Below are 144179 nucleotides of genomic sequence, written 5' to 3'. Positions count from 1 at the left end.
GTCCACAGGGAGTGGGCCTCAGCCAGCAGTCAGACGTGACTTAATGCAGCCGCAGAGGTGGGAGAGACTCCTGCCACCACTCCACTCTTGCCAGCCTCGAGCCCAGCTTCTGGGTAGGCAGTGCTCTCCCTGTGGGAGGGCACCGACGATGGGCAGCTTTTGCATTGAGCATCTGCCCCCTGGCTGTCAGTGATACAAATTCCACCATTTGTATCGATTTCAACTAGCCTTTTATTATATACAATTGATTAAAATGAACCTCAGGAAGTAATTGGAATTATATTTCCAATGACACAATCATTAGGAAAATTACTTATTTTTTTTTCTAAGTTAAAAAGCTAAATATACATTTGTAAACAATACAACACTAATTTTAATTATGGAAAATGACTTAGACTTAGAGTAGAAATTGGCATTTTTATTAATTTTCTAGAGGCCCAATGCATGAAATGTGTGCCAGAGTAGGCCTTCCTTCCCCCAGCTGCTAGCACCAGCTTCCCTCTGGCACCTGGGACCCGGGCTGCCCTTTGGCTGCCAGCAGGCACCCAGGACCCAAGCTTCATCCTTAAGGTTGTCTGGAAGGATGTCCCATCTAATTAGCATATTACACTTTTATTATTATAGACTAGAGGCCCAATGCACAAAATTCATGCAAAGGTCTTGGCCCTGGCCCCTGCTCACTGTGCCTTTTTTTTCAGAAGGAAGGACATCGGAAGGACGTCTGGTCTAAATAGAATATTATGCTTTTATTATTATAGATAGCATCACCTGTGGTTTATGTATAAATGTCATCATATTATTTTCTACTATTGTCTTCCATATATAATTTTTCATATTATCCAGATTTTACTTATTGTTAAAAGGGAAGCAATTTTTTCTTGTAACTTGTCTTTTTTAATTCAATTTATTGGGGTGATGTTAATTAATAAAATTATATAAATTTTTGGTATATAATTCTACAACACATCATCTGTTTCTTGTATGTTTACCACCCCATACCAAGTCCCTTCCATCACCATTTATTCCCCCTCTACCCTCTTCTCCTTCTATAAATCTTGCTCCACTTTGTCTATTTCATTTATTGGATTTTACAAATTAGTGAAATTATATGGTACTTGTCTTTTTCAGACTGGCTTATTTCACTTAACATAAAACTCTCCAGGCTGATCCATGCTTTTGCAAAAGGTAAAATTCCCTTCTTTTTTTTTTATGGCTGAGTAGTATTCTACTATGCAACTATACCATGGCTTTTTATGACTCAGTAGTTCTACTTGTGGTACATATGCAAATAAATTTGACATACTAATTCAAAAAGAATGGTTGCACCCCTATATTCATTGCAGTATTATTTACAATAGCCAAGATTTGGAAGCAGCTCAGGTGCCTATCAGTAGATGAGTGGATACAAAAAAAACAACAAAAAACGGTGGTATATTTACACTTTCGTAAATTATTATATCTAAATTGAAGTGTTTTTTTTAATTCTATTTTAAGCTCAGTTTTTAGACAATATGGACCAATGAGTGTCCTTGAGTATGAACTTATCCTTATTCCTTCTCTTTGGGAGTCAGATCACCATTTATCCCTCTTATTCTTCTGAATATTTGGGTCAGTAGAAGGAAAAGAGTTTGGTTTTCCCCTTGACTTAATGATTCTTAAGAATCCACCTACCATTTGCTGACTACTATACTAAGTTTTGGGGGAAAACATGAGGAAAAGACAAACACACAAGTCCTTAGGCTCATGGAGAAAATAGCCATCAAACAAATTATCACATGAATCATATAAAATACACACTCAGGTGGATGTTGAATGGGAAGAAGCAAACATGCTCTGGTTCAGATATGATGATTGATTCCAGAGAACATTCCCTCCAGTGGGAGGAAGTGGGGTTGGGTGATGAGAGGGCCTGCCCATAGAATATTTGAAATGTGGAGATTGTCCCCAGGCAGACACTGACAAGCTCCATGCTATGGTTCTAGCAATTGTGAAGGCGGGCTCTCACATTCACAAGAAACTAAAGCACTAACTTAGACACCTGAAAAGAAAATCAAGATAGCAACCTAAAGACTGGTGACACAAGTAAGAAAATAGTACTTCCTGGGGATTAGATATATTTTTTATTGATTTCAGAAGAGGGGTGAAGGAGATAGAGAGATAGAAGCACAAATAATGAGAGTCAGCTGGGAATTCCATTGGGGATTAAAGAATCCAAATATAAGAACAGGAGCTGAAGTGGGCTGGACAGAGACTTTTTGGGACAATATTCAACATCTGCTTTTTTACAATTGTATTTCATTTTTAGGCTACTGGTCATCTGGAATCCGGTGTCCTAACTCAGGATAGAAGGAAATTGCAATAATGACCTGCCCAAGAAGGGGAAAGAGGAGGAGGTTAAGTGCTTACAGAGTTAAGCCTCACATGCACTGAGAGCTGAGACAGATCTGAACCTGGCAGATGAAGCAGCCAGTGCACACAGGGGTGTGTGGTGAAGGCTGAGGCTAGAAAATGGTACCAGGTACTGATAGGTGATAAAATCTGAGACAAAAAAATAATCTTCTGAAGGTCATCTCATTCTCCAGCAATAGTCATTCAACTGGGAACCTTCCCGTATTTGAGAGATGCAGAAAATCTATGGCAAAGGCCTTCAGTCTCCTGGGAATGTTTAAGTTTTGTGGCAATACTTTTTTTTAAAAAAAGATTGTGCTTATACTGGCTTAGTTTGACCAATTGCGTTCAGCAGTCAAAACCAACCAACAAAAAATATTACATGGATTCTGAGCAGCACTGTCTGGTATCCTTCTGATGGTATCTTTAATAATAGATTGCACTGGTTTTTAGATAGATATTTATTGACATAGTTTGAACATTGATATTGTTTACTTTGGCTTCACATTGATGTAGGTTTACAAACTCAGGAAACGAACATTTTTCTGTGAAATGCAGGAAACCACTTTTTGTATATGTCACTGTTGGGGATGATACTGAATAAAAAACGACAGCAATGCTTTTGGGAAGTTGCTTTCAGCATATCAAATCATTCACTTATTGACTGTCCAGGAACAGGGATTTGATATTTTCCTTAGGGCGTCTTAATAATTTTGAGTGGCTCATAAACCATGTAAATTAGGTTTAAAATGGGAGACGTCTACAATACTATTAAAACAAACAAACAAACAAAAAAACCAGCCCCAGCTGATTTTGCTCAATAATAGTGCATTGGCCTGTGGACTGAAGGATTTCAGGTTAGATTCAGATTAAGGGCACAGGCCCAGGTTGTGGGCTCAATTCCCAGTAGGGGGTATGCCAGAGGCAGCTGATCAATGAATCCCAGCTGCCTCTCATCTTGGATGCTTCTCTCTCTCTCTCCTTCACACTTCTGCTCTGAAATCAATAAAAAATATATGGAATGAATAAATAAAACCACACAAAAGCAAACAAAACAAAACAACCACAGTGAAACACGTGCCATGTAAAGTCTGCCTTCTTACTGTCAGGAGTCATTCTAAATTGGCACAAGTCAAATAATGTTCCAAAAATATGAATTTATCAATGAATATTGTGTGATAAAAAGTAATAAATAGCAAATTTCATGTGATAGTATCTCAAGTCAAAGCCAAGTTTGTGAAATTGGCTCTCTTGTGAAATGTGTAATGCATGTTTCGGTAAAAATCTCCCGTTCCTGGCTATTTTATAAAAGTCCTGTCTGCCAAATCCTGTGTGTTAGAGCTCAGCCAGTTTCCGTAACATGAAAACAAAGTTAAACAACTTCACAAGAGACAGAAATGGCCTTTTAAGATTCACCGGAGTGTGCTTTTCTGTCTAATCTGAGCAGCCATCATGGCGAGATTGATGTGCGTTGGCAGGGAAGTGTTTCAGAGGCGGCTGTCTGCTCAGTGTTACCAGAAGGGAGCTATCTGTCTTCATTGTACTCCATTAACATGCCTCTCAGATCTATCAGGCGAGTGCCTACATACCCACTTTATAAATTATTATCTGCGGCAGTTAAATATTTCCGAACTTGTTTGGGAGTATCATTCACCTGATAGCCCTTGATTTACACACCGTCACCGTTTTAAGCATTTTCAGCCCAAGATTACTTAGAACTCTTTCATATGCCTGCTTCAGAGGAGCTTCTCCTGTTGATAGTAACCCATTAGTTTGCAGTTTATTGAGGTAAATCAAAAAAGAGAATGCAAATTATTCACTAACAAGGACACATTTCCTTTGAGAATTAAGTAGAGAGGATTTCATATCAATGTGCCCCGAGGAATGAAATCTTATTTGTGCCCTTTCGATGCAAAAATCATTCTGAACTGGAAGGAATGTGTTCAAGCTAACTGTGCATATTTATAATTTTTCTTTCATAATTGCTTTTATTTAGCACATTTACATTTTACTCACACATTGATGTACAGCAGTTCCATTTGTAGTAATAATGCTTACAGGTCCAAATTTTTACTTTAATAATTTTAGCATATTAACTGATAATATCCCAAATTATTGTTATTTATAGAGGAAATATTCCAGTGTCTTTCTGGACCTATACAGCGAACTATACATTAAATCAATTTGGCTGTGGAGATGCAAGCATGGGGAATTATTTTCAAAATAATTAAATTTGAACTGACAAAAGTTAAATGAGTCTCAGATTTAAAATTCTGTTTACTACACTAAATGTCAATTCTTCAGCCTGCATGGCTTTGGAAAGCGGAAGGAGTTTTTTGTTTTGTTTTTTAATATATTTTATTGAATTTTTTACAGAGAGGAAGAAAGAGGGATAGAGAGTCAGAAACATGGATGAGACAGAAACATCAATCAGCTGCCTCTTGCACATCCCCTACTGGGGATGTACCCACAACCAAGGTTACATACTCTTGACTGGAATCAAACCTGGGACCTTTCAGGCCCACACTCTATCCGCTGAGCCACACCAATTTCAGCAGAAGGGGAGGTTTTTTTTATTAATTTTGTTTTTAAGGTGCATAATGGCATGTAACAGAAGTAGACATTACAATTGGAGATGTTCTTCAGGAATTGTGTTTGGTGTTATGTGACTTGGAGTTGGCTCTGACTGCCGACAACCATGTGAATGAGTGATGTTCAGTGTCCTGTCCTAACAGCCCCTGCTCAGCTCCTCTAGACTCATGCCAATGGCTTCCTTTGTGGAGTCCATCCATCTCTTAATGGGGTTTTCTCTTTTCCTGCTGCCTTCTATATTTCCCAGTGTGATTGTCTTTTCCAAAGAGCCCTTCCTTCTCATGGTGTGTCTGAAGTAAGACAGCTTCAGTTTTGTCATTTCTGCCTCCACTGATGCTTGAAGCTTACTTTGCTCTGGGACCCACTTGTTTGTCTTTCTGTCATCCCAGAGTACCCGTATCACTCTTCAGATAGCCTTTGGTTTACACACATCCCAGCACCGTATTTCAAGTGAATCATTTTTCCTCAATACCAGCCTTTGTCACTGTCCAACTTTCACATCTTTACATAGTGATTGGGAACACAAGGATGTGAATGACTTTAGCATTGGTCTCTTATGACACATCTTGGGGCTTTCTGATCTTTCCTAATTCTTCCATTGCCACCCTTCTGCATCTCGTCCTTCTGTGTGATTTCTTGGCTTCAGTCTCCATTTGAATTGATGAGTGAACCAAGGTAAGCAAAACCTTTAGCAATGCCTGTGTCATCATTGTCTGTTAAAGTTGTGTATTTCCTTTGTAGTCATGGTTTTTGTCTTTTTGCTGTTCAAATGCAGCCCTGCTTTGGCACTTCCTTCTCACTCTCATCAGAAGTTGTTTCATATTATTGTTCCTTTCTGACAGTAAAATGGTGTCATTTGCATATATTAAATTATTGGTATTTCTTCCACAAAATTCAGCTCCTTCTACCTCTGAGTCTAGCTCATTTTTTGGTATGACATGGTCTGTGTACAGATTAAACACATCCTATCTAATAAAGAGGGAATATGTTAATTGACTTTCACACCCTCACAAAGATGGTGGTGCCCACAGCCAATAAGAACGGAATATGCTAATTGACTCCTATGCCCTCAAAGATGGCAGCACCCACAGCCATAAGATGAGCAGCACCCACAGCCACACCCAGTCCCCTCAGCCCTGTCAGGGCAGCAAGCATGTGGCACGGCTGGGCCCATCCCCAGGTGGGTACAGCTGCTCTGCGCATCTACTTTCAGAGTCCCCCAATTCCCTCAGCCCACCAACTGCCCAGGACTGGCCCAAGGCACAGGCAAGCCTCAGATGGCAGCTGCCCAGCTGCCCAGGGCCAGCCCGAAGTGCTGGCTGGCCAAGACTTGCACAACCAGCAGTATCAGCAGAGGAGGGGTGATGGGGGCATCACCTTCCCCTGATCGCTGGGTCACCTCCCTGCCCTACAAGCTCCTGAACTGTGATCAGGGGCAGGTGCATGAATTTTCATGCCCCGGGCCTCTAGTAGGGAGATAAAATGCACCCTAGTCTGACACTCTTGTTTAATGGAAACCACCTGTCTCTCCATAGTCTGTCCTGACAATGGCTTCCTGTCTACAATACAGGTTACCCATTAGGATAATCAAGTGCTGAGACATGCCAACTCTTTTTCTCTCTCTTTTTTTTTTTTGATCATGCAAAGCTTGATTTAAAAAAAAGGGGGGGGGGGCTTTATTGTAGTCTATAAAATACAGATAATCATTTTCTGAAATTCATTGGGACACTCCAGTATCAAACTAACGGTGGCAGGTGAGCCTCAATGCTTTCACCTTTTCTGAATCCACCTTAAACATCTGGCATCTTTCCCTCCATATAAGGTAGAAATCTTTACGGTACCACCTTGAGCATATCTTTACTCGCATGGGAAATTAGAGCAATTGTCCCATTATTACTTCAGAATTTGATATATCCTTTCTTGAAGATTGGGATGTAGTGCAGCAGGTCCTTGAATAGCATCATTACGTTAAATATCATTTCATTATACAGTGGTGCCTCACACAACGAACTTAATTCGTTCCAGGAGCAAGTTTGTTATGCGAAAAGTTCGTTATGTGAAACGTGTTTTCCCATAACAATACATGTTAAAAAAATAATTCGTTCTGTAGCATAAAATATGCTAAGATGACATAAAAAAAGATAAATTTTTTGTTATTATTTTTATTTAGATACATCTAAAAACATAATTTAAAAAAAAAAACACATTTTTTTTTAATTTTAAGACAGACTAAGTAGAGTCTACTGAATCTTGCACATCTTCATCCATTTTCTGCTTTTTGGCCGATGGTTTCATGAAAAACCTGAAATCACCTTCCTGCTTTTTTTAGAAGCCATGATATAAAAAAAAATATTGAGTTTAACTTAAAAGGACGACTGCCGTGATACATGCGTGATTTAATTCGTAATGAAGAACGATTGCCGCGATAAGTGCTTAAGCGCAGTGACTAACGACTGCCTGCAGTGCCTGCGCTGAAGGATGCAATACATCGGCAGCAATCGTGGAAGCTCAGGCGAAGCAGTCGTGGAAGCTCGGGCGACTTCGTTGTGTGAAACGAAGTTCGTTGTATGAATCATGAAATGAAGTTCGTTGTGTGCAGCGTTCGCTGTGCGAGGCGTTCTTTATGCGAGGCACCACTGTATTATTGATGAGAAAAAACAAACAAACAAATTAAAAACAACAACAAAAACAGTTCCTAGTCAGGGCCATTGTGTGTGTGGAGTTTGCACATTCTTCTCATACCTTTGTTTGAGAAGTTTTTCCTGGTAGTATTCTGCTCTCCCCCATCCCCCGCAACACACACACACACACACACACACACACACACACGCACACACACATCCCAGAGATGTGCAAATTAGGTCAATGTTTGCCTCAGTCTGAGAGTCTGAGAGAGCCTGGCTTTGTGTGTGTGCCCTGCAATGGAAGAGTGACCTGTCCAGGATGCATTTCCTTCTTGTGCCTGAGCTGCTGGGAAAGGCTCTTTCCTCCTAAGATTCTGAACTGGAAAAAGCCCACTGGAAAATTATGATCTTATTTGTTTTTATTCCTCTTTCTTAAAAGTCTGTTTAGCTCACATTTATTTCAGTGTCCAACGTTAGAAGTCTTTGGCTTTTTATTAAGCTCTTGGTGATGTATTTGTAAAAGGAAATATGCCATGGGAACCCATGTTGCTTATATCAGTTAGCCTGTGGCAAAACTGATTTCCTTATAAGTCGTTTTGCTTAAAGTCAGTTTCCAAGAACTTATTACTGGTGTTAAGTAAGAACTGACTTATTATAATTTATAATATTTACCCTAAGTATAAACCTATAATAGACATATGAAACTGAGGATTGCAGAATAATTAACATTCTCCTGGCCTCTCACCCTTAACTTACTCATTATGATCCAGGAAAAAGGGGTGATTCATTTGGTTAGTGAAGAAAGTGGGTGTCAGTCCATTCACCCCAATAGATAGAGGGTTTGCTTTCTATAAAAAGATTTAATCAAATCTATTTTCTACCCCTTTGATGGAGGCCCACTCTTATTCACTGCTACTGATGGAATCAGTAAGAAATAAATGGGAAAATTATAATTTTGTCAAATTGTTAGTTGTTTTTGTGTGTGTTTTTTTTTCTTCAAAAAGAAAGAAGCCAATACATAGTTTTCAAAAGAAAAATGAAATAATGTTGAGATAATCTAGTTACTAGGTTCTAAAACCTACTTCTTGTAAGTTAAAAAATAGCCCTAGTCAGTTTGGCTGAGTGAATAGCTCATTGGCCTGTTGACCAAAAGGTCCCAGGTTTGATTATGGTCAAGGGCATGGACCTTGGTTTCAGGATCCTCCATGGCCCAGGCAACCAATTAATGTGTTTCTCTCACACCAATATTTCTCTCTGTTGTTCCTTCTCTCTAAAAATCAATGGAACAATATCCTCAGGTAAAGATTAAAAGAAAAAGAATTAAAGTTAAAAAATACTCACTGGCCTGGTAGCTCAATTGGTTAGAGTGTTGTACCTATATACCAAGGTTGTGGGTTCCTAGTCAGGGCTCATGTGAGAATTAACTAATGAATGCATTAATAAGTAGACTATCACAGTGAACTCTCCCAAATAAATAAGTAAATAAATAAAAATATATAGATAGGTAGATATAGATATAGATATTTTTATTTATTTCAGAGAGGAAGGGAGAGGGAGCAAGAGAAGAAACATCAATGATGATGATAGAGAATCACTGATTGGCTGTCTCCTGCATGACCCTATAGGGTTCAAGCCCATAACCCTGGCATATGCTTTTGACCAAATTGAAACCTGGGACCCTTCAGTCCACAGGCTGATGCTTTATCAACTGAGTCAAAGTGGGTAAGGCAAAACATATTTTTTAAAGTTAGAAAATACTTTTCATAATAGTGCTGACTTGTATCTGTGCACGTTATACATCTGAATGTTTTTCCTGCTTTAACTTCTGCTTAGAGACCATTTAATAGCAGAGAAAATCCTTTTCTCTTCATAATCAGACAATATTCATTCTCTCTTATTAATGGGTGAAAAACATTCCCGTTCTCCTTGCCATTTCTCCATAGGTAGACAGTATGGGCAAAGTTCAGCCACAGCAATGACCAAGACAAAGTTAACAAGCAAATATTATAAAGGTTAGATTCTAAACCTTGATATTCAATAAAATATTAAATTTTGAAACAGATATTAGATTATTTTATCTTTAATTACATTTAGCTGTGTATATCTCTTTCCTTCTTATTTCTAAGTACATTATATATAAATATATTTCCAACTTCAATTATGAAAAGCTATGCATGAATATTGACATGTCCCTTAGCTCTCTAGGTACCGGGTCTATTTTTGAAATGAGAGCTTGGGGACACATTTCCTCTAAAATTTCCTAGAGTTTGGTGACTCTAGAAGGTAGCTTTTTAGATGACTCAGTCTATGTGTTATATATATATATATATATATATATGAAACCACCCATATCCTTTGCTAATAAATAAGTAGCTACAATAGTCTGAGCATGTTTTCAAATGGAATACATAAAATTCATTTTTCTTTTATCCAACTATTTGAATAAAGGTAACATAACTTTAAATGATAAGTTTATCCCTATAGTAATATAAAGTGCAGGTGTTAATCCACAATTGCTAAATCTTTTTTTTGAATTGTTTTAAATCTTACATTTTAAAAAGGTTGTTTTTGTTTTTTTTCAAGCAATAATATTCACTCTTCCTCCTAAATCTTTGAATCTGAAACTTACTTCAGAATTCATATATGCAATATATTTTTGGTAACTCAACTCAAAATTATGAATAAATTATGATCCCTACATATATGGTTGAGGGACTTCTAGACACTCTAAAGGCTGTTTACTTACTCAATTTCCATCAATGCCAAGAAATGTAATTAAAAGGTAGCGAAATGTATGCATCAAAAACCAAGATTCTGAGTAATTATCTTCAGCATCTATGGTTTTCTGCTTTATCCTCCTCATCATCATCACCATCAACATCATCATCATCTATTGTATTTCTTATCTTTACTTCTTGTTTTGCTTAGTTTTATCTTGACATTCACAAAGAGGAGAGGATGTGTGAAAAGGCATTACACCCAACAGCCTGTTTGTTCTTCCTTTGCTAATGGTGTGCTTTCCACATTCCTTAGGCCTGAATGTTTGCCACTGACAATTAAGCAGGTGATAGATGAACTCTTGGTTTTTCTAGGATGTAAAATCAACTATACAGAGTCTGAAAATATCAACATGCGATATGAATAATGTGTCCTTGCAGACTACTTTGCATTTCTATCAGCCTCAAATTGGTTCTCATTGTTGAGCTATAAACATGTCACAATATTGTTTAACTGTCACAAAATGTGTTTTAGGCCAACTGCACTAAATATAAAAATTCAATATTATTGCATAATCATATTTTATTCATGAGATTACAAAATATATCAATTAATACCTTTGAGTGATAGAATTATAGTAACAAAAGTATGGCAAATATATATGTGTATGCATACACATTTCAATACATGCCAATATACTCTAAATCATACTTCTAGCACTATTTGGTGCTTGCTCAATATTTGTTGACTGAATTCATGCATATTCAATGCGTGCTTTTCCTTTAAGGCCTAACTTATTATTATTTATTTTTGGCAATATTGACCGCTTTGCCTAATGGAAAAAGAGCTATAAAAATAAGTTGCAGGCATAGAATGCAAAAATGCACACATTTACTTTGAGAAATGCAACACAATGCTAACAGAGGCCAGATAAAGGCAAAGTGTATTATCTTAATTTATTATATATATAAATTATATATAATTTATATATAATTAAATTTATTAATTATATATAATTTATATATAATAAATTTAATATATAATTATATATATATTAATTTTGATACCTCAAATAGAAATGAGTAGAGAAAAACTAAAATATTATAAATATTATAAATATTTTATTAAAAACATATATGATGGAAATATAAAATATTCATGGAAAAGAGACATGAATTTTAAAGTTGCTCCTAGATACTATGGGGTTGGAAGGAATGTTGGATGGGGCTTTAACTGTAAAGATGTGTTTTGCTTCACACACATACACACATGCACACACACATGCACACACACAGACAAAGGAACAAATGCCAAAACACTGAATGGTGACCACATGGTGTCTCATTATTTTGCTATACTTTTTCAGATATAATATAAAAATCAAATATGTTAGAAAGATAAAGCAAAAATAAAATCATGATAATGTCAGAAAATGCTAATATATTTATATAATATATTTAAATCTAGAAACAGATACATTTATTATAGAGGTAATTCTAAAATTGTCTGTGAAAAAATTCTCAAAAACAATAATTATTTCTTTGGAAGTCTGGTTTTACATATTAAGTAGAGATTTTTTTAATCCTTATTGGGCATTAGGAGCATTTTTATGGAATCAAGTCAAAGTATTTGAAAAATGTCATCAGGATATGAATATTTATACTGTGAAATTAAAAAGCTTAAATTAGACATGAAATTTGAAAAGGAAAAAAAAGTCAAAAATTATCAATATTGCCAAGGCAACAGCTGTGGATGTAATAGGTGTATATTTAAAGAGTATATTTTGAAGATGGAGACAAAAGTGTATTTCCTGATGGATTGGATGAAGAGAGTGAGAAATTATGAGATTTAAGATGGTGAAATTTATTGTTTTTCTTTGTTATTAATTCTGGGTTGCTATTAATTGAGTTTAAGAAATCCTGGAACAATTGAGTTTTTCTTTGTAGGATGAAAAGGAACACAACTGTAAATATATCAAAGTAGAGATATCTAAGGAGAGAGGTCCCATAAGCACTTAAATATGCAACTTTGAAGTTTAGAAAGGTTTGTATGGAAGATATAATTTCTGGAGATATTGTGCACAGATAAGGTTTAAAGCCATAGGACTTAAGAGAAAAGACGGTGTTGTAGATGATGCCATGAGGTTCTTGATCATAGATTTAAAGTGAGATCACTTATAAGTTATAGAGAGAAAGTTGCATTTGGATGGGGAAGTGGAATTGGTGAGATAATACAAGTAGATGAGAACATAGGAAAGTAGATGCAACATATACTTGTTTCTAGCTTTTTTTCCATGTACTGCTAGCATGCTCCCATTTCCTCATATTTGCTCAGCAGTACCAGCACCCTCACTTGTGCTTGGTTAATGCCAGAAAAAGCTTGCTTTTTGGTTCAGCTTTCATTTTTCTTTTTTGAGAATTTTTATAGGTCATATTTTATTTCTAATCCAGTACACAATATAAATCCTAAAAATCTACAGAATGGGGACACTAGTACAACATTTAAAATATATCCTATCTAATAAAAGAGTAATAGGCAAATTGACTATCACTCCAACACACAAGATGGGTGCCCCCATATGGTCAAAGATGGTTTCCCCCATATGAACACAAGATGGCCACCACAAGATGGCCAGCAGGGGAGGGCAGTTGTGGGGTGACAAGGCTATCAGAGGAGGGCAGTTGGGGGAGACCAGGCCAGCAGGGGAGGGAAGTTGGGGGGGACCCAAGCCTGTAGGGGAGGGCAGTTGGGAGGGGGGGACCCAAGCCTGCAAGGGAGAGCAGTGGTGAGCAATTAGGCAATTAGGGAGTGCAGTTAGGGGTGACTAGGCCAGCAGAGGAGGGCAGTTGTGGGGGACCAGGCCTGCAGGGGAGGGCAGTTGGAGGGGACAAAGCCTACAGTGGAGGGCAATTGTGGGTGATCAGGCCAGCAGGGAAGGCAGTTTGGGTTGATGGGGCTGGCAGACGAGGGCAGTTGGAAGACACCAGGTTTGCGGGGAGTGCAGTTGTGGGCAATCAGGGCAGTAGAAGAGGACAGTGGGAGTGACCAGGCCTGCACGGAGGACAGTTAGGGGGCAGGCCTGCAACGGAGGGAAGTTAAAGGTGACCAGGATAGCAGGGGAGGGCAGTTGGCAGTGACTAGGGATGCAGAGGAGGATAGCTAGGGATGACCAGTCTGGCAGGGGAGGGCAGTTAGGGGTGACCAGGCCTGCAGAGGAAGGCATTTATGGGCAAATAGCATGGTTGAGGAGCAGTTAGTCATTTATCAGGCTGTCAGGGGAGTGGATAGGGGTGATCAGGCTGGCAGGCAGAAGCAGTTAGGATTAATCAGGCAGAGGCAGGTGAGCAGTTGGGAGCAAGCAGTCCTGGTTTGTGAGAGGTATGTATGACTGCCCATTGAAATGGGCAGTCAGACATCCCTCAAGGGGTCCCAGATTGGAGAGGGTGCAGGCTGGTCTGAGGGACACACACCCCGTGCATGAATTTCATGCACCAGGCCTCTAGTAAATACATACATATCACATGATTTCACACTTTTGTGGAATATAATGAACAACATAATCTATGAACAAAAATAGATCCAGAGACAAAGAAGCATCTAATAAACTATCATATTTCAAAGGACAGCAGGGTTGGGGGAGGATGGGGATAGCAGATTAACCAAAAGATTTGTATACATGCATATGAGCATAACCAATGGACACAAACACTAGGGAGGTGAGGGCATGTGCTTGGAGTAGAAGTGGCCAGGGAAAGGTCAATGGGGGAAAAAGGAGATATAGGTAATACTTTAACCAATAAAGAATAAAAATAAATATATATCTAAATATTTCTATTTATTACACACACACACTCACAATTTCCTCTCCTCTGAATTCCCAGTAGCATTGCTGATGTCACCTTATTCAGAAGACATTTGTATTAAAAGTTGTGCATTCATTGGAATTGCCTCATGTATTAAACAATAATTTATTAAAACCAGGGACTTTCACATATTTTAACAATATCTTTTATATACTCTTACTTGTATTCAATTCTTCCTCAAAACATCTTTTTAAAGGAATGAAGGTTAAAGACATTTGACGCTAACATTTGATTCCATAAGAGGAAACATGATGTCCCAGCATCATGTCCCTTATCATGTGCTGGAAATAGAATTACTCCTGCTTGCATTATTAATCCACTTTTCCAGTGGTCAGCACAGTTAGCTAATAGTTCTTGTGTACCCTGGCAGAAAATTTCCCAAGTTATTCTTGATATGTTCAATGCCTTTCTTTGAATATTTTTAGCAAATGGATGGTAAATTGAAATATTGTAAAAATACTTTGACTTGACATGTATGCTATGAAAACAAGTCAAACATGGCATTGATTGGGAGTGGGAACAATGGACTGATTGACTAATGGCTATATTCTAGATTTTCATCTGGATGGTAGTTACAGTAGCATAAGTGAATCTTATATTATAAAAGGTTAATATGAAAATTGACAGAACAGTGGAATGACCAGTCGCTATGATGCGCACTGACCACCAGGGGGAAGACACTCAACACAGGACCTGCCCCCTGGTGGTCAGTGCACTCCCACAGGGGAAGCGTTGCTCAACCAGAGTGGGGCTCATGGTTGGCACACAGCAATGGTGGTGGGAACCTCTCCCAGCTCTGCCGTAGCACTAAAGATGTCTGATCGCCAGCTTAGGCCTGCTCCCCTAAGGAGGAGCGGGAAGCAGGCCTAAGCCATCAGTCAGACATCTCCTGAGGACTCCCAGACTATGTGAGGCCATAGGCTGAGCTGAGGCGACACCCCCCCCCCCACACACACACACAAACATACACACAACTGCATGAATTTTGTGCATGGGGCCTCTAATGTATTTATAAAATTGATTAAGTAAACACAAAATTTTACACTTTATTATTTTTATATCTAATAAAAATAAAGTCATGCAATAATAGACTAAACAACAGTAATAATTGTGAACTAGTTAACTTTGAAAATATTCTCATCAGTAAGCTGAGAAGTAGAATAAACAGAACTTTCAGTGGCACAGTTTTTTTTGTTTGTTTTTGTGGTCGGATCTGTTCAAGACCTACTTCTGCCATGGGTTCCTGGTGTGTATTTGAGAATTGCAATTAATATCTCTGAGCTACGTTCTGCTGTCTTTAAACTAAGGATAGTGAAATTCCCTATCTCAGAATTGTTGTAATATTGTACTTAAATAGATGACACAGATCATTTACTGGTATATGAAGATATGGAAAGAGTGCAAATTTGAGTTACTATTTTTGTCTTTCGATTTAAAATAAAAACATTAGCTTTGGCTGAAAACTGCCATTCCTTTAAACAACTAAATAGTAAGTATATATGTTGACATTTTATATAGCATACAATTAACTGAGATGTTTTCACTAATGAAGTAAATTCTCATAAAACCAACAAAATAGATATATGAGCATAGAATCATAATCACAATATAATTGATGTATCTTAAAAAATACCTAAAAGCATTAATCTTCTTAAAGTCAATTTCATAATAATGAAAAGCTGCCAAGACCCATATAATATTATTTTACCCTTATCACATTTCCAATCTACTCAATGTATTTCATGTCACTCAAGATGATGGAGTTTGAGTTCTAGTTTGTCAAGATGGAGCACAAAACATATTCTCTGTCATCAAGGGACTCTAAAAGTGGAAAGAATCAATGTGCCCTTAATACTTCATTATTTTTCGTGGAAAAATCACAGTCCTTGAGGTTTGGGTTGGCTGGTATATGAAAAGATACCCCTTCAAAATTTTTAGAGAATAATTAAAGAAAATTTATTAAAACCTTTTACATTTAAGATGCAAAATAAGATTTTTTTTTTTTTTAAAAGCATAGTTTTCCAAGCAAGAGACTTTCTCTATAGTTGTTTAATATTGATCTCCAAAAAAAGGATGTCGCATAATGCCAACTAAAATCATTTGAAAAGTTCCTTAGATGATTGTGGGGTTTTTTTTGTTTGTTTGTTTTAAGTTTATAGTTTCAGACTGTGAAATAGATTATGTAAAATCCATCACATTTTTTTTTAATAGTTTTGATAACAAAAAATGTGGGTGTTGTTTGAACCCCAGTTCTTACCTTGCGGAAATTGAAGAATGAAGTCATAGACAAAAACTATGAATGGGAGCAAAGTTTATTGAGAGAAACCAGGCCTGGAAAAGGTAAAGCTGGGATCCAAGAGCAGGCCAGTGTCTGGAGCTTCCTTTTCATGTCAGGAGTAGTTTAGCATCAAAACTAATTAAAATCTAAGGTCCTTGTGTGGAGGCCAACATGGGCCTAAGCTATGTGGAAGCTGGGGTGTGCTCCCCAACCATAGGAATGAATATCAGGAACTCCTTGCAAGCCTGGGAAAATAGAGAGAGCAAGAGGAAGGGTGCATCTTTTAATTTAGGGGGTGGGTAGTCTTTCCAGCTTCTAATTGGCGTTTTCAAAGAAATCTGCCTTAGCAATATGCTTTTTCTTTTCTTTTTTAATTTTATAGATTATGGTATCACATAATTGTCCTCATCCCCCCATTCCCATCCCAAACCTCTCCCTACGTATGCCCCCACTCCCCTGTTGTCCATGGCCACTGGCTAGGCCCATATGCATACACACAAGTCCTTTGGTTGATCTCTTCCCTTTACCCCCTCCCTCCCCTACTTTCCCTCTGAGGTTTGAGAGTCTGATCGCTGCTTCTCTTTCTCTGGTTCTGTTTTTGTTCATCAGTTTATGTTCATTATTTTCTCTAGATGTATGAGGTCATGTGATCCAAGAAATGCCCTTGTAAGAACCTAAACTGAGACAAGCCATAATGGTTATGTTGAGAGGCAAATGAATCAGTCTGTAGCAAGCAATATTCTTTATATTAGTTTATACAGCTTACTGCTTGTGATTGGTTATCGGCATGTGGCCTATCTTAGCAGTACCCATACATTTTAAAATTCACACCTCTCTCCTGAGTGCCCTTCCTTCCCCACCCAGTTGGAATGCCTTTAGTAACTACACCTAATTGGGTTCCCAGTTCTACTGTCTTTCCCTTGGCCCCACCACTATCTACCTAGCTTTCTTTTGTCTCTTCAAATTAAAAAAAAAATTATTTTAAGATTTGTAGATAGCTTTATCTTAAGATTGCTATATTTCTCAGCACTCTCAGTCATAGTAATTATGTGAGAGTATCTATTATTATGACTATAATTATGTTTACATATAAATATATAAAGCTTTGGCACATTTGCATGTAAAGATGTAAACTTTAAATAATTGGCATCATTATGTATTTACTATCTAGTGGCAGTTATATCAGTTGAAGTATGATATGCTTTGCTAAAATAAAAAAAAATGTCCTGCCCTAGCCAGGTAGCTTAGTTCATTGGAGTGTCATCCTGTGCACCAAAAGGTTGTGGGTTTGATTTCCCTTCAGGGCACATATGTAGGTTGCAGGTTCAAGCCCCAGTTGGGGCACATATAGGAGGCTACTGATCCTACTGATCTCTTTCTCTCTCTCTCTCTCTCTCTCTCTCTCTCTCTCTCTCTCTCTTTCTCTCTCTCTCTCCCTCCCTTCTTTTCTTTCTAAAAGCAATTTAAAAAAAGAAAACATACCTCAGGTGAAGATTTTTAAAAACTCTTTAAAATCTTTAGTCACAGCAATTAAGTTTTATTTCTTGCTCATGCTCATGTCAATTGTAGACTGGCTATAGACCCGCTACTTAGCATCTTCATTCCAGGTTTCAAATGACAAAATAGTATCTTTCTGCACATCTGAGAAGAGAGAAAAGCGTGATGGTGCATACATCACTACCCAGTAATATGGACTATCCAAGTTCAACATAATGGGCATAGGCAGAAATCCCCCAGAGTGATCCATGAGGGGAAGGAATAATATATGGATATAATAGTGTATCCACCATGATGCTTTAGCATTCACTTCATTTAGTCTACAAGAACGGAAATTAGTCAAGAAGAACATAAGAGATTGCCCTATGATACACCTATCCTCTATAATAAAAGGGCAATATGCAAATTGACTGAATGGATGAATGACCAGTGGCTATAATGCACACTGACCACCAGGGGGAAGATACTCAATGCAGGAACTGCCCTCTCATGGTCAGTGCACTCCCACAGGCTGACAGCTTGCCAAGCCTGTGGCCTACCTCCATTGTGCAGAGCTAAGGATGTTCATCTGATGGCTTAGGCTAGGGGTGTCGAACTCAATCAGAGAAGGGACCAAAATCTAAAATCCAGCCTAAATCGCAGGCCAAATGGTTTACTGAACAGTCATAAACTGTCATTGTGATGGAAATGCAGCGGAGTGCAGTGATGACAGCGCGGTGCGGGCCACATTGCAAGGCCTGGCGGGACGGATTTGGCCCGCGGGCCTTGTGTTTGACACATGTGGCTTAGGCCCTCTCCCAGTGGTGCACTGGGCTGCTAGTTTAATTATAATTGTCCTAACATTCACATGCAATCATGGTCTTCTTCTCAAGATTAGTATATATAAACATAAAAGGGTTTAAAAATATCCACCATATTTCTGTGACAGAGGGAGGAAGGAAAAACTGGGGCAAAGCAGATGGCATACAAATGTGTCTTTGGTTATTATTATTAAATAAATTACTGATAGCAATATATCCACTTGGAATTTGGTTATATATTGAATGAATCACCTCTACTTATTTTCATGTCTAAAATAATTATTCCCTGTGGAAAAATAAATTCTAATGAGAAATGAATATTTTGTGGGAAACCATATGCTCAGATGCAAATTAGTGCTATAAACTCTAGAAATCTTTCAGCCTTCTCTTTAAACTCTATACCTCCTTCAAGGGCAGGCTTATCTTTGAGCTTCTGTTTTGTTTTTTTTTCCAAACTATGATGAATTGTCATAAGTATTCATATTGTTACTCTGGTGTGTATTTTCCATTTGTTCAAAACAAGTAGATTTCATATACGTATAAAGAAAAGATCATGATTCCATTTAACTCTGAGCATAAAACTGGCAAATAATTAACATTTTGTAAATACTGATTTAGTTGTTAAAATTGTAGACTGTCATTAAAACAATAATTATTTCATACTGTGGTTAGCTGTAAATGCTGATTAGCCCCTTACTAAGAAAACTAAAAATTATCCTTCTCAAAACTGCTCAATATCTTTCAATGATATTTGGTATAAATTATTTGTTGCAGTGTTTAGAAAAATAAAATTCGAAAAAAGAAATATAGAAATTGTGTTTCTCTGTAGAGTTTTCCCTTGGAAGGATAGTGGGTAGATAAAGGATCATTAAAATAGGTTCACAGATATGAATTTGACTCAATTCTGCATAATATAATTGTATGAATCCGGTGAAATATTTAACACACTTATTTTAGTTTCATCATTGAAACTAAGGTGGGATACACTTATCTTAAAGCATAAAGCCACAGATTTCTTGTTCTCCTAAACAGTGTGGCAATGGACAATTTTTAAAAATTTTAAATTGCAACATAAAAATACCAATGCATATTTTATTCTTGCTATGCAAGCAATATCATTGTAGTTATATTCTGCAATGAAAACTTAAGGCAAAATAAACAATGTTATAATCAGTATAATAATGAATAGTGTTTTCATGAATGCTTATCTTAATTTTAATTATATTTTATAATATTAGCTACTCATTATAAACACAGTGAAGTAGCAAATGACAAGATAGAGTCTATATATTTTGGCAGATACATATTTAAACAGAAAGCATTTACAAGTTAGAGTTGGAGGTAAGTAAAATTCATTCAATTCCTTTTAATAGTCTCTTATTATGTATATGTCACACAATATGTAGTTTGTCATGTATTACCTTATTTAACCAGACCTGCTTTTCAGCATGTACTACAAACAACCCTGCTGTGCTTTCTTCCATTTTCCAAGAAAAATCCTTTTGGCAACCTCAGTTATCCCTGCCTATAAAAGACCAATCACAGGCTTGTGGACATGATGATACTCAGTTCATAATCAACAATTCATGTTCCAAAGCACTTAATGTCCACTGATCAGTTTCCTTTTCTCCTAAGATCCCAGTATCATTCTAGGGCATGGGTTTACTCCTTAGCCTTAGGATTTTCCACTGTGACTCACTGATGGGCCACTCCAGAACTCAGTAGAACATCCCTATTTGCCACAAACCCTTTGACTGCTGTTTGTTGACCTGATTCATGCATACAAGGGCAGAGTAGCTGCCAACGGCTTCTGGACCTACTGCAGAGTTTCCCTTGCTCTGAGTCCCACTCAAAGATGGCCTTCGTGGTTTCCAGAAAACCTGCCAGAGTAGCTCATTCATACATGGAAGGTCTCCTCCAAAATCCAAAGGGGCCCACTGAATGCTGTGCTTCTGTATCAATGACGGGCCATGCAACAGCAACATTTTTTCCTTCACTTCAGAGGGGCTATCCTGACATGCTGCTGGCCACAGGTCCACTAAAATTTTCAATGAACCAAGTTGGTGTGGCTCAGCAATTAAGCTTTGACTTATGAATCAGGTGACTGCTCGATTCCCAGTCAGGGCATATGCCTGGGCTGCAGGCTCCATTCCCAGTGTGGGATATTCAAGAGCCTGCTGATCAATTATTCCATCTCATCACTGATGTTCCTATCTCTCTCTTCCTCTTCCTTCCTCTCTGGAATCAATAAAAAATATATTTGAAAAAGAAACTTCCCTGAGAGTGTGGGTCCCTGAATTTCTTTTGTGTTTTTCTCTCAGTCGCTCACATAATGTGTGTTGCTAAAGGATCTAAGCTACTTGTTTTTCTTCTCTCATCAGCTCCAGTGTCAACAGAGTAGTGAAGCAGTGTGATATTCTGCAGGATGTCAAGTAGATCGATAATTTCAGCAGACTACCGCTGAAAGTGGCATTGGACTCAAACTGAGGTGTGTGTCTGGAGAATATTGAGGGTTGCCAGGTAAAGGTGAACTGCTGCTGGTCATTCTTCCAAAAGGAGATAAAAGCAGTTACTAAACTAACAGCCACTATCTGGCCACAGATTTTATTGATTTGCTTCAGTATATATGCACATCTGGAACAGCAGCTTAAATTTTAGTCACCTTCTGATCACTGTAAACTATAATCATTCTCCAAAGTTTGTCTGCTTCCTTTACAAGTGAGGTAGTGGGAGATGGGGTAGAAATCATCAGACATTGACAATAGATTAAAATTGCTGGCACTTATTTAGTAATAAATGTATCCAAGATTTGACATATTTCTGATATTAAAATTAATATCTAGACAGCTCACTATCCTTACTTTTGCCATAAATGAGTAGAAAAATTAGTATTAATCTTATAATTTATAAATAGTTCATGTTAACATTTATTTTACTACACCTGCATTTTCTTGTATTTTTTTTTTACATATTTGCTTTTAATCCTGTTAGGTAAGTAATAACAAAAAATAAAGAGAATGCATTGACAATAGGATAGATTTCCTATAAAAGTATTATGTGATCTTAGACTGTTTTATAGTTAATGCTACATAATATTAGGGTGAAATGTTCAAAATATCTTATAATAAAATCAATTTTAAAATTACAACTAAGTCATCCACAAGAAAAATACTGTCATAATATGTCCAATTTAAAATCAGTTAATAAATTTATTGTAAGTTTACAGGATATTATACCCTAATTTTTCCATGCCTCAGACTATATTTTAAAGCATCATATACTTTAGTCAATATAAAATGCAAAGTTAAAGTGAAAAACATGGTACCCAGCAAATTCACAAATAAAAGATAAACAGTTCTTTGGGTATAGAAATTAAAATTGATTCTGATGTCCAATTAACTCACAACCTGATGAATTCATAACTCGAGGAAATATTCTGCATATTAATGGTTTTTAACTTTCTTTTATTAATGAAATAGTTTCCAGCTACAAAATGAATCTCTGGAACTGATTAAACAAGGATGTGGTACAGTTTTGTTTTGTTATAGGTTTCAACTGGACAGCAATAAACAAAATGTTGAATTAAAACCAATCTCCTTATTTAACTGGGACAAAACAAAATATTGTTTAAGCCATTATACTGATTTGACCAAGCCTAATTTTACTTATGAGAACAATAATTAAATGCATTGATCAGAAAAATTTAAAATTAGAATACAATTTAAATATCAGAAAATATAAAGGAAAATAGAATTTTAAAAAATAAGTTATTAAATAAATCTAATTTCATAGCATATTTTTACATATTAAATTTTGATATTCAGAATATAATTAGGAAAAAAATTCATGCAGGTCTTAGATGAATTACTCATGGAGTACATGAAAATATATAATCATATGTTACATGCAATATATTACAAATTCTTTGAGAAGAATATTTGCACTCAAACTAATATATTCCTGGTCTCTTATTTAATGTATTTTTTTTAAGTTAGTATAATTTGTAATAAAATGAACATTAAAAAGTAAAATAGCCCTGTCTGGTTTTGCCCAGTGGTTAGATTGACAGCCTGTGGACCAAAGGGTTATGGGTTCAATTCCTAAAGGCAGGTACCGGGGTTGCAGTCTGAATCCTCAGACACCTGTTTGGGGTGTGAAAGGGAAGCAACCAGTGGATGTGTCTCTCTCACTTTGATGTTTCTCTCTCTCTCTTCCTCACCTTTTCCCTCCATTCTCTATTTTTTAAAAATTAAAAAAATAAACATCCTCAGGTGAGGATGAACATAATACTAATAAAATAATAAAATAGGATAATAAAATAAAATATAAATAAAATAAAATCCTACTAGCTAATGATTGTTTTGCTATTCTAAGAGATTTAGGAGAGTAATTAATATGTAAATATTGATGCTTAAAACATAATTTATAATTCTTTACAAGTAGTTTTTTTTCTCTCTGATATTTCTAAATACTATTTAATTATTACAGGCACATTAGATTAGAAGAAACTACTCCACCTGACTCTATAAAAGATGTACTTTCTAAGAAATAATGACAAATATATAAATTATTAAAACACTCATTAGTATTAATAATACTTTATAAAATTACTGGAAATCTCCTTTTTGGTGTTTTAAAATAAACTTCTAATAAAGCAATAAGAGATTTCTCTACTGAGATCATAATGAGCAGAACAAATATTATAATTTTTTATTTCAGCATTCATCCAAAATCTTACATCTGTTAATTTTAAATAAAGTACAGCTTTCTGATTTTTTTTCTTCTACTCATTATTTTTGTTTCTTTTTTCCAAGACATTATTTTGATTTGGATACTATTGTTAATCTTCTCCAAAATTCTGCTTATTTTACATAAAATATTTTTATTTCTCTTGATTAACCATATGGCAAAACATTAATAATGGAGGAGAACATCTTAGCTCGAATACATTCTCATGAAGCCTGTTCTGTAATCAAAAATGTTTCTTGGCTAGTTTCACCATTTCCAGTAGCAGGCAATCCAGAATATTATCTATGTGCCATCATATCTGTCTATAAATTAATGGGTTCCCCTAACTGGAGCTCAGACTTCTGGAAATGGTTGGGCAGTTAGAAATTTAATTCTTGTATTTACTATATTTGAGAATAATGAACTGAGACTAATTAAATCCTTACTTTGGACTAGTTTCTCTGTGATGATACTACCTGCCATTTCAGAACATGCATTTCTGCCATTGCCTCAGTGGAAAAACAACCCTTAGCCTATGGGTTTTTCTAACATATTTCTAGAATTTACACATGCTGTTAGCATGTACTGAAAATTAAGTGTACTGACTCAGAATTAGAATTATGTATCATTTATGAGAGAGATAATATAGAAAACTTGAACCAAAATACACAAAGTATGGTCCTATAATAAAAAGAGACAGTCAATTATGGCTTTGCAAAAGCCATTTTGAAGCTGAAAAAAATTGTTCATATAAAAAGCTAATCTGTTTCCATTACTGACTAAGGTGTGTGATAATTATATTTATGTTATCAAGGGTGAGCAGGCAATGGATATGAAAGAGATAAGAACTAATGAACCAATTTCAATGTTATCTAAGATATATTTGCCTTCCACAGGAAGGCATTAAAAGAAAGAGCAATGTTGTTATTCTACTGTGAAAAGAAAATTATGAAATTTTAAAGTTATGCCAATAGGAGCAAAGAGAAGTGGAGAGATGGATGAAATTGACCACTCTAAGCAGCTGGTTTCAGTAATTCAGTCTGCTCAAAATAAATGTTTATTACAGAAAGTCAGTAGCTCATGCAACATGCTAATTTTTGAATGTGGGAGCTAACTTCCCTCCAAAACATTTTATCAGAAAATATTTTTTGAGCTGGTGTACTATGAAAGAAATACCTTCAATTTTTAGGTGAATGATTACTAACAATGGGTCAGCTGTAGTTCATTTTACTTTCTAATATTGGTATTCTCATTTAGGCTTGTTTAAACATAAAACATAAAAAGAATAACATGGTTACCATAGAACCATGCATTATGGGAAAGCACAATTTGAGAACGATAACACGATTCCCACATTAGAAATGCAAAGCTACAGTCATTGGTTACATTGTTACAGTCACATTTATAGAAGGTCTTAGACTTAAGGAATGTGTTTTGATTTAAAAAAACAAAAACAAAAAAACTTTATTTTTTTAAACGGTCATGTAAAAGTACATTTGAATTCCCAACTGTTCTCACTACTGAGAAAAACACCATGACTGACTATAACCATAAGAATAATGGACAAATCAATCCGCAATGCTGTAAGTGTGAAGAAGATGAAATTTTATAGTTTAAAATAATGCCCTTAACTATCTCAAAAATATTTAAAAATAGTAACAGCATAATATGTTGTAAAAACATAGTATTTTAACACAAGGACATATTAAACTTTGGGACATAGTCAACAATTTCCAAGCTGTTTCCTTAAAGATTTTACTAACATGCTATGCAATTGAAATTAAGTTCTTGAAGTGTACTCTCTGCTATGATAGTCAGTAGTAGTAGTACTAGTGAAACCTAAAATGTGGGTGTTTTGAGTCCAGTTCTTATCTTGCAAAAATAGAAGAATGAAGTCACTGACAAAAACGATGAATGGAACTGAAGTTTACTGAGAAAAGACAGTCCTGGAAAAGGAGCAGCTAGGGTCCCAGGAGCAGGTCAGTGCCCAGAGCTTCCTTCCCCTATTACAGTCTGGAGCAGTTCAGTAGCCAAGTTATTAATAATTATTAATAATAATTAAAGTCTATTAATCCATGTGTGGAGGCCCACCTGGCTCTCAGCCAGGTGGGTGCAGGGATGTGCTCCCACACCACATGAATGTCAGGCATCCATTGTGAGCTGCACAGGGGGAGAAGGAGAGCAGAGAGGAAGACTGTGAACTTTTAAGTTAGGGGTGGAGACAGCCTTGCTAGGTCCTGATTGTTTCTCTGCAAGCTGTGTTAGCAATATCCTTCCATTTTAAAGCTCACGCCTACCATGTGTGCACTCTTCCTTCCCATTCCAGCCTTAGGTATTCTGTCTAGCTGGGCTCCTGGTTTTACTTGCTCCTCCCTTGGGTCAGGCCTTTATCAACCTAACTTTTGTTTTATCTCTCCAGATCAGTAGTGGCCATCATATCCTGATGTATAGCACAGCCATAGAGCATTTCTATCATCACAACAGTTCTATTGGATAGTGCTATTCTAAAACATCTATATTAATAAAAGGGTAATGTACTTATTAGACCAGATGTCATCTGGACATCCATCTGGATGTCCTTCTGCACTAAGTCATGGTGGTGGGGACTGAGGCAGAGGCAGTTAGGGGTGACCAGGCCAGAAGGGGAGGGCAGTTAGGGACAATCAAGCTGGCAGGAGAGGGCAGTTAGGGGCGATCAGGCCAGCAGGCAGTGGTGGTTAGAGGCAATAAGGCAGGCAGGCAAGTGAGCAGTTAGGAGCCGGCAGTCCAGGATTGTGAGAGGATTGTCCGATTTAGCGTAAACTGGCAGTCAAACATCCCCTGAAGGATCCTGAATTAGAGAGGGTAGAGGCCAGGCTGAGGATATCCCCCTCTCCCCCATAGACAAATCTTGTGCACCGGGCCTCTAGTTTTAAATATATATAAACAGCTTTCTAATTTACCTATATTATTTTGTTTTTACTTTATTAAATATGTGAACCAAATGGAAAAGTAATATTAGATCATAATTTGTTTTTAAGACACCAAATACATAGCTTTTTTGAATGCAAAATCTCACAGAAATGACATTCATTTTTCTTAGCTGTTTTTCTAAGTTAATTCAGAAAAAAAAGAAGGTAAATTAAGGCACTATTGATTACACATCTCTTAGCAATGAGATTCTTCTCTCAACAATAAAGCTTAGACCAACTAATATTTGTTCAGTGACAGAGAATATTGTACAGAGTGGGGGGAAAGTATAGTTACAGTTGTATGTATGAAAATAACACAATAATAAGTAAATAATAATATAAGAATAAACTGTTTCTCATGCTCATAACTGTAAACCTATTATACTTTTGCCTCAGCTTACATATTTTTATATATATTAAACTACAAAATGTGTACAATATGAGTGTATTGGTTTTATGACCTAAAAAAAGCAACTTAAAATGTCCAGACATCAGTTTATTCACCTGAAAAATATAATCATTATATCTGTTTTACTGAGTCCACAAGTTTTTATAAGTATTTGTTTATAAATTTTTAAGTATATGAGTATTAAATTAAATCAGTGTTGTGGCTCTGGCTGGTTTGGTTCAGTGCATAGAGCATCAGCCTGCGGACTGAAGGTCCCAGGTTCAATTATGGTCAAGGGCACATGCTTGAGTTATGGGCCTGATCCCCAGTGGGGGTCGTGCAAGTGACAGCCAATCAATGATTCTCTCTCATAATTGATGTTTCTGTCTCTCTCTCCTTCTGCCTCTCTGCAATCAACAAATTATATTTTAAAAAATCAGTGTGGTGAAGGTTTTTTGCAAGGAAGAACTTCAACATCACATTTAAAGTACTCAGGAATAAAATCTAATAACATTATTAGTCAAAATTGGCCATGCCCCTGAGCCCCTGCTTAGGGTGGTGGGGCCAATTGGAGGCAGGGCTGGCTTGGGTAAGGGGACATAGGTGGTTGGCTGGTTGGCCCCACCCCTGGTCAAAGTCCAGGTTGAACTCCCAGTTGAACTCCCCATTGAGGGGGACAATTTGTATATTAGCCTCTTATTATATAGAATGATTAAGAATTCCCTTTAAAATCCTTTAGATTAAACACATATTTATTTTAAACGTACATCTACAATATCACCTGATGCTTTCCCAAACATGCATTGGTTACTGAGCATTCCTAATTGTGATCAGCAGTGGGTATTGTATTTGGTCAGTTTCCCTTCAGGACATAGATTGATGCTTTTATCCGCTCTAAAAGCCAGCATGATCATTCAGCAAAGATTAAACCTTATTTATTTATTTATTTATTTATTTTTGTAAATAGAGTATGATATTAATATTAGAAGCTCTTGGAAATTATTTAAAACTTGTCATGTTTTCTGCCCTCACTGAGTGATGATTGATGAGGCAATATTTGCAATGTATAATAGGTTTCATGAGTGAAAGCTGTTGAATAAGTAATAGAGTACAAGTTCTGCTTATTAAATAATAATTAACTTCAGATTTCTTCATTTTCTCTCCTTTCTAAAAATCTTGGAAAATCAAGTAATAAAATATTTAGAACATTTAAGAAACCGAATTAAGAAAACTACATATTTTTTCATCATCGAACTATTCTTTTAAAATATATTTTATTGATTTTTCAGAGAGAGAAAGAGAAGGATAGAGAGTCAGAAACATCGATGAGAGAGAATCATCAATCAGCTGCCTCTTGCACACTCCCTTCTGGGGATGTCCCCGCAACCAAAGTACATGCCCTTGACCGGAATGGAACCTGGGACCTTTCAGTTGGCAGGCCTATGCTTTATCCACTGAGCCAAACTGGTTTCGGCATGGAACTATTTTTTAATATTTTTTTATAGATTTATAAGAGCAAGGGAGAGATAGAAACATCAATGATGAGAGAGAATCATTGATTGGCTGTCTTCTGAACTCCCTAACTGGGGTTCAAGCCTGCAACCCACGCATGTGACCTGACCAGTAATAGAACCAACCTCCTGGTTCAAAGATTGATGTTAAACCATGAGTCACACCAGCCAGGTGATCATCATAAAACTACTGACAACTCTTGTTTTCTTTGTTGGTATGTCTCTCCCCTACCCCCATGCAGGTATCTTAATAATTAAATGTGTACATAAATGATTTATTTGCTTTCACTGAAAATGAATTATGATGCTCTCTAATAATGAGTAGTGGTGGTTTTGTGGTTAGTCTTAAAATTGACTCACTTAAAACTCCCTTCTGAAATTAAATTCTGTTTTTCTCACTGATGTTTTTATTTGGGAGATATTTTGTTGCTATTTTTTTTCTTGTGTAAGATTGCTGAATTAAAAAGTAAAGCTAACTTTAAAAAAAAAAAAAAAGATATATTCTTTCTCTAAACCCTAATAACATTATGGATGTTTGACTCTCTTGAAAGATTGAACAAGAAAAATCTGGATTGCAGAAATACCTGCCCTTTGAAGTTCACAGTATCCCATAAAAAACTATTGTTCTGAAGAAACATCTAGTCCCTCTAGCCTAGATACTTCTCAATTACATGGGGCTAGATTAGGCCAGTATTTGGAAGATTCTACTCTGGCAAACGTGAAGGGACTATGCAGTGCAAATTTGTAGCTGCAGAATAGCCATAGAGATACAGATTGCATCATGGGGAATAAGGTCAATAATGTCGAGATAGGTGGGTATAGGACCAGATAGTTGTTCGGGGCAGTGTGGGGACCACTATATCAAGTGCATGGTTTTCTGGACACTTTACTGTACATCGGACACAGGTACAGAATGGTACTGAATATAAACTGAGGTTGAATAATAGAGAGAGAAGGAAGGAAGTTGCGGCAGGATAAAAGGATATTTGTGAAATAATCTTAGGGTTGGATAAAAAGGTCCTTCTTTTTGTCTAAAAAAAAAATAGCATCTCTCCAATTATCTTGGTTAAGCCATGCTTCAATACCTGGAAATTGCTCTATAAATTGGTTCTTGATACCCTTTATAACTGATGTTTTCAACTGGATGTAATTGGATACATTTTATTTTTCATCAAATTTCTTGAACATGATCCAAGGTGAAGGGGGCGACGATGGGGAAGGGCCGGAATGGGGGGAAACTGAATTAGCACAGGTCCAGCAGAATCCCTTTCAGGAGGAAGGCCAGCCCTGACAGATGGAGCTGTCTTAGTTCTCCTGGAAAGGGAGACAGCCAGCAACACTTCCTGGTTCTCAGGGAAATTTGACTACTTCCTGTCCTCTGAAAACCTTGCCCACTTTTGCTGGACCTTTTTGAGCAACCTATTATTCTCCAGAGCAGGTAGCTGAAAGGGAGGAACTTGAGAAGGAAGGAAAAATAGAGAAGTAATTCTAGTTGCTGAAAGAGAAGAATGAAGGGGGGCCAGGTAATGCTCTTCTTGAGGTACCGTAATATCTGAAATATGATGATGAGGAGTAGGATGATGATAATAAATCCTCAAAATGTTTCAGTTACTTGATAAATTAAGTTTATTTTAATATAGTTAAGTACCGCCCTTTGTCTTAATTATTAATTTAATTAACATAATTTAGGTGAATTTTCCCCCTCCATGTCATGTTCTTAATTTCAAATGCCCTCTATTTGAAGTTATTTTATTATTTTGTTGATTTAATTCTTTGCTGTTTTCTCTTGCTTTATAATTTTCTTCTCTTATTCTGATGTGCACACATCTGAAATTTCAATTTCTTTGAATGACTTTAGTTAGAGAAATAAAAGTTACAGTTATATTTGTTTAAAAGTGTCTAGAAGAAAAATTTGGCTGTCATGGGCATTCAAAAGTCATATGGAAAATGAGCACTCTTAGCAATTAAAGAAGAGATTGTTAGATGACCTCAATATGTCAATGGCCATAGAACTACTGTTTAAATGACATCAAGAAAGAAAGACTAACACTAGAACTTCTCTTTAAAATCCATATATATATATTTTTTTCATCCCAGGAATACAAATCACAGTATGTCACACAGATTATAACTTCCATAAAAGTTTTTAAACATTTAAATTGTAAGGAATGTTAGTTTCTCAAATATATAACATTTTCTATAGAAAATCAAAGCTGATCATTTAAATATATAAAAATTATAAAGTTCCACATATGTGTAAAATTCCCAGCAGCTCTGAATTCATTTTGGCTGTGTATGAATGAGGATGATTATAATGATTATGATAATCACAGTATTTGAAAACAATAAAATGAAATATCAAATTTTACTTCTTCCAAAATTCAAACCTTCAGAGAAAAGAAAACTGGGAGTACTTATTTCACCTTTTGAAATATATATATATATATTTTAAACTCACTAATCTCTAGCATGGAGATTAGTATACGTATTTAAGTTTTGAAAAACTTGAACATTATTTAAGATATTATCAGAAAGTGTGTGTATACATGTTTGTTTTCCGGTTCTGATATACAACAGAGAAATAACTGGAAGGCTTTATACCCAGACCTTTACTGTGCAAGAACTAGATAAGAATATTGTAAATATAAGAGAACAAAAATAAAAGATGAAAAGATGAAAAGTGGCAAGATATGTTCAGCTTTATCAAGAAGAATGAAAGTAAGCAATGTCATTCAAACTCAAAAGAATGATGTTGGTAGAGAATAAAATCCTTTCTACATCAAGGTTGACATTATAAGCAAAAATAATTAGCAATGAAAATGAAAGTTAATAGAATGCTTGTCATTATTCCTTAAATATATACCAGCTAATAATATTAGATCAATAAGAAATTCTTGCGATGTATTTTTTTTAATTTCTTCACACATTTCAGATAATTACAAATTTAAAATAAGAGTTTAAAATGTCAATTGTAGTTCTGAAGCAATATAATATATTTTTTATAAAAGAGCATGAAGTGCCAAGTGAGTGCTAAATAAGTGAATATCTTACATCAAAATACTACATATTAATGTTCTAAATGACCTAATTGTCTTCAAGGACTTAAAATAAGAAACATATCAAATATACTTGAATTGGAAACAGATATTCTTAGATTACCTTAAAACCACAAATTCAACAGTTAAATTATTTTGTTACTGAGTATAGCTTAATGTTCACAGATGGAATTAAAGTGTAGTACAGTAATCTCACTATGACTCACACTATTTGTAATAGATAACTTGGAAACTAAAAAAAATGAGTGTCAATGACCCATTATCAGAGGGTCAGTGAAGGGGCCTCAGAATACAGACCAACGAGGGGCTATAGAACTGACAATGGGCTCTGCACCTCAGCCAGTGAGAAAACAGGGACCACAGTCCCACAACCACAAGGACCAAATTCTGCCAAAATCATGTGAGTTTAGAAGAGGGCCCCAAACTCCAGAAAAAAAATGCAGCATGCCAACATTTTTATTATAGCCTGTGAGATCCAGAGCAGAGGGCCCAGTTAAACATCAAAGACTCCTGGCCCACAGAGGTGTGAGGAAAGGAAGGTATGTTGTTTTAATTCTTTAAGTTTGTGGTGATTTCTCTGTAGTAGCAGAAAACTATTACAATTAGTGTATAAATAGGGAGACATTACAAGAGAGGAGAGATCATTATGAACTCAATAAATAGTGTTGTAGAAGTTAATACTACTCAAACAGAATTCAAAATCTATATTATTGGTGGATTGATCTTATTCTTTATTGTGTATCTTGAACCTGATACTTTAGAGTGTTTTTATCATAATTTTTATTCTTAACTAGAGGCCCAGTGCATTAATTTGTGCACCAGTGGGGTCCCTTGGTCCGGCCTACAAGATCAGGCTGAAACCAGCTCTCTGATATCCCCCAAAGGGTCTCAGATTGCAAGAGGGTACAGGCCAGCACAAGGGGGCCCACTGGTGCATGATCAGGGCTGGGGAGGAATGTGAGAGGTTGGCCATCTGGGAAGGGATTGCAGGAGTGCTCCAGGGCATGTCCAGTCCATCTTGCTCAATCCCAATTGGCCAGACCCCAGTAGCAAGCTGACCTATCAGTTGGAGCATCTTGCCACTGGTGGTCATTTCAGGTCATAGCGAGCAGTTGAGCGGCCTTAACATATCATTAGCATATTTAATTGGTTGAACAGATGACTGGGTGACCAGACACTTAGCATTTTATGCTTTTATTATATAAGGATATTCAGCTTCTTGACTTTGAATGGCTGCAATGGTAATTAATGAATTGAATTGCTTTTTATAACTGCAGAGTATGTGGTGACTTGGAACCCACAACCCAGGCATGTGCCCTGACTGGGAATTGAATCCTTTACTTCACCACTTTTTGGCCTTCCAGATGACTTTCCAACCAACAGAGCCACACTGGCCAGGGTCCATTGGTTTTCACAGGTTGCAGGGCTGTGTACTCTCTTGTGTTCCTTCATACCTACCAGTTGTTTCTCTGTAGGCTCTTTTGTTGATTCTTTCCTTTGCCCTTAACATTGGAGTTCTTGAGGACTTGCAGTTTGGGAATATTCTCAATAAAAATAGGTGTATCACTTTTCTAATTCATACTTTTAATACTATATGGATTCTGATAATTCCCTGAATAAATCTCCAGTTCAGAGCCCTCTTCCAAACTCTGGATTACTAGGGCTGGATACCAATTGCATAAATCTTATTGACATCTCAATTTCAGCCATCAAAACTGCATTGTGATTAACCACAGCAAAACTGCACCTTAATACAGACTTCCTTATTTCATCCATGAAATATCTCCTCTTTCATGATAACTCCACTCTTCTAATTTCTCAGGGGGAAAAAATACATCCTCCTAGACCTCTTTTTGCTCTTTAAACACTATTTTTAATATATTCTATTTTATAATATATAGTAATATATTTATAAGACATTATAAAATTATATTTTTTTTCCTGAAGTAGTTACTATAGAGCACTTTTATGCATAACCTCTATGCAAGCATATTTATCTTCTAAGAACTCTAAAAATATTCAGAAAATGATAGTATCTTGAAATGTGGCCAATATGTAAGGATGTGGAAATAGGATGATAGGTTGAAAATGCAATTAGACTCCCTCTGTCCACCAAATATATCCAAGCACACCCACACAGATTTTGGAAGGGAAAACTCCAGAATTATTGCAAGCAAACACATTCTCCTAAGGAAAGAAATTGAAAGATTTGTCTCTGGTGAAATCATCCAGCCAAAGGCATAAAACTTATATCTACTAATAGCTGTAGTTCCCTTCTAATAGTTGAAAATGCCCAGCCTAATTTACCTCCACTGAGATTAATTACTTGGCCAATTTCTTCACACCCATGAAACTTACAGTGCACTGTTGGCTCATTCAAAATGTGATTAGTCACTCAGGATTCACTATACATTTCTAGAAAGGCCCAAATTTGAAAAGTAGTGAAAAAAATCAACTAAAAGAGATTTAAGAAAACAGGGATAAAGAAACTTCAAAGGAAATGTTAGCTTTTTAAAGGGTAGGGAGAGAACTTTATCCATGAAACAAATATAAAAGGAATATTTAGAGGGAAAAAAAAAAAAACTCTTAGAAATTAAAGTAAGAATGCAATAAAGAAAAAATGTAATAGAATTAGAAGACCAAGTTGCTCTCCAGCAAAGGAATCTTCCATAAAAGATGGAAAACTTGATGTACAATATAAAACAACTGAGAATTCAGTGATTCAATTCACAAAGTCCAATACCCTAATGATAGGAGTTTAGAAACTTGAACTCCTATGGTCAAAATGAGGGGAGGAATATTATCAAACAAATAATTCAAGGAAATTTCTCAAGGACATAGCAAGGCATACCATTGTGAAATTTCAAAATAGAATGGGTAAAGTGAGACCTCATACCCTCACAGAGAAAATGTAAAGGCAGTGGATTATATGCAAAGGATTAGTAAATGGAACAGCATGGAACTTCTCAACAGGGAGACAAAACTTTTAAGATCATATAACAGTGTGTTCAAAATTCTGAGGGAAATCACTTCCAAGAGGAAGAAAATAAAGCATTAAACTGACTTATTCCCTGTGGTCTATAAACTGGAGAATTGTCCTCCAGAAAGTAGAGATGAATTCATTAGAAGTACATAGAAAAGTTTTTAAAAATTAAGTGAAAAGGTTTTTTTTGTTTTGTTTTGTTTTGTTTTGTTTTGTTTTGTTTTGCTTCAGGATATTAACCAAAGTTGTATAAGCAGGAAAATATGATTATAGAATAGCTAAGAGCAAACAAACAAAAACAGAACTTTTATTCTTATAAACGTGTGAGAGCCCAAAAAGAATGGCTCAGTGGTTGAGCATCCATCTATGGACTAGGAGGTCACACAGTTCAGGACAAATGCCCCAGATGCCAGCTTGTACTCTCTCTCTCTCTCTTCCTTCCTCTTGAAATCAATAAAAATATATGTATTTTGTAAAAAGTGTGAGAAATATCTGGCTGGTGTGACTCAGTTGGATGGGTGTTGTTCCATACACCAAAAGGTTGATTCCTGTTCAGGACATATGCTGGGTTCTGGAGTATTGATATATAAATAGAAGGTGAATGTAAAAGTCATGGGTTTTGGAGATATAACTGTTAATGAAGCATCCATCTTATATATAAAAAAAACAAAAACAAAAAACTGCTGTTTGAAATTTTAACCCTGCTATTTAGCTTCTGTAAATTTCTGCTTGCTAAGACTGCCCCCACTTCAGCGAGGCCATTAAACCTTCCCCAGACAAGGTTATCAGTGCTGGCGCCAGGATAGGCCTCTGGTTGAGGTCTCAAGGCCCAGCACATAGGGCTTTTTAAGAACTTGCAAAAGGGGCTGGAAACACTCCATATTTGGGTGACAAGGTAAAAACAACAACAACAACAACAACAACAAATAAATAGGGGAAATTCCTGCATAATGCGGCCCAGAATTTGAGAGACATTTTCCTCTGGACCCGCGCATAATAAGTGTAACTCCATTTCTCTAAGTATTGCTTTGTTCTTCTTCGGTTTTCTGTAACATTAATGTTCATTTTAGGAAGTAGATAATGTGAAAAAATTGAAAATTTCATAAAGCACATGATAAGTATGACATTTCCAAATACACAGGTAAATTGAAACAGAAGAAAGGGGATACAAGGAGGAATTTTAAAAATTATAAGTTTGAGGTGCCTCGTTAGCGCAGTAGGTAGCGCGTCAGTCTCATAAAATTATAAGTTTGCTGCTTCTTGGCATGTGAATCAAGTGTTTTTCCACTGCAGCAGCCTAGGGGCTGCTTCTTTGTTTTAAGCCTTTCAGGACAATTTGATTATTTTATGATGTAACGTGCAGCTTTGATAAAATAATTGTAAAGTTTTATAACTCATTTTTCTTTTTATCTTCTGTTGAAAAACAGAATGCGTCCTGCCTCTTGTCTTAAGGGCCATCATTCTGCAGGCTCCTTTGCTACTGCCTTTTTTAACTCCAGTGCTCAGTCTCCGCCGCAGACACTTGAGGTTTAATGGAACACAGTCACTGTTGTTTTCCCAGTTGTTCTCTGAAAGGCGCAATGTTCTCACTTCACAGCTGTGCCACTTGCAAAAGCCTGTGATCTGGTCCTTAATTGCCAGGTAAAACAAAAGAGGGGCCAAGTGTCAGAAGAGAGATTTGTCACATGCTAGTATTTTAATTATTTTCTTTGGTGACCCAAGTGCTTGACTAAAATTTCCAAGTCATTCTTAATAGCTACAGTCATTAGTCATAGAATGACTAAGTATGGTTCGCAAAAATCTGCAGATAAAAAGAACAGTAATTGGACACTGGAAGAAAATGAGTTTTTTTATGGAGCTTGTGCACAACAAAAGTTTGGAAGATATGATAACATCGATAAAAATTTCAAACTGCTGCAGCCTAGGGTATATTTCGGTGCAGTGACTTAAAGACGTTTTAAAAGCATGCAATACCTGACTATTTAGTCAGAGGCACTGACTTCTTTTCCCATATATTGTATATATATAAAAAAAGGCAGCAACCAAAGCAACAATAGCTGTCTATTGTGAATGAAAAAAAGTATACCTTTTGTTTGGTCAGATCGGTGAAAATATATTTATTTTTGGTATGCTGCAGAATTTTAGTAATTTATGTATGCCACGAGCTGAAAAAGGTCGGGAATTACTTTATGTAGGCAAGAAGAATGTTCATTTGACTGATTGGAACAAGAGAGTATGTACTCCAGTTCTTTTATGGGTGAGGGAATAAAGAATATAATTCATTTATATGGAAGTCAGAAATAGCACAGTATGCAAGTGCCCAGCTTTTCAGTAAATGCAACCACAGGTGGAATATTGTTAGTGCATATGACTTGTGTTGCAGACAATAATACTTAAACTTTGGATATCAGTTTTGTCATCTTAAAATTGTGTATCATGGTACTTAATTTATAGTGTTGTTGAAATTGTTAAATGAAATCATAGCACACTAACTATAATATTTGGAAAATGATGAATTAAAAACTTCCCTGGATCCCACTTTAAAAAAAAATGGTAAAACATCTGCATGCCTAATCTTGGGTTTTATATATGTATAAACTAAGTAAATAACTGAATGTTGTTCCTTTATTTGTGCTCATTTCATTTTCTTTCCTTAAATTATTGCTTGTGCTATACTTTCAGGCAACTGATTTGAATAGTATAAAAGTTATCTCTCAGCGTATATGAGTATTAAAATCCTCTTTATTTTTTGTTTCTTCATTAAATATCATGAGTGACCACTATGTTTACAAAGTTAAAAAGAAATGTTTAATTTCAGAAAATATTTAAAATTTTATCTGAATTCATGATAAAACTAATTTTAAGATACTTATTATGCCCTAATAATATATACCTTTACTACTTGAAAATTATATTGAAATGCTTCTGTAAGAATCACATTTATGTATTTTTGAAATCTTGCTTTCTATTAGCAATAAATCATTTATATTTTATGTTTTTATAAATGTTATTTAATATATATTTTCTCCTTTCTGCTCTCCCACCCTAACTAACTAACTAACTAACTAAATAAATAAATAAATAACAGAACACATATTTATGGTATACCAGGATGGTAAAACTAGAATATCTCATTTTATTATTTTTATTTTAAAAAATATATATATTTTATTGATTTTTCACAGAGGGGAAGAGAGAGGGATAGAGAGCTAGAAATATCGATGAGAGAGAATCATTGATCAGCTGCCTCTTGCACACCTGCTTCTGGGGATGTGCCTGCAACCAAGGTATATGCCCTTGACCGGAATTGAACTTGGGACCTTTCAGTCCGCAGGCTGATGCTCTATCCACTGAGCCAAACCAGTTTTGGCTAGAATATCTCATTTTAAAAACATAGTTAGAAATACATTAACTAGTATTATATCATGGTAAAAGCAGAACATGCCTCTTTTCTCAGACTAATTATCTATTTATCTCATTGTTCTTGGTAGTGCTCATTATGTCAAAAGGGTAAATTGTAGTTTGGTTCTGGGATATTTCTTAGGCACAAAAGTGTTCTTCAAATTTTTTGTTGTTTTAGATGAAAACTAAATGGTAAAACATGTAAAGACAAAGAATTCTAATTCCTACTACCTAAATTCAATCCCATTGCAGATTAAGTAAAGAAAACAGCAGATAAAATGCACAGTAAATGGGAGAACTAGAAAATGAAAAAAAAGTTACAATGACTTCCTATTCTGGTCTTCTAAATTTAAATTGGATGCTCCAGGAAACTGCCATAATTTTATTATGTTCACAGTTTTTCAAATCCCCAAAACACTTATTCTCTAAATTCAAACATGTTTATTTTGAGTTTGTGATTGAATCAATACTACCGATTTTAAGGATTGGGAGTTAAAAAGGAAAGAAATACAAAACGTACATGTAACTGGCTGCATGTGAAGTATAGGAGGAACAACCCATAAAACCAAGCCAACTTGATGGCTAAATTATCCGCTGTTCAAATTAGCCAGGCATTTTCCCCTAATTCCAAAAAGAACTAAAGAAGTCCACATAATGCCGTAAAAATTGTACAGTGAAACCCTCACACGTGTGGTTTTATCTGAACATGTTCTCTTTCCAAAGTGAAAATAGTCTCTTTCTGAGGATACAAATCTGAACAAAAATCCCTTTCTTGATTATCTGCAGAAGCTACAAAGCACTTATGGGCCTATGCAAGCATCAGATAGGCACAATTGTAGGGAAGTCCATTCCTGCAATGTATCTTTATTTCCTGATGTGCTTATTGCCAATGTTATTTTAGCTGTTAGAGACTCTTAAAGAGATAAAAGCAGTTGGCTCGATGTTCTAAAGATGATGGCAGTAGCCTGCAGCTTACATAAACACTATAGGCCCACGGACACAGCTGCGGTAAAGCAGAACATCTCACACACAGCTTACGTAAAACTTAATGCCCTCAGCCTGGGAGATACTTTTAAGCATTTGCTAAAATTACTTTACAAGCAGGCATGTTCACAATAAAACCATTGTAATGGAGAAATAAAGCAGGGGTACAGTATAACAAAGGCAAGAAATTCTCCCAAACAATTCCATTTAAGCATCTAAATAACAATTATCTTAATGCAGTTTACTAAGTTTTCTTACGTGAAGATCTCACATAGAGCTTTCTGGTATTAATAAGACAATTATCTTATTAAATTTAATGTTGTTTCCGAAAGCTCTCATGCTTTTATAACATCTAAATGAGTCTCTCTAAGCTATTTGCCTTCCAGCTATATGTGCTTGTGAATGTGTGTCTGTAGTATACCTACAACCACATGTACATATGTTTCTTAGCAGTTAGTTTGTATATGAGGCAAAGCTTATTACTGATTGGACATTAACAGTCAGACATTTGTTTGTGATTAGTGAGTGAATCAACATCCTTTTCAAAATCCAGACTAGCATCAAACCAAACTGCCTGGGTTGTCTCCCACTGAATTGCTGATTTATCATAATTTTCCATTAGAAAAAAATAAAAGAAAGAAAACTGTTAGGGAATAATATCCCCACAGCAACATCAACCCACATTGCACAAACAGTTGAGTACCTTAACCACCAGAGATATTTCTGGGAGACAATGGGAGGATGAAGGGCCAGTTAATTTTCCTACTAATCTTGTTTTGAGAACTTTCACTTTACTCAATGGATCCTATCCCTACTGCATTCAGCATAAAGTTGTGGAGCAGACCTTGAACTTGGTACTTGGTGATAACCATAAAAGGGCCCACCTTGTCCAATAAGGTAAAAATACAAAACTGAATATCCAGGCATTTAAAGGTTGTTGTTTTTTTTTAAGAATATATTTTAATATCCTGTGCAAATGGCTAATCTTATTTCTTATGGAAATACTGGCAAAGGTATGTGGAAAGTATTCATATGTGCCATCTTGGTTCATAAGTGCTACATGCATATTCTATTAGCCTTTCCTCCCTTCCTGTCAGGGAGGTGTTGAAAAGTGTTGCAAATTCCTTGAACCTTAAAATGGAAGCTGCTCTCTCACAGCTCTACATCATGAACCACACATAGTACTGGCAAACAAAACAACAGTAAACATATCTCATGTTTAAATCACCATTACAGGAGTCTAGCTAACTAGTATTTGTGCGAGTGACACAAATTGCACCCTTCTGATAAATTTTCCATAAAAGGAAAGCAATTTGCATAATTCCTTTACAATGTTTATTATTAAAATGCACAGAAACTAATATGTTTAAACTAGTATGTATAAACTAGTAATATCTAAACTAGAGTAGAATGATAAAATGTACAGAAATATATTAAATATCTTATATAATTAAAGGCTAATATACAAATAGTCCCCTCTACTAGGAGTTCGAGCAGGGGTTGGGGCCAGCTGGCCAATTGCCCTTGGCATCTCCCCCCAACCAGTCAGACACCAACCATGCACAAATTCATGCACCAGGCCTCTAGTATATCTATAATGAACATTATGTTGCAAAAGAAAGTTTAACATTTTTGTTGTTGTTGCTGTTAATCCTCACCAAGGGATATTTTTCATTGCTTTTAAAGACAGTGGAAGGTAAGGGGAGAGACAGAGAGAGACATGATTGGTTGCCTCCCACATGAGGAGCCTGCAACTGAGGCATGTGCCTTTGACCAGAGTCTATCCCAGGGCCCTTCTGTCTAAGGGCTAACACTCTATTCACTGAGCCAGACTGGCTAGGATGAAAGTGTAACATTAAAAAATAATAATAATAACCATCAACTATAAATAGTCCATGCAATGCTAAAGTACATTTATTGTTTAAATTACTTTGCCTGATTATCAATGAAGAATTCCAGTGAATACCTGGAAAAAAATTTAAATAACCTCAATATATATATATATATAATTGATTTTTTTACAGAGATGAAGAGAGAGGGACAGAGAGTCAGAAACATCGATGAGAGAAAATCATCGATCAGCCTCCTTCTGCACACTGCCCACTGGGAATGTGCCCACAACCAAGGTACATGCCCCTGACCAGAATCGAACCTGGGACCCTTCAGTCCTCAGGCCGACACTCTATCCTCTGAGCCAAACCAGTTTCGGCCCCAATTTCTTTAGGTTTACATATATACCCAGTTATCCAAGGAAGTTACTAATCTTGACTAGATTGCTCTCAGCTGGTTTGCACCCCTCACAAGGAAACCAAACAAAAACACTGTCACTCAGTGCTTAGTTCTTTTATACAAAACAAAAGGAATTAAGTATTTTTAGAAAGCAAATACCAACACTGTTGCTGATACTGTTACTTTTTAATTATATTTCATGATCTACAAGATCTTTCATTTTAAAAATCGTTTTCAAGAAACACTTGGGTTCTCTGACTGTGAGAGTGATGTTAAGGGGAACCTTGAGTTTTTAAGTCATTGAACTCTACGCATTGCAGCATTTATGTAACACCATTTGTGTGAGTCAAGACATTGTTAAGCATTCTTCCGCTTAGTCTCCGGAGTGTACTGACCACGCTCTAATCCCGTGGAAAGGTAAATACAACTGAAGTGTTTGCAGAGGTGATGGGAAATCAGGGCCTGCAAAGAGCACTTAGCTGTGTTTTCAACCATAAATGTCAAAGAGCAGGGCCATAAGTGTTTCTCTCCATTTCCGGAAAGTGTTTGGAATTTGAACACCTTTCTTTATGTTTTCCCTTGGGCTCTGGAATGAGAAGAGATGGGTAGTGAACTGACCTTCTCGCATGTATTGCCTTAACACTGTTCCTTCTTTGAGTAGTAAAAATTTTGTGTATAGTTTCCCTTTACATTCATGTTGCAATAATACCCCATTATTAAAAGTTCTTATACACTATTCATTAAGGTTGATCCATGTTCGTCCCTCCTTGAGAAGTTGCTAACTGAAATATGCCTCGGATATGGGAGATATTATGCAGCAGATTCTCCTGGAGTTAATGCTGTTCTCATTTTTCCTTATGCAGGCAGCATTTCTGGCCTTTCTGATCTTGGACAGAAATGGAAAATCATGCCTTCCAACAGTATGCCCTTAAAAATGTCATCTGCTACCCGACTAAAATACATCATTGGTAGGTTCTGATATTATATTATTTCTAGGTTTTCTTGTTAATTCAATATTTTCTAAAAATATCTATTAATTATCGACCCTTTTAGGTTTCAGAGTTACAAAATTAATATGACCCACTACCCTCAAGAGTCACAAATATGTACCATATAATCAGGAAGTTATATAATTGCTAGTATATTTGGACTCCATCAAAAGTTAGGTGCATTACCAAAGTTCCAATGGAGATAAGAAGAGGGACTATTGAGAGAAAGCAAACACAACCTTCTCACAATAGGATAAAGTGAATAAATTTGCAGATTTTACTTCAATGTCTCATTCCTCATTTACTAAATGGTGACCATGGGTATACAGAGTGGTTAATGGAATAAGCTAATTTCTCACAAGCTCACTAGCCTGGGGCTCATTAAACACACACTCACGTGCACAATCACACAGGACCGCACAGATGACTGCAGTCATAGGAAACAATGCCTGAGCTCACTGCAGAGTTAGGATTAATTCTATCATGTGTGAGAAATAAGAAAGGAAGCAACTACAAAAGGGGAAGTAAAAAGTGAGTAGAATCAAGACGGATGACATGACGTGGGTAGGATGAGAGGCATTCTGCACCTGAGCCAAGGGCAGTGAGGATTCAGGCACAATGGCATGTGACAGAGGAGGAGACCAAAGCAGTTTTGCCTGATACATTCTCTCTTTTCAAGCTGACTCATTGGTCTCGTCCAGAAGCAATGTCTGTTATTATCTTCTTTGGACTCAAAGCAAAGGAAACATCATGGAGCTCTTACTTATTTCCTAGTCACAATCTGAAAGAGTCAGTCAAGCAGCACTAGCACTGATGAAAAATGCTACATTACACACACACACACACACACACACACACTGCTTCTTCTCTCCCCTCCCCCACCCCCTTCTTCCCCCCAACACTGCCTTACAATTCAGAAATCATTCAACATGATAAAAATCACTTGGTTAAATAAAACTGACCTTGAAGAGTAATTTTATATCACTAACCATTTATTTGAATTACTTTTTAAATTATTTATTCCATTTTTATAACATTAAAAAATGCATAAAGAATGAAGACATGTAGTACTGCCTCATGGCCATGATTTTATTATTTTCCTCCTATTTCCATAATCTCCATTTCTATAAAGTGAATAACAACTAAATTATTTAGAAAAATGAAATCTTCCATAGATTCGTTTATTTTTTTTAAAAAGCTTATATTACAAATGTAGACATATAGTTATAGACTGGGACATAATTCTTTTGATGAAGAATATTATTATGGTCATAAACAGTACTATTGTGAAAATAATTGCTTTAGTCAAGATACAAATTATCCATTTTTTTAGCCCAACTGGCATAATATTTAAAAGAACATTCTTTACAGCTATAAAACCATCATTTATTAAAGGAAAATACTTTTAGATATCTAATGTGTGCTTATTTTTTACAGAGGACATAAAAGTGAATAATTAATTTAACATAACAAATGGTGCTGCCACTTATAAAAAGTATTATTATTTCCTGAAAAGAAAGAATTACATAAGAATATCTGCATGATACCTTAGCAAGCCTAGGACAGAATTGTTCTAAGAATACTTGCATTGCCCATACTTGACATAGTTACAAAATTCAGCCATATGTTTCTTACATATGGCTTGCATTTGTGAAATGTAGGTAATGCAACTCGCTAGACAATGATTAAAAGGGAGAAAAAGATATCTTAGGCTCCCGAAGAAGCATGCCAATGAACAAGTTATTTATTACAAAAGAGTACTCTAGTTTAAATTGTACAATAAGTATACAGAGTGTCTATGAAAGATAAAATTATGCAGCTGGGTACACTTGACAAATAAAATTAAGGCCTAGATTCCACTAAGGAAAAAAAAAAAAAGCAGAGTCATTGTGAATTAAGTTTCTTTGAATCATTGCATTCCCCACTGTACTACCTCTTTTGTTCTGAAATAAAATCAGATGAGAGAAGTAAAGTCTCTAAACTGATGAAAAATGCTTTCATTCTTTCATATGCTACAAAATCATAGTTCTCTAGCAAGCCTGTGCATAGGTCGTGACACCGTTTCATAGCAGGAAGCACCATGACAAATAAGGACAAAAATAATACAGAAAACAGATGAAGAAACAGGTTGGTATGTTAAATATTTCAGTCATTAAATATATCTGAATGGCATATACTTTATATCATAACTGGTTGCTTTTGAAAAGATTAGTTAGATAAAGTTATGTTGTTTGCACACTCTAATATTAACGAAGATTTGGAAAGTATTTACACCATAATTTGGGGACATATATACTTAAAATTATAAAAATTAAAAAGTAAAAAAAATAATTTTATATCACTAACCATTTATTTGAATTATATATATATTTAAAAGACTAAGTGACTGACCATCTGACCAACAGTCCAACTGTCCGACAGACTGGCCAGCTGGAATATATGTCGCACAGTGACAATTTAAAAATCACCATTGACTTGTGCATATGTTTGGAAATAGTATATCTATAGAGAATATTAAAAATACATCTAAAATTGTGACTTTGTCCTAAAGATGAGCACATTTATAAATTAAATGAATAAATTTTGGATATACCTGATGGAGATTTTCACACTCATTTGAGTGATGAGTCCATCGATTCAACAGATGATTTTCAAAAAGGAAAATTTTCCCATTGAATTTCTTAATAGTATTACTCCTTTAGGAATGCCATGTCATCAATTAAAATTGAAAATAGGAGCAATCATCATGCTACTGAGAAATCTTAATAATAAATGGGGTCTTTATAATGGTACTAGGTTTATTATCAAAAGATCATAACCTAATGTAATAAAAGCTGAATTATTAATTGGATCTGTGGAAGGAGAGGTTGTTCTGATTCCAAACATTGATTTGTCCCCATCTGACACTGGCCTCCCATTTAAATTAATTTGAAGACAGTTTACTGTGATACCAGTATTTGCAAAATTGACTATGAACAAATCACCAGGACAAACTCCAGACAGAGTAGGCATATTCCTACCTGAACTCGTTTTTGGACATGGTCAGTTACATGTTCATAGGCTGCAGAGAGGAACCAAGAGGAGCCCCATGCACCTCCTGATGTCCAGTCTTTTGGTCATTACGGCATTGCAGTGTTACGGCCACTAGCCTCTTATGGTAGAGATAGTGGATTTTTGTTATATTAGTTATAGTATATAAATTACAAAAACCATTGCTCCATGGGAAGAAACAAGGTTAGGTCCCTCTGAGTTACATCTGCTCACTGCATTGTTATCAAACCTATTAATATGTTTATGTGTATTTCCACTTAAAGACACATAGACCGTGTATTGTTGATTCATTCACATTGAACTGATAGACAAGTTTATTATAGCCCAAGTCTAAAGGGGGCAGATCTCACACAGCTATATTGTCTGTAAAGCACAACACAGCCTTCTCCCACAGAGCAACAGTAGATTACACAGAGGAGGCATTCTAAACATTGAAATCATCGGCAAAAGAAGCTCAGGAATGCAAAAACCACAGCACTAATTAGACCACAAACAGAGCTCTTGTTCACAGTATAAAAAATGATACAAGTTTTTGTGGCCAGAAATATGCCATAGGAACTTAACCCTTGTTTACATCAATTAGCCTATGGTAAAATTGGTTTGTTATACATCGTCTTGCTTAAAGCAATGGATTCCAAGAACCCACTGATGAAATTAGTGAGGACTTACTATATTGCATTGGGCAGGGGGTCTAATCTCTCAGATCTTGCTTTGGAAGAGAGGACCAGGCCTGTATGAGTGCAATGGCTATTTGGACTGATGGCTTTTAAAAGCCCTGGACAAAGAGGGACAAAGCCAACGAAGGGATATTAGCACATGTTAAGCCTCATAATTCTTCAAGTGAGGAAACTAAGATCCATTGCTTTAAGAAACTTTTCTATTCAGAATCCAGCTAATGACATAGAAAATCTTGAATTAAGTGCAGGCCTCCTGCTAATGTTTTCAGGTTTTGACACAGGGATAAAGAAAGTTTTCCAGTTCACAACATGCCCATCCTTACTCCTCACACCTGACTCCATCCTGCTCTCTGGCTGGTTGCCTAAGTACATATTTGGACAGGAAAATCCATGTTACCACGGTCCATCCACAGCCCCTGAAAGGCCTGCCTTCCTGGAATGACCTCTGTGGTCATTGCTTAGGCCCAGGAGTGTGCTCACCAATGAGGCTCTCAGAGGAGAAGGCAGAGGTCCAGGGAGTAAGCTTGGCCTGCTGGGCTGGGGACTCTGAAGTCTCAGATTGTGGTGTGGAAGAGAGGGCCAGGTCTGTATGAGTGCAATGGCTACTTGGACTGATGGGTCATATCAAGCTTTTCTAAAATCCTGGCCCAAGAATCATGGCCCTCTTGCTTAAGTCACAAGACGGTGCTGCCTAAGTGTCTTCATTAATTTCCGATGTCTTTTCAAACCCTTCTACCTGCCTTATACAATTGTTTACCTATTTTACATTTGCCTTCTTTCTTTATTTGGAAGTAGGAGATGCAAATTTATTTTGTAGATCACTACTTACCATTTTCTAACTAGGCACTTCATCTCTTATTGAATGTCTGTCTTATTCTAATATTTATTTTTCTTTAGGGCCACAAAATATTACATTGGTCACGGAATATGTAATTTGTTTCCAATATTAAATGAAGCAATCAATATATATGTATGAAAATTAAAGTTTTATTTAGTAATACATGAAAAGGTAAAATACAAAATGAGTTGTAAAAATAGGTACAGTAAATCATGAGCATATGTGTTTTAGAAAGTATATAAGTGAATAATAAAATATTAAAATAAAAAATTAAAAGTAAAATATAGAATAACATTTACAAATGCCTGAAAATATTGTGTTCTATTCAAGCTTACTAATCATAATAAAATGGGAGAGAGGGGAAGGAAGGAGGAAGAATATCTTTATACCTTTCAAACTGATAATTTTTCCAGGTGGCCAACATGGTCAGTGGTTGAGCATCCACCTATGATCCAAGAGGTCATGCTGTGATTCCTGGGCAAGGCACCTGACCAGGTTGTGGGCTCTATTCTCAGTGGGGGGTCTGCAAGAGAGAGCCAATCGATGATTTCTTGATGTTTCTATCTCTCTCTCCCCTCCCTTCCTCTCTAAAATAATATATATGTATATACGTATATATGCATATATGTATATATGTATGTATATATCTCTGTATATGTGTATATACGTATATATGTATATGTGTATATACGTATATATGTGTATATGTATATATGTGTATATGTATATATGTATATATGTATATATGTATATATCACATGTGTCAAACACAAGGCCCGCGGGCCAAATCCGTCCCACCAGGCCTTGCAATGTGGCCCGCACCGCGCTGTCATCACTGCACTCCGCTGCGTTTCCATCACAATGACAGTTTATGACTGTTCAGTAAACCATTCGGCCCGCGATTTAAGCTGGATTTTAGATTTTGGCCCCTTCTCTGATTGAGTTCGACACCCCTAGTATATATGTATATATATATATATATATATTTAAAAATTCTGATATATTTTCAAACTGTGGTAATGTATCGAATACAATGCTAATAAGTGAAACTGGCATCAGTAGGTGCTAGAAATATACGCTGAAAATAACCTTTCCGGAAATCAACCCACCAACAGAAGTTTTTAGCCATTCCACTAACTTGAAGACTAACCTAAGCATTTAAATATAATTTTTAAATGCAATATGTGATTGAGAAAAATAAGAAAACACCCAGATATTCTACATTAGGAAAATGACAAAACAGTAAGAGATCTACATAAAACCAGATCTTCCCCAAAATATAAGTTTTGAACCTGCCAAATGTTTCCAACTTGAAAGGAGGTTGATCATTTTTCATACATTTTGGGGGATCATTGAACACTGACATTTTAAACTTACATTTTAATAATATTCAGAAAGAGGCAATGATGATGTAATGATTCCTGAACCTCCTTTTCCCAACTGAAACACTGAGTCCAGTTCAGGCACCATTTCCCCAGCCAAGCTATAGACCTCAATTAAACTAACATTTTTAAAAAATGTACTCAGTGTGCGTGTCTGTGTGTGTGTGTGTGTGTGTGTGTGTGTATGCATTCACATGTAATTCTGTGTTCACTGCTATTTGAATGGCATCTTAGCCCATAGTAGTCTCTAACACCAGCCTCTTATGAGTCCCGCATGTCCCTTTATTTGCTACCCATTCACAGCTCTTTTCTTGGATGGAACCTTTCCACTCCTGAGTCAAAGCTTTATGGAAGCAGGTGTTCTGAAGTAAAATCCTGGCAGGTTCCCTTTTGTAGATGCATTTAGTATCTTTCCTTTCATCTGAGTGCGGTTGAAGTTTGCTTCGATGCAGCTCTCCTCCTTGTCTGCCACTGTAAACCAACCCCGTGCCATACTAGTATTCTTTGAAAAGCATTTCACCTGCCCACAGGAGATCCTAGATTGAGGAAGCACACAGCTTTCTTCAAATAAATCTTTACTCAATCTCTTTGAAGTAGTGGTAGGTTATTACTGGTTGATCCAGTCTTAAAATCTTTGAGTATGTCCTGCATGTATGCTCCAGCACCTCTTTGGTACAGTATATGGGGGCACCTGACCCAATATAATATTATTTTTAGCCCATGGCGACTCAGCAAAGCCACATGTCAAAGTGGGTGGTTAATTGTTGCTTCTTATCCAGTGTTTAAATCTTTTGATGTGTCCTATATGTGTGGTCTCTCACCCTTACAGTATATAGAGGTACATATAAAAGTTTTATTAATACTTTTGAGGCCTCTGCTAGAACGAAGGCACTTAGAGGTCTGTAATGAATTATTGCAGGATGAACCAGGTTTCAAATCTCTGAGGGTCTTCTAAAGTCTTAAAATTTTATGATGCCCTTCATGTGTTTTCAACCACCTCTTGAAAATCCTGGAAAACTTATCACAATGTTATATTGCTCTTGGCCTCTGGGGCCTCAGGTAAAACCAAAACAAAATCTGTGCTATTTTAACTTCATGCACACACACACACATACACACACACATACACACACACACACGCTGAGTGGCCAGATTATTATGATCTCTGAACGCATAATAATCTGGCCACTCAGTGTATAATAAAAGGCTAATATACAAATTATCTCCTCCACCAAGAGTTAAACCAGCAGGCAGGCCAGCCAACTGCCCATGTCCTCTCCCCATGACCAGGCTGGCTGGATTCCCCCCCCCCCCCATGCACGAATTCATGCAATGGGCCTCTTATACACACACACACACACACACACACACACACACACACACACACACACACACTGAGTGGCCAGCATTTATTATTCAGAAATGCAATATTCATCCAAGTCAAGAACACAATTAAGACAAAAATCCAGAGGTTCCATGCCTGTCACCTTTTCACCTTTGCTTTCATCTGTCAATAGATAAGACACAGCCCATTGCTCTAAGAGTTCTCTCATATTATTTTTCACCAATAGATTCTACTTGATTGTCACTGTCTCAGCCTTCAACCCTCTTTCCTCTCTAAGTTCTCTAACATAGAACACCATAATTGCAGGTTTCTTTGTATTCTTAATCTTATTAGTTTTCACTAATAATTACATTAACTAAACTAAGGTTCACTCCCTCTGAGGAACTTAAAATAATCCCTTGAAAAACTGTTTATTCTCTACTTCTCTTTCAGTACTATTTTACTGTTCAAATAGTCTCAATTTCTGTTTCTTCGCTTCCATTTTTCCTTGAACACTTTGGCACCTGGTTCACAATCACTGTCTATATCCCTAGATGCTGTTGCATTGCTCTGAACAGATGTAGGTGCCCATATAGAAATTCCAGAAAAATAATCAGATTCTTGGTTTTATGATTTTTTTTTTTATCTCCAATGACCATTTGGACTCTCACTCACCAATCCACTTCCACGATTTCAAGTTTGACCTTCTTGTTACTTAAAATCAATATTCCCATTCTAGATCTCACACATTCAGTGAATTTCATCTGTGCCCACATCCCCGTTTGTTGCCCAGGCACTTGATTGGAAACTCTTGGTTAACATCTGGAATCTCTATAAATTTCTCCCCAACTAACTCTTTTTTTTCTTTTTAACTTAACATTATCCAGCATGGACTCCAAGGTACGTGATTTCAAGGATATTCTTGCAAATATCATAAATTCTCTTGTTTCTCTGTTATTCTTATTGATCCTATTAAACAATACAGTAACCTTGAATGGCCTAAACTATCATAATGCTGCATGTGCTTAATCTCAGCAGCTGAACAGTGCTTGATAATTTCACACATGAGCTCTTATTAGGCTCCTCACTCACAATGCAGCACTTGGGACCACCCATCTATCTCACTCTCATCACAATGTTTTAATCTCCTCTCTTCAAATTATAATACTTGCACATCTCTTGAACTCTAACAGATGATTTTGCCATCTCCTTGTCAAAAACAAAACAAACAACAACAAAAACAACCAACCCACAAGAATCATAAGAGTAGGCTACAGATATTTTGATCCTGCAAATAATAAACATAGTCACACCTCCACTCTCATCTTTCCTAAGGCCAATTGCCTTGTCTATGCAGTGAGGACCGCATATTTTTCTGTCTTCAGTGGAATTTCATTGCTAATTTTCCCTAATTTGACTTGTGCACTCAATCTTTAATTCTCAACTAAAAACTCACCATTTTTTTTAACTTACTTTATGTTTTAACCAAAATGGTAAATGCATTGGACAGCAATGGCCCTTTTCCTATTTGCCTACAGAATGGAAAACAAACAAACAAACAAAAACACAAATTCACATATTGGAAAGTACCCAGGACTCTGAAACAACCAGTAAAGCACAGCCACTCATTTGCTGTCATATGCATAAAAACATGAATAATAATAATGATATTTTCAAGTTCATTGATATTATTATTGTATTATAGAAAACCAAAAAATTAAAAAATATATATAAATATTTTCATGGAGAATAAAGCATCAATAGTGGGTGTTTATTTTTGTTTTCTTTTAAAATATACTTTTATTGATTTCAAAGAGGAAGAGAAAGGGAGACAGAGTTAGAAACATCAATGATGAGATAGAATCATTGATCTCCTACCTCCTGCACAGTCACCATTAGAAATGGAGCCCACAACCCAGAATCAGACCCGAGAACCTTCAGTCCACAGGCCAACACTCTATCCACTGAGTCAAACCAGCTAGGGCAGTAATAGATGTATTTTATTAAGATGATGATACAAAATAGAGAGACACTCAACATCTACTTAAATATCAGTTCTCAGCATTATTGAAAAACCTGATTGCACATTATTAGAGAACATATTTTAATTATATTTGTTAGAATATATATATAATTTCATTCTTTTCTCTTAAAATGACTCCATCTTTGCATATATTTGAAGCCATTTATCAAACTTGTTCTTCTCCACTCTTGCTCCTGGAATTAATCTTGTTTGAAGCAACATTTTCACTGTTAGCAAACACATATAGGGAATGTTCTCTCTGAAATTGAATTTTGTAAATATCTATTGGATTCAATAAACATTATCTTTCCAATTATATCAACATAAATAAGGAGTGTCTGGCTAAATGACATGTTCTGAAAGTCACTTTGGTTGAATCTCAATATATGAAAATGCCCTAAAAATTAATTTTAACATATTTTAGCATTGAGGCAGAACCTGTTCTTATAAAAGGTTTTGTTATGTCTTCTATTTTGCTCTCAATATTTATATGTTGTTCTCTGCTTGAACTATTTTTTTTTTATTTCATACAGATGGTATTTAAAACCACCTATTTCTCACTTGTTATTGTCCCAAATTGAGAAGCTTATTTGATCAATTTATGTGAGATAAAGATGAAATTTGTTCATAATAGTAAGTAGAATCACAATAATAACATTTTACTTATCACTGCAGCTAAATAAACTCGTGAAAATTGCAATCAAAAACTTGAAATTATCTGTAGTGAGTAATAGTATCTGAAATGATACTGGTTGAAAATCATTTGTCTACCTTTGCAATCACTCTGCAATAAAATTATGGTTCAGTGGAACATTTGTTCTTGCTTTTCTTCATAGTTTACCTTTTATTTGGAGAGTATTAAAATACTTGACTTTGTGTAAAATACAAAAATATGTAAGAAGAGTGTGTGTTCACATGTGTGCATATATCTTTGTCTTTTCAATGGTCAAATCAAAATTCAAAATTGAAGTGGTAGCTACTTCTTTCTATATTTACCTGTGCCTTCTTTTAATAAATATTGTTAAGGAAATGACAACAGAAATGAATAGAATAAAAACAGGGTTTCAATATTGACTACAAAAAATGTATTGCTACTCTTATGCCAGATTTCAAAAATGTGGTATAACAACAGAAAAAAAGGACAAAAAAAAAGATAAACAAAACTTTTATTTGGAAGCTGGTATCAAAACATGGGAAGACTATATATTGAGATATTTAAAACTTCATAAGACAACATTGCCTTTAATAAGCTTAGCAATATAAGTATATTTAATATACAGGATATATAATGTTGAGTCAGATGAAACAACCAATACTTAACTAATTAAACTTACCATATTTTTCGGACCATAAGACACACTTTTTTCCCCCAAGAAGTGGGGGGGGAAAAGTCCCTGCGTCTTATGGTCCAAATATAGCCTACACATATACTTTAAAAAAAAAGTTTTTTTACTTGCCCAGCCGGTGTGGTCTCTGTGTGCTTGCCCGGCTCTAAAATGGTTCTAAATGCTGCTGTTTACTTTACAGGGTTGATTACATGTGTTTATGACTGTGATGTTGGGTTTTAATGCACATAAAATATTTTAGGACACTATTTGTTTCAGAATCTTTTTTCTTCATTTCCCTTCTCTAAAAACTGGTGCGTCTTATGGTCCAGAGCGTCTTATGGTCCGAAAAATACGGTATATAAACAGTGATTCAACCTAACTTAATAAATGTTGAAAGTTCACAAATATAGCATAAAATTTTGAGCATTTTTCTCACTGGAGATAAAATTGTGGTATATGTTATTGTTTTAAAAAATAATTAATAATACATACTTTTACTTGACATGACTATACCCTATAATAAAGAATTGTTGGAGCTATAAAGAGCAGGGGACATATCTTTGATCCATAGATAAATGCATTGATTATTAAAATTGTATGAACCTATATACATGCATAATTGAGATAATAGCTTAGTGCACCCTGATTGCAAATAAGTACTTCAATTTTTTAAGTTGGAGACCCAAGTATTATTTATTAATTATTATATTATGTTCCATACAAACAACAGTAAACCTACTTTTGCCCCACTCTCTACATACATATAAGTGAAATTCCTGATTTTAAAAATAATTTTGTTAATATTGATGCAAAGAATACCAAAAGATAACTTTCCTTAAGTTGGAATCTTTTTACAATATTGCAGACTTCTGATAATTGTTAGGCAGTTTTACTTACAGAAAAAATAATATCTCTGTAAAGGGTATTATATGAATGATAGGATGGGCAGGGGTTAAGAAAGTAATAATTTAAATCATGGACATTGAAATCAGATATATCTAAATTTTACCTGCAGATTCTATCACCTGAAAGTAAGTTTATTTTTAGGAAATTTCCTTAATAATTCCAATGTCATCTATAAATAAAGTTGTAAAACAAAATGGGTTAATTGGAAGAATGAATTAACCAACTCATAAGATATTACTTGCCAAAAATCTAACATATGATAAATCTAATCATTAATTGTCTGGATCTTTAAGACCAGGACTGGGTAAATAATTTGCAAAATATAAATAGGAGCCCCTTATTCAAAACACAAGAGGAGAAGTATTTAAGATACAGTCACTAAATTTATGGTTTCATATACCTTTGCTTTGCTCTGAATGTCACAAATACCTTCCACTCTAGTGTCTATGAAGGTTTCCTTTCCACTCACAAATTCAATTTACACACAGGTTACAACTATCTTGATCCTGAATATATCTCAAGAAAACTTCAATAAATATCCATTCCCACTATTAGTAGCTATGGTCCTTTCACCACTTTGAATCTAAATACACAAGAAAGGCATCTCATTTTTCATTTCATGTTTTAGAACAGGTTGATGTTCATTGGCCTCTCTCTATTGGCTTTCTTTGAGTAGCTATCTATCATTCTTCCAATCAGCTCTGTGAATGCAATAGAGAGGGAGAGTCACATGGTATTCATCACTTGGGGCATTATTAGATACAATGAGGCATTTTCCATCAGAACAAAGGGTGGGTAAGTTAGTTTTCTGGTTGTGTGTGTGTTTTAAATAACATGTAAAATATGGAAGAAGCCCTTTAACCCAAATAATTTAAGTTGGCAGAAATCTTAAAAATAAAGGTGCTATTTAATTTATACATTTCATGTTAACATTAAAAGCATATATGCTAATTTATTTTAAAATGTTTTCAATTAAGGCCAAGGACTCTGCTTGTAAGTCAGCTGATGGACAGTTCTATGTACTTTTTCTTTCTTTTTTCATTTTAAATAAACCATTCTCATAATTTATCTTCTGCAATTTTCCATTGCCATCTCTTTAAAACACATCAGGCAATTACAAACATTTTTGTAAGCAATTTGTGTACAGGACCCTTTTAAAATTCTGTGATTTCTTCACCAGTTTTTTATGATTATGCAGACCTCACTTACTTTAAAAGCATATGTGAAGAAACTCACCTTTACAGAGTTATTTTCAAGGCATATAATTTGGTTTTATAGAAGCAACTCTATTTCCAGACTCCTATTTTCATAACTTTAAGTAACATTTAAATACATTATGTAAGTAAAAACACAAAAACAACTGGTACAAACAGATTTAGGGATAAACACATCTGATACTTGGTACACATGCTACTGAAACAAGAGAGCAGAATGTGGAAGACAGAAGTTATGTGAATCAAAATCATACAACAAGCCATAGGCTTCAGTAAATATGTTAACAGAGGGACTGGAAAAAAAATGTATTATGTGGTATGTTGGCAAAATGGAGGTCATTTAAGTGAACTTTTGTTATATTCTTATTCTTTATCTCTTGAAATTGAATTTATTTCAGTCTAGTCTTACCAAATTTGTCTATAACTGGGAAGGGAAAGTGGAAATATGTCACAAATACCTTCCACTCTAGTGTCTATGAACATTTTTTCCCCACAGTTACTAAATATGTAAACACATTCGTCTTTTTAAATCCACAAAATGAGGTAATACTTATAGCTGAGATGATGAGCTGGCAATCATTTTTTTTTTTTTTTTAATGCACTATAATGCAGACCTGCAGGATGGAGCCCAGAAACAATACCCACAATGAATGCTGAGAATTTGCAGTTTGAGAAATATAACACAAATGATAAATTTGTTTTAAAATATTGTAGATCTGTTCTGGACACATTTCAGAAATGCATGGTTAATGAATAGTGTTTACATATAGAGAAAGGAACTAAGAAAAATTGCAAATATTGGGTATTTTCCCATGACAAGGTGTCAGTTTAGTGATTTTAAATTCATATCCTACATGGGGACTCATTTTAAGCAAAACACCTGAGAAATATTAACAGTAACCAGGAGCAGCATAGGTATAATTCTGACCATAGATTTGGACTAATATTTATATATTTTAATAACAAATATAAAACATCTTAAGAATATTTCAAGCCTTTATCTTTAACAATAATTAAAGCTTTTCTTCTCACTTATCTGGAGTCACAATCCTTTGCTTCCCAATCATTCCTCTGGATGAACACTAATTCAAGGTTCAAGGTCCTGAATCTCAGGAAGCAATTCAGTTGCATTACCTAGAGCAAAAAATAAGGTTTTTGTAATCTCCTGTCTTCATATTAATAATACGGAACATATTTCCTATTTTCATGGTGATTTAGTTCTTAATATATTTTAGTAAAATGTGCACTCCAAAAGAGATAGGTATTTTATCTGTCTGAATTTTCATCTCTCCATCTCTCTTTTGTATATGTCTATTTTGTGGCACAAGTTTGAGGTAACTTGAGATTCATTAAATAAATGAATGTATGACACGGAAAGTTCTCCCTGTCATTGATTAATCATTGACTCTGAAATTAGCTGTGTCTCTGTGATGTTTGGCAATGTCAACATGCCTGCCCCATAGAGTAGACACTGGTAAATACACATTTGTGTCAATTTGTAATATTTAATAAATTTTCATAATTGGGATCCTCATGCATAATGTATAAACAATTTCAAGGATTTTTGCTACAATATCCAATTGTCTTATGTGTTAATGCCAACATACAGACTATAGTAGTCTCATTTAAAAAAATATATTAATTTTCAAATGTATGGGTTTTGTTATAAAAACAAATTACACTTTTTACACTTAACACTACAACCTATCTACATTTAATTTTACTATATTATGAAGTAAGTTACAATATATTTAATCAAGTATTTGATAACATTTATACATTATAGTCTAATTTTTAATCAGGTGATTTCAAAAATTATATATCGATTTGTCATATATTGTATATCTTTAATAACTTCTGGAGGTTCATATGATCTTCCAATAAACTATAATAAAATTATAATTTTTATGTTATATGGTTTTATTATTGTATTATTATGTCTTATTAATAAATCTTAATAGCAGAGGGAAGAAGTGTTGTAGTGTTGGCAACACTTAATCAGTAGTTTTCTTCTTCAAAAGTTATTGCAAGCTGTAGTCAAGTATTCTTCTAAATTAATTCTATAATTACTATAAATATTTCATCATATACAACAATTAGAATTATAATTTATCACATCTAATATTGTAGGAGAAATGTGATAATTTAATAAGCTATATTTTATTTAGGAATATAATATATATTTTATATTTAAGTTCTTTATTTATTAAGTTCTTTTGATATACCTGATAGACTTCTAAATGAATTATTTAAAAAGTTTACATTAATATGATAATTTTTCTTTAGTTTCCCTTTGCAATGTGGCATCAGAAGATAAATATAGGGTGTCCCCAAAAATGTATATACACTTAACAGCTGATAGCTCAATTAATGTTCCTTTTCATATTTAACCCATTGGAATTAATAATTATTCAATGTGTGTATACATTTTTTGGACACTCTGTATATACACACTATAATTACAAATGAATTGTTAATGAAATACGTAACTACTAGAGGCCCATTGCACGAAGATTCCTGCAATAGGCTTTCCTTCCCTGGCTGCCGGCATCAGTTTTCCACCAGCACCCGGGATCCAGGCCCTCACTCTGGCCACTGCCTTCCATCTTCTCTCCAGCCAGAGCCTTCAGTCTTTGCTCAGCCAGAAGGCAGCTCCAATAGCTCCCTCTGCCCCCTGCCTTCTCCCTCATTGCAGGCATCCCACCCTGCCTGGCTGCTCCACACTTGCATGTGTGCTGCCCAGACGCCCATAGTGGCTAAGGGGGGGAGTCGGCCACCATATTTGTTGGGTTAATTTGCATATTCACTCCTGATTGGCTGGTGGGAGTTGTGTAGTGATGGTCAATTTGCATGTTTCTCTTTTATTAGTGTAGATACTATCAAATTGTATATGTCTATTTTGTGGCTGATCAGGCCATCAAATAATCATATGTTTTCTATGATGTCTTCTATCTTTTTTAGGAATTATTACTATAGAATGTAAATACTACTAATTTTCTTTCTCTTTTGAAAAAAAATTGAATAGTAATGAATATTTATATACTATTTTTAAGTGTAAAGAAGCTGTTTTTGTTTATATTTAATTTCTGTTAATAGATTTTAATTGGACTGAGTGTTAATTTCATTATGTGCTTTATTCACATAGTCTAACAATTATTCATAATTACAATATATGTTACTTATAATTAGATATTACTATTATAATATGTCTTCTAATTTTTACTCTAATTTGCCTGTCTGAAATTTAATCTATTTTTCCTGGTATATTAATTTTGTACTATACTGCAAATTTTATTTTTAGATATAGATTTTTTAATCTCATTTACTTTCAGAATTAACATATTTGGTTTTCGTTAATTTTTGGTGCATTTTTTTTTAATTCTTATTTTCATGCTATCATTTAGGCTCCATGAACTGATTTTCTTCTGAATTTTTCCTCTAGTATTCTATTTGGGGAAAACATATCACATTAATTGCTAATTTTCTACACTAGATATAGCTAATATCTGGTTTCAAAACATATATGCCAATGAAGAAATAAAAAGTTTAAAAGCCTTTTGTGTTTCTGAGCAGTTGGTAAGTGGTAAAACCAGGACTTTAATACAGTTCTGATAAAAATGACCATATTGTATGTACCTCAAGTAAAGAAAAAGTTATCCTTGTATATTTTATAAGGCTAATAGTTCACACACTGAGCTGTAAAATGATATTTGAGAGTGCAGTAGAACATAGGCGAAGAAACAGAATGAGCTCATTCCAGGAAAGTATATCTGTATACGACAGGGTCTCTCTGTGTTAATTGGTGTCATATTTTAAAGGCCATGGTCAGTAATTTTCATTTGATATAAGTGGTCATTTGGCAACACAATGGTGCTATAAGGAGCTGAATAATGGGATCAAAAGGACACTTCCCTTAGCTGACTATTACTTCTTATTTAATATACATTAAATAGACTATTAGTCAGAACCTTGTAAAGAGGCTATGGCACCATTTATAGTTATTGAAAATAATTTAAATTGTGTTGAGATGATTAAAGGAAAGCATTATGTATAAGAAAATACACGAACAAAGACTTACTTAGATGGATTTGGTGATGCCCTAAGAGAGATTAACAGTCACCTGAAAATGATGAAGCATGTGGTCTTTAGATTGCCAAGGTCAACTTAATAGAACATGGTCAGAGTTTTATAAGAGTGTAATAGTCTTGTTTTTGTAAATATTTAGTTTAGATGACAGTGTGCATGCAAATGAAATATTATCACATTGAAAATATACAAATTAAGGCTATATGCATTGTGTCTGTATCTAAAAGCCACATGCAAATAAATATCTTATTGTAGGTTGCAGAAGGAACCTTCCAGGGGGAAGACAAAACTTTACCTCTGCCTAATTTAGGTTTCTAGCTGCATTTTCAACAAACAATAAATTTGTAGCAAATGACAGTACAAATTGAAGCAGTTCTGTGCATCCAAGCCCAGCAAACTGTGGGAAGAGAAATAAGCGAGAGGAAACGAATGGAGTACTAAGGTTTGCCGATTTTGCTAGTTCATTTCTTCTATGGCGTGATAAGAGTTTGTCTCCAGTAACAGGACATATTATATCCTGCCTTAAGGCAGAAAATGGGGAGCTATTTTCTCTGGGTTTGCTGCTTCTTAATTGCCTTCAGTTCAAAATAATTGTCCTGTCAAACAGTCATATTTTGGGGTGACATATTTGCTGTCTTTCATCTTCCCTATTTTCCTCAACCTCCTTAGGGAAGTGTGCTAATAATGAGAAGCCACATAGAGTGAAGGTGGGACTTTCATCACGGGGAATCTTTTTAGAAATTGTTATAAATATGGATAAATAATTTCCATAACTATGAAGATATTAGTTAATCTAGTAATTGAGTGTAGGGACATACTGGGCATTGAAATTCTGAGAATATCACTGAATACTGTCTTCATGACTATGGTGCAATATTGTATGAAAAGGGCATAGTTTATCAATAGACAAAAAATTGTGACTAAAATAAATCAAGCTAGAAGTTGACTTGTGTAAAACACATATAAGTGGTAGATAATATGTGAGGGAAGGAAGTTTGTATTTTTCATGTTTCACACATCTTGACAAATTTCATGCTATGAGGATAGAATTTTTGCTGTTGTGTCACTTAAATCCTAGACAGAAAGACAGTCCATTGACAAATACATGAACAAAAAAAGTGCAGAAATTAATAATTGGTCTGAAAACATGAACTATAGTTAGTGATAAAAGATGACCAGAATACCACAGCTTTTATATGAAATTACTGATATGAGGGGATATTTGCTTAAAATAAGTAAAACACACGAATCTTAAATCCAAAATTAAATGTAGGAGGGAACTTGTAGTGAACATTGCTGTATCCTTCTTGTTCCAACTTCCTCTGTGAAAACAGCTGAAAGAATAATGTTTAGAATGAATTGATAGAAATGATGGCTCCATGGATTAATTTTACTGATTCTATCAAATGGACAATTCTAGTTCATAAAATCCTTGAGACTCTGTGTCCTCTCCTTGGGCTCTGTGAGAATATATACAGACTGTGAATTGTGTACCAATAATTAGTGTACAGCATTAGGAATTGCAAGTGATAAATTCTTAATATGGAACTGTCAGAACCCAAATAATGTGTGATGAGTGAGAATTCCTAGATTTTGTTCTTGCATAGCAAGTAGTACAAACGATACCCAGTTAAATTTAAATTTCTCATGAATAATATCTTTTTAGGATAAGTATGTTCCAAATATTTTGTGGAATACAAATATAAATGATCTGAAATTAAATGTTCACCGTTGTGCTGTATTTTGTCTAGTAACCTTAGGCTTATGAAGTATAACCTAGTATAATCTAGTATATAAGCAGTTGGTTAAAATATTGATTTTTGGCTGCTTAGGATTCAGAGCTGAGTCTTTGAGAGAATATGGGACATTTTAAAAAAATAGGACTTTGCAAAAATTATTCACTTTTGCTGTGTGTCAATGACTTATTACATTCACTCCTCAGTAAGGTGCTAAAAGAGACAAATTCCAGTACTGCTGAAAGAGAAGCTTCTGTTTAATCTGACCTGTCTGAAAGAAGAAGAAAGGACACTCATGTGCAGTTGTGAGAAAAGGGAACCTTTCTGCTGCTATGAGCCCTCTTTTTACTTATTAACCCCCCTCCTTCCCATTCCATACCTTCCCCAGGCCTTCACTCCATTATTGTCAGTGCCCATGGGTTATGCATATCCTATAAAATAGTAGCCTAATATGCTAAGTATCTGGTCATCTGGTCAGCTGTTCAACCAATCAAAGCATAATAGGCTAATGGTATGCTAAGGCCTCTCAACCTCTCCTATGATGTACACTGACTACCAGGGGGCAGATGCTCTGACCTGTAGGTTAACTTGCTGCTGGGTTCCAGCTGATTGGGACTAAGAAAAATGGGCTATACATGCCCTTGACCCCTCTCATCGTCCCTCCCCAGTTGGCCAACCTCTCACATCTTCCCTGGCTCTGATCATGCACCAGTGAGGTCCCTTGGCCTGGCCTGTGCTCTCTTGCAATCTAAGACCCCTTGGGGGATGTTGGTGACCTAGTTTCAGCCAGATCCCAAAAGCCATGCTGAGGGACCCCACTGGTGCACAAATTCATGCACTGGGCCTCTAGTATTTATAAATATTTGGTTTATGTCTTCCTTCCCACACTTCCTTTCCTCTGACCCAGGTCTGGTTCTTATAGGGAAGAGCTATGCTATGATTGTTGTGTATAAATTAGTGAGCAATTCTTGAATTCCTAACTGCTTCAATAAGATCTTTAGACTAAGGGCTCATTGTTTATGGTAACATTAGTAACTCTTTGTTCTTGAAACCAATCAAATAAATTGTCATTTAAAATATTTTAGTTTCAAATTGTATGTATTCAGAGACCCAAATAATATTTCTTTAGTTGGGGAAAAATGCTATATATATTTTTAAATGAGATATTGAATTTAAAGAAGTATTATTTCCATATGGTAATATTTAATTAGTTCATAATTACTTACAGTTATTAGTAGTGGGGCCAGTGGGTGAACCAAGTTTCTAATTGATGTTGTAGGTTGTATATCTAATTATTATCTAACAACTGGATCCATACATATAAGTAGTTCACGAGGAATTTAGCTACTGTGTATAACTTGAGAGAACTTTAGATGGAAATGTTCATATTAATTTATTGTACCTGTCTATGACACATTTTCAATTCTACGCATGTTCTAAGCTTCATTTCAGAACAATAACAAAACATAATAAGCAGAGGCCTGTTGATATTAACACAAGTTTCCAAGGCCACACAGTGCCATAGGTGAAGATTTAACATAACTCTAGATATTCCGGAGTCCAAAATACATATTTTCTCAACTATAGTCTCTTGCAAGTTGGAGACCAGAAGAAAAGAGTAAAATTAGAGGTGCATAGAGCATTCTTTGTTTTCAGAAAAAAAGTAAAAACTGACTTGAGTAGAAAAATATATTTCTGTGTCTAGATCGAGCTTGTACAAAATATATTAGTTGTTGAAATAAATGTTTCAAATAGGACACCGTGGAGTACTAAGTGTCACCTCGAAAACTGGGGACCTATTAGAGTGATTGACACTCTCTGTAGCAATGGGGATGATCGTGATAAAGCAGCAAATTACAGCATTTGGTACACACATTTTGGAAGTCATTCATGTCTAGTTAGCTTAATCAGTTATTCCAGCCAAAAATACTTAAAATCTTTGCAGAACAGCATTTAGCCGATTTAAAACTCTTCTTAACACCATGACATTTTCTTGGGGATAGTTGAAGAGATAAACATAGCATGGAAGAAGTTAAAAAATCTTCTTAGATTTACATTTATTATACTAAGATCATTATGTCAGAGTCAAGAAATAGCACAATATTAGGTCACAACCCGCATAAACATAAGAATTAAATGGCTAAAAAGAGGATAGGTACACCAACATGTCTTTATTCATTTTTTTTCAACATTTTTCTCTCTTTTACTGTGATCTTAATTTTTATTCACATTAAGTGCACTACCCTTAATCTCCTCTTTTATGTCCTGGTTGCTCTTAGCAACATCAAATTATGATGACTTCCTTCGTACCTTCGCAGTTTTAAGTATGTTTTACTGCTGTGTGACTCGCAGGGCATAATTTAAAGCTGGAATTTAACTTTTTTAATCTTTCTTTGGTTCAGTAAATTTATTACCTATGAGAAGGAAAAGAATTAGAGGAGAAATAATTCTCCGACGCCTCAGTGTTACAGAACCATCTTACCAGGTTTTCTAATCTGTAGGGCTCAGTTAAGCAAGAAGGGCCAAGGAAGATGTGAAAGGGCTGTGGTTGCTTCAGTGACAGGGAAAAAACTTGGCTTAAGTGCTGAGACCATTCTCATTGCCATTCTAATGGAATTGCGAGATCAACTGGAAAATATTTAAATATGGTCATGCAGGTAAATTTCCAAAGTAAAGTTTCGGAGTTTAAATACTCCATCCTTATAACAGGAACACAAGTCTACATCTCTGTGTAAAAGCACAAACTTAGTTCAAGGGCAAAAGTTAGTTGCCAGTCAAAATAATGTGCCCTCCCTTCACTGAAATAAAACTCATGTAAAAAAATCAATATCAAGACAGCAATTCTCTGATAGAAAGAGCAATGAGTTAGGCTCAGCATGTGCGTAGAAAGGCCTGAGATCAATCTAGGAATATTTGTATTTATCATTCAAGCCAATATAGGGAGTCTTAGACCTGTTCACAGACTTAGAGATATTCTAGATGAATTCCAACCGTGTGAATTTGAACTGACTGCTGTGAATAAGATTTTGTCTTCTAGAATTAAATCTGAGAGGGGATAAAGTGGCAATAAATAAGTGGCTAATAGGAAAGTAATTGACTTTGTGTGATTTCACATACCTTGTTAAAAAAAAAAAAAGATAACAAACTAAAACGGATATAGTGCAGCATAAGAATAAGGAAGACTTGTACTAAGATTTAATGCATAAAGAGTATTCATCTTTAGAAAACATAGGCTTTATGATCAAATATGAGATAACAGCATGTATATGAATGTACATATAATCACCTATCAGAGGTGGGAAGAAAGCGAAAAAAATCCTCAGGAGATAAAAAAAAAAGTTTAGAGAAAGCACAAATTCAGAAATAAAGTTATACAGCAATATCAAAGCCCAGTTACTAGGCAGGCTTTCCACATTCCTTTTGGGACTTAGAACTTGGACATAGGTAACAGACCTGAGGTCTTGTTAATTAGAAATAAAAGTATCTATCTCACAATGGCAAATTCTGAGAAAAATGTCCTTAAGGTGAGGCAGGGGGGAAGTCCAGAACCAATGCAAGCATCTGCAAGGTGGATGGTGACAAAGATAGCTGGTGCCTTCCTAGACCCCTGGCCCTAGGCAGGAATTCTTCCCCTCTCATGGCCTCCACCCTCCCCTCACTAAACAACTGTATAAAAGAAGTACCTATGCCACTCTTTTGATGTGAACTTCCCTGGCCCACCCTCAGACAAGTGAGCTTCGCCCAGGAGCAAAATATTAACACCCCCCCCCCCACTACCACCTTTTAATCACCTGAACTCTGTGTCTTGCTTCTGCATGGCAAACCTCTCAGCTGGAACCTTACAAATGTCTGACCCACTTTGATTCTGAATAAAGAAAGATGAAAAAGAGCTTCCTTAAAATTTCATTTTCCATGACTATATTTTACTGGACCATATAAAGCAGGAATTTTAGGAGTGAAATAGGACAAGTTTAGGAAATTTTGGAAATTAAGGGGACCATAGAGGAAGCACAGGGCTGCAGAGCAGTAGAAGGTGTATTTCCATAGAGTAGGGGAAGCTGAAAAGCTGCAACAGGTATATTTCCATAGAATGAGGAGTTGGGAACAGCAAAAGGCCTACATTTACAAAATAAAGAGAAGGAAGCCCTACATCCAGAATGAGAGGAAAAAAGCCCCCCAAAATAGAAAAACAATAAGGAAGTAGTGGAGGAGAACCTCACATGTATCAAGTGATATTCAACCTTTGAGCTCAGGAGTTACTATAGTAACCAGGCTAAGGGAATAGTGACCAAACAGAGGGGACGTCAAGGCACCAGGATCTGCAGCCTTTATAAGCCACAGGGAAAAGAAACTCAGTGGGACCTTTTTCCCTTCCCTATGTGGGAGTCCGTTCTGTGGGACTTGTTCCCTCTCCCCATATGGGAGTCTGTACTTGTTCTTCGATAAATCTCCACCTTTGCTATACCAATTTCTGTCTATGGATTCTTTCTTTGATTCCGGTGGACAAAGAATACGGATTCCAGTCCAAAAATTCTGTATCAATATTTTACACCACAACTATTGTACTTTCTGAAAAACCTAAGTGGATAATTTGGTGTAAATTGACCTCCATTAAGTAATGTCTCTATTTTCCTAGGAGAAACAAAAGCAAAGTTTACCTTAAATAGATCTCAACATAGTACCTCAAAAGTGTTCCCAAACTATGGACAAAATATAAATCACAAAGCACATGCAGAAAGCAGCCACCATTAGAGAAAGAGACCATAGAAACATTGAATAATCACCTGACCAGCAGATCTTGAATTTATCAGAAATAGACCATAAAATAAGTTTGCCTCATATAGTGAAAGATAATTCACTACTTTTAAATTCTTGGATTTAAAAAAATAATTCAGCTTTCTGTTTTTTAAGAGATATATTTAAAAATAGTAAACAAAAAAAAAACAGGTATAGGTAATTTATATGAAGCAAATTAGACAAATTTACATTAATGCAGAAAGAATCATTTTATAATGATAAAATATTTGATTCAACAGGAATATATAAAAATCTTAAGTGAGAATATGCCTGATAACTTAGCTTGAAGGTAGAAAAACAGTGAATAAAATTCCAAGTAGTAAAAATATGTATATTTAAATCAAAGTTGACAAATTTTTAACACATCATTCCTTGGAACTGATTGATAAATCAGATACAATAATCAGTAAAAAACAAACAAACAAACAAACAAACAAACAAAAAACCCTGAAGATTTGAGAAACACAGTTAAACAGAAAAAGAGAGTAAGTTTCACCACCACCATCATCAACAAAATAGGTAATCACTATTTTCTTCAACATTCTGAGATAAATGAAAACAAGAGCAGGTGCTCAAACAAATGCCAAGAAAAGTATAAAAGAAGTGTGTATTTGTGAGAGATGTAATTTCCAACTTAATTGTCTGAATTTAGACACAGATTATGTCTGTCTGGGCAAACAGTGCCTGAAAGCATCTGAGAACCGTTTAAATAAATGTGGTGCAATATCAATGAGCAGGAGTATAATATTGCTGATATTATTTTTAAGCAACCTTTTTCCAACCTTTTTCCAAAGTATTCTGGAAAATGAAAAAGTTAGGTGCAAACAGTGATCAATGAAGTAAAAATGTAGAACTTGAATTCAAAACAGAGGTCAAATCCAGGAATGCAGATATAGGGACCATCCTCAAAGAGTTGATTTCTGAAATCATGAAAATGGCTGATTATTCCAGGACAATTATATTATAGAAAATTTGAAAAATAGAGCCCATAATTTTATTTAGAAAATTTTAATTTCATAAAGAGTAAAGAAAAATAGTCCCATACATTAAGTAACATTTATTCATCACTACTTTATATGTTTACTGTAAATATATTAATATAGAGATATTATAATAATTCACACTACTATAATTTATAATCTATTAAACAAATCATAGATTCTTAGAAGGAATTAATTTCATAAATTATTGAGCATTGAGTTGTGTTGTTGTTTTTTTAAATAAATTATTTCCAGCTAAACATTAGCCTTGAAAAGTACTTTATACCCTGTATATAAAGGGAAAAATTACTTTTAAAAATAACACAGATAAGGACACAATTTGGATTCAAACATCTGTATGAGCCATTCAGGAACCTATGCTCTTTCTTTCTTTAAAAAAAGTTATCTATATTGTAGAAAGTATTATAGATAGCCTCCTTTTTCCCCCATTGATGCCCTCTCCCTGCATCTTTTCACTTCATCAAACAAGAGAAGTTAAGCAGGGTAGCATTAAAGGAAATGTCTTTATGATTAAGAAATCATTAGAAACCTGGTTGTGTAAAATGTAGACATAACTCTCAGTGATTAATGAATTTGCCTGAGGAAGAGGAAGCCAGAAATGACATAATATTATGAGAAATATGACTTAGGGAATATAGCCAAGAATATGATCTTCAGGGAAGAAGTAAGCTGATTGGAAGTTTCTTAAAGAATAAGTGTAACTAATATGTTATCAAGCAAAATGAAAGTGGAATGGAAGGGAAAATTGCTTTAGAAAGAATGTCATCATTAATTTCCTGAGATCCCTGAGAAGAAATATGGATATCAAACCAAGTGTCTCTGATTCAAGAGCTGCTATTTCTTCCAAGGACACAGAATGAGAGAATACATGCAAACCCTGGTTATATGAATAGCACAAATGAATGAATAGCAAGCAGAAGCACTAATAAAATTATAACAGAAAATAATAACCCCTACAAACAACCAATGAACAAACAAGAAGTATAAACAAATAAAAACTCACAGACACAGACAACAGCATGGTGGTTACCAAGGGAAAGAGGGTGGAAGGTAATCAAGGGTAAAGTGGGTAAAATATGGGTGATGGAAGATTTTATTTTGAGTGGTGGGCACTCAATGTAATGCATATATGATGTATCATGAACTGTGCACTTGAAACCTATGTAATTTTATTAACCAATATCACTCCAATAATTTTAATGAGAAACATTTCTATTAGAAAATGTCATTAAAATACAGGTGAAGACTTGTGTTAACTCATCTTTAAAGGTCAGAAAATCTCTGCCCTGACCAGGTAGCTCAGTTGGTTGGAGCATTATTCCCATAGCCAAGGATGCCAGTTTGATCCCTGGTTATGGCACATTCAAGAAACAATCAATGAATGTATAAATAGGTAGAACAATAAAATTTATGTTTTCCCCTCTGTGTCTCTCTCTCTCTCCTTTCCTTTTTCTCTCCATAATAAATTTATTTAAAAATCAGTTAATTTTAAAAAATAAAAGTATTGCAGTCACTGTCTCGGTTAACTTTTCAGCCTTAACCTGAGTGTGGGAGAGCAGTCAGCACTGTGGTTTTGGTATATTAGCTATTGTTTCTGAGCGGTAAACCCAGGAGGAGGGGGGGGGAAAAAACAATCTTTACTAACTACTTCAAGCTTCAAAGTTTTAGAAGACAAGATGAGCACCGTGTTTGGCCATTCCAAGAGGGCCAAGTTGAATTGTGCGCAAGGAGGTGGTACCCGGGCACCCCCTGCCAGGAGGGTGTTGGGTGGCTGTGGCCCAAGATCCATGCTGTGGCCCCAACACAATTGAGCTAAAGGACAGAGCCTGGGATGTACCTCCTGGGCCCTAGCTCTGTCCCCCGCACCCCAGTGCCCCAGAGTGGCTGGGGGACTATTCATAGGCAAAGTAGTCCTTCAGGGGGGCGAAGAGGTGTCGGATGACAGGCACGCTCCAGGAAGTCCCGAGCAGCTTCTGGCGGGCAACACGGCCCATGTTGGACACATCCGTGTAGTGTACAGGAAAGCCGAAGATCCTTTCTAGCTCAGTGCACCACAAAACATCTTCTTTGCCATTCATGACAACAGGGAAAAGTTGGTTTTTCCCCTGTCTGATTGAGTTCGACTTGGTGGTTATTGTCTGCACCTTCTTTAACTTTGCTGTCCTATTGAACTCCAAGCAGTCCTGCAGCTGAGTTTATCATTCTTTGATGCTATCACAGGCCTGTTCATCCCGGGCAGGTTGCCCCAGAAGTATCGGGCCCTGTGAGCAGCAGACACTTTGATGGCATCAATCATCACTGGATTACAGGAGTGTACAGTGGTAGACAAGTTGTAGCTGAGGGCCGTTTTAAGGGACCAGGATGCTTTTTTCTAGGGCAGATTTGGAAATGATGTCTGCCATTCTTGAATTTTACCCAGCATGTTCCCCTCACCTTAGTATAAAGGGCTGGGATGCACTGTTGGGGCCCATTGAGAGTATTGTCCACACTGGTGATAATTTCAGGGCTATTTTCCCTTCTAGACACAAGGAAGGAAGGGTCACCTTTCGCTACATCCCTCGCAGTGACTGCAAGAGAACCCTTTCGGCAGTTCAGGAAGGAAGGAGTGGCTGGGTCATATTATGAAGGTAGGTATGGCCTCTCACTATCTCCCATGTGAGGAGTGAAAGAGGATGCTTGGGTAAGGACTTCCCCACCCCCACACAAACACACGAATACACAAATGCACCTTCCTGACTTCACAGATACAAGTCCCCCAGAATGGAAGTATGACCCTAGCTCCTTGGTCTTTCTCAGAAGAGAAGCAGTGATAGCCAGGGGCAGAAGCACATTCCTGGTATCTAAGAGATTGCAGGGGAAAACTGAATAACAGTGTGATCCTCCTTCCAGAGATTTTTTAAAGTCCTTTTTTATTCCATGATAATTCTTTTGTAGGGACAACATGAGGTGGGCAAGCTGCATTTCAGAAATGCTGTTGCAATGGTTTTTAACACCTTTTACTCTTCTTACTGGTGCTATTTTGTAGAATAAGGAATAATATTGACAGGTTTTGTGGGCATTTTTTTAAATACATTTTTTAAAACTCAGACTTCTATTTTTGTTTTACCATTTTCATAGAAATTTTTTGTGTGTGACTGGAGTCACATAACAAGGATGGGGGTAAATTGTGCCTTGTTTCAACAGTTTTTTTGTTAATTTTTAGGCTGAAAGATAAGGGATGCCTATTGTTTACCTTATGTTGGATTAAAATCAGTATTTCTCTATAAAAAATAAAAATAAAAATCAGTTAATTTTAAATAATAAAATTTTAAAAGTCAGTTAATTTTAAAGATTTAATTGTTTCTAGTGAATGATTTGTGAATTGGGCAACATAATATCTAGCAAGTAAAAAGAAGCACAAGGCTATCAAGCAGCAGAAAGTATATTTCCATAGAATAGGGAAGTTGAAAAGCTGCAACAGGTACATTTCCATAGAATGAGAGAGCTGGGAACAGCAAAAGGTCTACATTTACAAAATAAAGAGAAGGAAGCCTTCATGCAGAAAGAGAAGAAGAAAGGCCAAAGGGAATAGGAAAACAATAAGGAAGGAGTGGGGGAGAGGGTAAAAACTCACATGTCCCAAGTGAGATTCAACCTTTGAACCCAGGAGTTACTATAGTAACCACTCTAAGGGAATAATGACCACTATCTGTAGCCTTTATAAGCCATAGGGGAAAGGAACTCAGCAGGACTCTTCCCCCTCCCTACATGGGAGTCTATACTTGTTCTTTAATAAGTTTCTACCTTTGCTATACCACCTTCTCTCCATGGATCCATTCTTTGACTCTGGCAGACAGAGAATCTGGAACATTCTGTCCAAGTGAACACCATGCGCTCTAGTCCAAAAATCCCATATCACCTGTAGTAGAAAACTTCAGAGATATAGTTTCAACTGACATCACATGTCTCCCCTTTTGGGGAATGTAATGAGGTATTTTTTTATATTGACATGATGTTTTTTAATATTATTTTTCTGAGAGTTCTCTCCATTTTAGATTAGTTCCTTATATTAAAATCTCTAAGAAGAGAGGCTCCACCAGAAGCAAGACAGAATAAGAAAAAAAAAAAAAAAGTATTTCAGAATGAATGTATTCTGAGTTACTCAAAACACACAGACACACACACGCAATTTTTATTCTAAACCATTAATTCATTTAGAAAACATATTATGGTACATTTCATATTAAAAATCTCTGCCAATTAAAATGCCTGTTCAATACTTTTCTCAATGACACAAATTAATATTAAAATCAGTGATATTCACACTTATTGGGCTCTCCTGACCATATTACCTATTTTTTTCTGCATGGACTATTTGTACAGAAAGTGCACATTAGTTTTTCAAGTTTTTTTTTCTCCTTATTATATATTTTTGGTGACTCAAAATTGACTAGGATTATTATAGTTAATTAGCAAAAATTCAATTCAAAATAATGAGGAAATTCAGATGAATATTCTGAGAAAATATTTGAGGTTTTTTTTATTTAGTAGTTAAATATTTTACACCATTCTCCTTTGGATTTCTTTTCCTCTTTTTTAAACTCCCCCTCTTGTCCTTTGCAGTCCATTTAACCATCACTGAAGGCAGGGCAGGTGGCTCAGTACTACCCTCATTACTCATGGAAACAGAAGCAAAGAAAAGGAAAGAAGCTTTTGTTCTGAAGCAGTCAAAACAAGATATGCCAACAATAGTTACAAAGCAGTGGATTCAGGAGTAATTAGAGATTTGAGGCTCTTTGTGAAACTTTTTTTCTTCAAAAGACCTTAATCCTTCCAGCTTCTCCTTCCTTGCATATTCTGTAGCTGTGACTTCTGTCAAGTGATGCATAGCATCTGTACAGGCAGGAAATTTCTCAGCTAAGCGTGCATATGCAACCCAAGCTTTGTCTCCAAGACTCAACACCTATACTCTACAAACAAAGCTCCTTTCTGCTGCATTTTATAAGCACATAAAGGCATTGATTTAGTAAATTAATTTTTATGGAGCCCCTGTTCGTATGAGATTATGCAATTAAACGACACCATGTATTTAAAGTATATGAAAAGGTTTTGTACACTTTCCTGTGCAAAGGTGTTGAAAAATGCAGCACTCCAAGGTTAATTACTGGCAATAGTAAAAGTAGTGATTTAGTAGGAAGATGCTTGTTAAGTAAACTAAAATACGTTTTATGACTTGCTGTTGTTACAGAATTTACCAGGTGACCCAAAAATACACAGGAGTACTTGGAGATACGAGGGGGGGGGGGGAGGATTATTTTCAGATGTCTCGCATGTACTAGTTCAGTGACTCAGAGGAGATTGTTTCTCTCCAAACCCTGAGCAAACCAATATGGAGGAAAATCTCCCTTTATAACCTTTAGTTTATTTGCCCCCAAATATGGATGGGACATCTGGACCTTTTGCAGGCTTTGCAAAAAGGCCCTTGTGTTAGGATGGGGGCCATGAGGTCACACCTAAAGGCCTGGCCTGGCGCCAGGGCTGATAATCCGCTCTGGGAGTTGGGTATGGTTCATGGTTTATGACTTCTGTAAAATGGGGGTACTTAGGTAAACAGGTCTTGCAAGACCAGATAATTAAGGAAGGGGCAGTGACTAGACTGTAGGCTAACAGGAATGTGCACTAGGGATACAGATTCTAGCTGCTAGCACCCCTGCCCCCAAATGTCAAATCACTGTGACTTTATTTTATAATGTGAAACTTAAAGGTGTCCTTATAGAATATAATGACCAACTTCCAGAAGTAGTTTAATGGACTTTGTTAACTAAATATCATACAATAAATTAAACATTTGATGATAAGCAAAATGCATGGAGATTATTCTAAATAGATCAGTATAAGAATGATACCCCTAAGTACTTGTATGCATGCATATAAGTGTAACCAATGGATTCAAAACTATGGGGAGGGAGGGAATGTATGGGTGTGTGTGGGGGGCAATGGTAAGATATGTACACATATAATACCTTAATGAAATTCTGTTTCTCAGGCAAAAAAACAAAAAAATGACCTTATTTTTGCCATGTGTAGCTATTAAGACAGTCCTATGTGTAAGCAAATGTTTAGATGCAGAAAAGAACAGAAAACAGAGGGAAGATATTTTTTGAATGCTTCTAATAGTTTTCTTTTTTCTTTTTTAATGTCTAAAATCCCACTCTCCATTTATTTCTCTTTGTGAATAATTTTATTAACAGAGAAGTCCTTGTTTTATCAAAAATTTAATCAAATCTATTTTTGATTAAATAGAAGTAAATGTAGTCAATGTGAAATCTGTCAGGGACTATTATCTCAGAACTCTTTCTTGAATTAACCTTTGTCATGGAATGGAGACTATCAGACTCTTGGGAGTGATAGTAACCACAGTGACAGAAGAACACCTGCTTATTGGCATTTCATTCCTTAGAATAGATGCCCAAACAGGTCCCCAGGCACCTGCAGAAATTACTGGGGTGTGTTAGACCATGACAGTTGATAAATTATAACCAGACATAATCTGAAAATGGGTTATTAAGCTTTACCATCTTCTCTGAAGGAAAAAAAATATATATATATACTATTTGCCTTTCTGGAAGAAAATTTAGCCAAACATTACAAAGAAAATAAGGTATATACATAAAATAAGCACAATGAAAAACAAGAGAGCAAAATTAGACAACAAAATAATGTACAAAAATAGGAACATTCAAAAGTAACATAGATATAGTAAAATTAATGTCTATCAAATAATGAAAATAATTTAGACATACTCTTCATGCACAAAATCATAATCCTGTCTATATAAAATATAAAATTTTAAACAGAAAATAAAAACAATTTTATAATATTAACATTGAGATTAAATCTGCATTTTAATTGCAGACAATGCAAAATATAAATTGGACTTTCGTATATTCATGCTAAAGTATTTCTGAGACCATCTTGATCATACCATTGTGAGCAGAGCAGAATTTAGTAAAGATAAATCCAATTGATTGTACACTTAAGTTTTTGCTGAAAATATGGCTATGTAATCAAGTATTTCCAAATATATGTTAATTAATAATATAATACTATTAATGTAATACATCATATAGTATAGGATTTATTTTGTATTATATATGTACATATATAATATATACTATATAATATAAACATACAGTACTGTTACTATTTGCTGATTTCTATTTTGAAGAGACTTTTATTTCATGATATAGCTTTTCTGTATCTGATTGTTTACAAAAAGTAATATGAGTGTGTGTTTTTTTCTTCCCCCAGGAATAATGCTTAATTACTTTACTACTTCTGATAAATTAAACATCATGGATTTTATTCCGGGTAGATACCAGGCCATATGTGGCTATTTCAGTTTCATTCAGTTTGGTTTTCTCCTCAAAGAAGGTTAATAATTCCTTACTCATTGACATTTATCCAGGAGATAATGCCAACCTTGCAGAAAACAGACTTCCTTGCAGAGAATTCTAAATCCTACTGCTGGTGTCTGATACTCCATTGGATGTTCTCATTTCTTCCCTCTGAAACTTTCATCTTATTTACAGACATTCCTCATTGTATGCTATATCAATTTAGTGAAGTTCTGGTAACATGTTAGAAGGATATATTAAGAGTATTGGTTTTGCCGAAACCGCTTTGGCTCAGTGGATAGAGCATCAGTCTGCAGACTGAGAGGTTCCAGGATCTATTCGGTGAACGGCATGTACATTGGTTGCTGGTGTGCAAGAGGCAGCTGGTCAATGTTTCTCTCTCATCGACCTTTCTAGCTCTCTATCTCTCTCCTTTCCTCCTCTCTGTAAAATATCAATAAAGTATATTTTTTTAAAATGGCACTTAATATTAGTTGAGTCAGTAGCTGATGTGCCCAGGGCAGACAGAGATCCTGCTCACAACTTGAATCTTGTGTGTGCTTGTGGCCCTAATATCTGAATTTATTTATTTTCTACATTAGAAACTTTGAAACTTCTACAGTTGAAAATCAATAAAATATATATATTTTTTAAAAAGAGTATTGGTTTCCCTCTGAAATTCATTGTTGTGAAGGGCCTCATCTTTGGATATTTTTGTAAATATATATGGACATAAGGGTGAAGAAGATATGCTTTAAATATATGAAAAGCAGTATTCATATGCAATTGTATGTTTAGAACTCATCCAGTTATTTCTAGATCATTTGTAAAACTTTGAAGAACAAAATTGTTGCTATGGAGATTTTACTTAATAATCATCAAATTAAAGGCCAAAATGGCTAAAAATATGCATTTATAAGAACACAGTGCTCCTGTTCATATTTTGGAGATCTGTTGCATGAAATACAGGCTTTGTTTACTGCCAAGTTTTGGAGCAAAAGCTGCACTCCCACTTAATCTAAAATTATTTTATTACTTTTAGGTTAGTATTTTATTTCTATTGGCCTGTCATTGCATTAATAAGAGATCCAACATTATATAGTGTCATTATGAATAGTATTTGAAGAAGAAATAGAGAATCTTCCATGAATTATTTGATATTCATAGGGAAGAACACATTCTCAATCCTGCAATTTGGGTCAGAGCCATTATAGAGGTCCCTCATTGCAAAGGTCTCAGTTCTTTCTTTGTAATGAATTTGGCTTAGTTTTACAGCTTGTTGATAGGGATTCACAGATTTTACGACATCCAAAGCTACAAAATTTCATTTTATACATATTGCTCCCCCCAAAAAGCCTATCCCTCTTCATTATGGCTTGCTTATCTGTGGGTCTGACAGAAATATTCTACCCACAAATAGAGAAAACATAATTTTAAAAATAGAAATTAATTATTTCTTATTTTTTTTATTTTAAGTTAGAAAGAATTTTCATTGAATAAAATTGCATTATACCACTGTAATATCTGTTTTAATATTATTAATAACACTGTTTTGGTATCTATTTTTATCTGTAACTGAAGACACATTTTATATCTTTGTTTTCTAACTAATGTAGGCGACATTTACCAAAATTTGGTAGGACAGACTATTGCAGGAAGATGATGGCAGACACTGACTCCTTAGAAATAATTATCTGCTTCTTCTTGGCCTACAAGTTATCTAATCTTGTTTGAAGCAACAATGAGCCCAGCCACAAACAATAGATAGTGACTAGACTAAATCAATAATTAGAATCCTGTTATCTCTATGTATTCTCTTGTAGCCAATGGCAGCTGTCATAACACTGCTCCTGAGGGTCATTATTTTAATTATCCCCAATTCACAGGTTAGAAAACAAAGAAAAATAGGGGAAGGGACTTGCTAGAAGACCACACTGCAAGTAAATGAGCCAGGATTTGAACCTATCTCAGGATCACTTCAAGTCCTTCTTTTTTCTACTTTGTTGCACTTTGCTCAAGCAAATAGGAACTCCTATTCAGCTTTCAAATCCAGTATTGTAAGATTGTTCCTATATAAAAGTTTCCCTCACTTTCTCTACTTGACTAAGACAGGGTTAGTCATTCTTCTTAGAGTTCTAAATGAAGTTTTGTTTCACTAAGTGGCCTTTGACCTGTGGGCCAGGAATGCCAGAATTTGGTCAATCAATTATCCCCCTCCTTAATTTACACACCTAGAAAATTTAAAAAAAAAAAAAAAAGCCACTTAGCCGAAACAGGTTTGGCTCAGTGGTAGAGCATCGGTCTGTGGACTGAAAAGTCCAGGTTCGATTCCGGTCAAGGGCATGTACATTGGTTGTGGGCACATCCCCTGTAGGGGGTGTGCAAGAGGCAGCTGGTCAATGTTTCTCTCTCATCAACCTTTCTAGCTCTCTATCTCTCTCCTTTCCTCCTCTCTGTAAAATATCAATAAAATATTTTTTTAAAAATGCCACTTAATATTAGTTGGGTCAGTGTCTGATGTACCCAGGGCACATCCTGAATCTTGTGTGTGCTTATGGCCCTGATATCTGAATTTATTTATCTTCTATAGTTGAAACTTTGCAGCCTGTAGTGAAGCCAAGCCTCCTCCTTGCTCTGTGGCAGCAGCCATTTCTGTTGGAATTTATTTATCTTCTATTATTAAAACTTTGTAGCCTTAAGCAGAGGCCTGGACCTGCTAGGATGTGTGGAAAGGTTGGCTTCCTCCATCGCCAGGGGAAACCCTAGACTTGGTGGCTGTCGCCATTTCTGTTGGAATTTATCTTCTATAATTGAAACTTTGTAGCCTACAGTGGAGGCCTCCACTGGCCAGGGTGTGTGGAAAGCTTGGCTTCCTCCATTGCTTGGGAAACCCAAGCCTCCCTCCTGCTCTCTCAGTGGCAGCAGCCATCTTGGTTGGGTTAATTTGCATAGTCACTCCTGATTGGCTTGTGGGTGTGGCTGATGGGTATAGTGGAGTCATTGTTAGTTTGCATATTACTCTTTTATTAGACAGGATAATGTTCATCTTGTATGTAGATAGTGTAAGAAAAAATTATAAATACTGAGATTTGCAGTTCTCAATTATGTGTAATACTTAAATAGAATAATTTATGGAATTAATGACATTTAATTTTTTAAATGTCTTCTAAATTATTTTAGCTCAGAGAATCTGGCATGTAGTGCATTGTTAGCTTGATACTGCATAAATAGAATATTTTATATAATCTATTTTAATCTCTGAAAAATAGTTCCAAATATTTTAAAGAAACACAATCTTTGTATGTAATTTTGGGAATATTTTTCTTGCATGTGTCAAATTTCATTAAATCAAAGATACATTTTCCCTACATAATAAGAAATTATTCCAATGTAATTTTATTTGATTTATTATAGCTATGTAGCATAAGAACTGGGGGATCTGGATTCTTAACAAAACCGGTTTGACTCAGTGGACAGAGCATCGGCCTGCGGACTGAAAGGTCCCAGGTTCGATTCTGGTCAAGGGCATGTACCTTGGTTGTGGGGACATCCCCAGTAGGGGTGTGCAAGAGGCAGCTGATGGATGATTCTCTCTCATTGATGTTTCTAACTCTCTATCTCTTTCTCTTCCTCTCTGTAAAAAATAAATAAAATATATTTTTTTTAAAAAAGAACTGGGAGACCTGGATTCTTGACTGAAACTCCCTTTAGAGACCACCATGCTAAAGCTGGGTAACACATTTCCCTGCAAGGCACCATGCCTATAAATTCACAGGTAGTAAGATTCCTTATGTGTGGAGCATTAGCTTCCTGTGGTTTCCATTCTAATAGAATACTCTTGAGAGGTTGTATATTCTAATAATAAAGAAACAAGATCTGATACTTGACCTCTTTGGTTTAAATACCATCTTCCCTTTTTATTAGCTTGTGACTCTAGAAATTCATATAAAATATTTCTGTGTATTTTGGTTTCCTTATCTGTAACCTAGGAAAATAGTGGAGTAGGAATTTGATTTTATGTTAAATTTTTAAAATATGATGATTAGCTTGTTATTATGTTCATCTTATAAGTTTGTTCACATTTTGAAACCCCTAAGCTCTTACCCTTTCAATATTAACTGAGTGCAAAAAGATTGATTACAGGTCTTATCAGGTATCCTTGTGTTTTAAGTATTTGCTATATTGACTTAAGGAATAATATCATTGACATCATTAAAATCAGTTGCAAAATTATTTGTTTGAGTCTACAGCTATATTATTCTTTTATTTACTAGTTCATAAGTTTTGATAAATAATTTCTATTTTGAAATGTAATTGAGGGATAATTTTCATGTATGTGAGTTTGTAACAGGTTTAGAGAGATGTGGATGAATGATGGAAAGTGGGTTAGTGAATAGGATGCTCTAGTTTAAATGTCATATTTAATTAGTTTTCCCCATGTAGCATGCCCATAAGTCTCTTTTAATGCTTATTCTGTGGGATTTGAGGAGCATTAAGAATCAAATGAGATTTTATACTGTTTCCCTGTTTATAGATTCTCTTTCCTTGCCTTTATGTGTCATTCTGAAGTAGAAAGGAAAACATCCATATATATAAAAGCCTAAGAGACTGAACATTTGACTGTTCAACTGGTACCTGTGATGCACATTAACCACCAAGGGGCAGACACTTAATGTACAAGCATGGATACATGGAACAGACTAATGAATTTCAGAGGGAAGAGGTGAGAACAGGGAGAGATTAACCAAAGATCTTATATGAATACTTGAGGCCTGATGCATGGAAGAAGTATGTTGGCCTGACCTATAGGGATCGGGCTAAAACCCGCAGTCCAACATCCCTGCAAGGGTCCCAGATTGTGAGAGAGAGCAGGCCAGGCTGAGGGATCCCACCAGTGCATGAATCCGTGCACCGGGCCTCTAGTATATAATAATGATGGTGAAAGACAGTTGGCCAACATATATGGAGTGAGTGTAGGTTCTTTGGTTTGGTTTATTTACTTATATGTCACATCATTTAAGTTCTTACATTTTAATAGACCTTAACTTTTTAAATAATTTATACATAAAATATCCAATTTGATTTCTACATCCATACCACCTCATATCTATAGTTCTACAACTCATTAGGACAAATAGAATTATTTGTGTTGTATTGCTGGAAGCCACAAGTGGAAGTGAAATATTTCTAATACCTTTTAAGTAAGCAGTAGGACAAACTTATCAAAGAACATTCATATTAATTATATCATTTAGCCATGCAAAGAAAGCATATTAAATTATATAGATGTCTAAAAATCATGATACAGAATTTTTGTGGCTAGCCATGAGAGTACTCTAGTTACTAAAAGTGCTATATTAATAACTCTTGTGTTTTGAAAACTATTCTAATTATTTTCTCCCTATTTGGTATTCTGATAAGAAAAACTTGCATTAGACACTGAAAAGAAAATATTAGTGGAATTATTTGGAGAAAATATTACTATTGAAAAATGTTTGAACAAAATCTATAAGAAGAAAAAATATAAAAATATTATTAAATTTTAGAAAATTTAGTACTGTATAAAAATGTATTTTGGTTTTATATTTTCTCTTCCCTATTGAAGAAAGTTTTATTTTGTTTATTAATGTATAATTTGTTTTTTTTTCCAAAATAACTTTGTTTGACAAATTTCTTTTAAAATGTTATTTTAAAATGGACTTTTTCAATAAATACTTTAATATAATTATAAAATGTGCATACAACTCTGATGAAATATTTAATTTGAATAGCAACTTTGAGCTTAAAGGATTCCAAATACTTTAATAAACATATATTTATTTGTCTTAATTTAGAGATAAAATATTATCACAAGCTAGGAAACTGAGGGAAGATCAGGCAAGTTGCTTATCAAAATCAGTTAAAGATTCATTTCAAAGAGTTCTGAATATTCTTGCTTAACTTATGACTTTAATTGCTCTACATAAAGTAGAATTAGAGTATGTTCTCAAATCTAAGTACTGTTACAGAAAAAATAGAATCAAAGTTTATAAAACCTATTAGATTTAAATTGCTAAACACTGTTGGAAATGAAGTTATAGAGGAAAAGTATAAGGTACTTAAACATAACATTTTCCGGTGAAACATATGACATGCTTTAAGATTAAGAAAAAGAGAAGTGTATTTTCTATATTTAGTTTTATTATTTAATGAAATTTAATTGTTTAGTACCGGTAGATTACTATTGACGATTTTAGAGAGTTTAAGAATATCTAAGATTTACTTGTCTATGACACTTGTATAATAAGAACAAAAATGGTAAAATAGTAGACTGTCACTTAAACTTTCCTTTTGAACCCCAAAACATTAGGAACTAAGGTTGAAAAACTAAAATCTTCTAAAGCAGGTTGAAAGTAGGTTACCAGACATCAAACATTACATTGTTCTTTATTACAATGCTCTGTCAACATCTTCAATAAAAGACACTTGTGTAAGGGTGTGATATGTCACTTTCAATAACTTACTTGACAGGAACAATTTTTGTATATTGACATGACATCCAATTTAGGTTCTGTATGATTTTTCAGGTTCTCATCAGGAGAATTTCACATTTCACATATCCAGTATTCACCCCTATGTATACTGTTTTGCATAATCTTGGAAAAAGCTAATGTTTTTTTCACATATATTTTTGTGCACATACAATTATGATAGGCCTTATGTGAAAGAGTGACCACACAATTGAGGAGTAGAAAATTAATAAATAAAAGAAGTCTCAAAAATACAATTCTCATATTGGTAAAGGAATTCATCTAAATGTCTGGAAAAGATTAGTTAAATCAATTAAAACTGAGATATTGCCAGAGATTCCATTACTAAATAATAGTTTATTTTCCTTCATAAATGAAAATGGTTCTTTTTATTTTTTTTTCCCCCAGTCACAATTTATCTTTCAGTATTTCTTTAAAATTTGAGTATTTTCTCTTTTTCTTTTCACTTCATTTTTTCTTATATAGAACCATAAACTTATCCTGCGAAGTATATTGTACAAATTGTGTAGATATACAAAAATGCTAGTTTTTAAAGGTAATTTTGTTGCAATATTCTTTTACATATTGGGATATTTAAGTGCGATTTAAATGATTTTGTGTGCTACTTAATGAAATTATATTTCAATGTGAGTTAAAATGGAAAATAGAGACTCCTCCCCAATGTCCTCTGCTGCATGTCATGTAGAATATTAAAAAAATCAATTACATGATTAATTATAAAAAGTTCATTTTGTTCTTCATGAAATATATTACATCTTAAAAAAGAAACAAGGACTAAAATTGAACCATAGTATTTAATGTCATGTTGTAATTATCTGGCAAAGTCTAATGACATTTATAACATGTGAATGTATCCAACAGTGAACACTGTTGAAAATTCAAGTAAAATAAAAAATTCTAATTTTTCTTCTTTTATCATCATTTTTTCTCTTTATAGCACAAAGAACCTAGTTAAATATTAGTGTGTGTTTCTTTGCTTCTTTCTTCTCAACTACATTATGCATCAGTCAATTAGAACAAGCATGCTCTTAAGTCAGAATAACACATATTACTTACATCTTCTGACATAGCTAGTGATGGTGCCAATTTGAGCAAGACAATTGTAGAATCTACTTGGGGTCAGCCTTTGTTTTTCCTTACACTGATTCCCTTTTGATATTGTGGAAATAAATGAAGACCAATTAAATGAGTACATGCAAAGCTATTTTTTTCCCCCCAGACTTCCTATTGCAAGGGAGTCATCATCATCCTTGCACTTGGGCAGATATTCAAAGACAGGCAGAAGAATGGGAAAGTTTCATAGTGTGGGCTGGGGGTATGCTTCAAATCTGCCTAGATCAGAGGCTGTTAGTACAGGAAGCTATTGGTGAGCTAACTAGAAGCAAGAGAATTTTTGTGATTGGTTAGGCATGAGAATTTGACTTTCTCTGATTGGTCTTATTTGGAAGCAGAGACAAATATTAGGGAAGATGAGAGTTATTGATCAAGCCCTGGTTATTTTACACTGATTGTTACAGGGATTGTTGTTTGGCTTCCTGAAATGTTTGCTAGAGATAGTGAAAGGTCTGACTTCCTACAGTTTACCTTGTGGATTGGTTCCTGGGCTGTTTACTTTAGGTAATAGGTCCCTGGCTGGTTGCTGCAGATATGGTCTGGCTTATGTCTATTTCTATATTCTGTCCCCTACATTTTTTAGATAAACCTAAAATGCTATTGCTTAAAGGATTTTATAGTTTTAGGTTGATAAGCAAATGAGTTGTTATAGATAACTATAATTGTATAAACATATCTAAAATATGGTTAATATGTTTTTTCATTATGTACTATATTTGATTTATTATCTATAACAATAAAAGCATAATATGCAAATAGACCGAACAACCAAACAGCAGAAGGACCTTCGTGATGAATTTCTGGCCACCACGCAACAACACAACACACTGACACCAGGCCAGCCAAGGTGGTGTGATGTGATTGGTCAGACCCCCTCCCCCGCCACCATGGCCCCATGATGGCCTTTCAGAGAGAGGCCCAGGCCACCAGCCAGTGGGGCGATTGATCAATTAGGGGGCTCCATGATAACCACAAAGAGGGAGGGCTGTGGTGGGTGGGTAGGGCCTCCTTCTGCAGGGAGCGATCGATTGCGAGGCTCCTAGACTGTGAGAGGGTGCAGGTCGGGGTGAGGAACCCCACCCTGAGTGCAAGAATTTTGTGCACTGGGCCTCTAGTATATTATATAAATATTTGGTATCACCTGAATATCTTTCCTCAAATTCCCTTATTGTCCAGGTCAAACTTTCCTATGAATAAAACTAATCTGCTTTGATAAGAGTTTTGAAAAGCACCAACCTTCTAAAAGAAGAGGCTGGTCACATCAGCTGATTATTTATAAAAGGAAGGTAATATTCATTAAGGAACAACCATATGTATTTATTTTATTTTAGTTTGTCATATCTGAGAATGATTTTAAAACTTTCCCAAACTTTGAGCAGAATAAAATTAGTCCTTAATAATAAATTCTACTATTTATTATTATCTGACGTAATAGAAAATTGGCTATTCTTTACATGTTTATTTATTTTAATGACATTTTCTAAGGAATAGTATAGTTCTGTTTATTTGTTCACATGAGGAAATTGAGAGGTAGGGAGTGTTTACATTCAAATAGACTATGTAGAGAATTGAAAGTCTAACTCCATTATGTTTCCCAGTCCCTCACATAATGTAGTTTAATCTTATGTACAAATTGTTTGTCTACAAATTGTATGTCTCCTAACATGAAAGTATAAATTAAAGTCTACATCCAATGTAAGAGCAACGGAATCACTGATCTGGAATTAAGCCTGATCCTTTCTTAAGTCACTGAACCACTAATGCCGCCCTTACTAGGTAATGTAGAATGATTCAGCAGATGAATGTTGATTTTGAAAATATACTTAAAACATTAAATTAAGGAAACAAAAAGGGAAGCAGAATATATGAGAGCATGTGTAACTTTTGCAAACCCATTGTAGTATTTTAACAAAACGTAAACACATTTTAAGTACCAAATATTGTAGCAGCCTAAATATACAATAGGAGAGCAGTTAGATAGAGTTATACACCATCAGTCTGTATTAGTTGAACATGATTCATTAACCCCAGTTATGTTCAGTAGAGGTTTTATTAAATGAGATCTATCATAATTTTTGGTAAACAAGAGGAGTGATTTTTAATTTCACCTGCATATTTAAATATTGGCGGTACATGTAAGTGGTAGCTAAAAATTCTGTAACACTATTTTAATATGCTTTTTAGTAGCAGATACAATTTTAATCTTCTCGATAAATATTCTAAATTAAATTAATACTTTATTTCCAGCCTTTTAGTGATTGAGAATTAGTGATTGTTTAGCATACACACCCTGGACTGAATGATTGTTTCTTGGCAGAAAGCCACTGTCAGTAGTCCAGAGAAAACAAATAGAGTCTGTTGGGCTCTTTGTGGCTTTCATCACTCTTGTATGGCAGATGAGTGCACAACAAAAAGCTCAGCCTGTTAGCCTGACAAATGATATCCATTTCTCTATAGACACACTTTATTTCATCACCATCATTTTATAGAAAATGCATACATTAACATTGTCATGTGAAATGTCTTCACGTTTAGCATAATGAACCATTCACATTTGGTTTGTTTTCACTTTGACCTCAAAATATATACATATATATTTTTTTTTCTTAGATACCCTCCTATAGGACATTATAAATCACATTGAAATTCTTCACAGAATCCTTCAGATTCTGTGGCAAGGTGTATTTTAATATCCAGCTTTGGTCTCTGGATTCTGCAAATAAAAACATTTTAATTCAAAGTATGGGTTCATATTTCTCATTTACAGTCTACAATTAAAATGTAAAGTTTCTTGCTGGAAACCAATCATTGTCTCACTAATAGAAAGATGTAAAAGGCTGGTCAAACTTGAAGCTCTGAAAGGTCAGAGTTGACCACTCCCTATCTAATTGAGACAATGGTAACTGAAGCAACTTCCCCATCTTGTAATCATGTAAATCCTTTCTGATATGATGCACTTATTACCTGCCTAAGGGCTATGGTGTCCCAAACCTGCTTAAAGGTAATGGGTGTATCCCATAGCCTCAATAAAAGGGATAGCAAGTCCAGAGCCTAGTGGTAGTCTTCCCACTAGAGTTGGACTCCCGCCTGGTCCCCTCCACACCCCCATTTTCCAAAATTAACTCTTTTTCAGTCTCTCTCTTCATTTTGGTGTGCGGCCTCCTCTAGAAACCGGACCCTGAGTGGGCCCTGAACCACTCGGGTTGTGTTAAGGGATCCCACAGTTTCTCATACAACTTCTTAGACACTATCATAAAAAAAACAATGGTTTAAACAATTTCATAGAATATTCATAATCATAGCAATAATTTGTAGAGTTTGACCATCAGAATCCCCAAATGCTTCAGATTAGATTTAAGGTGATAAAAAATCACAAAGTATCATTAGCTTTGTTAGTATTTATTTGGGTTGTGTTTCTTAAAGTGGGTTTAATACTTTAGATTATAATCTATATTTAAAGAAAGAGTGAACCTATTGTCACTTACAAACAAGGTAAAGATTCCCAAGAAGATTTTGTGTTTTGGTTTATTTTCACAAGAACTATTATAGAAGCCGGGTTGACCTTCTTTGTCACTTATGTTTTAAATGTTTGGAAGATAGTTTACATACTCTCTTCAGAGAATGTTTCAGTAAAGATGATTACTAAAATTGTGACAAGTACCATGTTAACTTGAAATGTATCTGGGTAGAGTCTTACCGCCCATTAGAATATATATCAAAGGCAGTGTTCATGATCTATGCATCTTTTATTCTATCTGTCTTCAGGACTGAAATATGAACCTAAAGGCGCTTTATCAGTAAAGATATTATACTACATATGTCTGATATTTAGCTGCCTATGGCATCTTCTACAATGTTTATGGTTTTCTGTCTTACATTTAATTCCTTTAGCCATTTTGAGTTTGTTTTTGTGTATGGTGTAAGTTTGTGATCTAGTTTCTTTTCTTTCTTTTTTTCTTTTTTTGCTTGCATGTATCTGACCAAATTTCCCAGCACCATTTATTGAAGAAACTGTCTTGACTCCATTGTGTACTCTTGCCTCCTTTATCAAATATTAATTGAGCATAGTAGTTTGGGTTGATTTCTGGGTTCTCTGTTCTGTTCCACTGGTCTGTATGTCTGTTCTTGTGCCAGTACCAGGCAGTTATGAGAATCGTGGCTTAGTAATATAGCTTGATAGATATCTAGTATTGTGATCCCCTCAACTTTGTTCTTCTTTCTTAGGGCTGCTGTAGCTATTCGGGGTCTTTTTTTTTTATTTTTATTCCAGATGAATTTTTGAAGAATTTGATCTAGGTCTTTGAAATATGCCATTGGTATTTTAATGGGGATTGCATTGAATCTGTAGATTGCTTTGGTTAGTATGGGCATTTTAATGATGTTGATTCTACTAATCCATGAACATGGCATGTTCTTCCATTTGTTTACATCTTCCTCTATCTCTTTTTTCAATGTCCTGTCATTTTCCACTTACAGGTATTTTATCTCCTTAGTTAAGTTTATTCTTAGATATCTTAATTTTTTTTGATGCAATGACCCATTGCATTTTTTGTTTGTTTGTTTCTCTTTTTGTGAATTCATTACTGGTATATAAAAAAGCCATAGATTTATGGGTGTTGATTTTATATCCTTCAGTGATTTGTTGGGCTTTTTTTTAAGGGGACATAATTTATAGATTTTTAAAATTTGTTTTTGTTTTATTGTTTTACAACATCTTGAATATTTGCATGCCTGACTCTCTTAATTGCCATCTCAAGTGTCCCTTTTTCAGGAAGGGCTTCTCATGATCCCAGACAAAGGATTTATCCTGCTTGTTTATATTAAATTAGACATAGCAGGCTTTCTTTATGGCCAGTTTAGGTCATACAATATTCACCACCTTCTCCAGCCTCCTGTGTCATAAAATCTTGATTCTAACCACTACACCTGCCTCTACCCTAAGGGACTAGGAGCTTTATAATGACTTCAAAATGCAGACAGTAAGGGTAAAGATTGCATAATCTTGTTATCTTAGGATTCTGGTGGAACCCACATCATAAATATTAAAACAAGCAGTTGTTAACAACCAAAGGCCCTTCAGGATTCCACATGACTGAGTATTTCAAGGTAAATAAATGCCAACAAGCAGAAGCCTAAAAAATTGTATTACCGTGTTGAAAAATGGAAGGAGATAGAGGTGGCATCTTCAGTTGGGTTACCAAGGTAGACTCAGGGAAAAAACCTGGAAATCACTGATGTATATTTGAGTTGATAATATTAAGGTATTCCATATAGAAACACACTTGAGGTTCCAGAATCAAATATAAATCCACTCTATGCAAATACATAGTGGAAAAAAATTAACATACATTCTTGCTACAACTAAGAACACCTGCACCCCTGAAAGCAAGAGAGAGTATTGGAACTTGCTGTAAGTGACACAGAAGCACACTGATCATGATCCATTTCTAATAGAAAAGACTGAATTCAAATATTTTTAACAAGCACAAAATATGCAAAGAATCTAATTGGTTTTTGCATTCTACTAGAATCAGGCTTATCCATAGGAGATAGTTGTCAATCAGGGCATATCGGGACACACTAATGAAAAATTGCTTCTATCGCATTAAACTGTAAGAGGGGGAAAAACATACAAATATTATACTATGACATTTTGTGTTAAATATTTTATTTGCTCATTAGAATTTAATTCATCTGGAGGGTTTATTTTCCACATGCATATGGTAATAAAAAAAATATGCAGGAAGGATATCAGAAGGCATACATTTTAATGCTAGACATAGTACTACAATGCTATGAAATAATGTGTGTAACAATGATTAAAGACAGACTATATATCAGGAAGATTTAAATAAAATTAGCAGGTCTACTAGCTTAAGAAAAAGAAAGCAACATTTATTTTGAAGGAGAGACAGTTTATGCTTACTTTTAGTGTCAGAATCTTCCTCCCCCCCCTTTATTTATGAGGACATTTCAGATGAATGAAAGGCTTAGAATGAAGACTGAGCCAGTCATTGTTTGTCTTAGCTGAAGCCAAGTTCAAGGCAGATTGAGGGGAAGAGTTAACCAGGGGTATCTCAATATGAACCTTTCCATCGACTAAAAGAATAGTCCAGAAACTTTACCACACTTATAATTCACATTCTTATGGGATATATTTAGTTGTCTCTCCTATGAAAATGATATCACTACAAGATTAATATAGCTTCAGCTCTGGTGGCCATTATGTTGCCATAGGTTTATGGTTTTCCTACAGTATTTTGATTTATGACACCCTTCCTTTTAATAGAAGTTCATTATTTGTACATTAAGGTTGTAACTTACTCCATCATAGGGGGAGTTCTATTCATCAAGGAGCTTGTACAGTTCTGTCTGACATCACTGTCCTTTTTGACAGCATTGCTCAGGCAGAGCATGTTGTTAAATGTAAAAGCCCTCTGTGGCTTGAGATTCACTTCAACAGCTGATGAAACATTTTAATTTTGATGCAAAATAAACTCAGATGAGTGATTTCAGATGCCATTTAATCTAGGTGATTGACTCTTCAATTTAACTCAACATGATCTATTTTTATCCTATAAGGGCTTTGCCTTTGAAAAAATCCAAAAATTCAAAACTACAGTCAATCCTAGTCTTACTTACTATGTCTCCCAATAAAGTAGAAAGGAGAAAAAACAAAAACAAAAAAACAGCTAAAACCGGTTTGGCTCAGTGGTAGGCATCGGTCTGTGGACTGAAAGGTCCCGGGTTCGATTCCAGTCAAGGGCATGTACCTTGGTTACGGGCACATCCCCAGTAGGGGGTGTGCAAGAGGCAACTGGTCGATGTTTCTCTCTCATCTACGTTTCTAGCTTTCTATCTCCCTTCCTCTCTGTAAAAAAATCAATAAAATATATTTAAAAAAAACAAAAAAACAGAACATTCTCTAGGCCTTGGCCTTTGCTTCATCCCATTGAGTCTTTCTCATGGATTTTTTTTTTTATCAGAGAGAGAAAAACAGAAAGAGAGAGAGAGAGAGAGAGAGAGAGAGAGAGAGAGAGAGAGAGAGGGAGATATTCATGTATGTGAGAAAACAGAGAGGTTTAAGATAGTATTTGATATTTATGAACATTTTTATTTCTGAAATTTTATACATTTTTAATCCATTGCAGGTTTATAGAAACTACATTTCTATGTAACTTTATATTTTGTCCCAGAACTCCCATGTTTCATAAAAAAAGATCAATTCTGATGAGATCTATTTGTTAAAGAATATTAATAGTAAAATTTTGTTGAAATAATACCATTGAGCAAACTCTACTCAGTGATTTGAGATTAGGGAGACTTTATTTAAAGTTTGAATTTGCATAGTCAGTTCAGGGAATAAAATGCCTCATGTCAACACATGTAGAATAAAATGATAATAAGATGTCTTGGTTCAAGATACGTATTAACAATTCATAAATACATGGACCTAAGTCCTCATGCTAGACTAGGTTTGTAGAAGTTTCCAGAGGCTGGACAGACAAATACAGATTAAAGCCAGAGCACTCAGAGCAACCACAAGTGTAAGGAAGTGGAAGACTGATTTTTCTTGCCCCTATTATATTTATAGTTTCCAAATTAAAGTACCACTTACTTAAAAATTGAGCACAGGTATGCCTTTCCAAAATCTTATTTTTTATTACTTTTTCACATTTGAAAAATAGAATTTGTATTAATTGGGTACTTTTACTTTTAAGATGAAGAATGCATCTGGTTGAAGAGTCATTTAATTATCGTACAACTATTTGAATGTATATTTACATCCCGATTTATTAGTTTATAATTATATATTATGTTATATTCATATAATAGTTCTGCTATCATTTTCACATTGACTAGATAATAGATATATCATATTATATACCGAGAGGGAAAGACAAGGAGAGAGGGAGACAGAGAGACTAAGAGGAAGCCAGCATTAGCAGTAAATAAATAGGATAAATATGGCTTCCCTGTGGATAAATGGCAAAGACATATACTGTAACATGTATCTTACAATATGTACACTCTAAGATACTGAGTCCTTAGAATCACCTAAGTGGTACAACTGAGCTGATATGGTCACATTAAGTCTGGTTCCATAAGGATTCTATTGGTTGTGGGTCACAAACCACTAGAAACATAATGATAAAAAAATTTTTAAAAACTCTTATTATGGAATTATAATGTTTTCATTTTTTGTTTAATTAGGCATTTTTATTTTAGCTAGAAGCCAGATGCACAAAGATTCATGCAAGAATGGGCCTTCCTTCCCTTGACTGCTGGCACTGCCTTTGCTCTGACAGAGCTGCCTTTCCACCTTTGCTCCAGCTGGGAGCCACCTTTTTGCCTTCCCATGCTGCCCAGAGGCCCAGAGAGGCTGGGTGGTGCTGAACACCTGCATTGTCACCATGGCGACAATGGAAGTGTCCCACTCCTGTCTGCTCAGCGCCTCTGTATGCGAATTAACCTACCATCTTTGTTGGGTTAACTTGCATACTCATTCCTGATTGCTGGTGGGTGTCATGAAGGTACAGTAAATTTGCATCTTTCTTTTTAATTGTGTAGATGTTATATTAAACTTAGATGAATGAACAAAAATTGATATTTCAATTTATATTAAAGTTTGCTAAACTTAAGAAAAATTGTGTTTCTGTCATTTTCTACAAATATATTAACTTTTCCACAAATTAACTAAAGCATATTTCTTGGTATTCAGTTATACTATTTAGAAGCAATCGTCTAATTCACATTTTATGTTTCATAGATGGAGAAATTCAAAAAGGGACACTGTCCCAGGCATCAGGACACGATAGCAAATCTTCCACTGCTGCGATTTAAAGACTAAACCCTTTAGTTCTCAGTTTTGAGCAGCATACAGTTACCTAGCACTAATTCTGAACCTGTCAATTTCTCCAATGCCTACTTCAGCAATTCTTCCATTCACTATACCCATAGACACTTATTATGGCTTTTCATTCATGGATTTATTACTGACATTCTCTTTTTTCTTTTCTTTTCTATTTTTCAAACCTGGTCCATGCTTTAAGGAATGCTGAAATCCTATCTTCTTTGGAACCTATGGCTTGTGTCTTTGTGTTCCTATTCAAGAGACTGGCAATATAACCCAAGGTAGATTTATCTTGAAATCAATAATGAGGAAACTATTAAGTTTCAGTCATTTGCACTAGCTTCTCCAAGTCCCTAGGAAAACCTTAGCAACGTGTTTGCATGACCATAGCTTTGTGAATATTGCAAACATTAGATATGATGAACTAAATTTGGCAACATTGCTCTATTGTTTTACTGGGACTTCCAATCTTTATTTTGAACTCCTTTAGCATTGCTCTGAAGTAGCAGCCATGAGTATTAGGATTAGGATAAGGATAAATTGAGCTAGGAACACATCTAGTGAGGCTTAATGTGTTTGCATTCACTTTCATGTTTAAATTATTATTAGATGTCCATGTACTATTACTAATGCTCATGGTGTGTACTCTTTTACCACTTGACATAAAGATTTAGGACCATACGTTTTAGGAGAATGCGGGCAGCTGAGATGAAACAAGAAATCTTAAGTGAACAGAGCTTGAGGTCAATCTGTGGAAAATTCTTTCAAAGCATTCATTTTATAGATGAATAAAACTCAGTAGAAGTCTCCTGCAAAGTTGGCAGGATTCCCCAAATTTCACATGTCATTAACAACAATACATTGAGGGAAAAAAATCTATCAATTAAAAAATAATGATATCAATGCTAAGAATACATTTTAAAAATTTTATCAGTAGAAATATTATAGCAAAATCTATATCAAATAAAAAAAAATCAAGGACTATGTGGCCAGAAATATAAGCTAAAGGTACATGCCTGAAACTGATCATTGTCTCACTAATAGAAAGATGTAAAAGGCTGATCAACCTTGAAGCTCTGAAAGGTCAGAGCCAACACTCCCTATCTAACTGAGACAATGGTAACTGAGGCAACTTGTCCATCAAATAATCATGTAAATCCTTACTGATATGATAATCCCCTTATTACCTGCCTAGGGGCTATGGGTGTATCTCAGACCTGCTTAAGGGTAATGGGTATATCCCATAGTCTCAATAAAAGGGATAGCAAGGCCAGAGCCTAGTGGCAGTCTATGGTTTTCTGTTACAGCAGTCCCATCTGACGAATACACACACACATTGTGATTTTTATTTTTCTTCTTCTTTTATAATCATACTTTCCTTATATAGCTTTAATATAAAACAATCTATCCCAAGGTATCATATGACTTTTACAACTCTATACATTTCCTAGGCATTCTAGGGCAGGAGGAAGGGGATGAGAGAACAGCAAAGGGAAAATTCCAGCTGAATGTTTCTTCATTTTAACAAAAGCAAAATATTAAATCTCCTGGAATCCCACTTTCCTCTAATTAAGTAGAATTTCACCCAGTCAACCTAAGCTAAATGGAAGAGAACTGTGGCCTGATGCCTGGGACAGTATCAGGCAGGAGATGTCAGGCATGCAATAACTATATGTAGGTAAATGAATAAATAGGCTATCTCACCTCCTGGACAGAAGTAACTAAACAGTCTCCTGATCAGCAAGAACCAGGAAGAATTACATTTGTGTTTGTCATTAGCAGTATGCCACATGTAATTTCTTACTCCCTTTCATTTTATTAAGTATTTTATTGCCCTAGCTAGTTTGGCTCAGTGGATAGAACATCAATACATGGACTGAAGGGTCAAGGGTTTGATTCCAGTCAAGGGCACGAATCTTGGTTGCAGGCTGAATCTCTGGCCTATCAGGGTGTGTTCGAAAAGCAATCAATTGATGTGTATCTCACATTGGTGTTTTTCTCTTTCTGTTTATCTTCCTCCCTTCCACTCTTTCTAAAGATCAATGGAAAAATATCCTCAGGTGAGGGTTAACAAAATATATGTGAGTTTTTTCATTGATTTGAGAGAGAGAGAGAGAGAGAGAAAAGGAAAAACAGGTGTGTGAGAACAAAACCCCATCAGCTGTCTAATGCACAGCCCCTACTTGGGATTGAGCCAACAACCTGGGCATGTGCCCTGACCCGGAATTGAACCAATGACACTTTGGTACACGATATAAAACCCAACCAATTGAGCCACATTGGCCAGCGCTTCCCTTTCAATTTAAACAGTACTATATGTAAAGTTTCTGATCATCATGTATGCCTAGATATTTGTGGTAGATTAGTAATGGGAAGATATCCCACATCCAATCTATCTTTCATTTTATGGAAGCTAATTTCAAGGTATACAGACATGATTTGGTCACAGAAATACAACTAGCTCAGAACAGTCATGGGAGAGGACTCATACTAGGGTGGGTAGATTCCATATCACTCAGTGAAGAATAGGGAAAATGTGTATATCACTCTAATCCAAATAGCAATGTACCTCTCATTTCTTCTCGTTTACTTAACTGGAAAATTGAATTTCCTTATCTTTAGCTTGCCAAGTGTCCTTGACTCCCTCCCTGGCTTCCCAGTGCATCACTGTGGTGCAGTCAGGTGAGAATGATGCTTCACATTTGCAGTTCTTTTGGGCTACATGATATACATCTTTTTATTTTTTTCTTCTTGGATATAGCTTTAACTTTCTCAGTTTTCAGCTTTTAAGAGAGTTAAGGAAACCTTGAAGATATCACTGATAATTATTTGCTGATTTTGACTTGGTTCCCTCAGCTCTAATATTTTTAAATATATGAATAGAACTGTGGTTCCTATATTATCCCACAGGAAATGTCACTAACTATATTTATGATACTGTTCATTTCCTTGGTTATTACTTCTGTCAAGCCCAGTGTGAAGATCTGTTGTATGACTCCTGGCAGGCAATTCCTAATTACAATTTGGATTGTGGCAAAAAACATCCATTACAATGAGAAGAAAACATATGTTTTGAAAAATGATGAACAATAGAAGAAAATGTACTATTCTTAGATGATTCTCATATAATGCAAACTTACAGTCATTTTATTTCATAATTATTAACTTACGATGAGTATTGACATAGATTTTTAGATCATTCCTTCAAATAAAGAAGAGATTATCTTAATATTATACTAGTGGCCTGGTACACGAATTCATGCACTAGCAGGGTTCTTTGGCCTGGCCTGCAGGATCAGGCTGAAACCAGTTTTCTGACATCCCCTGAAGGGTCCTGGATTGTGAGAGGCACAGACCAGGGTCAAGGGACCCCACAGGTCACAATCAGGGCTGGGGAGGGATATAGCAGGTTGCCCAATATAGTAGGGACCCAGGGAGGGCTCCAAGGCATGCCCAGAGCATCTTGCTCAGCTCCTATTGGATAGACCCCAGCAGCAAGCTAACCTACCAGCCAGAGTGTCTGCCCCCTGGTGGTCAGTGCCTGACATAGCAACTGGTTGACTGGTTGACTATCTGCCTTCTGAGGGCCAATGCATGTCATAGTGAGTGATTGAGTGGCCTTAGCTTATCATTAGCATATTATGCTTTGATTGGTTGAATGGATGACCAGAAGAACAGACATAACATATTAGGCTTTTATTAAATAGGATGAAACTTTTATTGATATTCAGTACTTTCTTCAGTGAATTCAGGAAATTTTTAAGTAAACTTTTCAACCCCTTTTTACTTGTCATTTGTGCATACAAATTTGGGGAAACAAAATCCATCTGCTCTGTTGTCCCCACCCCTCAATGCTCTGACATGCATAATATTACCAATAAGTTCACTGTTTAATGTGTACAAAATGATGCCAAGTAGGTTATAGTATTAAAGAGTAATTCAGTACTATTCCAACAGGATGTGTAACCTGAACATTTAGGACAGTGTTAAGATCCTGCAGGCCTGCAAGGTAGAGTGTATGCCCATTTGTAATCAAACCAGGTGGTTACCAAACCACAGTCTAATGGGGTTTTCTGCCTGAAAGTAATACTCATTAAGGTAAGTGAAAAAAATTTTAAGCATTTCTCATAGAACGTAATTTATATGTAGCCATCAGAGAGAAGTCCTACATATGCAGTACTCGCTACCCTTATGTATGTATGTGGTTATATATATATATATATATATAGAGAGAGAGAGAGAGAGAGAGAGAGAGTCGGCAACTACGTAATTGCGGATTTTTTAAAGAAAATCAAAGACAATTTTTTCATGGAACTAAATAACTTTATTCTGTAATGTATTGCCCATTTTGATCAATCACTTTTTGCCATCTTTCAGGCAGCATCATAATCCCACGTTCAAAAAACTTCTGGTTTTTATTAGCAAAAAACTGAATCAGGTACGATTTGACATCATCATCATTATTGAAATTTTTACCATTCAAGGAGTTTTGTAAAGATCAAAACAAAAAGTAATCAGATGGTGCAAGGTCAGGACTATATGGTGGATGTGGCAAAACATCCCAACCAAGCTCCATTAATTTTTGCCGAGTGACCAAAGATGTGTGTGGCCTTGCATTGTCATGATGGAATACAACACCTTTTCGATTTGTCAATTCGGGCCGCTTTTCTTCAACTGCATTGTTTAATTTCGTTAGTTGTTCAATGTAGACATCAGAATTGATCGTTCGGTTGGGTGGGAAGAGTTCAAAGTAGACAATTCCTTTGTAATCCCACCAAACTGATAACAAAACCTTCTTTTGATGAATATCAGCTTTTGATGTTGTTTGAGTTGGTTCACCTGGCCTGCTCCACGATCTTTTCCGCTTGATATTGTTGTAAACAACCCATTTTTCATCGCCAGTTATCAGTCATTTTAAAAATGGATCATTTTCATTACGTTTCTTTAGCAAATCGCAGCTGCTAATGCGTTGCGTTAACTGTGATTCTTTCAGTTCGTGAGGAACCCATGTATCGAGTTTTCGAACATAGCCAAGTTGTTTTAAGTGATTTTCAATGCATGTATGTGATACATGAAGCTTCTCTGCAATCTCATGTGTTGTACTGTGACAGTCCGAATTGATTATTGCTTTGATTAGGGCGTCATCAACTTCAACTCGATGATCAGAGCGTTTTTCATCTTTGAGTGAAAAATCACCAGAACGAAATTTGGCAAACCAATTTTGACACTGCCGTTCTTTTAAGGCTTCGTCACCATAAACAGCACATAACTTTTTATGAGCTTGCGATGCGTTTTTCCCTTTGAGGAAATAAAAAAAGCAAAATATGACGAAAATGTTCCTTTTGATTTTCCATTTTTCAAGGAACGCCAAACAAAAACTACAAAACAGATCAAAAAACTTTTTTTACTGATTAACAGCTGAATAGCCAACTATCAAATAACAAAATGTGTTTTACATTTGTACTACGTCTGCAAACCTAAAAATTCAACTAAAGCCATATATGTGTGAAACCTGCAATTACTTAGCTGCCGACCCAATATATATATATATATATATATATATATATATATATATATATATATATATCCCCCCCCTCTGTATTTCCTGTAATGTCCACTGGTTCAGATTCGATTGCTTAGCAGTGGTGTAGGGAATATTCAACTTCAGTAAAGTGGAAATGAATAAGTAAGATGCCAGGAATTTGGGACCAAAATACCAATTTCATAAAGAAACTTAGCCTCTACAAAAGTAAAAATGTAGAGAAGAGGAAATATGTTCCATTCTTTGGGGAAATATAAAGTCATGTTCTTTTTTATATTTCCTTCAGAGAGGTTCAAAAAAAACTTCATTAGAGGGGTTAGTGGGTTTTATCATCTTTACTGCAGATGGTGTTAGGGTGTGTGTGTGTGTGTGTGTGTGTGTGTGTGTGAGTGCATGTGTAATGATGAGTTCTCAAGTGAGTATGGATGTGAAGTCAAACAATGCTGAAACTGAAAGTGGAAAGATTAATTGAAAGCTCCAAAATAAAGCAAACAGCTGGATCTTAACTGAAAACATTGAAAAAAATGTTATCTGGAATCCACCATTGAATATACATCATTAAGAAAAACTAAGTTTTCATTTTGGCTCAGTAAATCATTGTCATTATATTTGTTAAAATCTGTGCACTATTTTATGTGCAGATTTGCTCATAAACAACAAAAACAACAAAAAAGAAATGCAATAGGATATGATTTACCAGGATTTTAAGAAGATAATTTTAACAGACATATTATAATTTATTTAATAGTAGTCTGGAGACACTGAAGTTTACTGTATTGCTATGTAGCAGATAAAAGGAACTATGGTTATTCCATTATATATATTTATGTGTATTTACCTATATGTAATTTAAAATAGGAATAATAATTTTATCTATTAAAATTTCCAAAAATCTTGGCAATTTTTGAAATAATTATACCATAGAAGAATTTGATTTCTATATAAATAACAGCTGTCTGAACAATGAGGTGATGATGAAATGATAGAATGAATGAAAAATGATAAAATAATGTTTTCTACCCATTATACTAAATGTAAAATTGTTTTCTGTGGTCCTCTTGCATAACTGCCAAAGGATAAAAGATTATTTAATTTTCCCAGATGAGTTATAAATTGTGCACTTCTTCATTTTAAGTGGACATTAGAATATAAGTCATTTTGTCTTGCTTAGCCTAAAAATGCTAGCTTTACATCATCCTTGGCAAAGAAATGCAGGAGCAAAGTGAATGCAATCAAGGGTAAATCTGTCCTAAGAATTACTATTCAATCTGGAATGGATGAAATTTCATAAAATAGCAATGAGTCTTTCGTGTATTGTATATAAAAGAAAAAAAAATCATGTCATTAAAAGATACTGGATTCTCATATCTTTACTTTCTTTAAAAGAAATTTTGGATAGAACAAATACAGTCATTTAAAAAGTGAAATTAGGATGATACTAGATTTATGGCTATATTCACAGAAATACAACTCTTGTGCTTAACTCATGTATTGTGAATTTAATATCATGATTGGGAAACTGGCTAGAATGCATTTAATTTACTGTCAAACTAATTTATAATTTTAGATACATTTGACAGCAGAATGTATAATTTTTTTAAGGTAGCTATACCCAAGATAAGTAGTTTTTGAAATAGTTCATTGGGATTCCCCACCCCCATCCTCAAGCCTCTACCCTCCAGGAATTGGAGGACAATTATTTCCAAAAACATTGCTAGAATAGGGTAAACTTTAAGACATGATATCTGGTTGATGACCCTTCTGATTTGAACAACTAGAAAAGCAAACAAAATATATGAAACTAAATGTTGGATAAGTGCAGGACAATAATCCTGGAATAATATGACAGAACAAGATGAAACTTGCTGCCTGGAAAGAGTGCACAAGCCTTTGAAAAGGGAGGATAAATGTATATACAGACTTTTTCTTTTTAATATATTTTTATTAACTTCAGAGAGAAAGGGAGAGTGAGAGAGACAGAGAAACATCAATGATGAGAGAGAATCATTGAGTGTCATCTTCCTGCATGGCCCCCATACTGGGGATTAAGTTGACAACCCAGGCATGTGCCCTAACACAGAATGGAACCATGACCCCTTGGTTCATAGGTGGACGCTCAACCACTGAGCAACACTGGCTGGGCTATACAGAATTTTTGCTGAGTGAGTGCTAGGCAGCACAGATCAGAGAGACCAAGGTGACCAGAAACCATGCAGCAAAACAAAGACAGGAGGCTGCTGAATCAATGCGAAGCTAAATGGAGATGAGATCCAGAGATTTGCAGAGGGATCTCCTCAACAATGCGTTAACATGAAAATCTGCTAAACCAGCTGCAAGAAATATAATCTATATGTTCCAGTAAATATATATATATATATATTAAAAAAAGGGTGAACCTGATGAGGAAAAATGGAAGAAATAAAACAAAAAATCCAAATCAAAGTCCTAGCAAAAAAAAAAAAAACAACCCAAAACATAAAATATCATGAAAGAAACATATACTTGTTAGCAATTGTGGTTACCAGCTGGGACCTCATTTCTTCTCATCAATCAGAAAAGATTTTAAGGCTAATGAAAGTAAAGCAAGCAAGAATGCATTGACCACAGCAAATATATACCCAGGGGCGTGAAACAAGGAAGGGCCTAGAAAAGCAACAGAAGAGCCTAGGCTGGGCTGCTTTGGCTCACTAAGAAGCCAGAGAAAAGGGGGCCTTGGAGACAGGTTCAGAGGGTTAGCCCAGAATGAGCTGCTGCTGCCCATTGCTCCCCTGGTTGCAAGTCTCATGTGGACCCTTAGCGGTCAGGGAATATGTGCCTGTGGAGCAATGGCACAGGCGTGCTCCTAGAAGCTCTTGTCCTTTGTCCTGAGGGTATGTATCTCACTCTTGCAGGTGGAAATCTTAGGGGAGGTCTTAGGTGATGGTCTTAATCGAATATTCATCAGCTTTCCTGGTGTTCTCTTTCAGTGTCTGGTCTCCACTGAGTGGTCAGTGCCAGGACAGGGAGTCCTTTGCCTATGTAGCTGGCAGTGAGGCAGCCAAAGCATCACTTGTCTGGTTTTGCTGCTTTTCTAGACCTGGAGCTTAAATACAACTGGGCCTAGATGTTACCTCTAGGAAAGAAAAGGTCAGGGTCCTCTGAACCACCAGACCTGCAATATGTGATATCAGGTGTCCAGACCACATGACCTGTGATACGCAGGGGAGGATAGATTACCAGCTGGTTCCAAACCTACTCCCTGACAGTCAGCTGGCTGCTGGGCCCCCATTGAGAAGCAGGATGAAGGCAATGTTCCTTGAGGACCCCAGGGCAGCCCCCACAACAGCCGCTCACATCTAACTTCTGGACATACTGAGTGGGAATAAAATGTGGTGGCTTACTATATGACTCTCACTTATAATAAATATTTTGTTCCTCACAACAACATAAAAATGTCAGTACTGAATGATCCCTATTGTCATGGGAAACATAGGCACAGCTAAGAAATCCTGCAGAAACAAATAAAACAACCAATATTAAAGATAATAATTTTACCTGTTAATGAATGCTTTTATTATAGGGTTAGACACCATTTTTTAATGACTCTTTAACCTTCCTAATTCCGTATTTATTAACTATGAAATGAAAATAGCAAAGAATATGCCACATGGACTTACTATGAAAATTAAATGAAATATAAGTATTAGATACAATATTTTGGCATTCGATAAAATGAAACAACGTTAGTGGTATTGTATCATTTTTTGATGTACAGCTTTCTTTTTTTGGTGAAATTTTAAAAATAATAATCAACTTTTCCATGTTTTCTTAATTTTCAGGAAGCTCAAAAGGCAACTATACTTACATTTTAGTTTTCTGTCTTTTTAATAATCAAGGTTTCTTGTATAAATATCTGCAGACATCACTACTGTCTCATTCTTGAAATTTATCATTTATCCTCTTTATGACTCCATGGTTTTATTACCGTATTTTTCAGACCATAAGACGCACTTTTTTCCCCCCAGAAGTGGGGGGGAAAAGTCCCTGCATCTTATGGTCCAAATATAGCCTACATATATACTTAAAAAAAAAGTTTTTTTACTTGCCCGGCTCTGTGTGGTCTCTGTGTGCTTGCCCGGCTCTAAAATGCTGCTGTTTACTTTACAGGGTTGATTACATGTGTTTATGACTGTGATGTTGGGTTTTAATGCACATGAAATATTTTAGGACACTATTTGTTTCAGAATCTTTTTTTCTTCATTTCCCTTCTCTAAAAACTGGTGCGTCTTATGGTCCGGTGTGTCTTATGGTCCGAAAAATACGGTAAGTTTATGATTCATCATAGGGCAACCTCACATTGCCTATGGAGATAAGCCCATAAATCACCAAGGATTTTCTTTAAGCTGCTGAAATTAAAGACCCAATTATAGTGGGTTAAAAAGAAAGCAAAACAAGCACACACATACACACACAAAAACCCCCAGAGATTGTTTTCTCTTACCTAAGTGAAATAGAGAGATTATCTAGGGCTAAGATAGCTATTTTATCATATCATGAGGACACTGGCTTCCTCACGGTATCTGTTTCATCATTGTTATGCTGTGCTTTCTCTCCAGAAGGTTAAATAGTATATAATGGAGTCACTGATTTCTATCCTGAAGGTCAATTAGTTGTAAATGGAGCCAGCAGAAGGAGGGGATCAGGAACAAAGAGGAATTTCCTATGAGATGAGTCAGTGTCCTTTCCAAAGATTTCCTGAAAATTACTTCATCAAAGTGTTTTGGTGTTTTCCAATAGTCATCTATAGTAGAAAAAGTTCTAAAAATGAAATACTTTTGCTAAATACATTGACACCTTGTATAAATTCATGGTTTTGTTACTAAGAAATAAAAAGAATCAATCATGGTTAAACCACTGTCAAAGCAGAGAAGAGACGACAGAGAGAGGATCTTTGCATAAAAGCAAAACCTGTGCAATGCAAACAGCTTTTCTAGGAAAAGACTCATGAAACTGTTCTGCTGGAGAATGCCATGAATATCACAAGAGATGTATGCTTCTCATATGTTTGCCTGTTCTAACTGGTTCCTTTGGTGAGTTTAGCAACTTGTGACATTGGGGACTTTAAGAAATAACATTGACATTGTGTATCTATGTAACCGTGAGTAATGGTGGTCATGTAAGTAGTCACATTATTTTGAGATTAAGTGATCAGCTAAAAATTTCATTTTGTGTGTTCTGACTACACATCTTAAATCTCACTCTATGAGTGCTGGCTTTGTTCAAGTCCATAGGACTTTGCATTTTAAGTGGAGCAATGTTGCAGAATGCATATGGATGGTTCAGGTGTCCTGTGCCTTTTGGCCCAGACATTCTGATGAACTGCTGCTCAGTTGGATATCCTACATCAGGCTATGACAGAAGCAGTGTTAGCCCTTTTGAAGTCACTTCATTTTAACTTGTTTTGTCAATCAATGACCTGCCATTCTTAACATATTTGAAATCTGAAATGCAGAGAATGTCAACATACGGTGATAAAAAGGTTACTGAGGACTAAGCCGTGAATCATCTGGAATTCCAGAATAGAGATGCCAGACTTTAGTCCAAATATTATGGGCACAGTTGGAAGATTTTAGCAGAGTCCATATCTATTTTAGAAAGAAGAAATGTTTCTTTAAAAGATGCCTGGCTGGCGTGGCTCAGTGGTTGAGCATCAACATATGAACCAGGAGATCATAGTTCAATTCATGGTCAGGGCATATGCCTGGGTTGGGTAATGGGCTTCATCCCCAATGTGGGGCAGGCAGGGGGCAGCTCTCATCTTTGATGCTTCTATCTCTCTCTTTTCCTCTCCCTTCCTCCCTGAAAACAATAAAAATATTAAAATAATAAATCAATAAATTCAGTAAAAAATGTGCTGGATATTAGAACCATAAGGGGATTGTGTTTGAAAAACACAATGGGTACCCAAGAAAACCTCATTTAATGGAATAAATCTAGAAGGTAATGTTGTCCAGCATGTTTCTCCTTTACAATACATATACTCACTGGCCCATTACAAATAATAATAATAATACCATTGCCTATCACATAAGTGACCAACAAGTATCTGTTAAGGTATTCCAGTCTAAATTTCCTTACTTCCACACTTGTTTCCGTTGGGCAGTCATTCATGTCTGATATATAGGTAGAAATGTATCTTAATTTTCATGGTCCCTGGCATTTCTCCATCCTATGGGACTTAAAAAACAAAGAAAAACAAAAGCAGCAACAACAAAACAAAAATGGTGTTCCTTAAGCCTGTTGAAATACACTTTCTGGAAACACAATTGTGTTGCTGAACCCCCAACCCCCATTCTGATTTTGATTTCTCAGCTCTATTAGCTCCTGGTAAATTCTGTGCAGATTACATCATGTAGTTCTCCTGGAAGCACAAGAATCAAACAAAGAAGCTCAGCCACCCATGTCAATACCTGTGTTTTTTACAACAGAGAATTTTTCCTAATTAGCAAGATGTCAGGTTGGTTCAGTTCCCATGTCACCTCCAACTTCTGTACCTTGGCTACCAAAACACCGTTCCCAAAGAGTGCCTGATTACTTCTTTGACTATTGCTGTATAATAAAGAATTAATAGTTCCCTTTAATCTGATCAATTTTCTCTACTGATGCCTAATTATTTGTAGTTACTTTCTTTTAACTGAAAGTTGATAGATTGCACATCTGTTTAGTTTGTGTTTCTAAATATATTTTTTGTAAGAGTAATTAGCTAAAACCTTTGAAAAAAAATGTTTTGTCTCTCTCTTCCTTCCCTGCCTCCCCCAAATGATCATATGTTCATTGTCTCTCTGGTTAGCCCAAGCATGTCAAACTCATGGCCTGCAGGACACATGCCTCATTTATTTGGTCCATGTTAGTTTTTGAGTTTGACATGCCTTGTTTAGCCTAAGATGCCCATTGTGTTGTACGTTCATTTTATGCCAAGAAAGGTTGTTCATCACTTTAATATTTAGACTGTGGAAAAGATCGCTGGTTAGGGTACACTATTTTGGTTCATGAAAAATTAAGAGAGTAAATAAGCAAGGCCAGGCAGCTGTCTCTCCTAGTTTGCACTCAGTTCTTCACATGGTTTATGTATTGAGTTGAGACATTGCTGCTGTGGAGAGGACTATCCACATGTGTCAAACACAAGGCCCGCGGGCCAAATCCATCCCGCCAGGCCTTGCAATGTGGCCCGCACCGCGCTGTCATCACTGCGCTCTGCTGTGTTTCCATCACAATGACAGTTTATGACTGTTCAGTAAACCATTCGACCTGCAATTTAGGCTGGATTTTAGATTTTGGCCCCTTCTCTGATTGAGTTCGACACCCCTAACCCAAGAGTGGAAGTGAGAATATGCCATTTGAGAATGAGATTTATAACAATAAATATAGATTTGATCTTCTTCCTTATTTCTGGCACGCCCCAAAACCTTAGAATTTTATAAGTGACTAGAGGCCCATTGCAGGAAGATTCCTCCAAGAATAGGGCTTCCTGAGGTGGTCTCTTCCTGCTTCCCTCCCTTCTTTGCAGCCCCACATGTTTCCTGTCCCACCTGCTTCCCTCCCCACCTGGTCTGCTTCCCTCCCTTCTCTGCCACCCCACTTGCTTGCTTCTCAGAAGCTTCGCTCCCTTCTATAGCACTTGGCTTCCTTCTAAGCTGTCTTCAGTCTTGGCTCTGCAGTGGGATATGCAAATTAAGCATCATCTTGGTTGGCTTAATTTGCATATTTGCTCCTGATTGGCTTGTGAGCATGGCTTATAGATGTAGCAGAGATATGATCAATTTGCACGTTTATCTTTTATTAGATAGATGAGAGGAATATTGGTGTCTATTATGATAATGCGATAATTTTTGGAAAGCACCTCAGAAACCTAAGGATGAGGGCTGATTGCCAGGGGAACCAACTATTTGATTAGAGAGTAAAAGCATTTAGCTTCACCCCCTGACCTCAGGGTAGGAGGGATGGGCTGCAAGTTGAATCAATTGAAAGTGGGCAATGATTAATCAATTATGCCTGTGCAATGAAGCCTTCAGAAAAACCTAGAAGGACATAGTTTGAGAACTTCCAGGATGGTGAACAGGTATAGGATTGGTGAAGATGGTGAGCTTGGAGAGAGCATAGGAGCTTCTATCCTTTCCTCATATCTTGCCCTATGCATCTTTCTCATATGTTTGTTTCTAAGTTATATCCTTTTGAAATAAACAGGTGATGTAGGTAGAAGTTCTGTGAGCTGCTTTAGCAAATGAATCAAACCCAAGGAGGGGTTACTGGAACCTTCCATCTACTAGTAGAGCTGTAGGTCAGAAGCACAGATGACATCTATCCTTTTCCACACACTTCTGTTACTAGACTAAAGAATTCATTTGCCTGCTGTGCATCAAAGCCCAAAGAAAGTAAAGGTTATTTTTAGGAAGTGGCTGGCACCTGAGATAAGTGAGCTAATGTTCAAAGACCTAGCCCCTTGATGGCTTACAGGGAATGGGTTATTTAGGGGGAAGTTATTAGTCACGTGTGACTGAGGGAGTTAGGGTCATGGTCAGAGTCCTGGTGTCTACTGATTGGTTGTCCCTCAGGTAGGGGGATCATTGATCAGTGCATCCAGTGCTAATGTTGGCCATGGTGTTGCTTCCTCTGGTTTCATTGCTTTTCTGAGCTTGGCACTGAAGCACAACTGAGGCCTAGATGTTACCTTTAGTTTGATTGAGACTTCGTCTCTGTAGTCAGTAGACAGAAGGTTTTGCTCCTAAGATTGTTTAATGCTGATCAGGGCCTCATTAATGCTGTGGACTCAGTGATTAAGGAAGTGGACCTGAAAGGGAAAAGGAAACTGGTGAGTCAGGGTGCTGGATGAGGACAATTTGAATAAAAAAAGAAAGGAGACAAGGTCATACTAAAGAAATGAAGTTTCTGTGTGGTTATGAAGCATCCATCTTATATAAAAACTGCTGTTTGAAATTTTAACCCTGCTATTTGGCTTCTGTAAATTCTTGCTTGCTAAGACTACTCTCACTTCAGAGAGTCCATTAAACCTTCCCCAGACAAGGTTATTGGTGCTGGCACCAGGCCAGGCCTCTGGTTGAGGTATCAAGGCCCCAGCACATAAGGGCTCTTTAAGAACTTGCAAAATGGCCGGAAACACGCCATATTTGGGAGGAAAAAAAGTTAAAAAAACATATAAATAGGGAAAATTTTTGCATGTTGGGGCCCAGAATTTGAGAGACATTTTCCTCTGGACATGCATGTAATAAATGTAACTCCATCTTTCTAAGTATTGCTTTGTTCTTCTTCGGTTTTCTGTAACAGTTACACTTTGGGTTACTGAAATGCAGACTGACTTCGTCAAAACCTCTCCTGAGAATGGCTGGCCTCCAGGGAAAATATTTCCTGATTAACGGTCCTCTTATACCACTCATCCCACTTTCCCTTTCTAGTTTTGTTCACTCTTCCTTGCAAAGGAAAAGCCATTTTCTGATGTTATTTGATACCCTTCTAGATCTCCTGGGAGATTTCCCATATTGCAGTAGCCCTCCTGCCCATCACAATACCCTTCCTCCCCTTATTGCAATAATCCTTTTGAGTAAGTTCCTTCTTACTGAAGTCCATATTTGTTTTTATTTGACAGAACATATTTAAGGAGTAGCCTGGGAAATAAGGTGGGAGGATTCCTTTTCTCCTAATGCCTCAAAGTCATGTAAACTTTTCCTCTTATCGCCAAGGCCAACTGTGAGAAGAGCAATAGGAAAATGAAGGAGAAAACTTAAGATTGAATTATCTCAAGGACTCTGGCTACAACTTCAAGATCCTGTTTAAATTATTGGGTCATACTAAGTTTTCATTGGTTTTTGCTAAAATTATTTTTCCTATTATTTCTTTTTATACCCAGAAGATTTGTTGTGAGAAGGGTTCAAATAACAGAGAAATTTTAGAGAATGAAATAAATACTTATTCTCTGCACATCTGAGTGTCATGTGAACTAACTCTACATATAAATCATTGACCTTGAATATTAGGTTTTTTTTTTTTTTTTCTCAGCCTCTTATTTTATAAATAGGTGCCTGGATCCTTCAGCTTAGCATTTTTTATGTTTTACTTCTGAAAATGTTTTGTTTCAAAAATATTTTTGATGGTTTAAATGCTTTTTTTTCTACTGAGATAATTGCCCATCTCCAAGAAAAAAGAAAAAGATAGAAACAATGATGGGACCTGTGAAAATAATTTTATTCATTTAAGGAAAAAGAGATAAAGGAACTGGCTACATGTTGCTTCACTCCTAGCACCTTCCTTTTAAGATTACGTGTCTTACTCTTAATATAATGTGGCCACATTACTTTTGCAAATGTGATTTAATTTAATTTTGTGTATCCAGTTATTTATTTAGCCTATTAAAAAAAAATCCTTATTGTGGAAAGTATTACATATGTCCTCCTTTTTTCCCAAATGTGCCCTTTCTAGCCCCCTTCCTGCTCCCTCCTCTCATCTTTCTCCTGCCCTTGGCTTTCACCACCCTATTGTCTGTGCCCATGGATTATGCATATATGCATACAAGTTCTTTGGTTGATCTCTTTCCATCCATCCATCCTCCCCAGCCTTCCCTCTGAGATTACACCGATTTTCTTTCCTTTTCTATTTTTTTAAACATATTTTATTGAGTTTTCACAGAGAGGAAGAGAGAGAGATAGAGAGTTAGAAACATCGATGAGAATCATTGAACAGCTGCCTCTTGCACACACACACACACACACACCACCCACTGGGGATGTGTCCGCAACCAAGGTACATGCCCTTGACCTGAATTGAACCCGGGACCTTCCAATCTGCAGGCTTATGCTCTATCCACTGAGCCAAACCGGTTTCAGCAACCGGTTTTCTTTTAACAAGGAGACTGCTACATATCTCCTAATGATGAAATTATTTCTAATTCTAAATAGTTTTACATAAACAGGTATATCCTAAAAACTTTTTAGTTCACTGATTGGAAGATTTTTAGGAGCATATATGACATTTCTTAGAATTTTCTCAAATTCCCAGAATTCTATTTTATCAATAATAAGAGAGTATAAGCTGATTTTAATAGAGTCACAACACTATTTACTCATCTGAGTTCTTTCTAAACCATATAAATTGTCCTTGGTCTGTAGACATATTCTTCATGTTTATTTATGAGTATTATTTATAAAGTAAAATTCAATGGCAGTGCAAACCACCTACTTTGCAGTAGGTTAAACTCTACAGAGAGAATATGTACTTTAAAAGGTACAGTTCTGACAGACAAATATTGTACAGGTACACATGTCAGACATGAGATAATCCTTGCTGGTGGTTATTTTAGGGGAGCTGAAAATAGAATATTGTTGCAGAAATTTGTTGGGAGAAACTCTCTTTTTAATATTGTAGATTCCAAAGAAATATGAAATGACTTTAGATAAAACACTTAAAATCTTCACAGGCAAAGGAAATGAAGTGTGTGGTCAAAAGAAACGCTGGGTTAGAATGTAGAGTTTAGGAGAAGTCACACTGAGGAAAGGAAAAAAGGGCGTATTGTATAAAAAGTGCTTCAGAGCATTTGAAACTGTTGTATGGGGTATAAAAATGACTTAATGAAGAGGAAAAAAAATGATATGGCAGAAGAAGACACATCCTTTACAGCAAAATGAAATCAGCTGGGAATCTTTATACAAGGTAGGACACATATAATGTGTATGCCCACTAAATTGCAAATGTCAGTGTCAGATGTGGCTATATTTGTCAATTAATTTTAGCAATGGAAAGTTTGAAAAAAGCAAATACTTTTCCATGCCTGACCCACTCTGAGGGAACATAGGAAGCTGAGAAGCCAAAACAGCACAGGTCCAGCTCTGATCTTTCCTGAAGATGATTTTTTCCTCTACCTATTAATCTTTCTTAGAAATATTTGCCTGCAGAGGGAAAATGCTCTTTCTTCTCTCACAAAGGAGGCAAGCCTTTGAAAGCCCATCTTTGTTCTTCACAACGTGGACTTGTCTAATGTACAAAGGATTCTCTCTGAAGTCCATAAACAAAAGCATGCCTTGCTGTTTGCAAGTTATCTATTTAATTAAGAGAGCTCTCTTGTCCTCCTCTGTCTAGATTTAAAGTGTTTCAATATGCCTCCAAACTGAGATCTAATCATAACAGTTGACCGAGGATGCCCACTGAGATGTCAGGAAAGGAAATAAGTGCCACACAATTTTACATTAAGAAAGACTCCCAAAAGCAGACTGAAAATCACTTAATAATGATCTGTTTAATTTTTCTCTTTAACAATATCAAAAGAAATTAGATTTTCAGGGAATGGTACGTACCACTGTCAGAGATAATCTGTTTACAAATCATTTGTCTATATAAATATTTTATATTGTGTAGAACATGCATATGATTCCAAATAATTGAATTAAACTAAGAACACTGTTGGAAAGCAAATCTCTATATCAAAGGTATTCATTTTGTTTTCTAATTGTGGAACAAGCTTTTAACTTGTTACAAAGATATACCTTTTGGTTATCCTAAGGTAAAATTCGTCATGCCCCTAATTTAAGTATTTAGTCCTCTGTGACTCTTACCCATTTCTGTTTTTGACTTGACCTTGTAACCTTTGGGAGAGACCCTTCAATTATGAATACTTACTTTTCCTTCCTTTGCCTGAAATTTTCTTTCTGAATCACAAATATCCTAGGAAAAGCGATATATATCTCTCTCACCTTCCTATCCTCCTCCCCCCTTTCTCTTTTTAAAGAAAGTTGGTGGAAAATAATCTTCCAGAAATATATGGGATTTTCAGATATGATAAAAACAGTGTCCACTATGGCCCTAGCTGGTTTGGCTCAATGGACAGAACTTAAGCTTGCAGACTGAAGGGTCCTAGGTTTGATTCCAGTCAAGGCCACATGCCCAGGTTGCGGGCTGGATCCCCAGTAGGGGGCATGCAGGATTCAGCTGATCAATGACTCTCTCTCATCATCTATCTCTCTCTTCCACTCCCTTCACCTCTGAAATTAAAACAAAACAAAAACAAACAAACAAAAAAATAAACAGTGTCCACTATGAGCCAATCCCATTCTGAAGTGTTACCTTCATTTCAGGATACTGTATTTGGTACGGCAGTGCAATAGGGAAATAAGTGAAGAAAGTGCTATGTTGATTCTAATGATTGGAATTAAGTTTCCATCAGTGTTACTTTGTGGAAGAGTTGTTTTGTTTTGTTTGTTTGTTTGTTTTAATATTTTTATTGATTTTTTACAGAGAGGAAGGGAGAGAGATAGCTAGAAATATTGATGAGAGAAAGACATCGACCAGCTGCCTCCTGCACATCCCCTACCGGGTTTGTGCCCTTAACCAATGTACATGCCCTTGACAGGAATCAAACCCAGAACCCTTCAGTCTGCAAGCCAACGCTCTATCTACTGAGCCAAACTGGTTTTGGCTATTTGTTTGTTTTTTAAATTCATGGTACAGAGCTATAGTAATCAAGACAGTATGTTCTAGCATGAGAACACATATATACAGTATATTAGTGTGTACTTGCATGTGGATAAACATAAAATTACCCAAGAGAAATAAAACCATGTTCACACATACACACACACTCACACACACACACACACACACACATGCACGCACACACATACACAAAACAGCAACAAAAACATGAGAGTAAACATTCATGGCAGCATTATTAATTATAACCAAAAGGTCTAATAGTAAAATATCTATCATCAACTCTTGAATGGATAAGCAAATGATGATAGATAGCTGGATAATCATTAAATATTAATGGTAAAGAGGAATTAAGTAATGTCACATACTACAATATGAATAAAACTTGAACACATTTTGCTAAGTGAAAGGATTCAGCCTCATGATGTAAATGGATGGTACGAACATATGAAAAGTGAGCCCTGGATTTGGTACTACAAGATAGTAGAGTAGGAAAAACAGAGTCAAACAAATTAGATCCTACTGACCATTTGGTGCTTAGTAGTTGTTAGTCATAGGTGTTAATTTAACTTCTCCAGATAAAGTAGGAAAATATTATCTGTACCATGTTTATGCAATGAATATTAAATTAAATTATGTATGTACAGGTATTGTAGAGCATGGTGCTTAATAAGCTGAGAGTTTATAATTTTTGTGTTTGTTTTGTTCAAAAATAAGACTTGACATTTAAGAAGTATAAATGTAAGAATAAGGCTTGAGGTCCAGCTAGATAATTAGTTCCTGAGATTAGATAAAGAAAGTAAACAACAAAAACAACAACAACAAAACAAAAACAGACATCCAGAGAGAAGTTGGGTAAAGTTTGGCAGTATTGACATCAAGACTGTCATTATTGGGACTTCTTTTCTGAGACAGGACTTCTTTCATGTGTCATGGAAGGGTGAGAACTTGGATTTTCCTAGAGCCAGGCTGAACCCATAGTACATGGCATTTTTCATCTCATATCTACCATGAGTGAGCTGCAAACCGTAAAGCTCCTGATCATCACTGATGGACTGGCTGTAGTTTCCAGAGTCAAGGATAAGAATAAATAAGAATAAATCTATTACTTGGAACTTTTAACTCTGATGATACCAGATTTGTTTTTTTCTGCTTTTTTTTTTTTTTTTTTTTTTTTTTTTTAACTTAATATGGAACATACATAGGGATTTGGAACAAGTTCTAAAAAAAAAAACAAAACTGAAATGATGGAATCAGCTCACTGAGTTAGGAAGAAAGATTATATGAACTAAAACTCTATTGTTTAGTTAAGCATCAGTTGCCTAAAGATGCAATAACCTCCAAGTACTTGAAATATGAAAATAATATGCTGCCCTTCAAATGCAAATTTAAAACTACTAGCCCATCCATAGAACTTGTGTTGTTATTTTTCTCACTGGTGAGAATAGCTTTCACAATTTTAAAGACTCTCCTTTGTCTAGTCCCTCTTATGACTAACTAGATGCCTGGTGCACAAAATTCTTGCACTTGTGGGGGTCCCTCAGCCGAGCTTGTACCCTCTCTCAGTTGGGAACCCTCAGGGGATGTCTGACTGCACTCTCCTCTGGGGAGCGGGCCTAAGCCTGTAGGGGGACATTCTTAGCGCTGCTGAGGAGGCAGGAGAGGCTCCTACCACCACCACTACGCTCACCAGTCATGAGCCCAGCTTCTGGCTGAGTGGCGCTTCCCTGTGGGAGCACACTGACCATGAGAGGGCAGCTCCTGTGCTGAGTGTTTGCCCTCTGATGGTCAGTGCATGTCATAGCAAGCCGTTGAGGGCCTTAGCATATCATTAGCATATTACACTTAGATTGGTTAAACAGATGACCAGATGACTGGACACTTAGCATATTAGGCTTTTATTATATAGGACTGGATTTATATATTGGGCCAGGATTAATGATGTGCTTGTAAATGGGAAAGTGGCTAAATAATCTAACTTTAATAGAGACAATCTTATACTATTGAACTGTTCTATGTGTGTGCATTTCCCCCCCAACAACCAAACACATCTTCAAACACACCAATAGGATGTTCAATAATTCATTTCAGTTCTGACGTTATCTACTTGGAGTTAGTATCAGATCTCACAGTTTAAAGAGTTTCATCCCACAAGACTGCTCATGTTTCAAATGTCAGTTGCAAGTCCCATGGCACACATAATTCTGACCAACTGGCTATAAATCAAGAGGTCACCACAAATCCCTCTTCAAATACAAAATTTGCTAGAACAGCTCACAGAACTTAGGGGGGGAAGTTTACTTATATTTGCTGGTATTATAAAGGATACAACTCAGGAGCAGTAAAAGTGGAAGAAATGCAAAGATTTAGGGACAGAGCAGTTGAAGGTGTGGGTCTTAGGTACTCTTTCTCTGCATGCTATCATCCCAGTATCTTCATATGTTCCTCAACATAAAATATTTCATTGTCTATTAGTGATTAACTCAATCTCCAGGACTTCTGCTTTCTCTCCTTTGGAGAGTAGAGCTGAAATTTCAAAACTTCTAATAATGTGTGCTCTTTCCGCCGATCAGCCCCCAACCAGAAGCTAGAGCTATCTAGGGGCCAAAGGACACCTCAATAGAACAAAAGATTCTTTTATCATCTTTATCACTTAGGAAATCCCAAAGGTTTAGGAGATCTGTGTCAAGAACTGAGAAAAGTGCCGGATAACTTTCTGTGATACCACAGGTCACTCACTGTTTTCCACCAAGGATTCCTTATAGGACAAGGATCCTAACAGTTAAAAGATGCTGGCACATTAATAGAGTCCTATGTAGTCATTAACAATTCATCCAATCCATCATTTCCTATTATATGAACATGTCACCCAGGGCATGAAACTCAAAGCTTGCAGGCTTCCATTAGATTTTGGCAGGTTACAAATGCAAGAGTGGTCTCAGCAATATATGGCTTCACTCTTTCAGGAATATGACTTAATGTCATTGATAGGTCCTGTGACTTTAAACAAAATGAGGTAAAACAAACCACTTTTATCACAGGCTTATTGATAAAAACAAGAGTTAATTTCCTGCAGAAACCAGTTTGGCTGAGTGGATAGAGCGTCAGTCTGCAGACTGAAAGGTCCCAGGTTTGATTATGGTCAAGAGCAAGTACATTGGTTGTGGGCATATCCCCATTAGGGAGTGTGCGGGAGGCAGCTGGTCAATGTTTCTCTCTCATTGATGTTTCTAGCTCTCTATCCCTCTCCCTTCCTCTCTGTAAGAAATCAATAAAATATATTAAAAAAAATAAGAGTTATCTTCCTAAAGCATCTCATCTATGTTATAACAAAATGTCACTGAAAAAGGACCTGCTCTAATTGAGTGTAGAGACAGTATAATCTTTAGCTTTGAGCTAGTTTGCAGGTGTGTAAATGTTGTGAAAGAACACTAATCAACCAAGTACATTTGAAGATTTCCTTGGCTTTATTAAGCAGTTCATGAATCTGGCAATATTTCCTCTAGCAATTAGAAGGGTGCTCTGGAGGAGAGGAAAGGCAATGGGCATTAGAGCATTTATCCATTGCTCAACACATTATGGGTATGTCAGGTTTCAAGATTATTTTGTGTCCTTCAATCATAGGAGTAGTTATAATACAAGCTAATCATTTCCCCTCAAATGGGCATATTAAAAGTCTCAGCAGTCATGCTGGTAAGCACTCACAGGCTTTTGACATAATTCCTAGTAAACACTCCACACTGTAATATCACACTGAGAATATGTCCTTACCAGCCATGCACTTCATTCTATACTGATGGGGCTTAGACAATCTTAATGGCTCCCACTTAGCAATAGCACTCAAAGGGCAGATTTACATATCTTATCCTTTATAATGCTTGGTAGGGAAAATGTCGTCAGACAGACACCGTGTCCATCCTAATAATACATTCATGAAAAAGTTATAAAACCACTTTAAATAGAGCCTGTTCAAAGATACTAATCATCCTCCAAACTTTCATCTTAATCACATCAACCTTTACTCCATTGGGATTTCATCAAATGGTTTTGATTTTACAATTTTAGATAGAGCAGGCATTTCTCAGTCTGAGATAATATCCATAGGTGTTTTATCCATGTTCATAAACCATTCAGGTAAAGGAAACACACCTCTTCTCATAAAGTCTGTTTAAACATTCCCAGTTCCATCCCAAACACTACGTTAACCCTGTCAACCTTACCATGTCTTCATTCTTTGTGGCTCTTATGTTAAAAAAATCACAGAAACTTTTCTTCTTCACCCCTTAACTGTATCCACTCAAGCACAGCTGGCTTTGGGTCTCCAGCAGGGTTTTAAGCTGAGGGGCTCAGGACCTTTGTTAATCTTTATTTTGATTAACCAGCTTAATTACGGCCTCAAGCATTTCCCTGCCCAATTTCTCAATGAGATATTTGCCTCCTTGCTTGCAAAATTACTCCAAATAATTGGCTGTGTGTCCTAGCCAGCTGATTGATTCTGCTGAGCCACCAGCCACGATGTCACCAAGATGCCATTTCAAATGGAACAGGCTCTGGAAACCATGATGTCATCCTCTTGCTCTCAATAAATGAATTTCTCTCTCAGCCTCCTCTCCCCCTCCCCCACAAAAAAACCCCAGTTACTACAGACAGGGTTAAATAGAGTGAAGTTGCCCTTTAATGTTAGGAGAGAGACTTCAAGGGCTTGATTTCCACTTTACCTTCAATAACAGTATACGAAGGCCTTTATCTCAATAGCATCATCCTAGCTATACCAATAAAAGGGTAATATGCTAATTAGACCAGGAGAACTTCTGGGAGACCTCCTGGATGTCATTTTGGACAAAGTCATGATGGTGAGCTGATGCAGAGGTGGTTAGGGGCTAACAGGCCAGGAGGGGAGGGCGGTTGGGGGTGAGCAGGCTGGCAAACAGAGTGGTTAGGGGTGATCAAGCAGGCAGGCAAGTGAGTGGTTAAGAGCCAGCGGTCCCAGATTGTGAGAGAAATGTCTGACTGCCAGTTTAGGCTCAGTGAGATTGGGTCTAAACCAGCAGTCGTACGTCCCCTAAGGGGTCCCAGATTGGAAAAGATGCAGGCCTGGCTGAGGGACACCACCACCCACTCTTTCCCCCCCCCCCCCTCCACCTCCTATGCACAAATTTCATCTACTGGACCACTAGTTTTTAAATAACTATCTAAAGCCAAAACCGGTATGGCTCAGTGGTAGAGTGTCAGTCTGCGGACTGAAGGGTCCCAGGTTCAGTTCCGGTCAAGGGCATGTACATTGGTTGGGGGCACATCCCCGGTGGGGGGTGTGCAGGAGGCAGCTGGTCGATGTCTCTCTCTCATCGACATTTCTAGCTCTCTATCTCTCTCCCTTCCTCTCTGTAAAAAAATCAATAAAATATATAATAAATAAATAAATAAATAAATAAATAAATAAATAAATAACTATCTAAAGATTCCCACAGGGCTACAACAAGTTCCTTGGCTCCCCCTTGGCCTCTTCCTATCCTCTTGTTAATTAAGCTAACATTTTGTTTTTTGTGTTTTTGTTTTTTTTTCAGCTTCTCTGAGGCTAATGAGGGGAAGCTGAGACAGCAAAAAGGCTTCTAAATTGTTGCTCTATTCTATTGCAGTAAGGTTACATGAGGTGCCCTCATAAAAGGGGTCATATTAATCATAAAATGTACCAAAGTATGGGTAACAGGCATGCTCAGTAGATAAAAAACTGGATTATCATAAAGCCAGTCCCACATGTCTGGCATGTGAAACATATCATCTGGGCTTTTATAGTTGGCTGGCTTAAAAAAAATATATACATATATATTTTTTTGTTTGTTTGTTTGTTTGTTTGTTTGTTTAAATATATATATGTTTATTGATTTCAGAGAGGAAAAGAGAGAGAGTTAGAAGCATCAATGATGAGAATCATGGACTGGCAGCCTCCTTTATGACCTCCAATGGGAATTGAGCATAAAACCCAGGCATGTGTCCTGACCGGGAATCCAGCCATGATCTCTTGGGTCGTAGGCCAAAGCTTATGCTGGTTGGACACTGGCTGTTTTTTTTATAAGGGGAGTGGGACAGTCCCCTTCTCAGCGTAAATTGTGCCTCCAGTAGTTTTTCCAGTTGGTATACCAGGCGGGCTCTTGCCTTGAGCATTGCCTGCTGTATGTCTGGACCATGTGTAGCCATCTGTGACTGTTCCATAAGGAGATGTCTGTGGGTCCTGTATCAACCCAAACATGTTCTTTCATGCTGCAGCTTTTATAAAAAAGATACTTCCCCTAAATTAGTCACTCTCTTAATCCATTTTATTGAGGATTTTTCAGAAAGCTGATAATACTGATAAACAAAATGAGACATCTGCTGTATATATAACACACCCCTAGATTCAGTTATTTCTTTGTTTTGTCTTTCAACAATGTTGATTACCTTATTTGTGACAGAAGATTTTTTTTTTTTTTTTAGTTACTTTCTGTTGTCCTGGCATAATTTTTTTCTTTTGGTGTTTTTGTGGTTAATGGCTGAAACTCAGACTGACTGAATCTGAGCTTGGTCCAGCATCAAGGTCCAGATCAGCATTTTCTTTCATTTGAGCTGATTATAACAACCAAGAGATTGCATGTTTGGTGTGCTTCTTATTAGTTTGCATTTTCTTTGGTATCCAATGTGTCAGTTTCTCTGGAAGTCAGATCTACCACCATTTCTGAATCCCACTGGTAAGTTTTACCTTTAGTAACTGATCACAATGCAACTGAAGTCTCATACCATGGGTGTTCAACTAGCCATACAAGAATAAAAGATCTCTCATCCTCCCGCCCTTTTTTCTCTCTTCACAGATAACACTTTCCTGTGAACCAGGGCTATCTAGCAAGTTCCATATTTTCTGACATAAAATGAGAAGCTGTTATGTTCCCCTTCCTGACACCAAATATGTGATTATCTTTTCCAACACCACTTCTCCCATTTCCTAGACACTGATTTGGTGTCCCCAAATTAATCTTCATGCTGATGCTGACTTCCTGGAGTGAGCATCAGGTATTACCAGTTAAGGGGTTCAGAACTCCAGTTTTAGACACCAGTCACAAGTCATGGGCCATCTGTACTTCTCTGACTGACCAACAATAAATCAATGGTTCCGAAGACATCCTCCCTACTCAGGTTCAATAATTTGCTAGGGTAGGTCACAGAACTCTGGGAAACACTTTGCTTATATTTTCTGGTTTATTGTAAAGGATAGTACTCAGGAACAGGCAAAATGAAAAAGATTCAGAGGGCAAAGTGTGGGAAGGAGGGATCATGGAGCATCCACGTGCTGCCCAGGTACCTGATCATCCTAGCAACTCTGCGGGTTCATGAACTGCATAGCTCTTGAGCCCCATCTCTTAAGGTTTTTCTGTGGTGACTTTATTTTTTTTAAATATATTTTATTGATTTTTGTACAGAGAGGAAGGGAGAGAGATAGAGAGCTAGAAACATCGATGAAAGAGAGTCATCCATCAGCTGCCTCTTGCACACCCACAGGGATATGCCAGCAACCAAGGTACATGCCTTTGACAGGAATCAAACCCAGGACCCTTCAGTCTGCAAACCGACGCTCTATCCACTGAGCCAAACCAGTTTCAGCCTGTGGTGACTTTATTGGCTATCAGTGATTAACTTGATTACTATGTCCTCCGTCTTATCAAAAGTTGGGGATGGGGATAAAAATATAAGCTTCTAATCAAACTGCAATTATCCCCCATCCTGCAGCTATTTAGGGGCCCCCATACAAAGATTTGCCTTATTGGAACAAAGGACTATCACATTAATCACTCAGAAAATTCCAAGGTTTTTTGTTTTGTTTTGTTTTGTTTTTAATAAATCTTTATTGTTCAGATTATTACAGGTGTTCCTCTCCCCCCCCCTCCTCTTAGCTTCCCTCCACCTGATTCCCAATCCCGCCCCACGCCCTTACCCCCACCACTGTCTTCATCCATAGATGTAAGATTTTCATCCAATCTCTTCCCGCACCCCTCAGACCCCTTTCCAAGGTTTATAAGAACTCTGTTTTCAGGTGCCAGGAAGGAGGATAAAGACCAAATATATTTCTATGGTACAACAACTACATTCTAACCCATTGAATTAGCTTATTGCAAGCAAAGTGAAATACTGGGCCACCCATTGGTGTGGTTACCACACACATACCATGTGTAATGGTACAGCTCCTGGCCAAATATTTGCAATTCCTTACCCTTTTTAGGCTTCTTTCTTTCCCACAGGCCCCTGAACTTTGGCTTGTCCCAACCTTGGGCAAGAACAAAGATACAGAATATGCCTCCCCCCCCTCATAAGTTTACCCCCAAATTAGTTGATCCAACAGACTTATTTCCCATCAGGTGGCTCCTGTAATACTATTCTCTCACCCCCTCTGCTTGTTCATCTTCCTCTTGTACATTTCTGCTAGGCTCTGCTCATCTTTCCCTATAAAAGAAAAGCCATTTTCTGTTTGATTTTGAGACACTTCCAGATTTCTGAGCTCTGAGTGTACCTCTCATTGTCTTGGAATAAAGCCTCTCCTTACATAAGCCTGGGTTTGCTTTTATTTGAAGCCAAGTGTTAATAATGTGATAATTATATCAGATGTCAATATCAGCATCAAGTCTACCCAGACAAAATGTAACTAAGAATTAAACAATTCTATTATGGATTTTGTCAATGCAAAGTAGGTAAAATGGATAATTCTGTGAATTATGAAAGTGCTTCTTTTTAAGAGCTGCTTTTTATAAACGGAGTTCTAAAGTGAAAGGAAGGCAAAAAACACATCTGTTAAAAATTAACATTTGGCTGCATACCAAGGAAAGTCTTCTTAGTATTATAAATTACTTCATTTGGGGGACTTTTAACTTTAGTAGAAATACATTATTTATTTTTTTACTTTTCATTTATTTAAAACTAACTAGTCATCATCCAGTTACCTTAATTTTTATTAGATAAAAATATAAATGCTTCACACTTTGGGTGTCATCTTTACACAGGGGTCATGCTTCTCTTCTCTTCTCTTCTCTTCTCTTCTCTTCTCTTCTCTTCTCTTCTCTTCTCTTCTCTTCTCTTCTCTTCTCTTCTCTTCTCTTCTCTTCTCTTCTCTTCTCTTCTCTTCTCTTCTCTTCTCCTCTCTTCTCTTCTCATTCCTGTTTTACTCTGTGATGCTGAGAGAAGTTAGAAACAAGGTTAGGCAGACAGGATAAGGGGTAAAGAATGGAGAAAATATGGACACTACAATTGGAGCCAAGTAAAACCACAGGGATACTGGTCTTGCAGAAAAACAGGGTGTCACAAGGCAAGAATACTTACCTTGCACTTGCAGTAGATTACAAAAGATAGGGGTGGAAGAAGAAAGTGTGGACATAACTACAGGGCCAAACAGTATTGGGCACCAAACCACAAAGATGATTATCTTGCAAGTGCAGAATGTTTCAAGAGATGGGCAAGAAGGAGGGAAGGAGGAGGGGGAAGCACTGGATAGGTTTTGAAACTGTTGCTAGGCAAGGAAAATAGAAGGAGCCAAAAAGAAAACAAAAGGAAAAGACAAAGACAAAGCGGACTCAGGGCAGATAAAACCCCTAGACAAGTGAGCCTCAGGGGCAACACATTCTTGGTCCCCCTCCCTGTGCAGGGAGTTTGTATAAGCTTATACATAATACATTTCCACACTTTGGCTTAAATCTTCTGGTCCATGATTTCATTCTTCAACTTTGTGAGATACGGTCCCGAGAAGAACACCAAGAAGATTGGCTTGCCATTTGGATGTCACTGCCATGCCAACACCTAATTTTTTAAAAATAGAAAACTGTTTGAAATTAATATACCCCAGGGTTCAAGGCCTATGTGAGAGGTCTTTAGACTAAGGAGGGCCACTGATTCTTCTGTTTAAAATAATAATTCTAGGCATTACTTCATGCATCCATCAGATAAAATAAAAAGTTACTTATCTATGATAATAAAAGTGTAATATGCAAATAGACTGAATGGCTGAACAACAGAATGACCATCAGGTTGACCTTCTGTATGGCCTTCTGGATGAAGCAGGGGCTGTGAAGGCTGAGGCAGCCAGGGCTGTAAGGGCCAAGCCCCTTGCAAGAATTTCATGTATCGGGCCTCTAGTTTCATAATAAGTTTACTGCCATTGAAGGTGTGAGTGGTAAACAATACCTGAAAGAAAATATTGACTTTTTGATGAGTTTTAGTTGTGTAAATGCTCTTAGCTGCTTCATATGATGTAAGAGCCCTCTGCTTGCTAAATTAATATTAGTAATTTTTTTAAAAAGAAAAAGAACTCATGAACACAGACAATAGTGTGCATATTATGGGAGTCTAAGGGGATGGTTGAAGAGGGTATAGAGGGGATAAATGGCGATGAGTAAAAATAAAATGAGCAAAAGGTTAAATAAACACAATAAGAAAATTCAGTATGTCAACTAAACAAATATATTTTCTAATAATAATTGTTTAATGACATCAGGGAATTTTTAGAAAAGTCTTGGAAATACAAAGACAATGAAAAAAGTTCTTCAGTTACTTTTTCTGTTTTGTTTTTATTAGTCTTTTCTTTAAAAATGATTTTGTGTGAATTGTAGTCACTTCTGACTTGGCATAGTGATTATGTATGTAGGGGATCAAAGTTTTGCCCTTCCAAAATCCATCTCTGGCATGAGGATGATTTTAGGCTGCTTATTTCAATGAAACACTTTATCTTTACCCTTTAACTGCTTAAAATAATTTAGATAGGAAACCTGTACCAGGAAGAAATTTATTATGAAAGATAACTTCTTTTTATATCAGAATGACAATGTTGCTTGGCATAACAACACATTTATCAAATGTTTGCTCTTCTCATCTCCCTGTTGTGTCCCACCCTTTTGAAATCTCAGATCCCTGCTCTCTTCTCCTTAGCTCAGGAAGGCATATCTCCTAAGCCTCAATTACCTGAGGGCCAGTTGGCCTCACATTTTTAAAAAATATATATTTTATTGATTCTTTACAAAGAGGAAGAGAGAGGGATAGAGAGTTAGAAACATCGATGAGAGAGAATCATTGATCAGCTACCTCTTGCACACTCTCCAGTGGGGATGTGCTCGCAACCAAGGTACATGCCCCTGTCCAGAATTGAACCTGGGACCCCTCAGTCCGCAGGCTGACACTTTATCCAGTGAGCCAAACCGGCCTCGGATGGCCTCACATTCTTAGGGAGCTCCAATTTTTATACAAAGTTAAATCTGGTTTTCCTCCCATTAATCTGTTTTATGTTAATTTGATTATTAGGTCAGTCAAAGAGCCTAAAGGAGTAGAAGGGAACTACTGACATGTATTATTTGTATCAAACCAATCATTGTACAATTATAATAGAAAAAAAATCAGAATCCTCATTGCTAATGGATAAATAATTAGAAAAGCAATATTACATTCATTCATGGGTCTTTGATTTCATTACATAGATAAATAGAAAGCATGAACAATGAAAAGAGAAAAATGTTTTATAAAGTTTACAAATAATTAGCTAGTATAACCCAAGTATTAAACAAATACACCAAAATGCATGAATATTTCTAATATGGCATGGGGAGTAATTTTCTCACTCTTCCTGAATGTTTTTATGTCATGTGGAACTCTTCCAGCTCATTTACATTTATGACCTCAGCACTAATGATAATCCACATATTATTGCTAAATCCAATATTTGTTTTCATCTGACATTATGGCCAGAAACAAGTTTAAAGAATAACATTTGTCTTGTGGTTTCTTTTCTTATGTTTTCAAACGACCACTAGACATAAAATAAGTGAAAACCATTGAAGCTTCTTAAATGCAAGTTATATTGAAATTCAAACTATTCAAAATCATTAGTGATTCTGTGAGTAATTTATAAACATCATAAATTGTGGTTTAATCTTCACTTTAAATTTCTGACTATGTTGGACAATAGGAGCAGCTCTTCCGACCATGAATTTATACTGTTATAAACCATCTGTATTTTTCATTAATTATAAAATATACAAAGTGAAAGAAGTTGCTTGTAGATATAGTCAAAAGGAATAGGCATGAAATTGAACTCCTGGGTTTAAAAGAGATATTTTCTGGGTGGAAACTTTCATTTGCTTGCTTGCAGGGATGATTGATAGAAAGTATATTTATTCTGGGCATGCCCTTTCCCATAATGCATACAGAAAAATGCACAGGGGAGAGGGATGTCAAACTGAAATGCAAATGTTATTATAATCAGTCCAGGACTCTAGTAAGGTTGTATTGAGATCATGTTATTTTCCTCTGAACTTACAGAAACAACCAGCTGGCTCCCAACCTGTCTGCTAGTTGTCTGCTGGCTTCGGGGCAGCCCATAGAGAGGTGGTATGAAGGCAATGTTGGTAAGATCCCTGTTCATGAACCCACCCCAGCTGCTCAGCTCTAACTTCCTACCCAACAACAGTACTCTCTTATTTGCCATAATGCCAGGGTAAGCAATGAACTTGGTTTAACTAATAATTTTTTTTCAAGTATAAGTTAGATATTTGGTGGTTCACAAGCAAGAATACCAGCAAAACCATAATGCCAGGGTAAGTAATGAACTTAGTTTAACTAATAATTTTTTTTTCAAGTATAAGTTAGATATTTGGTGTTCACAGCAAGAATATCAGCAATAGCTAGAATGAAAAATATCATATTAGAACTTATTAAAAGTGCTCTTCTCAAAAATTATGGAATTGGAATCTGCATTTTAACAAGACCTCTGGCCATTTGTATGCACCAGAGACTCACCAGAGTCTGTAACCATCATAAAGGATGCTTTAGACAGAATCCTGTTTAACTCATTTGTTTCTCTTTTCTGTTTTTAAAAATATGTTTTATTGATTTTTTACAGACAGGAAGGGAGAGGGATAGAGCGTCAGAAACATCGATGAGAGAGAAACATTGATCAGCTTCCTCCTGCACACCCTCCACTGGTGATGTGTCAACAACCAAGATTCATGCCCTTGACCTGAATCAAACCTGGGACCTTTTAGTGAGAGTGATGTCCTACTCTGCCAGTGCCATTCTTTGTAGATGGCAGTCAGTCTGAACAACTCAGTGACTTGGGGAAGTGCAGGGAACTCAGGGTGAGCCTGCCTCCACACTTCTCCACTTGATGGTGTTCGCAGAACAGACTGTGGTGGCCCAGCCCATGCATGTGCAGCAGCTGCTGAAGCTAAAGCAGCAAGCCATGCAGCAGCAGAAGGCCATCCAGCCACAAGCTGGCAGGTAGGCATCCCTGAGGGTTCCCAGACTTCGAGAGGACACAGGCCAGACTGATGGACCACCCCTTCAGTGAATGAATTTCGTGCACCTGGCCTCTAGTATAGTATAAGAATATTAAAGCTACCTTTGAAAATTTTCATAAAGATGAGTAAGAGAGGCATACTGTATTTCGTAGTTTGAACTGTCTGATTAAAGTAGGCAATTACATGAGGAAAGCTAAGCCTTTTCAACTAGAAATGAGTTCTGAAAGAATTTTATCAACTTGACACTCATATAAGCTATTTTTGGTCATACATGACAGAATTTGCTAAATATTTTAGTTTCTGGTATCTGTTTAAAAGCTAAAAATGTGACATTAACTATCACTCAGTGAGTGTGTTTCTGTGGAGACTAATATAAAGGATGTATATAAACTGTTTTCTAATAATCCAGCTTACTCAAAGGCTAGAACTTTGAAGGCTTAAAGAAAGACAGTTTTTTTTTTAAAGATTTTAAATGAGTCAAGAAAGCATTAAAAATCTCAAGGTCACAGCTAACTCATGGCTAAATTCTTTTCAAGAGCTTGATAAGTCAATATTCTATCTTGGTGAGTAAAGGGAAAACCTTGTGTCTTATGGAAAATATAACTAGGCAGTATTATTGAAATACTGTCCTGAAAATTTAGGACTTTGATCGGGATTCTCCATCAGGTAGGTGGCTAGTTTATTTTTACAGACAGAGGAGTGCATGTGGTTAGACAACATGTAATATTTTTTTCCTCAGAAATAATTTTGACTTTAATTAACTACTTAGACATGTGCAGTTTGAACTCCAAAATGCAAAACCAGGAAATTTAGAACAGATCATCTGGAGCTAAAAATACTTAAGAGCAGGTGTTTTAAATAGGCCATTGTGTCCATATAGGATCAAAATGTTAATAGAAAATCTGCTTTTAAGTAGAAGTATGTCTTATGGATATTTCACAATAAATTACGTGTAAAATGTACTCTTAAGTGTCTAAATAAGTTTATCAGCTAGTGAGGTGACTTAAGAGAATCCACTGACATTTTGGCCAATGTCAAATTAATTTTTCATTTTTTAATATTTTTTGTGTGTCTGATATTTTGCAAATACATGGTATATGAAAGATATTTTAAAGTTCTTGCTTCTTTATAAGTTAAGGACATCTAGCCCTGCCATACTTTTTCCTCTCCTTCACTTTCCAATTTCAGTTTATTAACAGGCACTGTCTATTTCTATATCTTGAGTCTTCTAGTAAGCTGTCCCAATCATACCCCCCAACTGTGCTATTTCTTCTTTGCATGTGTCTCCTGTGTGAAGCCTGGACCTCCCCAAGTCATAGTGTATAACTACATGATACTGGGATTTCCAGTTTCCTTGACAATTTAAAGTCAGAACCAGAATCATATCACTATATATGTACACTGAGTGGACAGTTTATCATGATCTCTGAACTCATAATAATCTGGCCACTGTGTGTATGTGTGTGTGTGTGTGTGTGTGTGTGTGTGTATTTTTATTATTATTTTTTTTACATTTATTCTGAAGAGGTGGTGTCTTGACTCTTGACAAAAGTGTTCTTGGTAAAAAAATAAAACAACAACAAAAAAATGAACACCTAAACCACCTCAGGAGAGCAGATTAGTCAGAAATTTAAGCCTGTAAATAGGCATGAATTGTAAAGAAAAAAAAAATGTGTTAAGTACTTAGAAAGCACTATAGAAATACATTGCTAGTTTTGTGTTTTATTTTTGTTGTTGTTTTTGTTGCTTTTTTTTTTTAAATGTTCTCACTTTGCAAAATCAAGCCCTGCTATTGAAATTTGCCAACAAATGTATTAAAATTGTATGTCAATGTGGAGAGGTAACATGGCATATTGGGAAAATTAATTCTACACTGTAAATGTGCTATACTGCATTGGATTTCTTGATATATTGTACAATAGACTGCCTTGGTAACCTGGAGGTACTTGGTTTATTGGATTACTGGTTTCTTCAATCACAAGTTGGAGAAGTAGCTTTTTAAACTTCTTTTTAGCTTGAAAAATTGCTAAAATTACTTTCCATTATTCATTAGAACTGAGCTCCATACATTGAAGCCCTGATCCCCAGTACCTCAGAATGTGACTATATTTGGAAACAGAGTCTTGAAAGGGTGATTAAATTAGAATGAGTCCTTGAGAGTGGGCCCTTACCCAAAGCGACTGCTGTCCTAATAAAAGAAAATTTGGATACACAAACGGAGCTACCAAACAGGTACATGCACAGAAATTGTACAGAATAAAAGGCTATATGTGGCCACAGCAAGCCAAGGGAATAATTCTCAGAAGAAACCAAACCCGCTGACACCCCGATCTCTAGAATTGTGAGGAAAATAAACTTCCATTGTTTAAGCCACCTGGGCTATAGTATTTTGTTTGGATAATCCTAGAAAATTTATCTACTGGGTAAAGCAATCAGTATGGAAGAGTTATGGTAGCAGAGCAATGGTACCCTCATTGATGTTCATGCTCTGATTCCTGAAACCTGTGAATAGGTCTCCTTACTTGGGAAAAAGAACTTCGTAGGTGTGGTTAAGGGGAGGGACCTGGAAGTCTTGGTTGCCACAAACTAATTGCATGAGCCTTTGCAAGTAGAGAACCTTTTCTCCTTTAGTCAGTTAGATGAGAGAAGAACAGATCTGATACATGAGAGGGACTCACCCTCTCTGATGACGGAGGAAGAGAGCGATGAGCCAAAGGACAAAGGCAGTCTCTATAAACTGGGAGCAGTCCTCAGCTGACAGACTACAAGAAAAAAGCCGACTTCCGGCCTACAAGAAACGGAATTTTTGCCAACAATATTAATAAAAGGAAATGAGTTCTCCCCTAGAGTCTCCAAAATCAAATGCAGCCTTAACCACACCTTGATTTTAGTCCAGGAAACCTGTGTCTGTCTGATTTCTGACCTACAGCCCTGTATAATAAGACATTTGTGTTGTCAGAAAATACTGTTTATGCTAAATTTGTTACAGCAGTCATAGAAAATTGATCAAATGTGTATTTCATCTCAGATCTTCAGAGCAGGACTTGAGAGTGTTGTTTACTTCATGGGCATGTCCCGAAAGCTCTGAGCTTCCTTTAGTTTTTCCTTTTTCGACTATAGACCTCACTGGCATCTTTTACCAGCTATTCCTTGTGCTTGTGACACAGCCTTTCATCCATAAATAGGCTGTAATTCACCATTATCTTGTTGACAAGGCTATGATTCGTTTCACCCGTCATTGTTCATTAAAACAATATGTACCTATGCCTTCGTCCCATCCTACTTGAAAGTTCAACTGCTAATACATTTATGTTCAATTAATCCCAGTGGATGAGGAAGAGCAGGTGGACACTATACATAGTTCAACGTTGTAATGATGTTATGAAATTTAGCCACAATGGACAAGTTATGAGAACATAGTTTTAAAACTATTTTCAAACTTTACTCACAGCAGCAGTAGTTAGTCTTATGTGAAAGGATAAAGCTATTGAGTTATTTTTAAAGATTAAATTATTTGTCTTTCAGCTTACCTGTTTCAAAATTATAATTACTTCATTCTTTTTGCTGTCGTATTCAATGTTAAATACAAAGTGTCTATATCACATGTTGACCTAATTTCTCCCAACATTCAGTAATTTTCCAAATAAATTTTCTATATTTAAGAGGGAATTTTTTCCAAAAGTCATGTAGAGATACTGCTGTTACCTACAAAATCAGTGTTGTTTGCTATTATCCAGAAATACTGGTCACGATTTTATTTAATAAAAGAGAAGACCATATGCAAATAGTTTTCATCATGGTTTGCTCACATTCTACTTAATTTCAAGAAGAACGGGAGCTACACGGACCCACCTGCAGAGGTGGAGACACTACATACACAGCAGGGGCTGCAATGCTGTGGAATTTTGCACTTGAACTGCAACACTCACTAACACTGTTTTACCGCATCCTCCTGGGAGATTTTTTTAACTACCTCGGCAGCTGGTAGTGACAAATATAGCTAAAAATAAACCAAAGAGATTTCCTGGTTGCTGAAAGGTCAATTACATTGTCTAAACTAGAAAATTCAACAAAGAAGAATTATTCTACATGTATGCTTCATAACCATAGAGTAATTGCCTGAAAGTGGGGAAGAATCAAAGAAATGAGATCATGGGTACAAAGGATTTTAGGTTTCTTGGGATTATGGGGAAAAAAGGCATTTATTAAAGTCTTGTATTATATTTCAAGGAAATGCCTTTGGGAGAATAAAAAAAAAAAGAAATAGGCAAAGGAGCCTAGGGAAGAAGCATTCACTATAGTTTGAATAAAAGGTGAGCTAGCACAAGATATCAGCATATCAAAAAGAATAGGAAGAATTTTCATTTAAAAGTGAAAACACAAAGTTTAAAAACCACACTTGAACAGCAGAAATTGGCAACTAAAAGGAAACTGTCTCAGAACAACTACTAAGCCCTGACAGGCATTCATTTGTCCTCAGGAAGTTTCAACTTATGAAGTACACAAATATTTTTAAAGATAGATTTTTTTTTTACTCCAAATTTTCTCCTGCTCCTAATTCCTTTAAATATAAAATATCTAATAAAAATCACTTAACCACTTTTTTTAAAAAAAAATTGTTGTCTACTATCTTGACTTTTCTGAGTTTCTCTCCCCACCCCCTCATTTGGGAGAGAACCACAATGTTGATCTTTAGAGAACTCTGTAACAGTTTTCTTAAATATAAAATATTCTCTAAAAATCTGTAAGATTAAAGATGCACTGTGTTTATGAACATGTACATATTAACCCAACAATAAAATGCTGTACCTACACAATTATTGGACTAAATGGGTCTCTGCCTGTATGTATCAGAGCACGATGGAACCAATCAAAGGAATGGTTGATTATCTGAGGAAGTTGGAGCCAGGCCCGTAGTCACAGGTAAGCTAATGGTCTGGAAATGCAGGAACAAACTGAGACATGTGGTTTCTTCTGAGTAGGAGGCAAAAGTGCTTTCTTTTCCAGGTTCTTGGACAGGTGGATTCGAAGAATGAAGCCATGGACAAAAATAATAAATAAATAAATAAATAAATAAATAAATAAGTAAATAAGTAAATAAGTAAATAAGTAAATAAGTAAATAAGTAAATAAATAATAAAAAAAAAAGTGGTATACGGGAAGATGGAAATTCATTGGAAAACAAGTTCAGACTCCCTCATAGGGAGGGGTCCCAAGGGAATGACTCACTAAGCCCCATTTTCTAGGTGGCAACCTAAAAAGGCTGCAGTTCTCTGTGTCTTGATAGTCCCTTCTATCAAGGGATTGGTCACTGTAGCAGCTTCAAAGCTCCACCCTGATGTGGGCCCCCCTCTTTTTCTTCCCCTTCAGTGGTAGAATTCTCTATTCCCCTATGGAAATCTGTTTTCCTCTTTCTCTCCTTTGTCAGCATTTCTCTGCGCCCCGTGGCTTTCCCCTATCTTCTGTGAATGGGTGTCTTCCTCTCCCCTCAGCCTGTGGCAGCTCTAAGTCCCCAGCCAACTATGCCTCCCTGCCTTATGGACCTCCTAATTCCAGGACTCCCAATGAGAAGGCTATAAAGGGCTAATTCAAATGTAACCCTGACATTTGGGGGCTAGCAATTGGAATCCATGCCAGCAAGCTCGGTGCACATTCTTTTTTTTATTATTTTATTTTATTTCATTGATTTTTTACAGAGAGGAAAGGAGAGGGATAGAGAGCTAGAAACATTGATGAAAGAGAAACATGGATCAGCTGCCTCCTGCACACCTCCTACTAGGGATGTGCCCGCAACCCAGGTACATGCCCTTGCCCTGAATGGAACCTGGGAACTTTCAGACTGCAGGCTGACACTCTATCCATTGAGCCAAACCGGTTTTGGCTCAGTGCACATTCTTGATAAGCTATAATTAAGTCATGATCTCCTCCCCAGATACTGGTCTCACAGAACCTGTTGCAGAGGCCATAAAACTGTGAACAATGTCCTGCCTCAGAGGGAGGGTTATTAATGCAGGTGCCAGGCCACACCATCAGATATGGCCTGGAGGCCCCCAACACCTGGGGGCCTTCTTGCAAGGCCCGCAAAAAGGACCGGAAGCATAATTTATATTTTCAGGACAAAGACCACAGGGAGATATAAAAAGAAGCCCCCTGCATGTTTCTTCACTCAGATTTGGAAAGTTATTCCCTGAGTCCGCTGGCATATTAAACCGTGTCTTTACTTTAAAGGTTCACTTGGTTTTTCTTTGGTCTTCTGCAACATCTAAACCTGCCTATTTTATCCCTAAAAACTCCTTTTAGTCTGAGGTCTGGCTCCCTGATAGCTTCCAGGGGATAGGTTTTATAGGAAAAATCATTAATCACTATGGCTCTTGAAAAGAAATGATAAAATAAAAACTTTATAAACATAAAAGTTAAAAAAAGTTAAAAATTATAATCATTTACTTTTTTTATTTGCTATGATAAGGATGATTTCTTATTTAAGTCATAGCCTCACAGAGTGCTCTTTACTTAAGCTATACTGGTATTATATATAGTACCAAATTAAAATGAAAAAAAAAATCATGAATATATTGAATAATTAAAATCCATTTTAAAATATATTCTCTCTGGTTTGGTGCCGTGTATAGAGCATCAGTCTGTGGACTGATGGGTCCTGGTTTCAATTCCAGTCAAGGGCACATGCCCAGGTTGCTGGCTCAACCCCCATATGGGGTATGCAGGAGGCAGCTGATTAGTGATTCTCTCTCTTCATTGATGTGTTTATCTCTCCTCCCCCTCCCTCTCTCTCTGAAGTCAATAAAAATATATTTTAATATATATATATATTCTCCCTCATCATTGATGTTTCTATCTTTCCTTCTTTCTTCCTCTCTGAAATCAATAAAAATATACTTTAAAAATACTTATTCAATATTTCAATGAGCAGTTTCTTCACAGACCTTTGAGAATACAAGATTTCCCCATTGTTATTCACCTTCAGGTGTTAGAAAACTAATATGGGCCAATTAATGGGCACTTATTTTAGTATATTATTTCGTTAGCTCTTACAAAATTGCCACAGGAGAGTTCAGAATGTAAGGAATAAGTGAATTTTGAGAAAGTATTCGAAGTAGAAAAGAATAACTTGCAAGGGGCAGGGAAGAGATAACTACTATATACCACAGATAAACTGAAGAATATACATCAAGGAGGATGTCATAGAATGCAGCAGGGGCAATGATGAGAAGAATTAAAAAAAAATTATACAAATAACGTCAAGGAGGGTTTTCCCACTTAAATTAATAGAGAAGGATTACCTGGTGAAAATGATATTTAAAGTGAAGAGAAGTTGGCTTTTTCAAATATGTCAAAAGCTCTGGACAAATTAGTGAATTGACTTTTACCAGAGAAGTCAGTGAATCTTTCAACAAGCCCTTTAAAATCAAGAGACCATTCAGAAGTAAGCTGTGACTTAAATGGCAAGTGTCTGTGAGAAAAAGAGCCAGGAAGTGGTTACTGTAATTGACCCCACATTGTCCTTAGAGGTGCTCTTGGCACTTCCCAGAATGACTCTACAGATAAAAGGTAAGTTTTATAATGTGTCATAACTCTTGTGTCAGGATGGCTTTTCCAGCATCAGAAAAAAAGAAAAAAACAGCAAAAATGGTAAGTGGCAAAAGCGCTCACATTCATGGGGAAATTAACCTGTGGGGCATTTCCCAATAAAGCTACAATAAATCAGATATGTGTGCCCAGGAGCAATTGATTATAGATGGAGCAGTCATGGCGGTTACCCATGGTATGCAAATATATGATATACACTCTTTAGGTTGAAATGACTTCCAAAGGTTAAAGTAAAGTATAAAATCAGTTGTCCTTAAATAATAAATTCATAAAATAGTAGGGATGGCGGGTAGCTTTGTGTACAAGCAGTTGCTTCAGAGTACCTTGCCAATCATCACTGGTCTTTATTTCTAACACGTGTCTGTGTTCATTCAGTATTGCCCTGCATTGTCACATTTTAGCAGAACCATCACTTACAGAAAATGATAACTTCAAAGAAATAGAGGATTTAAAGGTTATAAATGAGAAATGCAGAAGTGATAGATCCTCCCTTTCCCCAACTGATGGAAGGAGTATGACATAAACTACACCTGCAGCCTGAACATTCCTGAGCACCTAACCAGGCACCGTATATGGACTGTACATTGAACCACCAATCAGCACCTGCCAAATACTCTAAGCCCCCACTCCTAAGTCCCTAAGTGCTTAATCATGTGCCTTATATGAAACCACCAATCAACATGTACCGAGTGCCCTAAGCCCCATTCCTTCCCTTTCTTCCCCTCAAAAGACTTGTTCACCCCTGCACATGTGCTCTCTTCCTTTGTAAGTCAGCCTGACAGGGTTCTTCTCCTCTAATAAAGCCTGTGTCCTGGTCTCCGACCCTCTATCTCATCTTTCAAGAAGCAGTATAAGATTTGGGGAAATTTCTAAAAAATCTAAATATAGTAATCTTCCATTTTCATCCTCAAAAATCAAAACAGAGCCTTGGAAGAAGATTTAGAATACTTTAGTACTTTCTAAATAGGGCATGGGTGATTTCATAACCGCCAAATCTTATTTTCTTCCTGCTCACATTGAACGCACCACATAAAATTGTTGTCAACGTCCTTCTTCTTCAAAGTCTTAATTTTTATAGGCAATACACATTTTTGTTCGTGTTCTCTCACTCATCATTTTATTCTATCATTCTCCAGTTTTACATTATTTATTCTCTCCTAAAATATGGCTCCAAAATAGATTTATTTCTCTCATGTCACATTTCTTTTGTCAACATCCTCTGCTGATGTACTTTCAAAATCACTTATATTGACAACCTCAAATTGTCCTTTCCCATTTAGAGACTCTTCTCTTATTCTAGGTACTGATTTTTAGATGTTAGCTTATAGCTCCTTCTCAATGCCTGCTCTTAATCAACCTATCAAATAACAAATAATTCATCTTCCCCTCTTTGATAATGTTGCCAACTTCTCAGTCCGCCTTCATCTTCTACTAAAAATCTTAGCACATTTTTTTTGTTCTTATTATTTTTCATCAAATATTGTCCCATAGACATATATATATATTTGCTTACTTAAATCATTCTGTCCCTGACCCATTTCTTGCACATCCACTCAAATTATTGCAATAGCTAGCTGAAAGATCTCTCTGACTCAAATTTCACATGTCCAGTCCATTCTTTAACTGATACTACACCATCCAAAGGCCTTTTTGTCTAACTTTGTAACTTCTAAAGATATGTCTAACTTTTATTTTGTAGTATTTGACATATTCCACATTGTATCTCCAACTTTCTTTTCCATATCCAATATCCTTAAACCTAATTCATACCAAACACAATGCTTTGGTGTTTTCTTACCATATCCTTGACAAATAAATGCAAACTGTTCAATGATCCTAAAATATACTCACACAATCAAATTGACTTTTGACTTAGAGTCTATGTCAAGAGGCACTCTACATATATTTTTATAGGTATTTTCTCCCAACTGTTGAATAGTTAAACTTGTTTAACAGCATTTATCACATTCTGCTTTGTATGAAGGCAATCAAGGTATGGGGTAAAGCTTAAATCTATGTGGTCAAAAAGACCACAGTGCCTTGGCTAGTTAGTGTTTAGCATTGACCTATGAATCAAGATGTCAAGGTTCAAATTCCAGACAGGGCACATGGCTAGGTTGTGAGCTTGGTCCCCATAGAGGGCATGCAGGAAGCAGCTAATTAATGATTTTCATCATTGATGTTTCTATCTCTCTGTCCCTCTTCCTTCTTCTTTGAAATCAATAATATACATTTATATTATATTTAATATATGTGTTAAATATATTAATTATATCATATCATATCATATATTATATTATATTAATTATGCAGGAGGGTGAGAGTTCAAAGGAGTGTCCTTTGTAAATTCTGGCTTCTCATGGAATGATTTTAAGAAAAGTCTGTGGAAAGTATCAATTGGTCTGCGGCAAGATTAGGAAAAGTGGGGTTTAGTAGGCATTGGGTGCTCTCATACAGTGAGGGTGATTAACTGATTGGGCATCTATATATGCAATGGGAAATTTTGTCCTTTCATATATATATGAAACCAGTTGACTGTCTAAGCAACCAGTTGACTGTCTAGTAGAAATGATGTGCAATGACCACCAGGGGTCAGACACTCAACACACAGACATGGAAACATTGAACAAACTAATGAATCTCAGAGGGAAGGGAGGAGGAGGCAGGGTGGAAAGAGATTAACTAAAGATCTTTTATGCATACTAGAGGCCCAGTGCATGGACTTGTGCACCATTGGGGTCCCTTGGCCTGGCATGTGGGGATTGGGCCAAAATCAGCTCTCTGTCATCCTCTAAGGGATCCAGGATTGCAAGAAGGTGCAGGTCAGGCCCAGGGACCCCACCAGTGCATGAATCCGTGCATCAGGCCTTTAGTCTACTTATAAATGCAAATACCAAATCATGCAAATGGTAAGAAAACAGTAATCACTCAAAATGGAGGCCATTATAATATTTTATAGCTTCTCTAGGATCATGGAAGATCCATTTATTTTTAACTTGGTAACTGTTAGATTATCCTTTCTCCCCAGCTTTTTGAGAGGAATCTTTTGTTTATTTTTCAGCCCAAGGTGATGTTTACTTTTGTTTGCAGACAGCATTTAACATTGTCATATATGTATATACTATTTTTTCCTACTGTTTGAGGCTAGGGACATTAATTGTTCATCTTTATCAGGTGAAATTACGTAGCCTATTGGTCAAGACACAACCCTGAACTTATGTGGCATCCAGTCCTAGCTTCTCTACTTCATGGCATTTTTATAATTTTATCTGCTTGAACCATTTACTCAGCCATAAAATAGAAATAATAGTACAATATCTCATAGGCCTGGAATGAGTATGAAGTAATAATTCTTATAAATTGTGTTGCATAGAGACTGGCCTTCACAAATCCTCTAAAACCATTATTACATCATATTTCATTATTCTTATGTAGTTTCTAGTAAAACAATCTATGCACAATAGACTTTTATAATTACAAAAAGTAAAATTAAGAGAAAAATATGCCCTGTTATCAAAATTTAAAGGCAAGTAATCCTTTAGAGTGATATAGTCCTATATTGTTTTCATTTTTTTTTGCTTCATGAAATCTATTTATAAACATTTACATTTGAAATATGTTTTTATAATTTTTTTCTATTCAGGATCACTTCTTTAGGAAATAGTTTCTGAAGCAGAATGGTTAATTTGAAATCATGTGTCTATTTGGTTACATCACATAAAAATGTATTATTGGAGGTCATGTTTCTTTTTTATGAGCAGAGTCCAAATTTATGAGGGAAATTAATAAAACTAAGAGAAATATGCAATGGTAAATTTGGTCCTTTTATTTAATATGATTATTAAAAGACTTATGAAAAAGGGAAAATGCTACATTAGCTTAATACAATTGTAAAACAGAAATAATCATTTCTTCTCAAAACAGAAAAATCAGATTTACTTGTGACATTTTAAGTGTAATGTATGTGCTGTCAGTATTTTCTCATCACATTCCTTTTAAAAATATATATTTTATTGATTTTTACAGAAAGGAAGGGAGAGGGAGAGAGAGTTAGAAACATCGATGAGAGAGAAAAATCTATCAGCTGTTTCCTACACACTCTCCACTGGGGATGTGCCAGCAACCAAGGTACATGTCCTTGACTGGAATTGAACCTGGGACCCTTGAGTCTGCAGGCAGACATTCTATCCACTGAGTCGAACCGGTTAGGGCTCTCACTACATTCTTAATTTAATGAAGACACCACTATGACTGGATTTTATTTTTCACTTTTTGAAGGTAAGAACAAGCCATATTTCCCCTGTATTCAAAGACATCTAGTAATGGAATGGTATGCCTCTTAACATTTCTATTTCTATAAATTATTTGGAAATAAATGAGAAAACTATTAATTATATTTTGTTATGGTTAAAATGAATCTTACCTATATATTTTACACACACTTTATGGTCACAGCAAGTCAGAAACAATGATTTTAGATCATGTCACTGTTAAGTGAAGTCACCCTATTTTAGAAAAAAAAAAAAAAATCTCCTGAATGCAGATGGAGGATGATTTCTTTCTTTCAGACTTTACAGAAAATGGGAGTAGCTACTTCAGCATGTTTTTGTAAAAATAATATTTAAAATACTAAACAACTCCTTCCTTGGAATGCATGAGGTGATCAGGAAAGCCGTTTTGTAATCCTGCCTGTTTCCCTGTGTGTTGGTTTATGTTGTTATTAATCTGTGGTGGCCAACATTTAATTAGTCCTATTCTTTACCATCGTGCTAAGCCTTGGTCTCACTGTCAGTTCTGCATCATTATTTTTCTCTACATCATCAGTTTTCATTCTCAGGCAGCTCTTCTTATAGAATCTGTCAGCCACAATCAATGGTTTTCAATACATCAAGTTGTGCAAAAACTCATACACAAGAAGTAAAATACTTTTGGCCATAAATAGGCATATTAAAACATCATATTTCTCAACAAAAGAGAAAAAAAAACCCTATTTTTTAAATTCTTACTTTTTTATTACTCTTCCTAAAAATGTAAGATAGGGTACTTAAACATATTCTGAATGACATCACAGCTCTCTAATGATAGAACCAAGCCTAGTCCAACACTCTTGGCACTAAGCGATGTGTTTAAATCACAGCTTATTTCTCACAGTTCATTAGCTCACTGAATGAATGTGTCCAAATCATGAAGGCAAAACGGGTTTAGATTCTTAGGGAACATCTTTTCTTCATCTACCCATATAATTTACACCTTTACCACTTGCTGTCAGAGCAAAGAGCCTTTTCACGAATGACAGTATTTTGAAGCCTTGCTAAAGTAAGACATAATGAGGCCATACTGAGAGAGTCAGTTAAGGAAACATAGAAGAAGAATAAGAAATGACACACTGAGAAAAAGAGTTTCACAAACACTTAACCCAAGCACACTCTCCGGGGCTTGTGGTTTTGACATTTTATTCATGAAAAAATACTGTGGATAAAGAATCACACCAGGGTTTAAGTTTATATTTTGGCAAAAGAACACACAAGTTTCTATGGGTTAGAATCACAAAGCTATTTTTCTATGGTTTCATTAGACTGCTGTGTGTAAAATCAATTGATAGCAGAAGCAAAGCGTTTAAATAATTCTTCAAGAATGATTCCTGTAACATGTCTCTTAAGGAAGTGGTTATTAATGAGAAAAAGAAATGACAATCGAGAATGGAACAAATATATGAAGAGATAGAGTTATCTAAATAGACTTCTTAAAACTGAAAGTTTTATGAACCTGCCTATTCCCTGCTCTTAAATTCATATAAACATGTGAAAAAATGATTATATAGTGAATTCCTACAATTTGTGTACATCAAATGAATTCTAAATTGTGTGTGCTTAAAGGATAAAATGCTATAAATGAAAATATATAAAAATAATTTACTTGAGGTCAAATCAAAATAAGATCACATATCAGTCAGGTTGTAATGTGAATAGTAGAAATGAAAGTGTTTTAAATAAAATATTTAATAGATTAAAAAACTAAGATAGCCTAGGCCATGGCTCAGTTGGTTGGGCATCTTCCTATGCACTAAAAGGTTGCTGGTTTGATTCCTTGTCAAGGGCACATGCCTGGGCTGTGAGCATGATCCCAGTTGGGGGCATGCCAGAGGCAGCCGATTGATGTTTTACTCTCACATTGATGTTTCTCTTTCTCTCTCCCTCTCCCTTGGTCTCTCTTTCAATGAAAAAAAAAATCATTAAAAAAATCTCAGGAAAAAAAACAACCCCCCCCCCCCAAAAAAAAAAACAACAAAAAACAAACCCGCAATGCAATTCACTGAGAGCTACAGAATATATCAAAATCTAACTTGGATCATCAATATGTAGGATGATTGTCTATATAGCAACAGCTAAAGAATGAATAAATAATAAATCAGAAAATCCAGCTAATCGGTCAGATAGGTGATTTAATTTCTGCTGTACAAAACAGCATTTTTTTTTTGTAAAACAAAATTGAGTGAAATAAGATAAGTACTATATTATTTTTTCTAAATCAGATTGAAAAACCATAGAATGACTCCACTTTCAAATATTTATCACAATATTATGTTGATCTATGGGAAAATGTCCACTCAACTTATACTCTGCTGGTGCTTTAATTCAGTTCAAACCATTCAGATTCCTAAACAATATTTTCTCATAAATATTTGCTTCATGATACCTTTTAAATAATCAATCCATCATTAAATATTGTTTTTGCTTAAGTGAATGACTTTATTGAACTAAACTGATCCACATAAATTCTAAAGCTGTGTGTTTAAGGGGTCAAAAATACATATTAAATATTAATACTTGTTGGTCTTTTTATTAGACTACTAGAGGCCTGATGCACGAAATTTGCACAAGGGACTTGGCCCTCCCAGCTCAGGCCATCCCTCACAGTCCTGGCGTCCTCTAGAAGGTCACCCGGATGATTGTTTTACTACTTGGTCTAATTAGCATATTAGTTCTTTATTATATAAGATATTTGACTTTACAATTGCTGGAATATTGTGCTTATGGTGGGAAAACTGCTTTTCATATTCAATGAATGAATTTTTGTTTAGTTTTGTTTCTTCAGATTTTAAACCAAGGTTACACCCATAGTTATGATGTTAATCTAAAATTTACAAGTCAGCCCTCGCAGGTGTTTCTCAGTGGTTAGATTATCTGCCCATGACACCAAGGTTTGAGGGTTTGATTTCCAGTCAAAGGCATGTACCTGGGTTGCAGTATGCTCTCTACCCTTGATTGGGGCACATGTAGGAGCCAACCAGCTGATATGTCTCTCTCACAGTGATGTTTCTCTCTCTCTCTTTCTTTCTTGCTCTCGCTCTCTGTCTTTCTCTACTTCTCCCTCCTTCCCTCTCTTTCTGAAAAGCAATGGAAAAAAAATATCTTAGGCTGAGGGTTAGTAAAATTGACACATCGGTTTTCTGAATAAACTAGAGTGATTTTTTATTATGGAGCTTACCCTGAATCTGCTAAACTTAGAATCTGAAAAGGGATTAAGGTCTATATGAATCATTTCATTTCCTTGCTACTTAATTTCCTGTTCATCTTTGTTTTTACATTTCATTTCTTCTGATAAAATTAACACTATTTGTGTATAGTTGAGTATTTGTACTAGTTGGACTAATTAATTTCAGACTTTGAAGTATGAGAGTTAATGAGCATCCTTTATTATACTGTAACTGTATTTTTATTTTAAAAATCAAATTAATCTTAATAGCAAATTTTAGACCACTCCACTCTTAGGCAATGCAGATGAATTAGATTGCTAGTCAAGCTAGAAGTCAACTGTTATAAAATACTTCTCAAAACATGAAAGTAATTTTGAAATACTTTAAGTATTCCTATGCTGTACTATGGGAGTTTTTTGGCTTATAAGTACAAAATGTTTTTGTTGTGGTGGTGGTTAAGATAAGACTAAATGAATGAATTATGTCTAAATTAGACATAATCTGGTTTTGAATATATGATAACTTTAAAAATAACTAATGGACTGTAATGGTTCCAAGGAAACCATAACCATTGATCATGCATACTCTTTCCAGTGTTTATTTATAAATATGATTTATTTCAAGTTAATTAATAGCATAAAGTTCCTTCTAATGGTGCTTATTTTCTGTGTTTATTTTGTAAAACAGGCATGGTTTTGATTTTAATGCTTTTAAATTGCTCTTTCATGTCTCAATGGTTATGTGATATCCATTACAACTTACTCTATAAAATAGTCTAAACTAAGGGATCATTATCATGATAAGCAATGTATACTTAATTTTAAGGAACAAATGGTCTAGATTTTTTTTAAGGTTTTCAGAAATATTTTGGTGAAAATATAATACTAAATCTTCCTCGAGTATAAGAGACTAGCTTGTAAATTTTATGATAACATTTTAAAACTTAAATACAAAATGTACTGATTTTATCCTCTAATGATCTTTAGAAAACCCAGAGTACTATTTTGTAAATCATTTTATATAATTTGAAGGGTTTTTTATTTTGTTTTGTTTTTAACCTATTTAAAAGAGTTTCTCCAACCCTAGTCACTTTGGTTCAGTGGATATAGTGTCTGCACACCAAAGGATCCTGGGTTTGATCCCGGTCAAGAGCACAGAACATGTACCTAAGTGCTCAGTCCCCAGTGGGAGCCATGCAGGAGGCAGCAGATCTATTGATCTTTCTATCCCTCTCAAATACTTTTTAAAAAGAGAGGATAATGTTAAAGAAGAAGTTTCTTCCAGAAAAATAGTTTAACCTGTGCAAGTTTATCTTTTCCTGCTATCCTTCGTTTTTGTTCTGTGTTGTTTTCTTGCTTTTGTTTTGAGTTTTCTATTTGTGTTTGGTTTGGTTTCTGTAGGTCACAAAGGTTGCACTGAAGCTGAAATTGATGAGAATACTGGAAATGTGTGGATAGTAACATGAATGTACTTCTAATTATTCCTGAAGTTTTAAGTTCATGTATTTATGAAAATGTACTTTTTTAACTAAATCATAATACAGGGTTAGGCAAAAGTAGGTATACAGTTGTCTAGCACTCTACTTTAGCAGTCCAAAATTGAACAACAATAACAACAAAAATACCACTGACCATAGAGCTTCCATTTTAAGGAAGAGACAAAAATACATTCAATGTTGATGAAAATAAATGTCCAATGCTAAGGAACGAGGAAGAGAGGTATTTGACCTTGTCTGAAGAAGAATGTTCTCTTTTATGAGAGCTATAGAATTATTACGATGAATGAATCAATTATTGAGGTCAAAGCAGAAGAACATTTATATAAAGACAACCCCTTATACCAAAGAGAGGGAACAACATGGTGCTTTTATGGAAATGAGGTGAGGGTGGAGGGTCAGGAGGTGGTGAGGGTAGCTGAGTGTCTATCACCTTGGCTCATTCCAATGGCATAGAATTCATATAATCATTTTTAGTTTTCATTGAAGGAATTATATTAAGTTTCTGAATGACACCAACATTTTTTGTCCAGCCTAGTCTTCATTCACTCAGCAACTATTTTTGAATGATCACTTGGAAAGCTGTATGCTGTCAACAAACCTGAATTTTGTGGCTCCCAGGGAGCAGAGGAGTTAGACTAGGGGCACTAGAGTTGCTTTTTCTCCTAGGACATTGACTTTCTCAAAGTACAATGTGCCCAAAAGTCAATGGTTCATATAATAGCAATCCTGATTGGGGAATACAGCAAAGTGGAAATTTATTCCATCTTCATTCCAAGTATTTGAAGGGACTGAGAGTAAGATCAGTTATAGCGCTTCTTTTTGGGGGCATTGTTTTAATGATGTAATTTAAATGCATTTTCAGTGCAATACAGTCATTCCAAAATGATAAATTACATTATTTAATATTTCAATTGTGACATGAGTTAGATATAGAAGTTCAGTTGTTTTAATGTAGAGTTTAAAGACTTCTTTGCATCTTAACTTGTAATTTTTAAACTGACCATTTCTTTAGACTTGTCAGAAATATCATCCACTGATTGTAAAACAAATATTATGTTGTTGTTTTAGATCCACTTTACTTTCAATTTTGAACAATTGTGCAAAGAATGCACTTCATGAAAGAAAAAAAAATGAAAAATGATGAGTCCAGGTACATAGCTATCCTCTTAATCCCATATCAATAAGTCTTTTGCCTCTTTTCTCATTTATCACATGCTTGTAAGAGACACTTGCCTGGGAATGGGGGCATTGTTAAATGAAGAAATTATTACCTGGAATACTTTCCTTGCCTTTTTCTTGTTCCTTTTCTACTTACAAATAGAGCCTAATGGTAGCTGGAAGGAAGTAATTTTGAGCAAATAGCATGTGAGTACCACATGATTTTGATCTTTTATTTATATTATTTAGTTTATTGTTGAAGTCAGTGCTTCATGTGCCAAGTCACAGATGAACAAAGAGCATTCTCATTCAACTAGAATTTGTTGAAAGACTCCAAATTGTCAATAGGTGGAATTCTGATTAGGGGATCAAGTTGGGGACACAATGATTTCTGAGTATATCTGAATTAATGTGTTTTTGTTCTGATGCAAAAAAGAAAAAGAAAAAGAAAAGAAAAGGTGTGTGTGTGTGTGTGTGTGTGTGTGTGTGTGTGTGTGTGTGAGGGCAAATAGTGAAGCAGAATATCAGACTTCCTGGAACTGCCTTTGTTGTTAAAACTCGTGGGGATAAGAATCAGTGACAGACATGCAATTCCTATTGCTCTGTTCAGGGACAGCTGATGGAGATCTGAGGTGAGCTCCCAGGACTAAAGAGAGAATGGTATAAACAGATGGCTGTCCTTGTGTTGTGGGACTTCCTGAAAGAACCAGAGAACTTCTACTCCATTGGCAGCAGGGAGCCAACATGTAAAATCCACATGATGCTTCAGAATGTAGGTGCCCCAACTGCCAGCTGTTAGGGGCAGAGGGTTAGAGGGGGAATGTCTTCCTTGGGATGATATGTTTGCAGGGGGCGGGGGAAGACAAGCAGCTGCAGTTATGTCATGTGGGAAAATTCTTGCCACGTTGTTGTTCCTAGATGAGTTGAGATTGAGTTCCAACCTTTGAGGGAAACCATAATTCTCTTCAGTAAGCAATGGATTTGGGGGTGACCAGCACTCTGTCCCAGAGTCTCTCCTGCCAGGGTTCATGTTCAGACAAGTTAAACTTTACTTCTCACTCACATGCCTGAGGAGGAGTGTTACTCAGTTCAACAACTGAAAAGAACAGGCATGAAAGACCTATGATTATCACCACAGACAACAATCCCCTGTAGGTTCTATTTGTGTGTCTTCATGGCAGCTCTTTCACATTTCCCAGGAAGATGCTCACTTCGACTTCACCGGAATCATTTACATTTTTGAAATGTTGCCATACAGGTGCAGTGGGAGTTATACCCTGTGGAAAATAGGAAGTAGCTTTTTAAGTAATGGCATTAACACATATCTTGTAAAGAATTTAATGCAATTTTTAAAATTGTTTTTCATATTTATACACTTTCCCCCCCCCTAATTATTAGAAAAAAGTGTATAAATTAGTTTTAATTATTTTTGTTTCTATTTTCTGTAAGGAAAAATAATTGTGTGAATAGCAGAGACATATATACATACCATACATGGTTATACAATAAATATGCACACACAAATATTTTTATAAGCAATGTTAAGCAACACTATGTTGCTTTAGCTGTAGACGAGATTTTTTGCAAAGATTTCTGTCATACAGGACTTATTTTCCCTTGCATTTGATGGTTATCTGAATATTTTACAACAGAAAAAATGCAAAAGCTGCTCTTTTTGACCCACTTTCTTACCTCAAGATATTTTTTGTCATGCTCATAATTGGTTTACTATTTTCACATTGTCAACAGAACTCTGTGCTGTTCAACATTTAACACCTTTGAAGAACTGTGACTTTACTACAAGTGATTAACATAATTGGTTACAAAACATTAGCTCACTAGCAGGTATGTCGGACTTACAAATGTTTTTCAGTTAAAAGAAATATGAATCAAATTTACTGTTTTATTTCTAGATACTACTATGTTTACTATAAAATTCTTGATAATGTCTTGTTACCCTTTTCATATATTTCTTTAGCTGTCTCCAATCCTATATAATAAAGAGGTAATATACAAATTGACCCTCACTCTGTCATGCTGTGACAAGATGGCTGTGCCCACAGCAGAGGTGGAGTTCCTATAAAGAGCCCTAATGAGTGATCAGAAGGGACCTGAGGCTATGTGGCACCTGGCCAGAGCAAGTACATGATTCTGCACTCCCTGCCAGGTGGGGCTTGACAGGGGAACTCAGGCCATGCCCTTCACTCCGGCACCAGACTGAAGGACCTGAGGGTGCACCGGGGGAATAGAGATTGTGCCCCCTACCCAGTAAGGCTTCATGGGGTCATGAAGCTGCACCTCCCACCTGGTGGGGCTGGGTGGGGGTAGGGCTAGTCTGGTCTGGATCTTGCCCAATGGGGGTGGGTCCAGCTGGGTCTGGGTCTTGCCTGATTTCAAGGTATACGTGGGTGGGCGGGGACTTGACTCTGTATCCCATGGTGTGTCCTAGACTCTGACAGGAGGAAGATTTTCATATACATTTTATTAATTTTCTTTCATCGCTGACCTACTATAGAGAAAGGGCAAAATATTTTCTCTAATTCCCAGTTCATCCACTGGACCACTAGTATCCAACCTAATAAAAGGGTAACATGCAAATTAACCATCACTCTGCTACACCCAAAAGCAATGCCCACTAACCACTCACACCAGCCAATCAGAGTGAGTATGCAAATAAACTCAACAAAGATGGCTACAGCTACAGAGAGCAGGATGGAGACTTGGATTTCCCAGGCATCACAAGCTTTCTGCCTTCCCTGGCTGGCCTAGGCCTCCACTCAAGGCTATAAAGTTTCAATTATAGAAGGTAAACAAATCCAAACAAAAATGGCTGTTGGCTACAGAGCAAGCAGGAGGCTTGGCTCAGCTCCAGGGTACAAAGTTTTAATTGTAGAAGGTAAATAAATTCCAGATACCAGGGCCTCCACTTGGGTTGCCAGGAGGTGTGGCTGGCCTGCAAACCACCACAGGCCCCTCGCCCAGGACACCCCATGCCCCAAGGGAACCCCTACCCTGATTGGGGACACCCTTCAGGTCAAACCAGCTGGCTGCCACCCATGCCTCTATCCTACCCCTCCTCCCACCACATTTTCCTCTAAAATTAATCAGTCTATTCCATGTTTCCACTCCTATGTTGAGTATCTGCCCCCTGGTGGTCAGTGCACATTATAGCTACTGGCCAGTTGGCTATTTGGCAGGTTGCTTAGGCTTTTATGTACATAAATATAGTTAATTAATTTATCTTCCAATTATAGTTGACATATACTATTACATTAGTTTCAGGTGTACACATAGTGATTAGACATCTGGGCATGTTTTATTTATTTTTAATTGTAATATATATATTTTTAATTGCAATATATATATATTGATTTCAGAGAGGAAAGGAAAGGGAGAGAGAGGTAAAAAAATCAATGGTGAGAGAGAATCATTGATTGGCTGCTTTCCTACATGGCCCCCTACTGGGGATAGAACCAGCAACCTGGGCATGTTCCCTTGACCGGAATTGAACCCAGGACCCTTCAGTCCACAGGCTGATGCAGTATCCACTGAGCCAAACCAGCCAGGGCATTTGGGCATATTTTAAACTCATCACATGGCCAATGGTCCTCACCAATGGAGGATACTCGTGTTTATATACTTCAGGCATCACAAACCCTGTGGCAGAAAATGAGAGAGTGGAGATGAGATTTTTTCTGACTTCCTACTACTACTATTCCAGAACAGCTTTGTGGGGTTTTTGTTTGTTTTTGTTTTTTACTGAAAACTTTGTTTCGTGAGATTATGCTTTACAATTCTCTAATCCTTTGCATTTATATTTTTCCAGAACTATCTATTCTCTTCACTGAATATTTTGTGTCTATGCCTAGTACAGATTCATTCCAAATTCTATAATAATCATAGGATAGTTTAATATG

Source organism: Pipistrellus kuhlii, unplaced genomic scaffold (genome assembly GCF_014108245.1).
Source record: "Pipistrellus kuhlii isolate mPipKuh1 unplaced genomic scaffold, mPipKuh1.p scaffold_m20_p_2, whole genome shotgun sequence".
Lineage (NCBI taxonomy): Eukaryota > Metazoa > Chordata > Mammalia > Chiroptera > Vespertilionidae > Pipistrellus > Pipistrellus kuhlii.
The sequence above is the reverse complement of the archived record's forward strand: the minus strand, read 5'-3'. Positions refer to the sequence as shown.